Below are 123,877 nucleotides of genomic sequence, written 5' to 3'. Positions count from 1 at the left end.
GTAAGAGTCCATAGTCTCACTGCTCTTACAGTAAGAGTCCATAGTCTCACGCTCTTACAGTAAAGAGTCCATAGTCTCACTGCTCTTACAGTATGAGTCCATAGTCTCACTGCTCTTACAGTAGAGTCCATAGTCTCACTGCTCTTACAGTATAGAGTCCATAGTCTCACTGCTCTTACGTAAGAGTCCATAGTCTCACTGCTCTTACAGTAAGAGTCCATAGTCTCACTGCTCTTACAGTAAGAGTCCATAGTCTCACTGCTCTTACAGTATAGAGTCCATAGTCTCACTGCTCTTACAGTAAGAGTCCATAGTCTCACTGCTCTTACAGTATAGAGTCCATAGTCTCACTGCTCTTACAGAAGAGTCCATAGTCTCACTGCTCTTACAGTAAGAGTCCATAGTCTCACTGCTCTTACAGTATAGAGTCCATAGTCTCACTGCTCTTACAGTAAGAGTCCATAGTCTCACTGCTCTTACAGTAGAGTCCATAGTCTCACTGCTCTTACAGTAAGAGTCCATAGTCTCACTGCTCTTACAGTAGAGTCCATAGTCTCACTGCTCTTACAGTAGAGTCCATAGTCTCACTGCTCTTACAGTAAGAGTCCATAGTCTCACTGCTCTTACAGTAAAGAGTCCATAGTCTCACTGCTCTTACAGTAAGAGTCCATAGTCTCACTGCTTACAGTAAGAGTCCATAGTCTCACTGCTCTTACAGTAAGAGTCCATAGTCTCACTGCTCTTACAGTAAGAGTCCATAGTCTCACTGCTCTTACAGTAAGAGTCCATAGTCTCACTGCTCTTACAGTAGAGTCCATAGTCTCACTGCTCTTACAGTAAGAGTCCATAGTCTCACTGCTCTTACAGTAAGAGTCCATAGTCTCACTGCTCTTACAGTATAGAGTCCATAGTCTCACTGCTCTTACAGTAAGAGTCCATAGTCTCACTGCTCTTACAGTAAGAGTCCATAGTCTCACTGCTCTTACAGTAAGAGTCCATAGTCTCACTGCTCTTACAGTAAGAGTCCATAGTCTCACTGCTCTTACAGTAGAGTCCATAGTCTCACTGCTCTTACAGTAAGAGTCCATAGTCTCACTGCTCTTACAGTATAGAGTCCATAGTCTCACTGCTCTTACAGTAAGAGTCCATAGTCTCACTGCTCTTACAGTAAGAGTCCATAGTCTCACTGCTCTTACAGTAAAGAGTCCATAGTCTCACTGCTCTTACAGTAAGAGTCCATAGTCTCACTGCTCTTACAGTAGAGTCCATAGTCTCACTGCTCTTACAGTATAGAGTCCATAGTCTCACTGCTCTTACAGTAAGAGTCCATAGTCTCACTGCTCTTACAGTAAGAGTCCATAGTCTCACTGCTCTTACAGTAAAGAGTCCATAGTCTCACTGCTCTTACAGTAAGAGTCCATAGTCTCACTGCTTACAGTAAGAGTCCATAGTCTCACTGCTCTTACAGTATAGAGTCCATAGTCTCACTGCTCTTACAGTATAGAGTCCATAGTCTCACTGCTCTTACAGTAAGAGTCCATAGTCTCACTGCTCTTACAGTAAGAGTCCATAGTCTCACTGCTCTTACAGTAGAGTCCATAGTCTCACTGCTCTTACAGTAAGAGTCCATAGTCTCACTGCTCTTACAGTAAGAGTCCATAGTCTCACTGCTCTTACAGTAAGAGTCCATAGTCTCACTGCTCTTACAGTATGAGTCCTAGTCTCACTGCTCTTACAGTAGAGTCCATAGTCTCACTGCTCTTACAGTAAGAGTCCATAGTCTCACTGCTCTTACAGTAAGAGTCCATAGTCTCACTGCTCTTACAGTATAGAGTCCATAGTCTCACTGCTCTTACAGTAAGAGTCCATAGTCTCACTGCTCTTACAGTAAGAGTCCATAGTCTCACTGCTCTTACAGTAAGAGTCCATAGTCTCACTGCTCTTACAGTAAAGAGTCCATAGTCTCACTGCTCTTACAGTAAGAGTCCATAGTCTCACTGCTCTTACAGTAAGAGTCCATAGTCTCACTGCTCTTACAGTATAGAGTCCATAGTCTCACTGCTCTTACAGTATAGAGTCCATAGTCTCACTGCTCTTACAGTAAGAGTCCATAGTCTCACTGCTCTTACAGTAAGAGTCCATAGTCTCACTGCTCTTACAGTAAGAGTCCATAGTCTCACTGCTCTTACAGTAAGAGTCCATAGTCTCACTGCTCTTACAGTATAGAGTCCATAGTCTCACTGCTCTTACAGTAAGAGTCCATAGTCTCACTGCTCTTACAGTAAGAGTCCATAGTCTCACTGCTCTTACAGTAAGAGTCCATAGTCTCACTGCTCTTACAGTAAGAGTCCATAGTCTCACTGCTCTTACAGTAGAGTCCATAGTCTCACTGCTCTTACAGTATAGAGTCCATAGTCTCACTGCTCTTACAGTAAGAGTCCATAGTCTCACTGCTCTTACAGTAAGAGTCCATAGTCTCACTGCTCTTACAGTAAGAGTCCATAGTCTCACTGCTCTTACAGTAAGAGTCCATAGTCTCACTGCTCTTACGTAAGAGTCCATAGTCTCACTGCTCTTACAGATAGAGTCCATAGTCTCACTGCTCTTACAGTAAGAGTCCATAGTCTCACTGCTCTTACAGTAAAGAGTCCATAGTCTCACTGCTCTTACAAAGAGTCCATAGTCTCACTGCTCTTACAGTATAGAGTCCATAGTCTCACTGCTCTTACAGTAAGAGTCCATAGTCTCACTGCTCTTACAGTAAAGAGTCCATAGTCTCACTGCTCTTACAGTAAGAGTCCATAGTCTCACTGCTCTTACAGTAAGAGTCCATAGTCTCACTGCTCTTACAGTATAGAGTCCATAGTCTCACTGCTCTTACAAAGAGTCCATAGTCTCACTGCTCTTACAGTAAGAGTCCATAGTCTCACTGCTCTTACAGTATAGAGTCCATAGTCTCACTGCTCTTACAGTATAGAGTCCATAGTCTCACTGCTCTTACAGTATAGAGTCCATAGTCTCACTGCTCTTACAGTATAGAGTCCATAGTCTCACTGCTCTTACAGTATAGAGTCCATAGTCTCACTGCTCTTACAGTAAAGAGTCCATAGTCTCACTGCTCTTACAGTAAGAGTCCATAGTCTCACTGCTCTTACAGTATAGAGTCCATAGTCTCACTGCTCTTACAGTAAGAGTCCATAGTCTCACTGCTCTTACAGTAAGAGTCCATAGTCTCACTGCTCTTACAGTAAGAGTCCATAGTCTCACTGCTCTTACAGTAAGAGTCCATAGTCTCACTGCTCTTACAGTATAGAGTCCATAGTCTCACTGCTCTTACAGTATAGAGTCCATAGTCTCACTGCTCTTACAGTAAGAGTCCATAGTCTCGCTCTTACAGTAAGAGTCCATAGTCTCACTGCTCTTACAGTAAGAGTCCATAGTCTCACTGCTCTTACAGTAAGAGTCCATAGTCTCACTGCTCTTACAGTATAGAGTCCATAGTCTCACTGCTCTTACAGTAAAGAGTCCATAGTCTCACTGCTCTTACAGTATAGAGTCCATAGTCTCACTGCTCTTACAGTATAGAGTCCATAGTCTCACTGCTCTTACAGTATAGAGTCCATAGTCTCACTGCTCTTACAGTAAGAGTCCATAGTCTCACTGCTCTTACAGTAAGAGTCCATAGTCTCACTGCTCTTACAGTAAGAGTCCATAGTCTCACTGCTCTTACAGTAAGAGTCCATAGTCTCACTGCTCTTACAGTAGAGTCCATAGTCTCACTGCTCTTACAGTAAAGAGTCCATAGTCTCACTGCTCTTACAGTATAGAGTCCATAGTCTCACTGCTCTTACAGTATAGAGTCCATAGTCTCTGCTCTTACAGTATAGAGTCCATAGTCTCACTGCTCTTACAGTATAGAGTCCATAGTCTCACTGCTCTTACAGTAAGAGTCCATAGTCTCACTGCTCTTACAGTAAAGAGTCCATAGTCTCACTGCTCTTACAGTATAGAGTCCATAGTCTCACTGCTCTTACAGTATAGAGTCCATAGTCTCACTGCTCTTACAGTAAAGAGTCCATAGTCTCACTGCTCTTACATAGAGTCCATAGTCTCACTGCTCTTACAGTATAGAGTCCATAGTCTCACTGCTCTTACAGTAAGAGTCCATAGTCTCACTGCTCTTACAGTAAGAGTCCATAGTCTCACTGCTCTTACAGTAAGAGTCCATAGTCTCACTGCTCTTACAGTATAGAGTCCATAGTCTCACTGCTCTTACAGTATAGAGCTCGTAGAGTCCATAGTCTCACTGCTCTTACAGTAAGAGTCCATAGTCTCACTGCTCTTACAGTAAGAGTCCATAGTCTCACTGCTCTTACAGTAAGAGTCCATAGTCTCACTGCTCTTACAGTATAGAGTCCATAGTCTCACTGCTCTTACAGTAAGAGTCCATAGTCTCACTGCTCTTACATAGAGTCCATAGTCTCACTGCTCTTACAGTAAGAGTCCATAGTCTCACTGCTCTTACAGTAGAGTCCATAGTCTCACTGCTCTTACAGTAAGAGTCCATAGTCTCACTGCTCTTACAGTATAGAGTCCATAGTCTCACTGCTCTTACAGTAAGAGTCCATAGTCTCACTGCTCTTACAGTTAGAGTCCATAGTCTCACTGCTCTTACAGTAGAGTCCATAGTCTCACTGCTCTTACAGTAAGAGTCCATAGTCTCACTGCTCTTACAGTATAGAGTCCATAGTCTCACTGCTCTTACAGTAAGAGTCCATAGTCTCACTGCTCTTACAGTAAGAGTCCATAGTCTCACTGCTCTTACAGTAAGAGTCCATAGTCTCACTGCTCTTACAGTAAGAGTCCATAGTCTCACTGCTCTTACAGTAAGAGTCCATAGTCTCACTGCTCTTACAGTAAGAGTCCATAGTCTCACTGCTCTTACAGTAAAGAGTCCATAGTCTCACTGCTCTTACAGTAAGAGTCCATAGTCTCACTGCTCTTACAGTAAGAGTCCATAGTCTCACTGCTCTTACAGTAAGAGTCCATAGTCTCACTGCTCTTACAGTATAGAGTCCATAGTCTCACTGCTCTTACAGTATAGAGTCCATAGTCTCACTGCTCTTACAGTAAGAGTCCATAGTCTCACTGCTCTTACAGTAAGAGTCCATAGTCTCACTGCTCTTACAGTAAGAGTCCATAGTCTCACTGCTCTTACAGTAAGAGTCCATAGTCTCACTGCTCTTACAGTAAGAGTCCATAGTCTCACTGCTCTTACAGTAGAGTCCATAGTCTCACTGCTCTTACAGTATAGAGTCCATAGTCTCACTGCTCTTACAGTATAGAGTCCATAGTCTCACTGCTCTTACAGTATAGAGTCCATAGTCTCACTGCTCTTACAGTAAGAGTCCATAGTCTCACTGCTCTTACAGTAAGAGTCCATAGTCTCACTGCTCTTACAGTATAGAGTCCATAGTCTCACTGCTCTTACAGTATAGAGTCCATAGTCTCACTGCTCTTACAGTATAGAGTCCATAGTCTCACTGCTCTTACAGTAGAGTCCATAGTCTCACTGCTCTTACAGTAAGAGTCCATAGTCTCACTGCTCTTACAGTAAGAGTCCATAGTCTCACTGCTCTTACAGTAGAGTCCATAGTCTCACTGCTCTTACAGTAAGAGTCCATAGTCTCACTGCTCTTACAGTATAGAGTCCATAGTCTCACTGCTCTTACAGTAGAGTCCATAGTCTCACTGCTCTTACAGTAAGAGTCCATAGTCTCACTGCTCTTACAGTAAGAGTCCATAGTCTCACTGCTCTTACAGTAAGAGTCCATAGTCTCACTGCTCTTACAGTAGAGTCCATAGTCTCACTGCTCTTACAGTAAGAGTCCATAGTCTCACTGCTCTTACAGTAAGAGTCCATAGTCTCACTGCTCTTACAGTAAGAGTCCATAGTCTCACTGCTCTTACAGTAAGAGTCCATAGTCTCACTGCTCTTACAGTAAGAGTCCATAGTCTCACTGCTCTTACAGTATAGAGTCCATAGTCTCACTGCTCTTACAGTAAGAGTCCATAGTCTCACTGCTCTTACAGTAAGAGTCCATAGTCTCACTGCTCTTACAAAGAGTCCATAGTCTCACTGCTCTTACAGTAAGAGTCCATAGTCTCACTGCTCTTACAGTAAGAGTCCATAGTCTCACTGCTCTTACAGTATAGAGTCCATAGTCTCACTGCTCTTACAGTAGAGTCCATAGTCTCACTGCTCTTACAGTATAGAGTCCATAGTCTCACTGCTCTTACAGTAAGAGTCCATAGTCTCACTGCTCTTACAGTAAAGAGTCCATAGTCTCACTGCTCTTACAGTATAGAGTCCATAGTCTCACTGCTCTTACAGTAAGAGTCCATAGTCTCACTGCTCTTACAGTATGAGTCCATAGTCTCACTGCTCTTACAGTAAGAGTCCATAGTCTCACTGCTCTTACAGTATAGAGTCCATAGTCTCACTGCTCTTACAGTAAGAGTCCATAGTCTCACTGCTCTTACAGTAAGAGTCCATAGTCTCACTGCTCTTACAGTAAGAGTCCATAGTCTCACTGCTCTTACAGTATAGAGTCCATAGTCTCACTGCTCTTACAGTAGAGTCCATAGTCTCACTGCTCTTACAGTAAGAGTCCATAGTCTCACTGCTCTTACAGTAAGAGTCCATAGTCTCACTGCTCTTACAGTAAGAGTCCATAGTCTCACTGCTCTTACAGTATAGAGTCCATAGTCTCACTGCTCTTACAGTATAGGAGTCCATAGTCTCACTGCTCTTACAGTATAGAGTCCATAGTCTCACTGCTCTTACAGTATAGAGTCCAATAGTCTCACTGCTCTTACAGTATAGAGTCCATAGTCTCACTGCTCTTACAGTAAAGAGTCCATAGTCTCACTGCTCTTACAGTATAGAGTCATAGTCTCACGCTTTACCGTAATAGAGTCCATAGTCTCACTGCTCTTACAGTAAAGAGTCCATAGTCTCACTGCTCTTACAGTATAGAGTCCCATAGTCTCACTGCTCTTACAGTATAGAGTCCTAGTCGCACTGCTCTTACAGTAAAGAGTCCATAGTCTCACTGCTCTTACAGTATAGAGTCCATAGTCTCCACTGCTCTTACCGTAAAGAGTCCATAGTCTCACTGCTCTTACCGTAAAGAGTCCATAGTCATCACTGCTCTACAGTATAGAGTCCATTAGGTCTCACCGCCTCAGTATAGAGTCATAGTCTCACTGTACAAGTATAGAGTCCATAGTCTCACTGCTCTTACAGTAAAGAGTCCATAGTCTCACTGCTCTTACAGTAAAGAGTCCCATAGTCTCACTGCTCTTACAGTAATAGAGTCCATAGTCTCACTGCTCTTACAGTAAGAGTCCATAGTCTCACTGCTCTTACAGTAAAGAGTCCATAGTCTCACTGCTCTTACAGTAAAGAGTCCATAGTCTCACTGCTCTTACAGTAAAGTCCATAGTCTCACTGCTCTTACAGTAGAGTCCATAGTCTCACTGCTCTTACAGTAGAGTCCATAGTCTCACTGCTCTTACAGTATAGAGTCCATAGTCTCACTGCTCTTACAGTAAGAGTCCATAGTCTCACTGCTCTTACAGTAAGAGTCCATAGTCTCACTGCTCTTACAGTAAAGTCCATAGTCTCACTGCTCTTACAGTAAGAGTCCATAGTCTCACTGCTCTTACAGTAGAGTCCATAGTCTCACTGCTCTTACAGTAAGAGTCCATAGTCTCACTGCTCTTACAGTAAGAGTCCATAGTCTCACTGCTCTTACAGTAAGAGTCCATAGTCTCACTGCTCTTACAGTAGTCCATAGTCTCACTGCTCTTACAGTAAAGTCCATAGTCTCACTGCTCTTACAGTAAGAGTCCATAGTCTCACTGCTATTACAGTAAGAGTCCATAGTCTCACCGGCCTTTCAGTATAGGTGACATAGTAATACGTATAGAGTCCATAGTCTCACTGCTCTTACAGTATAGAGTCCATAGTTCTACCTGCTCTTACAGTAAGAGCCCATAGTCTCACTGCTCTTACAGTATAGAGTCCATAGTCTCACTGCTCTTACAGTACATGAGTCCATAGGAGTCTCACTGCTCTCTACAGTAAAGAGCCCATAGTCTCACTGCTCTTACAGTATAAGAGTCCATAGTCCTCATGCTCTTACAGCTATAAGAGTCCATAGTCTCACTGCCTCTTATAGTATAGAGTCCCATAGTCCTCACTGCTCTTACCGTAAAGAGGTCCATAGTCCTCACTGCTCTACAGTAAAGAGTCCATAGTCTCACCTGCTCTTACACGTATAGAGGCCATAGTCTCTACGCTCTTACAGTATAGAGTCCATAGTCTCACTGCTCTTACAGTAAAGAGTCGCCATAGTCTCATCCTCTTACACAGTATAGAGTCCATAGTCTCACTGCTCTTACAGTATAGAGTCCATAGTCTCACCTGCTCTTACAGTAAAGAGTCCATAGGTCCTCACCCTGCCTCGTGCCCAGTATAGAGTCCATAGTGCTCACCCCTATGCTCTTACCGTCTAGAGTCCCCTAGTTTCCTACTCTTAACAGTAAAGAGTCCATAGTCTCACTGCCTCTTACAGTATAGAGGTCCATAGTCTCATGCTGCTCTTAACGTATAGAGTCCATAGTCTCAATGCTTTCACCCAGGATAGGAGTCCTATAGTTCACTGCTCTTACAGTAAAGAGTCCATAGTTCTCACTGCTCTTACAGTATAGTAGTCCATAGGTCTCATCCTCTTACCGTATAGAGTCCATCGTATCACTGCTCTTACAGTAAAGAGTCCATAGTCTCACTGCTTTACACAGAGTCCTAGTCTCACTGGTCTTACCGTATAGAGTCCATTAGTCTCGACTGCACTGTACAGATAGAGCCCATAGCTCAATGTCTTACAGTATCAGATTCCATAGTCTCACGCTCTACAGTAAAGAAGTTCCATAGTCTCACTTGCTCTTACCGCTTAAAGGTCCATTGTCTCACTGCTCTTACAGTAAAGAGTCACAGATAGTCTCACTGACTATTACATTAAAGAAGTCAATCGTCCATGCTCTTACAGTAAAGAGTCTCATAGTTCTACGCGTCTTACAGTAAGAGGTCCATAGTCTTACTAGCTTTTACAGTTATAGCGTCCATAGTTCTTATGCTTTTAACTGTATAAAGCAGTCCATAGTCCCACTGCTCTTACAGTAAAGATCCATAGTATCACTGCTTTGACAGTTATAGAGTCCATAGTCTCACAATGCCTCTTACAGTAAAGAGTCCTATAGTCTCACTGCTCTTACAGTATAGAGTCCATAGTCTCACTGCTCTTACAGTATAGAGTCCATAGTCTCACTGCTCTTACAGTAAGAGTCCATAGTCTCACTGCTCTTACAGTATAGAGTCCATAGTCTCACTGCTCTTACAGTATAGAGTCCATAGTCTCACTGCTCTTACAGTAAAGAGTCCATAGTCTCACTGCTCTTACAGTAAGAGTCCATAGTCTCACTGCTCTTACAGTAAAGAGTCCATGTCTCACTGCTCTTACAAGTAAGAGTCCATAGTCTCACTGCTCTTACCGTATAGAGTCCATAGTCTCACTGCTCTTACAGTAAAGAGTCCATAGTCTCACTGCTCTTACAGTATAGAGTCCATAGGTCTCACTGCTCTTACAGTAAGAGTCCATAGTCTCACTGCTCTTACAGTAAGAGTCCATAGTCTCACTGCTCTTACAGTAAAGAGTCCATAGTCTCACCGCTCTTACAGTATAGAGTCCATAGTCTCACTGCTCTTACAGTAAAGAGTCCATAGTCTCACTGCTCTTACAGTATAGAGTCCATAGTCTCACCGCTCTTACAGTAAAGAGTCCATAGTCTCACTGCTCTTACAGTATAGAGTCCATAGTCTCACTGCTCTTACAGTATAGAGTCCATAGTCTCACTGCTCTTATAGTATAGAGTCCATAGTCTCTCTGCTCTTACCGTAAAGAGTCCATAGTCTCACTGCTCTTACAGTAAAGAGTCCATAGTCTCACCGCTCTTACAACAGTAAAGAGTCCATAGTCTCACTGCTCTTACAGTATAGAGTCCATAGTCTCACTGCTCTTACAGTAAAGAGTCCATAGTCTCACCGCTCTTACAACAGTAAAGAGTCCATAGTCTCACCGCTCTTACAGTATAGAGTCCATAGTCTCACCGCTCTTACAACAGTAAAGAGTCCATAGTCTCACCGCTCTTACAGTATAGAGTCCATAGTCTCACTGCTCTTACAGTATAGAGTCCATAGTTTCACCGCTCTTACAGTAAAGAGTCCATAGTCTCACTGCTCTTACAGTATAGAGTCCATAGTCTCACTGCTCTTACAGTATAGAGTCCATAGTCTCACTGCTCTTACAGTAAAGAGTCCATAGTCTCACTGCTCTTACAGTATAGAGTCCATAGTCTCACTGCTCTTACAGTATAGAGTCCATAGTCTCACTGCTCTTATAGTATAGAGTCCATAGTCTCTCTGCTCTTACCGTAAAGAGTCCATAGTCTCACTGCTCTTACAGTAAAGAGTCCATAGTCTCACCGCTCTTACAACAGTAAAGAGTCCATAGTCTCACTGCTCTTACAGTATAGAGTCCATAGTCTCACTGCTCTTACAGTAAAGAGTCCATAGTCTCACCGCTCTTACAACAGTAAAGAGTCCATAGTCTCACCGCTCTTACAGTATAGAGTCCATAGTCTCACTGCTCTTACAGTATAGAGTCCATAGTCTCACCGCTCTTACAGTAAAGAGTCCATAGTCTCACTGCTCTTACCGTAAAGAGTCCATAGTCTCACTGCTCTTACAGTAAAGAGTCCATAGTCTCACTGCTCTTACAGTATAGAGTCCATAGTCTCACTGCTCTTACAGTAAAGAGTCCATAGTCTCGCTGCTCTTACAGTACAGAGTCCATAGTCTCGCTGCTCTTACAGTATAGAGTCCATAGTCTCACTGCTCTTACAGTAAAGAGTCCATAGTCTCACTGCTCTTACAGTAAAGAGTCCATAGTCTCACTGCTCTTACAGTAAAGAGTCCATAGTCTCACTGCTCTTACAGTAAAGAGTCCATAGTCTCACTGCTCTTACAGTATAGAGTCCATAGTCTCACTGCTCTTACAGTATAGAGTCCATAGTCTCACTGCTCTTACAGTAAAGAGTCCATAGTCTCACCGCTCTTACCGTAAAGAGTCCATAGTCTCACTGCTCTTACAGTAAAGAGTCCATAGTCTCACTGCTCTTACAGTATAGAGTCCATAGTATCACTGCTCTTACCGTAAAGAGTCCATAGTCTCGCCGCTCTTACCGTAAAGAATCCTCTTCTATGTTTGTGTACAAACCTTCTTTCCTCCAGACGCAGAGGATGTCCCCTCGTCACAGTCCTGGGGATAAATAGATGATGGGAGTGATCTCTGTACTGACCCCTGATATATTTATACTTAGTAATTAAATCTCCCCTCAGTCGTCTTTTTTCTAAAGTGAATAACCCTAATTTTGATAATCTTTCAGGGTCCTGTAGTTGCCCCATTCCAGTTATTACTTTAGTTGCCCTCCTCTGGACCCTCTCCAGCTCTGCTATGTCTGCCTTGTTCACAGGAGCCCAGAACTGTACACAGTCCTCCATGTGTGGTCTGACCAGTGATGTGTAAAGTGGTAGGACTATGTTCTCATCACGGGCATCTATGCCCCTTTTGATGCAACCCATTATCTTATTGGCCTTGGCAGCAGCTGCCTGACACTGGTTTCTACAGCTTAGTTTGCTGTTTATTAAAGTTGCTTGGTCCTTTTCCATCTCAGTGTTTTACCATTTAGTATGTACGGGTGACTTGCTTTATTCCTTCCCATGTGCATAACTTTACATTTGTCAGTGTTAAACCTCATCTGCCACTTATCTGCCCAAGACTCCAATCTATCCAGATCCATCTGTAACAGTATACTGTCCTCTGTAGTATATATACAGTATACTGTCCCCTGTAGTGTATATACAGTATACTGTCCTCTGTAGTGTATATACAGTATACTGTCCTCTGTAGTATATACACAGTGTACTGTCCTCTGTAGTATATATACAGTGTACTGTCCTCTGTAGTATATATACAGTATGCTGTCCTCTGTAGTATATATACAGTACAGACCAAAAGTTTGGACGCACCTTCTCATTCAAAGAGTTTTCTGTATTTTCATGACTATGACAATTGTAGATTCGCACTGAAGGCATCAAAACTATGAATTATCACATGTGGAATTATATACATAACAAAAAGTGTGAAACAACTGAAAATATGTCATATTCTAGGTTCTTCAAAGTAGCCACCTTTTGCTTTGATTACTGCTTTGCACACTCTTGGCATTCTCTTGAGGAGCTTCAAGAGGTAGTCACCTGAAATGGTCTTCACTTCACAGGTGTGCCCTGTCAGGTGTAATAAGTGGGATTTCTTGCCTTATAAATGGGGTTGGGACCATCAGTTGCGTTGTGGAGAAGTCAGGTGGATACACAGCTGATAGTCCTACTGAATAGACTGTTAGAATTTGTATTATGGCAAGAAAAATGCAGCTAAGTAAAGAAAAACAAGTGGCCATCATTACTTTAAGAAATGAAGGTCAGTCAGTCCGAAAAATTGGGAAAACTTTGAAAGTGTCCCCAAGTGCAGTCCATCGGACCTATATAACTCCCTGGGTGTTGAGCAAGATGTTGGAAGTGCAGAAAGGACAATGCGGATTTCATTCATTTGATCTGGTATTGCCCTCTTATGCAGGGTTATTGGACCCAGGTTTTTCAGGATCTTACCAGTGCAACTGGGTGTTATGCCCCATTGGAGATTTTTTTCTGTGAAACCAGATAAGGATAGAATTTTGATGTTATTGGTAATCATTTAACATATGTTTGCGCATATTTGTGTATTTTTTGTCTATCCCTTGTGCTTTTTTGTGTCTCTTTTTTTATATGATAAAAATGAAAATAAAAATATTTATAATTTAAAAAAAAAGGGTCTGGCTATGACATTACTTCTGTCACCACCAGACATCTGAGAAGCTCTTACAGACGTTCTTCAGAACCTCCTGCTTGAGGTGCTTTCATTTTCTCATCTCGTTAGCCTCTCTCAGCTGTCATCTAGTTGCACTGATTGCATCCCTTTAAATCCCTTCCCATACTGCATCACTTTGCGGTTTATACAACTTCCTGGAGTGTATGCATGCGTGTTTTCCTGTTTGCTGGATCCCAGGTGACCCTGACTCCCTCCGTATTAAGTGCAGGGAGCCGGTGGTCGTGTCCCCTCACTATTATAGGGTGTTCAGGTGTTATACAGTCGAGGAATGAGGATATTCGATCATCTACCATAGAGATTGTTGCATGGGCTGAGCAGTTAGGGAGAGAGCCAGGTCTGTTACAGGGCTTACCCTTTGGTTCATTAGTTTTGGATCCAGTGAGTCGGATCTTTATTTTGTGTCTTCTAGTTTTCTGTACACCTTCCGTGACAACTTCTTTTAGGATACGGGGGTGTATGCCATCTGGTCCTGGCGATTTGTCTATTTTAATCTTTTTAAGTCGCTGATGTACTTCTTCCTGGGTCAGACAGGGCACTTTTAATGGGGAATTTACTTTTACATTCTGCATTTCATCTGACATTTTATTTTCCTCAGTGAATACATTGGAGAAAAAAAATATTAACTTTGCTTTCTCCTCGTCGCTCTCGAAATATAAAAGTTTTAGAAAATTTCCACTGCTGGACATTTTTTCTTCACCTCTTAGGTGCTGCAGGGAGGACCGTCCAGGAGAGGCTCCATTCTAGACAGAACCCTCTGCAGGTCGCCCACAATTATACTCCGATTTGCCTCCTTTATTTTGGGATCGCTTTACACAGAGCGGATGGTGTAAGCGTGGCGGCACATGATGCCGAAGAGCTGCAAATAAATTGGAATTAACGCTGCACATAAATCCACATTACTACATTTTTTTGGGGGGGGGGAGATTTTCCATTTATAATAACTCATTGAAGTCTATGGGGGAACCCCTCTACAGAAGGTGCGGAGTCGCATATTGACAGGCTGCAAATTTTAAAATCCGTACAGCAGCTCAATTTCCGCAGCTAATTAAAAAAGCAAAATGTCCACGAGATTTGTCCAATCTCATTCACTTTGCTGGTACTGTATTAGGCGCCCCGTGGTCAAACGCATGCGCCCCGTGGTCGTGCTGCAGCCCGCAATGCACGAACGTCTGTGGGGCAGCCGCAGTGGATTGCGGACCCATTCACTTTAATGGGTCCGTGATCCGGCCGCTCCGCAAAAAGATAGAACATGTCCCATCTTTTTGCGGAACAGAAGTACAGGACGAAACCCCACAGAAGCGCTCCGTAGTGCTTCTGTTCCGCATCTCTGGACCCATTGAAGTGAATGCGGAATGCTGCCTGATTGCGGGTCCGCAATACGGCAACGGGAAGCACACGTTCGTGTGAAAGAGGCCTTACTCTGCGGTTTTGTGGCAAAGACTCACATAATCCACAGCAGGTACCCTAAGGCCCCTTTCACACGAGCAAGTTTTCCGCGCGGGTGCAATGTGTGACGTGACAGCATAGCACCCGCACAGAATGCTGACCCATTCATTTCAAAGGGTCTATGTACATGAGCGTTTTTTTCACGCATCCGTTCTGCTTTGCGTGAAAAACGCAGCATGTTCTATATTCTGCATTTTTCCCACAGCCCTGGCCCAATAAAACTGAATGGCGCTTCAGTGAAAAACGCATCGCATCCGGAAGCAAGTGCGATGGGTTTTTCACTGATGATTGCTAAGAGATGTTGTTTGTAAACCTTCAGATTTTTTTATCACGAGCGTGAAAAACACATCAAAACGAATTGCACCCGCGCAGAAAAAACTGAACGCAATCGCAGACAAAACTGACAACTTGCTTGCAAAATGGTGCGAGTTTCACTGAACGCATCCGGACCTAATCCATCACGCTCGTGTGAAAGAGGCCTAAGGCCCTTGCAGACAAGAGTGTCCGGATGCGTTCAGTAAAAAAAAAAAAAAAGAGTTTTCGCAGGCAAAGTCAATCAGTTTTGTTTGCGATCGTGTTCAGTTTTTATCTCGCGGGTGCAATGCATTTTGCACGCGGGATAAAAAACTGAATCCATACAAACATCTCTTAGCAACCATCCGTGAAAAAGATATCGCATCCGCACTTGCAATGCGATTTTCACGCAGCTCCATTTACTTCTATGGGGCTGAAAAATCGCAGAATATAGAACATGCTGTGATTTTCACGCAACACACAAGTGATGCGTGAAAACCAACGCTCATGTGCACAGCCCCACTGAAATGAATGGGTCCGGATACTTTGTGGGTGCAATGCGTTCGCATCACGCATTGCACCCGCGCAGAATACTCGCTTGTGTGAAAGAGGCCTAAGGGTTTGGCCACAGACTTTTAAAGGAGGTTTTGAAGCAGATCTTCCAGCAAGATTTTCAGCCAAAACCAGAAATGGATCCACCAGGTTGGAGAAGTCCTTCCATTATATTTCTGCTTCCTTTCAAATCCACTTCTGACTGCAGGATATTTTTTTGCTAGTCAGATCTGCCTCAAAACACTCTGTGGTCCTAAAGTAAAGAGCGCCGCCTTGTGGTACTAGAAAGCATTGTATGGAAAAAACACAGTACAGGAAATAGCGCTACCTGCTGGCAGAAATGCTACACTGCATGGCTCCAACTAGAACCAGGCAAAGTGAGGTGCAAGGAGTTGGAGAAGACCCCAAAATGTGCACAGAGATTAGTCATGAGAATTGTGGATTTTTCACAGTATTACACAGACCGGAATCTAAAACGCTGGACTTAATAACTGACCTCATTAGCGTTAACCCTTCTTTTATTTCTGTACTTCACCCTGTATGCTTGATATCAGCTTCTTGGCCAAATCCTGACTACTGACGACCAATTCTTGTCTAATGAGTGCTTGGAGTTTATCACAATTTCTGGGCTTTTCTTCGTCCACTTGCTTTTTGAGGATGGGCCTCAGGTTCCCTATGGGAAGGAGATCTGGAGAGTTTCCAGCCCTGGACCCGAAATGTCAATGTTTTGTTCACCGAGCCACTTGGTTCCCACTTTAGCCTTGTGACGTGGTGTCCATCACCACATTGTTCCTGGACAGTCGGGAGACGTTGCATTTAGAGGAGGCTTTGATCCCATTGTTTATTCATGGCGGTGGCTAAATTGCGAGTGAGCAGGATAAGCAACACCACACATGAATGGTCTCAGGAGGCTTTACTGTTGGCACTCAGTGAGAAGGCTTTTGGGGGACGTCCTGGTGTCAAGAAGGGAAACCACCAAGACAAACCTCAAGGTACAAGGACTGGACTGCAGAGGACTGATGAAGCTCCTAACAGTAAAGCATCCTGAGACCGGACACACTGTCACAAGGCAGGAGTGAAAACCAAAGTGGCTCGGTGAACAAAACTGTCACATTTTGGGTCCATGGCTGGAAACTCCCAGATCTCCGTCCTATAGAGAACCTGGTCAACTCTCAAAAAGCAGGTGGACAAACAAAAACATAGAAGTTGTGATAAATGCCAAGCACTGATTATACCAGAATGGGTTGTCAGTAGTCAGGATTTGGCCTAGAAGCTGATATCCAGATTCCAGGGCAAACTGCAGAAGAAAAAAAAAGGATCGACACTGGAAATACTGAGTCTTTGGAGAAGCTTAATGGATTTGTCACGAAACACAAGAAAAAACTAAACAAAAAAAAAAAAAAACAACACACACACACACACACACACACACACACACACCTTCTGAAATGCCCATAGAGACACCTGAAAAAAAAAAAAAAAAAAAAAAGGGGATCCAAAAACACTGAAAAGCAATCTGTGAAATCCAAAATCTGTGTCAGTCTCAAAACTTTTGGCCACTACTGTAGTCGTCTCAGTGGTGAATGTCCGCAGGTCAGAAACACACGTAACGAAGCAGACCCGCACAGAAACTATAGAAAAAAGGTTTATTGTTTTTACAGAAAGATTAAATAAAAAAAATAATTTAAAATCACTTTGTAGCCACAATGATGACACCCCCCTCCCCCATACAGGCAGGGCTCGAGGTCACTAGGAGCCATAGTTGGCCTCGTCGAAGGCCTTCCTGGCTCTCTTCAGCTCCTCATTCATGGTCAGCAGGTCCTTCACTCTGGCAAACTTGCGAGGGTCCTTCCGGATTAGGAACACGATGTCCTCCACCTGGACCCGGCCCTGGCGCCCAATGGACATGGCCTTATGAGTCTGGAGGAAGAAGGGCAGGATGAGAAGACGGGTTGAGAATACAACCCCCAGCATCCTCTCCAATATCAAAGGGGTTCTGCACTTTGTTTAAACTAATGACCTATCCTCTGGATAGATCATCAGCTTCTGATCGGCGGAGGTCTGACACCCGGGACCCCCGCCGGTCAGCTGTTTGAGAAGGCAGCGGCGCTCTCACCGTTTACCGCTGGCCCAGTGACGTCACGACTAGCATCACTGGCCTGGGCACAGCTAAGCTCTGTTCACTTGAATGGAGCATAGCCTCGCCCAGGCCAGTTGATACTAGTCGTGACATCACTGGGCCAGCGGTAAACGGTGAGAAGCCCACCGCAGCTGTCTTCTCAAACAGCTGATTGGCAGGGGTCCCGGGTGACACCTTAAGGGGGTTCTGTACTTTCATTTAACTGATGATCGTTCCAGAGGATAGATCATCAGTTAAATAAAAGTGCAGAACCCCTTTAAGGTGTCAAGTCACAATGCTAACGGCTGGAGATCTACAGGATGGAAGCCACCGCCCCAAACCCCTCTGAGGTCAGTAAGACGGGGCCCCCATCTCTACACCCCAGTACACAGCGTCTGAGCACTCACCATCTCTGTGACGAACTCGATCACTAGGTCTTCCAGGATGTCCACCGATTCTGTATACGGGTTCTGATCATCTCCGAAGCCGTACATCATGCAGCGGACTGTGGGGGAGAAGAGATAGTCCATGAGGAGGGGTCCCCGAGTATAATCTGTACTGGGCAGTTATACACACTAGTACTGAGAGGAGGGCAACCTGCTGGGGGACTACAACTCCTCACATGTTCAACTGTCTCAGGATGGAAGGAGTTGTAGACTCACAACAGCTAGGAACCACTGCTATAAAGCTGTACAGGCGCAGCGCTCCACAGCAGGAGGCACAGTGTGTGCCACAGGTGCAGCGCTCCAGCTACTCTTAAAACAAATCCCTGGTTCTTGAGTTTTTCAATAGAAACCTGGGTACAGCCGCTGGAGAGCGGGTGTGAAGACTTACGCTCTTTAGAGAAGAGGCGTTTCCTGCGCCCGGGGCCGCCTTCCGCGCCGCCTGCCTGATCCTCGTTCTCCTCCTCAAACTGGTAAAACAAAGAAGAAATCAGAATCACAATGAAGATAACGGCAGATCACGGGGGTGAATATTAATGCAACAGCCTCCCCGATCTCCAGGAACTGCACTACAAGATATGGGGGGGGCGCCATGTCGGATTTCTGCAATACTGGACACAAGAGACTACGGCGACTCCTCATCTAGCCAGGAGCAGTCACATGGATATTATACGGAATAAGACATGCTTAGCCTTGTAGTTCTTCCAGGACAGGGAAGCACAAATCTAGAAAAGCCACCGTCCCCCATCACATTACCGTCTGATCGTCATCCTCATCCGCCATCTTGCAGTCTCTAATCAACAACTTCCGCCCGACAGAAGAGCCACTTCCGGCTTCTCGGAACACGGCCCCTTTTTACGACATTGGTGGCGCAACGTCATTAGTCACATGACCGCTCGGCGCCGAGTTTGAAATTAACTGCTGTGAGGAGACGAGGGACCGGTGAACGGGGCTAGAGCCGGTGAGCTGACAGACACTCTACAGGGGGCTGGGCCCAGGAGCTGACACTCTACAGCGGGCTGGGCCGGGGAGCTGACGCTCTACACAGCGGGCTGGGCCGGGGAGCTGACACTCTACACAGCGGGCTGGGCCGGTGAGCTGACACTCTACAGGGGGCTGGGCCCAGGAGCTGACACTCTATAGGGGGCTGGGCCGGGGAGCTGACACTCTACACAGCGGGCTGGGCCCAGGAGCTGACACTCTACAGGGGGCTAGAGCCGGTGAGCTGACACTGTACACAGGGGGCTGGGCCCAGGAGCTGACGCTCTACATAGCGGGCTGGGCCCCGGAGCTGACACTCTACAGGGGGCTGGGCCCCGGAGCTGACACTCTACAGGGGGCTGGGCCCCGGAGCTGACACTCTACAGGGGGCTGGGCCCCGGAGCTGACACTCTACAGGGGGCTGGGCCCCGGAGCTGACACTCTACAGGGGGCTGGGTCGGGGAGCTGACACTCTACAGGGGGCTGGGCCCCGGAGCTGACACTCTACAGGGGGCTGGGCCCCGGAGCTGACACTCTACAGGGGGCTGGGCAGGGGGAGCTGACACTCTACACAGCGGGCTGGGCCGGGGAGCTGACACTCTACACAGCGGGCTGGGCCGGTGAGCTGACACTCTACAGGGGGCTGGGCCGGGGAGCTGACACTGTACACAGCGGGCTGGGCCCAGGAGCTGACACTGTACACAGGGGGCTGGGCCGGGGAGCTGACGCTCTACATAGCGGGCTGGGCCGGGGAGCTGACGCTCTACAGGGGGCTGGGCCGGGGAGCTGACACTCTACAGGGGGCTGGGCCCCGCAGCTGACACTCTACACAGCGGCCTGGGCCGGGGGAGCTGACACTCTACACAGCGGCCTGGGCCGGGGGAGCTGACACTCTACACAGCGGCCTGGGCCGGGGGAGCTGACACTCTACACAGCGGCCTGGGCCGGGGGAGCTGACACTCTACACAGCGGCCTGGGCCGGGGGAGCTGACACTCTACACAGCGGCCTGGGCCGGGGGAGCTGACACTCTACACAGCGGCCTGGGCCGGGGGAGCTGACACTCTACACAGCGGCCTGGGCCGGTGACACTCTACAGGGGGCTGGACGATATATAAATAATGTGGCGGTTTCTTCTTTTCTGCAGGAAAGATGCGGAGGAGCTCTGTCACTAACAGGCAGTCCACGGTGCCGCTGCGGGTCCAGGACAGCAACCGGCCATGTGTGACCACCCCCCAGGCGTAAGTGCTTCCCCCGGTATAGTGTGACCTGCAGAACCTCCTAATACACAGCTCGGCCGCCGCAGAGCCTCCTCGTGCACACAGCTCGGCCGCCGCAGAGCCTCCTCGTGCACACAGCTCGGCCGCCGCAGAGCCTCCTCGTGCACACAGCTCGGCCGCCGCAGAGCCTCCTCGTGCACACAGCTCGGCCGCCGCAGAGCCTCCTCGTGCACACAGCTCGGCCGCCGCAGAGCCTCCTCGTGCACACAGCTCGGCCGCCGCAGAGCCTCCTCGTGCACACAGCTCGGCCGCCGCAGAGCCTCCTACAATCTCTCCTCTGTTCTTTACTGACTTGGGACATTTTGTGTTTCTCTTCCAGTAAGGAGGGACTGGGAAAACTAAGTCTGACCAGACCACAATCCGGGACCTCAGAGAGGAAGACCAGCTTTTTTGGGAGAAGGTAAAAAAGTGTCTCGCAATGCAAGTCATGTGACCCTGTCCATCTGGGTGCACCACTGACTGGTAGAGTTCTGGCACCGCTGATCTCTAGTGAATGGATAGGCTGCATTCTCAGTGATGTCACCGCTGATCTCTAGTGAATGGATAGGCTGCATTCTCAGTGATGTCACGCTGATCTCTAGTGAATGGATAGGCGGCATTCTCAGTGATGTCACGCTGATCTCTAGTGAATGGATAGGCTGCATTCTCGGTGATGTCACCGCTGATGTCTGGTGTTGGATAGGCTGCATTCCCAGTGATGTCACCGCTGATCTCTAGTGAATGAATAGTCTGCATTCTCAGTGATGTCACCGCTGATCTCTAGTAATAGGCTGCATTCTCAGTGATGTCACCGCTGATCTCTGTTGAATGTCCCCAGCCTAATTCTGTCCTGTTTGTCTTCTAGGACCAGCAGCACTAGAAACAGTCAGTATGGGGCTTTTGGTGGCTCTGAGAAGATTAAGGACCCGCGGCCTCTCCATGATAAGTCCTTCATCCAGCAGTGTATCCGCCAGCTGTGTGAGGTGCGTCTCTGTACAATTAGCTGCCCCTGTGACTGCAACAACCCTGATTTACATATGCAGATTACACCCGCTCCACAAGCTGTAATAAATATAAAATAACCCAACCTGTGATTATTCCATTGTGCAGCTGTAGAGGAGCCAGTAGATGGCGCCCTGTATAATGCCTTAGGACTGAGGTTGTGCAGGGTTCTCCTCACCTTTCTCCTTCTTGCTTGATTTGCAGTTTCTCAATGAACATGGCTACTCGCAGACCCTCACGGTGAAGTCCCTGCAAGGCCCCTCCACCAAGGATTTCCTGAAGATCTTCGCCTTCATCTACAGCTTCATCTGCCCAAACTATGAAATCCCCAACTCCAAGTTTGAGGAGGAAATTCCCAGAGTGTTCAAAGAGTTGGGGTGAGTATGTCCCTGTGTCCGACCCCTTTAAAGGGGCGGCAATAGCCTATAATAGTGCTGGAGCGTTATAAGAGGAGCTGCTGATATCAGTCACATGATGTAATGTCTCTGGAGGTTATATCAGTGCTGGAGCGTTATAAGAGGAGCGGCTGATATCAGTCACATGATGTAATGTCTCTGGAGATTATATCAGTGCTGGAGCGTTATAAGAGGAGCGGCTGATATCAGTCACATGATGTAATGTCTCTGGAGGTTATATCAGTGCTGGAGCGTTATAAGAGGAGCGGCTGATATCAGTCACATAGGATGTAATGTCTCTGGAGATTATATCAGTGCTGGAGCGTTATAAGAGGAGCGGCTGATATCAGTCACATGATGTAATGTCTCTGGAGGTTATATCAGTGCTGGAGCGTTATAAGAGGAGCGGCTGATATCAGTCACATGATGTAATGTCTCTGGAGGTTATATCAGTGCTGGAGCGTTATACTGTATACAGGGGGTGTCAGCAGTGGAGATGTGGGGGATGGGTCACCATCTAGAATGATGCGATTTCTCTCTTATTGGCAGGTATCCGTTCGTCTTGTCCAAGAGCTCGATGTATACAGTGGGGGCCCCGCACACGTGGCCGCAGATCGTGGCGGCTCTCGTCTGGTTGATTGATTGTGTTAAGGTATGGGGGAGGGGGTTATAATCTCTACCTGTCCATATGAGGCATAGATCATGGGCCTGAGTCAAGGAACTGATCGTATAGTCCTCTGTTAAGTAATTTATAATGATTAATTTATGGAAATCTATCCTGGCTTCCTGCCAGTCTGAGCAAGCAGAGCTGCAGTGTAAAGGATGGGGTAAGATCAGAACAGCAGGTAGACTCTTAGGCCCCTTTCACACGGGCGAGTATTCCACGCGGATGCGATGCGTGAGGTGAACACATTGCACCCGCACTGAATCCCGACCCATTCATTTCTATGGGGCTGTTCACATGAGCGGTGATTTTCACGCATCACTTATGCGTTGCGTGAAAATCGCAGAATGCTCTATTTTGTGCGTTTTTCACGTAACGCAGGCCCCATAGAAATGAATGGGGTTGCGTGAAAATCGCAAGCAAGTGCGGATGCGGTGCGATTTTCACGCACGGTTGCTAGGAGACGATCGGGATGGAGACCCGATCATTATTATTTTCCCTTATAACATGGTTATAAGGGAAAATAATAGCATTCTGAATACAGAATGCATAGTACAATAGCGCTGGAGGGGTTAAAAAATAAAATAGAAAATAATTTAACTCACCTTAAATCCACTTGATCGCGCAGCCGGCATCTCTTCTGTCTGTCTTCTGTGCTGTGTGGAGGAACTCCGGTCATCACATGATCCATCACCATGGTAAAAGATCATGTGACGGACCATGTGATGACCGGAGTGACGTCACCACAGGTCCTGTTGCTGCACACAGCTAAGATGAAGACAGAAGGAGATGCCGGCTGCGCGAGCAAGTGGACTAAGGTGAGTTAAATTATTTTTTATTTTATTTTTTAACCCCTCCAGCGCTATTGTACTAAGCATTCTGTATTCGGAATGCAATTATTTTCCCTTATAACCATGTTATAAGGGAAAATAATACAATCTACAGAACACCGATCCCAAGCCCGAACTTCTGTGAAGAAGTTTGGGTTTGGGTACCAAACATGCACAATTTTTCTCATGCGAGTGCAAAACGCATTACAATGTTTTGCACGCGCGTGGAAAAATCGCGCGTTTTCCCGCAACGCCCGTGTGAAAGAGGCCTTAGGCTCCAGCAGACAATGCCCTGATGACGGCTGTGCTCTTATGGAGCAGACACTGAATATAAACCCACTCAGCTTCCAGTACCATCTACCCAGGACAGATTCCTTCTCAAATCTCCAGTAACGAGTCAATTTTTTGGATTTTTTTTTTTCTCTGCCAAAAAAAATTATAATTAAAGGTATCACTCTGTTCTGTGCAGATATCAACACCAGTGAAACTACCCCAAAGCATACATATGTATTACTATTTATCTCCTCGTAGATCTGATTAGTGGGGGTGTCGAGTGTCGGACCCCGCCGATCTGATACTGATTACCTATCCTTCCTGAGGATAGGTCATCGATATAGGAGAGCCCGGAGAACCCCTTTAACAACTGCTGCAAATTGATTTTTTTTAATTACAGAATGTTAAGGGGGTTGTCTCATCACAGATGTGCCCCCATTGTCTGATAGGTGCGGGTCCCGCTGCTGGGACCAGCACCTATATGGAGAACAGAGCCCCGAAAGTGGTGGAGGGCGCACTACGCATGCACAGCCACCCTCCATTTATTTCTGTGGGGAGCCGGCTTGGTGGTGGATGGACCGGAGTGCGTCAGCCACCACCCAGCGGGGCTCTGCTCCCAATATAATTGCGAGTCCCACCACTGGGACCCGCACCTATAAGACAATGGGGGCATATCCCAGCTATGCACCCTCATTGTCTGTGATGAGACAACCCCTTTAAGCTGCACTCCGTTATTTACCCATCTGCTTATGTACTTACCTACTGATGTATTACGGTAATTCTTCATCATCGCCATCACACTGAACACGGCCTGATTACTTAATTATAACTGTAGTAATTTGTCCTTAACCCTTTCACGTCCAGCGCCGTACATGTACGGCGCTGGGCGGGTGTTTAAAGATGGCGCCCACTGCTGCAGGCGCCATAGCCACCTGCTTCTTTTAGCAGACACCCACGGCTCATGTCCGCAACCGGCAGTAATGTCGATCGCGGGCATTTAACTCCTTAATCCTGACCACGGCATCTGAGCGCGCTGAAACCGAAAGTGCGCACTTTCGGTTGTGCTCCGGCTCCCCCGTGTGGCGATCGGAGGAGCCGGAGTGTGTACGGAGCAGCCCCTGTCTTTATGAATGACACAAGGCTGCTGCATGGTATTTCCTAAGGAGCCCTTGTCTGTAATAGGGCTCCATAGGAAAGTACTAAAATCATCTTGGACTCCAATGCAGGTGCATTGGAGTCTATGATAATAGCAATCAGATGATTGCATGTTATAGTTAGCCTATGGGAACTATAAAAAAGTGTAAAAAAAATAAATAAATTATATAATTCAAATCACCCGTCCTTTTCACAAAATAAAAATAAAAGAACGAAAAAAAATACACATCATGGGTGGTGCGATTTTTTTTTTTTTTTATCACTATCAAAACGCAAGAACAACTATACATATAAGGTATCGCCGGATTCGTACTGACCTGTAGAATAAAACTAACCGGTCAGTTTTATCGAACGTCGTAATAAAAAAATCCGTAAAAAAAATGGATTTTTTTTTTTCTTCTGCTTCCCACTACATCATATGGAATATTAAATGGTGGCGTTGGAATGTACAACTTGTCCTGCAAAACCAAGCCCTCATATGGCTATGTGAACAGAAAAATAAAAAAATATGGCTCTTGGGAGGGAGAGCAAAACGGAAACGCAAAAAAATATAAAACTCCGGTTCTGAAAGGGTTAATATTTAACTAAAATTTAACCATAAATACCAATGTATCTAGTTTAATGTGTTTCATAATAAAAAATAAAAAAATAAGTAAAATAAAAAAATTGAATATAATCAAAAACCTAACCTGACAACAAATGACCTCCCCTCCCCCAGACACTGGTTGTCATCTCCAGTTAATATATTAATAATAAGCACAGAACAAATTATTTGTATTAAAAACGATTCTTTATTTTATGTTCAATGGAAACCTATTCCTTCCACACATCTTCTGACTGACTATAAATTATAACTTTGTAATGTTACAAAAACCAATAAAAATCACTGACGGAAAAAAGAGTATAAAAGCGGGTAAGTGTGCGCAGCGGTAGAGGCTTCTACAGAGCACGGCTGATATCTGCTGTCCGCTAATGGCCGCTCCTCTGTATGCTCCTTCCAGATGTCCTGTGTGCTAAAGGAAGACAACCACGTGTTCGAGGAGCCACAAATGTCTGAAACAAGTGAGGAGGGGATTGACTTCAATCAGGTAATGTCGTTATCAGCTGCTACACAATCCACGTCCTATAAAGTATGTGCCCCCCTCATCCTGCAGAACAATGTACAGTCTGTATATAGAAATAATCTGCAAAGAAAGGTGACTATATACATTACTTATCCTGGGTTACATCCTGTATTATACCCCAGAGCTGCACTCACTATTCTGCTGGTGCAGTCACTGTGTACATACATTACTTATCCTGTACTGATCCTGAGTTACATTCTGTATTATACTCCAGAGCTGCACTCATTATTCTGCTGGTGCAGTCACTGTGTACATACATTACTTATCCTGTACTGATCCTGAGTTACATCCTGTATTATACTCCAGAGCTGCACTCACTATTCTGCTGGTGCAGTCACTGTGTACATACATTACTTATCCTGTACTGATCCTGAGTTACATCCTGTATTATACTCCAGAGCTGCACTCACTATTCTGCTGGTGCAGTCACTGTGTACATACATTACTTATCCTGTACTGATCCTGAGTTACATCCGGTATTATACTCCGGAGCTGCACTCACTATTCTGCTGGTGCAGTCACTGTGTACATACATTACTTATCCTGTACTGATCCTGAGTTACATCCGGTATTATACTCCGGAGCTGCACTCACTATTCTGCTGGTGCAGTCACTGTGTACATACATTACTTATCCTGTACTGATCCTGAGTTACATCCGGTATTATACTCCGGAGCTGCACTCACTATTCTGCTGGTGCAGTCACTGTGTACATACATTACTTATCCTGTACTGATCCTGAGTTACATCCTGTATTATACTCCAGAGCTGCACTCACTATTCTGCTGGTGCAGTCACTGTGTACATACATTACTTATCCTGTACTGATCCTGGGTTACATCCTGTATTATACTCCAGAGCTGCACTCACTATTCTGCTGGTGCAGTCACTCTGTACATACATTACTTATACTGTACTGATCCTGAGTTATATCCTGTATTATACTCCAGAGCTGCACTCACTACTATTCTGCTGGTGCAGTCACTGTGTACGTACATTACTGATCCTGTACTGACCAGAGTTACATCCTGTATTATACTCCAGAGCTGCACTCACTATTCTGCTGGTGGAGTCACTGTGTACATACATTACTTATCCTGTACAGACCCTGAGTTACATCCTGTATTATACTCCAGAGCTGCACTCACTATTCTGCTGGTGCAGTCACTGTGTACATACATTACTTATCCTGTACTGATCCTGAGTTACATCCTGTATTATACTCCAGAGCTGCACTCACTATTCTGCTGGTGCAGTCACTGTGTACATACCTTACTTATCCTGTACTGACCCTGAGTTACATCCTGTATTATACTCCAGAGCTGCACTCACTATTCTGAAGCTAATAAATTAATGACCTGGTAGAATGCCTCCACCGTATTATGAGTTCAGCTCTGGAGCTTCTGTGTCTCACATAAAGGTTGTATGAGGATATAATATTCCGTTCTCTGGTATATATAATATAGTATGAGTGATTATTTCTGATATGACTTTGGGGGCAGATGCCGTCCTGTGTGTGCTGTGGCCCCGTCACGTTGGCCCCTGTGTAACGCACTCTCCGGTTGTTGCAGCTGTTCCTGGATTACACCATCCGCTGCTACCAGCAGTTCATGAAAGGAGGGGACACGTTCGAGGAGATAGACTCCGAGGTGCAGTTCCGGCTCAGTAAGTGGCTCTAATCTCAGGGGCCCCTCATATTACAGATTTTGTGAATTCCTCACCTTTTTCAAGATCTCTGCTTACTGTAAATCAGTGGAAGCATTCTTGTTTACGTCCAGAGGCTAAATTCCTTCCCTGGCCTAAAAATTCGCACAGCTGAGGGTTTGTCACAGTTGTATCCAGTTTAGGTAAATCCTTTGCGAGCTAAGTAATGTGATACATTTACCCTGCACTGATACATTGTAACAGAACTGTTAGAGCAGGACAGAGATTTGTGTCACTGTGATTGGCTTCCAAAATAATTGCAGGTCACTAACAGCAAGCAGAGATCTTGAAGGTGGAGCACGACAGGACATCATTGTACATGTAGCACCGGACCCTGCCCGGGGGCGCACTGTGACGTACCCCCATCTTATTCTCGTGTCTTTCCCGCACAGAGGACATGTACGGCGTGGAGGAGTCTCAGCTGGATTCTCTGCAGGCCGAGGGGAGGCGACTAATGGAGGAAATAGAGCGGCTGGAGAAGGACAAGGAGAGGGAACCGGTGGGTGTCGGACCCTCCATGGGGGCCTCTGGCTTTGGTTGTCAGCCAGCTCTGGCAGAAGCAGATGGTGTATTTTTCTTGCAGTGTATTACTCGGTCCTCATCGTGATAACTAGGACCCGATGTCGTCCTGCTGGAGCGTCTGCGCGCTGCGTCTTGAGGGGGTCTGACCGCCATTGTGTGTTTTTGGGGTTTCAGGACCGTTTAGCCTCTATGAGGAAGCTGAAGGTTTCCCTCCAAGCAGACATCCAGAAATACCAGAACTACCTGACGGAGATGGAGTCTCACTCCACCTTACTGGACCAGCGGGTCAGCAGCGTGAGCGAGGAGCTGGAGGCCACAGGTGAGTGCGGGGCCCGACGGCGCCTCCTGCTGTTCACTAGATGACATGCGGCCTCCAGTGGATAGCGAACGCCTCATGAGCTGCAGGAGGGTCTGTACCATGAGCAGCAGGTTACCTATCAGAAGAGCCAGGGGCCACATGTCATTCCTGCACAGGGGCCCCCGGTATCCCACTGATCCGACGAGTCTTCCAGTCCTGTGTAATCGCTCCTCCATGTTTGTCCGCAGAGATGGAATATGAGGCCATAAGACAGGAGAACATGCGGCTGAAGAACATCCTGGACAACCAGAAGTACTCCATCGCCGACATCGAGAGGATCAAATACGAGGAAAACGAGCTGCAGGAGACCATCACCAAGCTGAGCAAAGAGCTGGACGAGGAGAAGCAGCACCTGTGGAGCGAGGAGATGAAGTACGCCAAGATCAAGGAATCGGTAATGATTGGGTTAACCTCCGTTTATAAGGGGATTGTAGGTGCCACGGGGGTGTGGGTGGTCATGTAGGCCTTGTGGTTGAGGGTCTGTGGAGGTAACTACTGGAAGAGCGGTGGCTGTGTATGCAGTCTGACCCGGAGACTCTGCTCCATTTATTTATTGTGCTGGAGGAAGAGCAGCTCTGGAGCACAAACTGCTGCTGTCACAGGTGACATTCTCTGATACATTATCGCTCGTTATCCTCTGTCCTGTAGGTGGAGACACAAGTGGCAGAGTTCCACAAAGTAGCGCGGAAAGTGAGGCTGATTCCATCCACGGCAGAAAACGCCGGCAGCCATGACTTCCAGATCGAGTACAACGTGAACAGCGAGCAGGGCGGCCTAAACCGCTGCAGGAACAAGATCAATGTGAGTGTCCGCACCTCCTCTCCCTCAGGCCGGGCTGTGTGACTGGTGGAAGCCTCGTGCCCCGGCGCCTCAGCCGGGGAGATCGGGGGATTGTTTTACTACAGTCCGTTTTTCTATCCCGCTCACAGCTCCCCCTGCTGGAGTTCCTGACAAAAACAGAAGGGCAGATCACTGGCGCCACCAACAAGAAGATGGAAGCGGAGGATCTGGTGGAGCAGGTAAGTCCCGCACCCCCAAACTGTCCCTACCTGTTACTGGGCAGTCCCGCACCCCCAAACTGTCCCTACCTTTTACTGAGGAGACCCGCACCCCCAAACTGTCCCTACACGTTACTGAGGAGACCCGCACCCCCAAACTGTCCCTACACGTTACTGAGGAGACCCGCACCCCCAAACTGTCCCTACCTGTTACTGGGCAGACCCGCACCCCCAAACTGTCCCTACACATTACTGAGGAGACCCGCACCCCCAAACTGTCCCTACCTGTTACTGGGCAGACCCGAACCCCCAAACTGTCCCTACACGTTACTGAGGAGACCCGCAACCCCAAACTGTCCCTACACGTTACTGAGGAGACCCGCACCCCCCAAACTTGTCCCTTTTGTGACTGAGGAGACCCGCAACCCCAAATTATCCCTACCTGTGACTGGGGAGACCTACACCTCCCAACAGTCCTTACCTTACATATCTCCTTGTTACTGAGGAGACCCAGCATCCATGTCCCCCGATACCCGCACCCCACATCCTTCCATATGTTAGTGAAGAGACCCCGAGTCTGCCGCTGCTCCCCGATACCCGCCCTTGTAGTGACAGCGTTTAAAAGGATCACTTGGAGAATGTCGCGGGTGTCGTCCTCTATCACACCGGGCGGTCATCAGGGACCAGTGAATGGTCGCCACAGGACACGTGGTGTAGCTAAGCGCACGTTTACCTCTGCTATACGCTGCACATCTCTGCCGGGATTTTATGTTTTTTATTTTAATTTTTTTTAGTTAAATTCATTGATTGTAGAGAAGAGAAATGACACCAAAAGCCTCAAAGAGGAAGCGCAGAAGCTGGAGGATCTCAGTGTCCAGAAAGTGGAGGTAGGAGCGTCTTGTGAGGTGTGTGGGAGGGGCCTGAGTGGGGTGTGGGAGGGGCCTCTAGTGTAATAAAATGTGCCTCTCCTATATGGGTAAATATTGGGTATTAGAATGTATGTGGGAGGGGCCAATAGCTTATGTTTTTGTGGGAGGGGCCTATGTCTTAGTATTATGATGTATCTCAGAGGGGCCTGTGTATTGGGTATTATGTGTGTGGGAGGAGCCTGTATCTTCTGAGGTATTATAATATATGCGGGGGGTTTCATACCCCATTAACCCTCGGACTTCTCTTAGGAGGCAGACAAGGAGGAGAAGCGATGGACCGCAGAGATGGACTCGCTGGAGAGACATCGCCACCTGCTGGAGTCCGGGGTCAACAAGAGTCTGGAAGAAGCCACGAAGGACCTGCAGAAGGCTCGGCAGGAGTAAGTATTGCAAAATCACCTGGAGGCGGATGATGAGAGTTATACATATTGGGCGTGCTCGTTTCCCGCGGTCGCTCCGTGGCTGATGAGAACGCCTTGGTGCTGCCGCCATCCAGGTACTGTGTAAGTAATGAGCTTCCTCCGTCCCGCAGGCTGCAGCTGGTGGAACATCAGACCGAGGAGGAGTTGAGGACGGTGGCGAATAAGCTGGTCCCGGTGGTGACCGCCGTGGCCTCTCACATGGCAGCGATCGAGGTGAGGAACCATTGTGACGCAGCGTGTGACCACTGACCTCGAGGATGGAGCCATGTGATCGTGTAATGATCAGATAACTGACTCCTCCTCCTTCACTAAGCCCCACCCCATGTGTTCCATGTACTGACCTCCCGCTGAGCCTGTGCTTATACACAGCAGCCAATCAGAACAAGCAGAGCTGCAGTGTAAAGCATAGGGCAGAATCAGAAGAGCAGTCAGGGAGGCAGCACCAAGATCCTTTACTGGGATGACAGAGGGTTCCAGGTAACGGAAAAAGCATTAAAGGGGTATTCTGCTTGTTAGAAATGATCCCCGTCTTCAGGATTTGGGGGACCTTGGAGCCCCCCGATATGATCCTAACGGCCGCTCAAGCCTGTGATCTGACGCTCCATCTCTTTGGAAGTTCCAGATGTTGCGGAGCGCTCGGGAATTTCCAGACCTCTCCTAGAGATGAATGAAGCAGCAGGGGGGCTCCAAGGGGTGGGGGGCTCAGATCTCATTAAGGGTGGGGGGCTCAGAGGCAAGAGCCCCACCAATCTAGTAGTTTAACACCTTACTGCGCAGCAGTGTAATAGTAGGTAGGTAGTGCTCAGCGACTTACTGGCATTTGTTATGGCCGCCTTCTGAAGGCCCCCAGGTCCGCCACGTAACTGCCGGTATTAGAGCTGTGATAGGATGGCGGTACTGTGACGCAGGAGGATTACCGGGCGAGTCCCTAAAGGGGACAAAATAAGGTAAAAAGACTGTTCATTTTTAAATATATTTTTTTTAAAAAAGCCCCCTCACCCATTTCTCATATAAAAAAAGGAAGAAAGAGAAGTATAATTGGTATTCGATAAAATGTCTAAAAATATTAAAATATCGTGTTTATCACCGTAAAAAAAAAGTCCCCGACTGTATGAAAAGCCGCGTGCCCCTCAGAACCCATATAACGTGCTGCTCACCTGGCGAACGTTACTCAGCTCCGCCGGCAGGGAAGTGAAAGGCCTTAATTAACCATTCAGTTCCCTTGCCGGGAGCTCGTATGTAATGCTGCTCCGGATTACAGGAATGGCGCGGAGTGCCAGAGTGGACCCCCTCTCGTTGGGGGGATCAGTTATAATGTCACTTATTACAGAAACACGTGGAGGAGAAGCGGCTGAAGATGGAGCGCGAGTACGAGGAGTTCAAGCGCGAGGACCTGCTGCTTGACCTCCGGGAACTGCTGGCAAAATACAAGGAAAAGGCCCAAGTCCTGAGTCAGGAGGCCAGGAAGTAGACACCACGCGCGCCCCCACCTCGCCGCTGTACAGGACACCCCCCCCCCCCCCCAGTTACGGCTTTTATTCTACATGTTTAGTGTTTCAGTGTCATCTGTTTTGGATGTTGATCTTCGTTTTTATATGTGCCCCCCCCCCCTATTTATACAGATTGCACCCCATTGTATAGAGCTTTATAGGATCCGAAACTTCTGTTTTTTGTTTTTTATTTATCATAGAATTTTTCTAAGTGAAAGTCACAAAATTAAACATGAATTCAAGGATTTTATCAGTTTCCTGGGGTTTTATTTTGTAGGATGTTTATTATTACAGCTTTAGGCCTCTTTCACACTACAGTATGTTGAATTCAGTGTTTTGCGTTCCGTTTTTCACGGATCCGTTGTTCCGTTTTTTGTTTCCGTTCCGTTGTTCCGTTCCGTTTTTCCGTATGGCATATACAGTAATTACATAGAAAAAATTGGGCTGGGCATAACATTTTCAATAGATGGTTCCGCAAAAAACGGAACGGATACGGAAGACATACGGATGCATTTCCGTATGTGTTCCGTTTTTTTTTTTTTGCGGACCCATTGACTTGAATGGAGTCACGGACCGTGATTTGCGGCCAAATATAGGACATGTTCTATCTTTTCAACGGAACGGAAATACGGAAACGGAATGCATACGGAACACATTCCGTTTTTTTGCGGAACCATTGAAATGAATGGTTCCGTATACGGAACGCAAAAAACGGACCGCAAAACGAGAAAAAAAAACGGTAGTGTGAAAGAGGCCTTATACACGGACATGAGCCAAAAGCATCATCCACTTGGAGGGTCTGAATCCTGGGCCGTCAGCGGTAACCCCTCCCCCTGTGACGTGACTTCAGAACCCCCCCCAGTGACGTCACCACCCGTAGTGATCGCCTCCCCCTTTCCCTGTGTGTCCATGTACCGCGGCAGTTTATTGTCATTGGATGGGTGACAAAAATAATATAAAAACCCACAATCTCGCACAGCGCAGCCGCAGTGGGCCAACCACCCGACTATACAAAGATGTGATCTGACCCGGTGCTAGTGTCATGTAAAATAATGAACCAGGACATGAGAGCCGGCTGACGGCCGCGGAACTGTAATACAGCTGAGAAATCAAGATAACAAATTACATGAAAATGGTAGTCAGGGGGTTAATGAGTGATGTCACAGAGGGGCACGGGGTCCACAGTACCGCGCAGCGGCAGAAGCAACGCAATCTCTGAAGTCCACTTGTGTTTAGTCCCCCGAGAGGACTTTAACATGCCCTCGTCTGATCGCTTCTTCCATAGACTGCAATAATCTAACACTGCAGCCTATGGGAGATTCACTGTGTTCCTATGGAGCCCTGTCACAGGCAGGCGGCCTCCGAGCATTCACAGAGCCCGAGGCCGAGATGGCAACCAAATGGCTCCCTCCATCTTGGTTCGGGGAAGGAGCATCAGGCCCAGGATTTTACCAGATGCCATGGTCGTCATTGACCATGACTTGTGAGGGGTTAAGTGTCTGTAATCAGCGCTATCGCCGATCATAGACTCAGTCCTGGAACAGTGAGCAGAGAGGGGAGGCTGCCATGTACCGCATGCTATAGTACAGGAGGCTGGCAGAGAAAGGATTGGGCAGAGGTTGTGATCTGGCTACCTGGCAGCTGCCCATCCCAGCCTCCTATAACAGATGCACACCTTTTATTATACAGGAGGCTGGTGGGGCTGGGATGGCGGCGTGTGGCTGCACACTCAGGACTTTGCCTGCTGCTGTACCTGGCCTTCTCTCCTCTCCTAGTCTGTGAAGTCCAGGAGGAAAGGGTGAACCACTTGGACTCTGCCCTCCTATCTCATGCCCAGAACCACTGTGCACTAGTAGGCAAGGCAAAGGGGGGCCCAGGCACATACCTGAAAAACAAGTCCTGTGCATGCCTGCTGTGCCTCCTCTGCCAGTGCCGTGATGCTGCACCCGTTGAGGACTTCACTTGGTGGGCGGGATGCGACTGCGCTACCTGATGAGATTCATTTACATATCGTGCCGCCAGCTTGTTCTCTGAAGGCAGCTCAACTCATCATCATGTATGGGGGCGGGCACCCTTTTAATGAATGTGGTGCAGAGTGGCTGGGCATGGCGAGGCACCTGGGGGCGGGAAGGAGCGTCAGGGGCAGCGAGGCACCTGAGGGCAGGAGGGAGCGTCAGGGGCAGCGAGGCACCTGGGGGCGGGAGGGAGCGTCAGGGGCAGCGAGGCACCTGGGGGCGGGAGGGAGCATCAGGGGCAGCGAGGCACCTGGGGGCGGGAGGGAGCATCAGGGGCAGCGAGGCACCTGGGGGCGGGAGGGAGCATCAGGGGCAGTGAGGCACCTGGGGGCGGGAAGGAGCATCAGGGGCAGCGAGGCACCTGGGGGCGGGAGGGAGCGTCAGGGGCAGCGAGGCACCTGGGGGCGGGAAGGAGCATCAGGGGCAGTGAGGCACCTGGGGGCGGGAAGGAGCGTCAGGGGCAGCGAGGCACCTGGGGGCGGGAAGGAGCGTCAGGGGCAGCGAGGCACCTGGGGGCGGGAAGGAGCGTCAGGGGCAGCAAGGCACCTGGGGGCGGGAAGGAGCATCAGGGGCAGCGAGGCACCTGGGGGCAGGAGGGAGCGTCAGGGGTAGCGAGGCACCTGGGGGCAGGAGGGAGCGTCAGGGGCAGCGAGGCACCTGGGGGCGGGAGGGAGCGTCAGGGGTAGCGAGGCACCTGGGGGCAGGAGGGAGCGTCAGGGGCAGCGAGGCACATGACTGATGATGCTCCGTGCCTCTCTGTGATCTCTTTACTACGAAATCACAGTGACAACTTTATCTCTTATCTCGCTGTGATTTCGTAGTAAAGAGATCACAGAGAGGCACGGAGCATCATCAGTCATGTTACTGCTCCGGGCCTCTGCTGTCCGCATCGGGTCTTGGCTGTCATTCACGGAGCGGATGTCACGCACGGCATCTGCTCGTGTGAAACAGCCCTAAGGGCCATGAGGAAACAACTAGTGCAGGGGGAGGAAGGACTCCTGCAAGACTCTGTTTAGGGTTAGGGCTATGTAATGACGCCCCCTCCCCAATATCAATACCAGGAGGGAACATTTCGGCACCAGGCCGCTGATACATGGCCCCACGGTGCTCCCGTCATAGCAGGAAGACGAGGGCTGCCCTGTTCTCCGCGACAATGCCTCGTACACTGCAGACCCTGAGCCCCGCCCTGAGCTGAGCCAGGAGATTTAGGACTTCCGCTTTCTCCAGACGTCACTTCCGGCGTCTTCCTTACAAGCTGCTGGGCGGCCGTGTTGTCTCCGCCATAGGATGCCGCCGTCCGCTCTCTCACACGAGCGGATCCGCTGCCTGACAGAGAGCCAGGCCCCGCTCAGGACAGCGGAGACCCCGAGCACTGACAGGGCTGATGACGCTCCGCGCCTCTGTGATCTTTTTGCTACAAAATCCTGGTGACAACTTTATCTCACTGTGATTTTGTAGTATAAACATCAGAGGCGTCATCAGCCCTGTCAGTGCCCGGGGTCTCCGCTGTCCGGGCCGCGCTCTCTGTCAGGCAGCGGATTATCTGAAAGATTCAGAGGCCGAAGGGTTTTCTCCTGTCTGGAGGCGGCGCCCGCGGCTAGCCCCGCCCCTCCAGCTGAGATTGAAAAAGTAGTCCGGGGACATGTTCCTAGTGTACAGATGGACCATATCACCGGGAGGCGCTGGTCTGTGGTGGTCGCTGCTGCCTCCTGTGCGACATCTCGGCTTGTGATGGAGGTAACGAAGATGATGGCGGCGGCGCTCAGCACCGTTACTTCAGGTGGGTGCCCGGTGCCAATGTGGCCCCTGCCCAGATACAGATTTGTTTGGGTGGCCTCCTGATTGTCCCCATGTAGTGGGGTCTCGAAGTCTGATTCACCCGATCAGTATAATGCAAAATGTAGTGTGTGTGTACACATAGAGGAGCTCTGCTCACCTGGTTATACGCTGGCTGGACCGAGGGGAGGGGTGTCGCTGGCTGGACCGAGGGGAGGGGTGTCGCTGGCTGGACCGAGGGGAGGGGTGTCGCTGGCTGGACCGAGGGGAGGGGTGTCGCTGGCTGGACCGAGGGGAGGGGTGTCGCTGGCTGGACCGAGGGGAGGGGTGTCGCTGGCTGGACCGAGGGTAGGGGTGTCGCTGGCTGGACCGAGGGGAGGGGTGTCGCTGGCTGGACCGAGGGGAGGGGTGTCGCTGGCTGGACCGAGGGGAGGGGTGTCGCTGGCTGGACCGAGGGGAGGGGTGTCGCTGGCTGGACCGAGGGGGGGGGGAGGGGTGTCGCTGGCTGGACCGAGGGGGGGGGGAGGGGTGTCGCTGGCTGGACCGAGGGGGGGGGGAGGGGTGTCGCTGGCTGGACCGAGGGGGGGGGGGAGGGGTGTCGCTGGCTGGACCGAGGGGGGGGGGAGGGGTGTCGCTGGCTGGACCGAAGGGAGGGGGAGTGTCGCTGGCTGGACCGAGGGGGGGGAGGGGTGTCGCTGGCTGGACCGAAGGGGGGGGGGAGGGGGAGTGTCGCTGGCTGGACCGAAGGGGGGGGGGTGTGTGTGTCGCTGGCTGGACCGAGGGGGGAGGGGTGTCGCTGGCTGGACCGAGGGGGGGGGGGGGGGGTGTCGCTGGCTGGACCGAAGGGGGGGAGGGGGAGTGTCGCTGGCTGGACCGAGGGGGGGGGGGGGTTGTGTGTCGCTGGCTGGACCGAGGGGGGGAGTGGTGTCGCTGGCTGGACCGGGGGGGAGGGGGAGTGTCGCTGGCTGGACCGGGGGGAGGGGGGAGTGTCGCTGGCTGGACCGAGGGGGGAGGGGTGTCGCTGGCTGGACCGAAGGGGGGGGGAGGAGGAGTGTCGCTGGCTGGACCGAGGGGGGGGGGGGGGGGTGTGTGTCGCTGGCTGGACCGAGGGGGGGAGGGGTGTCGCTGGCTGGACCGAGGGGGGGGGGGGGGGAGGGGTGTCGCTGGCTGGACCGAGGGGGGGGGGAGGGGTGTCGCTGGCTGGACCGAGGGGGGGGGGGGGGGTGTGTGTGTCGCTGGCTGGACCGAGGGGGGGGGAGGGGTGTCGCTGGCTGGACCGAGGGGGGGGGGTGGGTGTCGCTGGCTGGACCGAGGGGGGGAGGGGTGTCGCTGGCTGGACCGAGGGGGGGGGGGGGGGGGGTGTGTCGCTGGCTGGACCGAGGGGGGGAGGGGTGTCGCTGGCTGGACCGGGGGGGGGGGGGAGTGTCGCTGGCTGGACCGGGGGGGGAGGGGGTAGTGTCGCTGGCTGGACCGGGGGGGGGGGAGGGGGAGTGTCGCTGGCTGGACCGAGGGGGGGAGGGGTGTCGCTGGCTGGACCGAAGGGGGGGAGGGGGAGTGTCGCTGGCTGGACCGAGGGGGGGGGGGGTGTCGCTGGCTGGACCGAGGGGGGGAGGGGTGTCGCTGGCTGGACCGAGGGGGGGGGGGGGGGGTGTCGCTGGCTGGACCGAGGGGGGGGGGGGAGGGGTGTCGCTGGCTGGACCGAGGGGGGGGGGGAGGGGTGTCGCTGGCTGGACCGAGGGGGGGGGAGGGGTGTCGCTGGCTGGACCGAGGGGGGGGAGGGGTGTCCGCGGGGGAACGCGGGGGGGGGGAGGGGTGTCGCTGGCTGGACCGAGGGGGGGGGGGGGGTGTCGCTGGCTGGACCGAGGGGGGGGGGGAGGGGGTAGTGTCGCTGGCTGGACCGAGGGGGGGGGGAGGGGGAGTGTCGCTGGCTGGACCGAGGGGGGGGGGGGGAGGTGGGAGTGTCGCTGGCTGGACCGAGGGGGGGGAGGGGTGTCGCTGGCTGGACCGAAGGGGGGGAGGGAGGGTGTCGCTGGCTGGACCGAGGGGGGGGGGAGGGGTGTCCGCTGGCTGGACCGAGGGGGGGGGGGGGGGTGTGGTGTGTGTCGCTGGCTGGACCGATGGGGGGGAGGGGTGTCGCTGGCTGGACCGAAGGGGTGGGGGAGGGGGAGGGTCGCTGGCTGGAACGCAGGGGGGGGGGAGGGGTGTCGCTGGCTGGACCGAGGGGGGGGAGGGGGTGTCGCTGTGCTGGACCGAGGGGGGGGGGGAGGGGAGTGCGCTGGCTGGACCGAGGGGGGGGAGGGGTGTCGCTGGCTGGACCGAAGGGGGGGAGGGAGGGTGTCGCTGGCTGGACCGAGGTGGGGGGGGAGGGGTGTCGCTTGGCTGGACCGAGGGGGGGGGGAGGGGTGTCGCTGGCTGGACCGAGGGGGGGGGGGAGGGTTGTCGCTGGCTGGACCGAGGGGGGGGGAGGGGGTGTTCGCTGGGCTGGACCGAGGGGGGGGGGGAGGGGTGTCGCTGGCTGGACCGAGGGGGGGGGAGGGGTGTCGCTGGCTGGGACCGAGGGGGGGGGGAGGGGTGTCCGCTGGCTGGCCGAGGGGGGGAGGGGTGTCGCTGGGCTGGACCGAAGGGCGGGGGAGGGGGAGTGGGAGTGTCGCTGGCTGGACCGAGGGGGGGGAGGGGTTCGCTGGCTGGACCGAAGGGGGGAGGGGGGGTGTCGCTGGCTGGACCGAAGGGGGGGGGGGGGGTTGGGAGGGGTGTCGCTGGCTGGACCGAGGGGGGGGGGGGGGGAGGGGGCAGTGTCGCTGTGCTGGACCGAGGGGGGGGGAGGGGTGTCGCTGGCTGGACCGAAGGGGGGGAGGGAGGGTGTCGCTGGCGGACCGAGGGGGGGGGGGGGTTGGGAGGGGTGTCGCTGGCTGGACCGAGGGGGGGGGAGGGGTGTCGCTGGCTGGACCGAGGGGGGGGGAGGGGTGTCGCTGGCTGGACCGAGGGGGGGGGAAGGGTGTCGCTGGCTGGACCGAGGGGGGGAGGGGTGTCGCTGCTGGACCGAGGGGGGGGGGAGGGGTGTCGCTGGCTGGACCGAAGGGGGGGAGGGGGGGTGTCGCTGGCTGGACCGAAGGGGGGGGGGGGGGGTTGGGAGGGGTGTCGCTGGCTGGACCGAGGGGGGGGAGGGGTGTCGCTGGCTGGACCGAGGGGGGGGAGGGGTGTCGCTGGCTGGACCGAGGGGGGGGAGGGGTGTCGCTGGCTGGACCGAGGGGGGAGGGGGGGGTGTCGCTGGCTGGGGGGGGGGGGTGTCGCTGGCTGGACCGGGGGGGGGGGGTGTCGCTGGCTGGACCGAGGGGGGGGGGGGGGGGTGTCGCTGGCTGGACCGGGGAGGGGGGGTGTCGCTGGGGGGGGAGGGGGGTGTCGCTGGCTGGACCGAGGGGGGGGGGGGTGTCGCTGGCTGGACCGGGGAGGGGGGTGTCGCTGGGGGGGAGGGGGGGGTGTCGCTGGCTGGACCGGGGGGGGGGAGGGGGTGTCGCTGGCTGGACCGGGGAGGGGGGGGTGTCGCTGGGGGGGAGGGGGGGGTGTCGCTGGCTGGACCGGGGGGGGGGAGGGGGTGTCGCTGGCTGGACCGGGGGGGGGGAGGGGGGGTTGTCGCTGGCTGGACCGGGGAGGGGGGGCGTCGCTGACTGGACCGGGGGGGGAGGGGGGGTGTCGCTGGCTGGACCAGGGAGGGGGGGCGTCGCTGGCTGGACCGGGGGGGGGGGGGGGAGTGTCGGTGTCGCTGGCTGGACCGAGGGGGGGGGAGGGGGGGGGTGTCGCTGGCTGGACCGGGGGGGGGGGGGGAGGGGGGGTGTCGCTGGCTGGACCGGAGGGGGGGAGTGTCGGTGTCGCTGGCTGGACCGAGGGGGGGGGGGAGGGGGTGTCGCTGGCTGGACCGAGGGGGGGGGGGGTCGCTGGCTGGACCGAGGGGGGGGGGGTGTCGCTGGCTGGACCGAGGGGGGGGGGGGTCGCTGGCTGGACCGGGGGGTCGCTGGCTGGCCCGAGGGGGGGGGGTGTCGCTGGCTGGACCGAGGGGGGGGGGGGGTGCCCAAGGTGGTCTCCGCCTTCCACCTTAATGAAGATATAGTCCTGCCCTCGTTTTGTCCATCTCCGGTGAACCGCAAGGAGCGCTCTCTCCATTCCCTGGACGTTGTCCGGGCTCTGCGTGTGTACCTGTCGGTTACTGCCTCTTTCCGCCGTACGGATTCCCTTTTCGTGATTCCGGAAGGGCCTCGTAATGATCTGGCGGCTTCCAAGGTCTCGGTAGCCACGGCTTATCGTGCCTGTGGCAGGGTTCCCCCAGCTGGGGTTACCGCGCACTCCACCAGGGCTAGGCGTAATCGCACCTCGGCATCTCAACTTTGTAAGACGGCCACCTGGTCTTCCTTGCATACCTTTTTACAAAGTTTTACCAGTTGCACTCTTTTTGGCATCGGCTGATGCTGTCCTTGGGCGCGAGGTATTGCAGGCGGTGGTTCCTGTTTGACCACTGGCCGTTTTCTCCTGGAGGTGCTGTTTTTTTTTTCCCACCCCATGGACTGCTCTAGGACGTCCCATGGTCTGTGTCCCCCAATGGAATGTGCGAGAAAAGGAGATTTATATATTTTTTTTTTTTTGTGAAACTCATCTGTAAAATCTTTTTCTAGTCTTTTTTCCATTGGGGGACACAGCTCCCACCCATTCTTACCTGTTGTAGGAAGGGTTGGTTTAGTTCTTCGGGTCCTGAAGGTTTTCGGTCCGACGGCGGTATTCCGTTATTCTGGTCTCTATGGCTTTGGTCTCCTTCTCCTATTGCTTTTGCACGCACTGGGGTCCTCCCGGTGGAACATGGGGGTATAGCCCGGGGAGGAGGAGCTTTCTTTTTTTATTTGCATAGTGTCTCCTCCTAGTAGTGGCCTAAGCTATACCCATGGTCTGTGTCCCCCAATGGAAAAGACGAGAAAAAGATTTTACAGGTGAGTTTCACAAAAAATCTCCTTTTTAAGCCTCATTCACACGTCGTCGTTCTCCACGGACAGCACGCCTCCCCGTTCAGTCACACATCAGTGTGTTAGCACGGGAGCACGCTCTATTTTGTCCGTGTTCACAGATCCATCACGCCCATTATAGTCTATGGTCCGTGAAAATCACAGATTAATAGGAAGAGATGCTTTGAAAATGATTTCACGGGTTCATCACTGACCACCTTGAGCTCACACATGGACTTGTGAATGAGACTTTATAATGTACAAGAAGCCAATCATCCCCCTCTTCTGTCTCTACAGGTGTCCTCATCATCCTGGCTGTACTACTACTCTCATCAGAAGGACACTATGTGCAGAGAGGATCAGACATAACTAGCTGCAGCATTAAATGCCCTGATGAGAAATCCGTCCTGAGTCTGTACACACTATGTGGCGGTAATGAGACGCTTCTCGCGGAGCGGTGGTGTGATGACAAGTGGAGCGGTAATGTCACTGAGCCCAGATTTCTCCTGGACACAAGCAGCGGGTGCTGGACCCTGACAGGTGCCGAGAAAAGCGACTCCTGCAGGTACAATCTCTGGCTTCATAACAGTTCAGGAGGTTTCCTCCACTCGACAGACGTCACAGTCCTAGGTAAGAGCTCATTACACGGGCAGCAGAGCTAGCACTCTACACCCAGCACCTAGATGCATGACTGATGGTGACTGATTCTCCTGATCCCTCCAGATCCTGTTCTCATCACCAGCATAACCAGTAACTCCAGCCGGCTGGGTGAGGACATTGCTGTGAGCGTCCACTTCTCTGGAGAGGAGACGGCTGTGGCCTGGGAGGTGGACGGGGGGCGTCTTCTCGACAGATACCATCTGATAGACGACAACAGGACGCTGATCATCCTGAGAGCCCAGAAAGACGATGCCGGGCGGAGACTCGGGGTCCGGATCACAAACCCCGTCAGTAACAAGACTCTGGAGCATCAGCTGCAGATTACAGGTATGAGGAGTATTACTGGGGTATTATACACCCCTCACATCTTCTATACCCTGTGTACTGGAGATTACAGGGAAGAGGGGTATTACTGGGGTATTATACACTCCTCACACCACCTATACCCTGTGTACTGGAGATTACAGGGAAGAGGGGAATTACTGGGGTAATATACACATAATATACACACCTTCTATAGCACGTGTACTGGAGATTACAGGTTAGAGGGGTATTACTGGGGTATTGTGTGCGCAATTTACGCTCTTTTCTGCCTTCCCAGCACGGCTCCTGATTAGATAAAAGGATATACGAGCTCGGGAGACTCAGACACGACCCCGGCGCCTCCACAACGGCACTCGCAGGAGGGTGTCCCTGCCCCAGGACAGGAAACAACACAGAAGCATAGGATTTTTAAATGCCTCCTCCCCTTACCTAATTCAGTTGCGGTTTCCTGTCCTCGGGTTCGCGTGGAAGCTCCTCCTGGAGTGCCAGGAATCCAGGGTGAAGAAGACCGCACGGCCTTATGATATTCCCCACGTTGTTGGAGGGCTGATGCAGTGAGCGGGGCCCCAGGGACGCATGGCCTTCCTTACCCATTCCTCGGTGTAAACCCTGTATCTCGGACTACCCCAGGCTCGCGATTCTCTCGACAGCGAGGGAGATCTTGCAGGATCTTTTTTGCAAGATGGATTAGAGAGACAATTTCTTTTCCCTACATCCAGAAAGATGTACAAACTCCACTGGAATAAAATGAAGCTTTCTCCAACTACAAACAGCGAGGTCAGAACATCCTAGATGGGGGGTAAATCACCGGAATGACCGTCCTGCTTCTCGGTCCAGTGATGCGCCCCCTCTGTCTGTGATCTGGACAAAATGTCTTCCAGTGCATCAAAGACGCATGTCTAGCAGTCAACGATCTCTCACCAAGAGGTACACTGCCCAAAAGGAAACTCTGGGAGACTTTATTTTTTTTAATTAGAGCAGGCGGAAGCACTTTTTTAACCACTCCAGTAATCATTTACATATCTGCCTTAGATGTAACTACAGGATAGGTTTTACATCAATCTGACACTTCTATCTGAGTGTGGAATTATTTATTTTTCGATCAGTGAGTGATTTATGATTTTCTTTTTTTCCATGTGATACTGTGTATATATGTGTGTCACAGACCCCATAAGTGTCACGACTATTTCATAGAGCCAAGTCCCTTTTTCAAATGGCCAAAACGGGCAAGCATTGACCTGGGGAACTGCCGAGCACCGAAATCGGCCTCAGCCCAGATGGACTTGAAGAAATGCTGGATGAAGTGGAGCTCCCATCTCGTGTGTGGGTTACCTAAAATGGTAGCTGGTGGACGCACGGGAGATCCTGCTACGGACTCCGACATGGAGAATTGCAGACAGCGAGCTCAATGACACCGCCTCAGCTCCCGTCTCCAAGGCCTTTCTCAGGAAGACAATCCTCCAAGCCATGAGACTGGTAATGGAGGAACTGGTGGATATTAAAGCGGAGCTTCGGCAGAGGAACCAGCGTGTAGTTGGGCTGAAGACGGCGCAGACCAGTATTGTTGCCTTCTCTGAGGCAGTGGAAACCTGCTCCTCGCATCATGCTGAATATATTAATAAAGCCCTGATGCTGAAAGAGGACTGAGAAAAACAAGGATAAAACGGAATAATAATTGACTGTAGACTCTAAAGAAAGTGACCTTGGACGTTTTTACTGAACTGCTGGGACCAGATGGCCACGGGAGTGGAGAAGATTTTGGATACTTTGGGGCATTTCACTGATTGCAATCCGGTCCTGGCTACCTATGTTGGACAACTAGGACCTCCCTAATTTCCTGAAGATTGAGCCTTGGTAGAGGGTGTGGAAGGTGCACAGAAGCCAAAGAAAGCACCGCTCCAAGCTGTGACCTTTCCAACTTGAGCTCCTTCATGTCTGCGCAAGGCCTGTAAATCCTCTGTTCCTGATCCGCACTACGGATTGAATACAGAGAAGGACTCTGGACGTATGGGACACTGAAAGGTTTGAGGGCCGTCGGTCCTGAGGTTAGCTTGGTTTTGTTTTCTAGTTTGACAGCCCTTTTGCCTCTGCTATAATGAGGCTTCTGAAGACCTGAGAATAGGTTACAGACATTCTGAATCTCGAGGATTTGATAGTTAACGTTTGGAGGTTACTTTACATTAGCTGTACTATGTGTTAGTAGAGACTCGGGAGGGGAGATAGTCGGGGAGAACGAGCTCTTGTGTTGCTTTTTTCATAGAGCGGAGTCGCCGCACCCCATCTCTAAAGGCGCCGTTACATGGAGCAGATATCGTACAGCGTCTCCTGCATACGAGCGAAAATGAGCGAGAATCGTGTGAGAAGTATGAACGATTAAAGAGGAGAGAACAAATCATTCATTTCTCGTCCATCGTTAGATTTTAGCATGCTCATTAATGGATCCATTCATATAATATGGAGTCTTCTGCTTAAGGACGTCCACTTCTCTGCCTTTCTGTCACTCTTCCAGTCTCTGTATCTCTGATACAACCTGCTGATGACACCCTGTGACGCTCTAAGCTCAGGGGCCACTTCCATCTGAGAACATCCTGCTTGAAGCCTCACAATGGCGAGGTCCTGATCATCAATTATTAGGTGTCGTCTTGGACTCATGATGTCACAGTGTGAGCAGCATGATGAGGAGGACTGTTTAATACCAATTCTAATGGAACCAGGACATTTATTGAGCGATTCGTGGATCAAACTCCTGTTGTGAATTTTGCTGTTAAGCCCCTTGTTAGAGAACAGCAAGTTGTGCAAAAAGTCCTGAAACAGTGAACAGTTGGACATGTGCATTCAGAAGGTCACATTATGTTCTCCTGTAAAGCCTCATTCACACGTCAGGGATTGTGAGCCAAAACCAGGATTGGAGCCTCCACAGACATGAAGTACAAGGGAAAGATCTGCTCCTGTTCTGTGTTTTAGAGCCGCCCCTGGTTTTTGCTCGAAATCACTGACCAAACACTGACATATGAATGAGTCATAAAGATTAGAATTTTAGAGCCGGGGTTGGTGGTTTGTGTTGGATGTTCTCTTGGCTCCTATGGAGAAGCCGATCATGGTCCTAGGATTGCCATAGAAGCGTTTTACTCCTTGACATTTGATATTCGCTATAGCCGTACTTGTACAGTATTGGGCATCTCCGTGTCATGTGTATAGCGGTACATGTGTTGTCTGTGAGCACCGTAATCTCTGTAATGTGAACCGTCCTCTGTGGCCGTCTTGGCGCTGATTATAACCTCGCTCCGGTGTCTTCTCTCCCCAGATCCGGGACAAGCTTGGATTCTTATTTGTGGTGTTTCTGCTGCTGTGATTGGTTTCCTGATACTTCTCATCGTTGTGCAGGTGAGTGTCTGTATTCCTCGATCAGTGCAGGGTCCCCGGGTAGTAGTCACACAGTACCCCCCCCCCCCCCCCCCCCCCCCAATCATTCGGTGCTGACCTCTCTGATCACTACACATCACCCATCATCCTCCCCGTTTTAGTATTAACCCCTTCCTGATCTATGCTGAGTACTGTCTCTCCATGTCACATACAATGGGGGTCACTTACATACGTTTTTCACAGGTATAAAAGAGGGGCGCCTAATTTATGACAAGGACTGAACCCCGTCAGAGATCAGGCGAAACCACCACCAGCAGTGTGTGGGGGGGGGGGGACATAGGCCGGAGTAAAAAGCTCCTCGGCAGCTGTGCAGGACGGTGGACGTCGGTCGCAGCCGCACACCTCTGGGTGATAACCGCAGGATTGGAGGTGACGGACATGTAACCTCTATGTGCACAGAGGCTGCTAATGACGGGACTTCAGATGTAGTCATAACACGTGTGAGCTCTGCGTGTTCTGTGCAGTCACGTGACCTGTAGCATGTCTTATATCCCCAGCGTCGTAAGAAGATGAAGCTGAATCATTCAGAAGAACATGGACGACTGAGCAGCAGCTCCCCAGATGCAGGTACTGATCATGTCTGTGTGTAATGAAGGTGAAGGGCTTATTAGGATATGATGATGTCCCAGGGACTTATCTCCCGGCCAGCACCTGGTTGTAGAAGGTGGAGCTGAACCCAAAGACGATGTCAGGGCGGCCATAGACGTATCCACCGAAATACAAAAGGGGAAATCTGTGGACAATGTGCAGCAAAATCTTCATGTATAATCTCTGCAACGTGGACCTGGGTGGTCTGTGCCCGTCATGGCCCCCCACATACTGATTATAGTGTATATGTGCCCGTCATGGCCCCCCACATACTGATTATAGTGTATATGTGCCCGTCATAGCCCTCTACATACTGATTATAGTGTATATGTGCCCGTCATGGCCCCCCACATACTGATTATAGTGTATATGTGCCCGTCATAGCCCCCTACATACTGATTATAATGTATATGTGCCCGTCATAGCCCTCTACATACTGATTATAGTGTATATGTGCCCGTCATAGCCCTCTACATACTGATTATAGTGTATATGTGCCCGTCATAGCCCCCTACATACTGATTATAGTGTATATGTGCCCGTCATAGCCCCCTACATATTGTATATAGTGTATATGTGCCCGTCATAGCCCTCTACATACTGATTATAGTGTATATGAGCCCGTCATAGCCCCCTACATACTGATTATAGTGTATATGTGCCCGTCATGGCCCTCTACATACTGATTATAGTGTATATGTGCCCGTCATAGCCCCCTACATACTGATTATAGTGTATATGTACCCGTCATAGCCCTCTACATACTGATTATAGTGTATATGTGCCCGTCATAGCCCTCTACATACTGATTATAGTGTATATGTGCCCGTCATGGCCCCTACATACTGATTATAGTGTATATGTGCCCGTCATAGCCCTCTACATACTGATTATAGTGTATATGTGCCCGTCATAGCCCCCTACATACTGATTATAGTGTATATGTGCCCGTCATAGCCCTCTACATACTGATTATAGTGTATATGAGCCCGTCATAGCCCTCTACATACTGATTATAGTGTATATGTGCCCGTCATAGCCCCTACATACTGATTATAGTGTATATGAGCCCGTCATAGCCCTCTACATACTGATTATAGTGTATATGTGCCCGTCATAGCCCTCTACATACTGATTATAGTGTATATGTGCCCGTCATAGCCCCCTACATACTGATTATAGTGTATATGAGCCCGTCATGGCCTCTACATACTGATTATAGTGTATATGTGCCCGTCATAGCCTTCTACATACTGATTATAGTGTATATGTGCCCGTCATAGTCCCCTACATACTGATTATAGTGTATATGAGCCCGTCATGGCCCTCTACATACTGATTATAGTGTATATGTGCCCGTCATGGCCCTCTACATACTGATTATAGTGTATATGTGCCCGTCATGGCCCTCTACATACTGATTATAGTGTATATGTGCCCGTCATGGCCCTCTACATACTGATTATAGTGTATATGTGCCCGTCATGGCCCTCTACATACTGATTATAGTGTATATGTGCCCGTCATAGCCCCCTACATACTGATTATAGTGTATATGTGCCCGTCATAGCCCTCTACATACTGATTATAGTGTATATGTGCCCGTCATAGCCCCCTACATACTGATTATAGTGTATATGTGCCCGTCATAGCCCCTACATACTGATTATAGTGTATATGAGCCCGTCATGGCCCCTACATACTGATTATAGTGTATATGTGCCCGTCATAGCCCCCTACATACTGATTATAGTGTATATGTGCCCGTCATAGCCCCCTACATACTGATTATAGTGTATATGTGCCCGTCATAGCCCCTACATACTGATTATAGTGTATATGAGCCCGTCATGGCCCCCTACATACTGATTAAAAGTTTAAGAACACTTGAAAAATGGCAAAAAATCACATTCATCATGGCTGGATCTTAACAAGGTTCCAAGTAGAGCTTCCACATGCAACAAGAAGAAATGGGAGGGAGACAGAACATTTTTTGAGCATTAAATTTAATGAAAACAGCGAATAAACTGAAACGGACTGTTTTTCAGTTGATCAAAAGTTTAGGACCACACCTCCAAAAAAAACTAAACCCCCCCCCCCCCCTTCCAAAACAGAAATCCAACTTCCAAACATGACCTCAGTAATGAGTAGCTCCGCCGTTATGGTTTCGGCATGCTTGATGCAAGCGTTTCCATGGAGTGTGAACATTTCTCCAAGTGGTGAAGACGGCCGCACGAAGGCCATCTACTGTCTGGAACTGTTGTCCATTTTTGTAAACTTCCCTTGCCATCCATCCCCAAAGGTTCTCAATTGGATTTAGATCAGGGGAACACGCAGGATGGGCCAAAAGAGGGATGTTATTCTCCTGGAAGAAGTCCCTTGTCCTGCGGGCATTGTGTACTGTAGCGTTGTCCTGTTACCACACAGACGAGGGCCCTCAGTCATGAGGAATGCTCTCTGCAACATCTGGACATAGCCAGCGGCCGTTTGACGCCCCTGCGCTTCCTGAAGCTCCATTGTTCCACTGAAGGAAAAAGCCCCCCAGACCATTATGGCGCCCCCTCCACTGTGGCGCGTAGAAAACATCTCAGGTGGGATCTGCTTGTCATGCCAGTAACTTTGGAAACCATCAGGACCATCAAGGTTACATTTTTTTCTCATCAGAGAATAAAACTTTCTTCCACCTTTTGAATGTCCGATGTTTGGTGCTCTCCTGCAAAGTCCAAACGAGCAGTTCTGTGGCGTTCAAGGAGACGAGGTCTTTGAAGATGTTTTTTGTTTTTGAGGCCCTTCAGTCTCAGATGCCGTCTGATGGTTATGGGGCTGCAGTCAGCACCAGTAAGGGCCTTCATTTGGGTCGAGGATCGTCCAGTGTCTTGACGGACAGCCAATTGGATCCTCCGGCTCAGTGCTGGTGAAATTTTTTGGGTCTTCGACTTGACTTTTTTGTTCCAGAACCCTCAGGATCATTTAAGAAATTCCAAATGACTGTCTTCCTGCGTCCCACCTCAGCAGCGATGGCGCGCTGTGAGAGACCCCGCTTATGCAGTTCAACAACCTGACCACGTTCAAAAAGGGAGAGTGTTTTTGCCTTTGCCATCACAACGTGTGACTACCTGACAGAAGATGACAATGAAGCCACATCTCTGCACAGATTTGGCCTTTTAAAGGCAGGTGGTCCTAAACTATGGATCAGCTGAAAAACAGCCTGTTTCAGTTTATTCGTTGTTTTCATTAAATTGAATGCTCAAAAAATCCTTTGTCTCGCTCCCATCTCTTCTTGTTGCATGTTGAAGCTCCACCTGGAACCTTGTGAAGATCCGGCCATGATGAATAGGATTGTTTGCCATTTTTCAAGTGGTCTTAAACTTTTGATCAGGACTGTATTGTTGGGCTCTTTCTTACCCCCTGACATTAGAGGACCCATCATCGTCTAGTATATAGTTATATTACAGTACGGAGGACGTACATCTAACGAGCGGGAAATCTCCTTTAGCAGCATATGGACAGGAATTTCATTCATTATTTTAAAGGGGTTCTCTGACTTCAGTAAGTGGCATTCATCATGTAGAGGAAGCTAATACCAGGCACTTGCTAATGTATTGTGATTCTCCATGTTGCTTCCTTTGCTGGCTGGATTCATTTTTCCATCACATTATACACTGTTTCCATGGTTACGACCACCCTGTCATCCAGCTGTGATGGTCGTGCTTGCACACTATATTAAAAAGCGACGACCTGTGCGCACTCCTGCTGTTTCAGCCACCAGAGGAGCCGGAGCCTTTTCCTGTAGTGTGCAAGCCTGACCACCGCTGATGGATTGCAGGGTGTTCGTAACCATGGAAACGAGCAGTGTATAATGCGTTGGAAAAACTGGATGATTACCATAGGATTAGCTCTATTGGGGCCGTATCGCCGTCGGTCTGCTGCCGTCTGATTGGACAGTGTGCTGCTAAGCCAGTGTATCTAAGCTTGGAGCGGTACAGTGGTTTATCAGCGCGGCATTCCACATTATAGGCTGAGATGCAATGTTTGACAGTCCTGCACCTCATCATGAATTGGGCTAAAAGCAAACATTACTGCCGGGGGCCATTATGTATACTGAGTGGCCTGCAATGAAATTCATAATTTTTTTTAAAAGCCATGAAAAACTTTTTTTTTTTTTTATATATTCATTTTATTTTTTATGTTGTGTGCATATAGCATAAGGGTATGAGCACACAGTGCGGTCATGTTGCGGCACAGCAGTAGGGGCGTCAGCGGGCTCTGATTAGTCTAATGAAGATCGCTCTGTTTAATGGGTCTGTATTGTTAATGGCTGCGCTGTGTGGCGATTCAGCATGGCCATTAACAATGCAGACTTAGGGTTGTTGCGATACCAAAATTTAGATTCGATGCCATAAAAAAGTATTGCGATACTCTATACCACGCAAAAAAAAGAACACAAAAAAAAACCACGTGCATTCTGCATTTAAAAAAATGGCAAATGGCGCCATTTTTCTTTTTTTTTCTTTTTTTCTGTTCCAGCGTTCACCGCATAGGAGATTTATTTATTTATATATATATATATATATATATATATATATATATATATATATATATATATATATTATATTATATTTTTTAAATATTTTAATAGTTTGGACTTTTCGGACGTGGCGATATGTGGTGTGTTTTATTTATTGTTTTATATATTTTATATGTAAAATTAGGAAAAGGGGTGATCCATACTTAATATTTTGGTGTGACTATTTCAGACGAGTCCGCTGCCCAGGACATGTGTTTTTTTTTTTTTTTTTTGGAATGTTCTTATTTGTTTAATGGCTCTTTCACCGTTCCATCCCCAGTTCTGCTTGTTGAGCGTTATCACATAGAGGTCTCCTATAACAGATATTTTCTTACAGATAGAGAAGAAGACGGGGCAGAGGAATCTCGTGTATCAGCAGACTATGGCGGAGTCTCGTGTATCAGCAGACTATGGAGAAATCTCATGAACATTATCAGCAGACTATGGCGGAGTCTCGTGTATCAGCAGACTATGGAGAAATCTCATGAACATTATCAGCAGACTATGAAGGAATCTCAATTATGAAGAAACTCCGCAGATGGAGGAGAGGAGACGACAGGTGACGCCCCCAGAAGTCGCACAGAACTGAGCGGACTGTGGCCCTTACTCTGCAGGGATCCAGAGACTTTGGATAATTTTTATATTACAGAATTTTCTATTATCTGATTTGTTTCTAATCATGAGAAAAAACAAGACCCTGAACCCAAAGACCTGAGAACAAAACGTTATTTTTTTTTTTTTATACGCGGCGTCTAATTCATTAAAGGCCCACATCTCCATGTCCACTGCATTTGGAATTTACTGTATTTGGACATTTGCACCTTTTTTCACCTTGATTCATGAGACTATTACTGCGTTTACGGGGCCGACTCCACCCACTTCTCACCACTGCTTGGACATTTCTCTCCAAAAATGAAAATATTTTGTACAATTTTAAGAGTTTTTAACCTAATAAATGTGGGGCGTAGCACCAGCGGCTCTACAGGACTTACCTCTCCTGTGGCTGCAGTTTTTTTGCCCCTGGCTACAAATATCTGGTCTGTGGTTTGTTTGTTTTTTTACTTTTACAGTAATATTTTATTCCGTTTATCAGGTTGTCGGCCTCGCGCTCGTGGTCCATTATTCCACATGACACCAGTCAGATCCTGCCCCTTTCTCTGTGAGATTGTCTTGGTCACAAACCGACCTGATGTGATGAGGTCTCCTAATAGTTCTGAAGTTGAGTGAGCCGGCGCGAGGCCACGACAGACACGTACAAGATGTGCTCCTCGTAATGAGCAGTGCACTTATCTATAGTGGAGACCAGCTTCGAGCTACTAGGTTTTGTTTGAGATAAGAAAATGAATGGTCAGCATGGGGGGGGAAGATTAGGGGCCCACTATGGAATTTGTGCTCCTGCCTAAATCCCCTTCTTATGTAAGTGCAGGTTACACATAGATAGAAAATGAATACATATACAAAATGGACTCCCTCGTGCTTTCCCTTACAAATCCCCCCTTTTGTGAATATCTTCAGGTATTGCTCATGTGGTAATCGCACATCCAGGACTTGCTACCTCTTCACCAGATTCCCTCCTGAGCGTCCTGCAAATTACATCCCAATTACACATTCTGGATCTTTCCAGGGGGAGATCTTGCTTGTTGGGGCATCCAGTCCTCCTTCAGCATCTTAAGAGTCCATACATTTTTTTTGCACCAGGATCAATAGCTACACAAGGTAAAGGGGGGGTGAGAGGCATCATTTCTTCCAGTCTCAACACTCAAAACTTTCTTGAAATGCATGGACCCAATCTATGTACTGCAGTGGCAGTTGGGAAGAGGACTTGGAAGGGTTCCTCAAATTGGGGGTTGAGACCTTTCCTGACGTGTCTCCTCAGGACCACCCTGTCTCCGAGTGTCTCCCTTCAGAACTATTGGGATCTGGAATAGATACAAACACCGGTTTATGGACCTTTATTTATTGGGCCTGTAGGGCCTGCACATACTCTGACAAGGAACGGTTTAAAGGCCAGTACTTGTGGGACATCCAGGCCAGTACGAGGGGCAGACACAAAGAGGATTTCATAAGGGGGCAATCCAGTTTTTTTCTACTGAGTGTACCTGATTGAGAACAAGGCTACATGTAAGCTGTCAACCCAATTCTTCCCTGTCCCCTTCGTGCTGTTTTGTTCTTTCGGCTTTTCCCGAGCTTTGTGGGTGGTATGAAACCTGGAATGCTTGTTGGATGCCTAAGGCCTCTGTCACTGCTTTCATGATTTCCCCTGTGAACCCGGTCACTTTCTGTTACTTCTCGGACCCTATATCTCCACACTACTTCCTTGAGCAGTTTCTGAGCGGTGGCTTTTGGAATAGCATGTGCCACCGGCCAGGTTTCAGGCCATCCAGAGAACAAGTCTACTGAGACCAAGACCTATTCGGAATTACCCACCTTAGGTAGCTGTATGTAATCCTCCTGCAGTCTCCGGAACAAGTAATCCGGTCTCTGGGTGCTCTTCCTGGGTACTCGGGTAGGCTTACCGGGGTTATTTCTTGCACATGTAAGGCATAATAATAATCTTTATTACTATAGTGCCACCATTAGGGCTGCAGTAAACAATTATTTTAGTAATCGAGTATTCTATCGATTATTTTCCCTTTCATCCTCCATGACGACATACCATGAGAGATGACCCGCCTCCAACCGGGTAGGGACAGGAAGTATAAATTTGACCCTCCTTTGGCTCTTCCTCAGTGTCTCCTGTCCCTCCAGGTAGATGGATCATCCTCATGGCATATGCTATGAGCCCATTTGTGTTACAGGTAAGAAGAAGGAAATGCCTTAAAAGCACATGAGGGAAGCAAACAGCACCCGTGCCCTAGTTGAGCATTGAGGGGCTGCGAAGATTGTCAGGATCCCTGCTCCTTACCGCCCGTCGGGCATGGAGGTCCATGTGCGACCGGACACTCAGGGAGTCCCTCCGGTCTGCTCGCAATCTCCACATCGTGATCCGATAGTTTTGGTGCTCACGATGATGCCAGCGGAAGTCGCATGCGGCTCACGTGCGTTCCAAGAGGTACTTCCGGTCTGTGTAACGCATGCTGAGGGGGCGGAGCTACAATCGGCGCGCTGAAACATGGCGGAAGTTGCCCGCTGATCTCAGGTCTGCAGGTGAGAGTATTTAAGAAGGGTTCAGAGAGGATAGTGCTAAACATGTCTGAACAAGGTGCTGGTCAGATGGAAGCCTCTCAGGGACCCTCTGTTGTAAGTTCAGGTCTCTGGGGGGATGCTGGTTATCTTACCCTTTGCCAAACCCCCTTATATATATCTCTCTCTCTTTCTCTCCTGTATGTTTGCAGAGTGAGACGGATGTGGCTCAGAAAAAAGCTAGTCCAAAAACAAAAAAGTGTTGTGCTCAGTTAGATTGCCTGATGTATATAACAAAAAGCTCTGCAAGACGTGTACCTCTAATAAGGTAAAGGACCTTGTCCCGTCTATTAGGGAAGCGCTAAGATGTAATAGGGGAAGAAATTAGATCTGCCATAGCAGAGAATCCTGTAGTTACTCCTGGGGCCTCTAGTTCAAAACACAGAGATACTAATATGAGTGTCTCCGAATCATCATCCTCTGACTCAGAGCAGGAACTTCCTCTTTTCCTCGGAGGACACAAAAGAGTTAGTAAAAGCTATCAGGGCTACTATGGGGCTTTCGGACGAAAAAGTGAAGAGGTCCGTCCAGGACCAAATGTATAGCGGACTGGAACAGTTGTTACAGTTAGACGTTCTTCTAAAAGAAGGAGCTTCTTATGACACGCTAAAAGACTCTACTCGGGAAAGCTGTTGATTTTCTGTCGGACACTACTGCAGAGTCGGTCAGAATGGCAGCAAAAACCTCGGGCCTAGCAGTAGTAGCTAGAAGAGGTCTCTGGCTGAAATCCTGGTCTGGTCATATCAGTTCCAAGACGAGACTGTGGTTTACACTTTCATGGAAACTTGCTCTTTGGCCAAGACTATTTTAGAGAAGGCCTTTAGACTCAAAAAAAAGTCCTTCCCTAAGGATGCAAATAAAAGGAAATTTCCCTTTTGATGAATTTAAGGTGAAAAGAGCATCTATGGAGACTCCTTGGTCAAAAGGAAAAAAATCAGAAGGGTGGAAATGGAGGTTTCCTGTTTTCCCCAAGGAATACAGAGTCTACCAAACAATGACGCCAGGGAGGTAGAAGGAAGACTAACGTTTTTTGTAAAAAAATGGGAAGAGATCACAGTAAATCCCTGGGTATTAAATATTATTACAGAGGGTTACGATATTACCTTTCGCCTTCCTCCTCCGTCAAACGTCTTCAGAATAACCCCTATCCAGAAATCGGCTGTCTTACAGGAGAAATTGGAAGAGGGGAATCGGAATCTATTGCCATTATTCCAGCTCCTCTCTCACAGCAGAGAAAGGGCTATTACTCAACTATTTTCCTGGAAAAAAAAAACTGATGGAAAATCTTGATTAATAATAAACCTAAAGAGATTAAACAAATTCACTAAAATACGTCAGGTTCAAAATGGAGACGATAAGATCCATAACAAATCTGTTAAAAGATGGAGATTTCTTGGCATCAATAGACCTAAAAGATGCTTATTTCCATATTACAGTATGTGAAAAATCTCTGCAATTTCTCGGCATAGTGTTTTTTGGGGGAAAAAACGTAATTTTCAGTTCCAAGTACTTCCATTTGGAATCACCTCCGCCCCAAGGGTGTTTACCAAAGTAATGCTAGAGGTAGTGGATAAACATCCTAATTATACCCTACCTAGACGACCTGTTGATCATAGGCAACTCAGAGACAACTCTCGAAAACAAGCTGTTTCTGACTTGCCAGACACTGTATCGGACAGGTTGGTTAATAAACTGGAAAAAGTCACATCCTTGCGCATCTCAGAATTTAACTTTCCTAAGGGTCCGTCTAGATTCTACTTGTCGAGAGAGTTCTTACAACCCAGAAAGTAATGGCAATAAGCAAAAAAGTGACCAAGATTCCAAAACCAATCTGTATGTACAATCAGAGAAGCAATGAAGCTACTGGGTTCCCTGACCTCATGCCTCCCAGCCGGGAAATGGGCACAGTTGCACACCCGGATCCTGCAACAGTGGATATTAGAGTGTTGGGACAGATGCCTGGAATCTCTAGAGGGAAAAGTTTAAATCCCTTTTCCAGTGTTTCAGTCCCTGCAGTGGTGGAAACAGTCAGAGCATCTGTTAAAAGGAGTTCCTTGGAACTCCAAACATCGTATTCTTATCATGACAGATCCAAACCTTTGGGGATGGGGGAGCGCATTGTTCCCATCTCTATTCCCGAGGAAAATGGTCCGTCACTCAGAAATCTTTCTTCAAATCAAAGAGAATTGACGACTGTCTGGGAAGCAATAAAGGTCTTTGCTCATCACATACAAAGCAAAGACGTTCGGGTAAGAACAGACAATACTACAGTAGTTGCTTACCTTATACCATCAGGGCCGAACAAGAAGTTTAGCACTGAGCAAGTTAACGGAAAAAATATTCTTCTGAGCGGGGGTCCACTTAAGATCAGCTATTAATCTAAAAGGGTCCCAAAACATAAAACCATATTTTTTAAGCAGAACTTCTTTAAAATCAACAGAATGGAGCCTAGAAAAACATTTTTTTCTCCAAATCACGAAATTGTGGGGAACGCCACAAGTGGATCTTTTTGCTTCAGCCACAAATACAAACTAAAGTTTTTTTTTTTCCTGAATCCGTTCGTAAACACAGGGGTAGAGGTGCTATCACAAAAATGGGACTTTCAACTGGTCTATGCCTTTCCCCCTCTTCAATTAATTCCCAGGGTTCTAAAAAAGATTCGGCTAGACAGGGCTCATCCTAACAGCCCCTCTATGGCCGAAAAAAATTTGTTTTTCATTGTTGAAGACCCTTTCAGTCCAGAGCCCATGGATTCTCCCATGGAAACAGGATCTACTGTCCCAGGGTCCGATCTACCATCCCCAAATAGAAAGATTACACCTAACAGCCTGGAACCTGAAAGGATTATTTTGAGATCAAAGGGTCTATCAGAAGCCATTATCGACACTGTCAGCCAGAAGAAAAGATGTAACGTCAAAAATTAACCGCAAAGTTTGGAGTAAGTTCTGCAGTTTGTGTATTCAAGAAAAAACTTCTTCTCAGAAGTTTTCGGTACAAGTTCTAGGTGTCTTACAGTCAGGCTTTGAAAAGGGATTACGCCCAAATACATTAAGAGTGCACATATCAGCATTAAGTGCTGTATTTGGTGAAAAAATTGCGGAGCATCCATGGGTTATCCGTTTCTTAAGAGGGACAGATAGGTTAAAGGGTTTCTACCACTTCGCTGCACATATTTAGCTGTCAGACACTAGCGATCCGCTAGTGTCTGCTCTGCCCAACCATCCTAATATAATTGCTTTTGGGGCAGCCGTTTTGCTAAAAAAAAGAACTTTTATTAATATGCTAATGAGCCTCTAGGTGCTATGGGGGCGTCATTAGCACCTAGAGGCTCCGTCTACCTTCAGAAACTGCCGCCGCCCAGCGCGTCCCTCCAGCCCGCCCATCTCCTCCTGAATGCGATCCTCCTTGTGAGCGTATGTATTCTGCGCATGCGCAGTGAATGTCTGACCGCTTCCCTGCTCAGACATCTCCACTGCGCCTGTTCCTCGGAGCACTATGGCGTCATCGCGCAGGCGCAGTGGAGATGTCTGAGCAAGGAAGCGGTCAGACATTCACTGCGCATGCGCAGAATACATACGCTCACAAGGAGGATCGCATTCAGGAGGAGATGGGCGGGCTGGAGGGACGCGCTGGGCGGCGGCAGTTTCTGAAGGTAGACGGAGCCTCTAGGTGCTAATGACGCCCCCATAGCACCTAGAGGCTCATTAGCATATTAATAAAAGTTCTTTTTTTTAGCAAAACGGCTGCCCCAAAAGCAATTATATTAGGATGGTTGGGCAGAGCAGACACTAGCGGATCGCTAGTGTCTGACAGCTAAATATGTGAAACCGAAGTGGTAGAAACTCTTTAAGACCATTCCTAAGACCTACAGTTTCCCGTTGGGATCTCAATTTAGTACTATCAGGTCTGACAAACGCTCCTTTTGAACCCCTGTCAGAAACCTCTGAGATATTTGTCACTAAAGACTTTATTTTTGGTGGCAATTACCTCAGCGCGTAGAGTGAGTGAAATTCAAGATCTAAAAATAGTGCAACCATTCTGCGTTGTGTTCAGATTCCTTTCTTCCCAAAGTGGTATCAAACTTCCACAGACAAGAGGAAATTCTTGTCCCATTGTTTTGCTCGGACCAACAAATCAAAAGGGGAAGAGAATTTCCACAAGCTGGATGTACGTAGGGCCGTGTTACTCTATCTGGAGACCACAATACGTTCAGAAAGACAGACTATTTATTTGTCCGGTTCAGTGGAGCACATAAAGGGCAGAAAGCCACAAAAAACTCATTATCCAGATGGATAAAAATGGCGATCTTGGAATCATATATATCGTTAGGTATTCCTCCACCAAAATCCTTTACGGCACATTCCACAAGATCTGTTGCAGCATCCTGGGCTGGGAGGGCGAGCGCCTCATTAGAACAGATATGCAAAGCAGCAACATGGTCAAGTCCTCATACATTTATCAAACATTATAGAGTGGATACTAGAGCTAGTCAGGAGCTGCTTCAAGCCATAGTCCCTCCCTAAATAGGAGTATTTATTCTGTTATATCTCATGGTATGTCGACATGGAGGATGAAAGGGAAAAAACAAATTACTTACCGGTAATTCCCTTTTCATGAATCCTCCATGACGGCACGGATTTCCCACCCAAACAAAAAAAGTGTGTACATATATAGATATATATGTAGGGATATGTATATAGAGATACACATATAGGCAAATAGATAGGCGGAGGAGTGTGTTGGTGTGAATACAAAAAAATTGTAATAGATATATAATAATCCTTTATATATGAGGATAAGACTCCCTGTCGGTCCAGAAAGACGCTGAGGAGGGTCTGATTTATTCTTCCTGTCCCTACCTGGATGGAGACAGGTCATCTCTCATGGTATGCCGTCATGGAGGATTCATGAAAAGGGAATTACTGGTAAGTAATTTTGTTTTTTTTACGATTTAATCGCGTAATCTAATAAGAAAAAATGAATTAATAGACTGTTTTCCTTTATAAAAACTCAAAAGACCCCCTGCCGTCAGTCCCCAACACCCTTCGTTCCCCACTGTGCGATCAGCCCAAGTGCATCAGTTCCCCCCCCCCCCAGTACCATCAGCTCCACTATCCCCCAGTGCCATCAGCTCTCCCTCGTGCCATCAGGTCCGTTACCCCAGTGCCATTAGCTCTTCCCCACCCCAGTGCCATCAGCTCCACTCCCCAGTGCCATCAGCTCTCCCCCCCACCCCAGTGCCATCAGCTCCCCCCCCACCCCAGTGCCATCAGCTCTCCCCCCACCCCAGAGCCATCAGCTCTACTCCCCCAGTGCCATCAGCTCTCCCCCACCCCAGAGCCATCAGCTCTACTCCCCCAGTGCCATCAGCTCTCCCCCCCCACCCCAGTGCCATCAGCTCTCCCCCCACCCCAGAGCCATCAGCTCAACTCCCCCAGTGCCATCAGCTCTCCCCCCACCCCAGTGCCATCAGCTCAACTCCCCCAGTGACATCAGCTCTCCCCCCACCCCAGTGCCATCAGCTCTCCCCCACCCCAGAGCCATCAGCTCTACTCCCCCACCCCAGAGCCATCAGCTCTACTCCCCCAGTGCCATCATCTCTCATCCATTGTGCCATCATCTCTCCCCTCATTGTGCCATCATCTGTCCCCCCCTTGTTCCATCATCTGTCCCCCCCTTGTTCCATCATCTGTCCCCCCCCCTTGTGCCATCATCTGTCCCCCCCTTGTGCCATCATCTGTCCCCCCCTTGTGCCATCATGTCCTCCCCTTGTGCCATCATCTGTCCTCCCCTTGTGCCATCTGTACCCCCCCTTGTGCCATCATCTTCCCCCCCCTTGTGCCATCATCTGTCCTCCCCTTGTGCCATCATCTGTCCCCCCCTTGTGCCATCATCTGTCCCCCCCCTTGTGCCATCATCTGTCCTCCCCTTGTGCCATCATCTGTCCTCCCCTTGTGCCATCATCTGTCCCCCCTTGTGCCATCATCTGTCCCCCCCTTGTGCCATAATATGTCCCCCCCCTTGTGCCATCATATGTCCCCCCCTTGTGCCATCATATGTCCCCCCCTTGTGCCATCATATGTCCCCCCCCTTGTGCCATCATGTCCTCCCCTTGTGCCATCATCTGTCCTCCCCTTGTGCCATCATCTGTCCTTCCCTTGTGCCATCATCTGTCCTCCCCTTGTGCCATCATCTGTCCTCCCCTTGTGCCATCATCTGTCCCCCCTTGTGCCATCATCTGTCCCCCCCTTGTGCCATCATCTGTCCCCCCTTGTGCCATCATCTGTCCCCCCTTGTGCCATCATCTGTCCCCCCTTGTGCCATCATCTGTCCCCCCTTGTGCCATCATCTGTCCCCCCTTGTGACATCATCTGTCCCCCCCTTGTGCCATCATATGTCCCCCCTTGTGCCATCATATGTCCCCCCTTGTGCCATCATATGTCCCCCCTTGTGCCATCATATGTCCCCCCTTGTGCCATCATATGTCCCCCCTTGTGCCATCATATGTCCCCCCTTGTGCCATCATCTGTCCCCCCTTGTGCCATCATCTGTCCCCCCCCCTTGTGCCATCATCTGTCCCCCCCCTTGTGCCATCATCTGTCCCCCCCCTTGTGCCATCATCTGTCCCCCCCCTTGTGCCATCATCTGTCCCCCCCTTGTGCCATCATCTGTCCCCCCTTGTGCCATCATCTGTCCCCCCTTGTGCCATCATCTGTCCCCCCCTTGTGCCATCATCTGTCCCCCCCTTGTGCCATCATCTGTCCCCCGATTGTGCCATCATCTGTCCCCCCCTTGTGCCATCATCTGTCCCCCCCCTTGTGCCATCATATGTCCCCCCTTGTGCCATCATCTGTCCCCCCTTGTGCCATCATCTGTCCCCCCTTGTGCCATCATCTGTCCCCCCCCTTGTGCCATCATATGTCCCCCCCTAGTGCCATCATATGTCCCCCCCCCTTGTGCCATCATTAGTGATGAGCGGCAGGGGCAATATTCGAATTTGCGATATTTCGCAAATATTTGGGTGAATATTCGCCATATATTCGAGAATTCGCGAATTCATGATCTCCAGGCATTATTTTCTTGATTGCGAAAATTCGCATAAAATTCGCATTAAATTTTTCGCAAATAAATTCGCATGAACTGGTATTTTCCCAAAAATCGAATATTCGCAATTACGAATATATTTTGCGATATTCGAAATATTCGCGAATTCTCGAAGTGCCGATATTCGCAATTAAAATTTGCAATTCGAATATTCGTGAGCAACACTAGCCATCATCTGTCCCCCCCTTGTGCCATCATCTGTCCCCCCCTTGTGCCATCATCTGTCCCCCCCCTTGTGCCATCAGCTCCACTCCCCCAGTGCATCAGCTCTCTCCCACCCATAGCCATCAGCTCTCCCCCCATTGTGCCATCAGCTTTTCTCCCCCCCATTGTGCCATCATCTCTCCCCCATTGTGCCATAGTCTCTGCTGCCCTGCTCCTCCTGACACCCAGATTGCACAGCGTCATTGGTTGCTATGACGCTGCGCCCGGCCTTAGTCGCACCCCCACCCCCTCGGTTTCACCAACTTACCTTTCTAGCAGGGGCGCCGCCAACACTCCATCGTTCCGCACTGCTCTGCACCTGATGTCACACATCGCTTCAGGTCACGGCGTGCGTACTTCAGGAGGTCAGCGCGGGACCATGGACGTGCCGTGAAGTGTCCGGAGGCCGCCTGCTGGAAAGGTGAGTATTCCAAGCGCAGCGGGAGACCACGGAGCGGGAGTAATGCCAAAGCGCTTCCCTCCCGCTCAGTAGTCACATGACACAAACGAATCTTCAATGCAAAAAAATACTTGGAGAAGTGTCATTCTAGGAAGCTTGATGAGCCTGCCTGAAAAGATGTGTTTTTAGGGCACGTTTGAAGGTGGAGAAGTTGTGAATTGACCTAATATTCCGGGGCAGAGTATTCCGGAGAGCAGGTGCAGCTCGAGAAAAGTCCTGAAGACGGGAGTGAGAGGAACGAGTTATGGAGGATGAGGTGCAGCCCTGGAGAGCTTTGTGGGTGAGAAGTGTGAACTGTATTCTGTGGGGGATGGGCGACCAGTGAAGTGACTGGCACAGGCTAGTGGCACCAGTGTAGCGGGTGGATGGATAGATGAGCCTGGCTGCAGCATTTAGGACGGACTGAAGGGGGGAGAGTTTAGTGAGAGGGAGACCGATTAGTAATGCCTTGCAGTAGTCAAGACGAGAATGAATCAAGGAAACAACAAGAGTTCTTTCTGTTTCACCGTAAGAAAAGGGCGGATTCTGGCGATATTCTTGAGGTGCAGACGACAAGAGCGTGTAAGTGATTGGATATGGGAACAAAGGAAAGATCAGAGTCAAACGTGGCCCCAAGACAGCGGCATGTTACACAGGAGATATGATAGTGCTGCTGGCCGAAATGTAAATATCAAGTTTAGGTGAGTTAGTAGATGGGGGGAGACAAGATGTTCAGTTTTAGATACAGAGAGGACATGATGTTAGAGACCGCTGCCAGACAATTACTGGTGTTCTGGAGTAAAGCAGGGGTGATGTGAGTGTATAGTGGGGTGTCATCAGCATGGTACTAAAAGCCAAATCTACTAATAGTCTGTCTGATGGAAGCGTTGTAGAGAGAGAAGAGAGAGAAGAGTAGACGACCTAGTACTGAGGAACCCCAACATCAAGAGGAAGAGAAGAAGAGCCAGCGAATGAGAGAGGGGCCTGAGAGATGGGCCAAGAGAACCAAGAGAGAGCAGTGTCCTTAAGGCAAATTGAGTGGAGCATGGTGAGGGGGAGTTTATGGTCTATAGCAGTGGTGCCCAACCATTTTTCGTCTGAGGGCCGCACTAGACTTGGTATAAATTTTGCGGGCCGGAACCAGGTAGCTTTGCCAGAAAGAAATGCAAATGCTGTGAGGGGGCACATGTGAGCATTACTACTGTGAGGAGGGCACATATCTGGGCATAACTACTGTGAGGGGGCATGTGCGAGCATTAGATCTGTGAAGAGGGCACATATCTTGGCATTATTGCTGTGAGGGGGCACATATCTGGGCATAACTACTGTGAGGGGGCACAAATGAGCATTACTACTGTGAAGAGGGCACATATCTTGGCATTATTACTGTGAGGGGGCACAAATGAGCATTACTACTGTGAAGAGGGCGCATATCTTGGCATTATTACTGTGAGGGGGCATGTGATGTATACATGTGTGTAATGTATGTAGTGCAGTATATGATGATCACACACTGCACTACATACATTACACACATGTATACATCACATACTGCGCTGTCACCTTCTTCTGCAGGTCTACCTTGATGTCTGGTCTTTAGGCTTCAGTCAGATCCTCCACCGCCATGCTTGCGCCGTGTGCCCGACACCACCAGGAGCTGGCCCCTCCTCCTTTCATCTCCCGCCGGCTTCTCCTACAGCAGGGCGCTCTATCGCTCCAGTGCCCACCCAATCTTACCAATCAGGGGCGTAGCTAGAAATGACTGGGCCCCATAGCAAAAAAATGTATGGGGGGCCCCCCCGGATCTCCCACCCCCACATACCTATCAGACCTCCCACCCCAACATCCCCACACCTCTCCCTAGATCCCCCTCAGTGTCATCCACAGATCCCCCTCAGTGTCATCCACAGATCCCCCTCAGTGTCATCCACAGATCCCCCTCAGTGTCATCCACAGATCCCCCTCAGTGTCATCCACAGATCCCCCTCAGTGTCATCCACAGATCCCCCTCAGTGTCATCCACAGATCCCCCTCAGTGTCATCCACAGATCCACCCCCTCTCCCTCAGTGTCATCCACAGATCCACCCCCCCTCCCTCAGCTGACATCCTCTCATCTATCCATTCCGCCCCCACACCCGGCAGTCCTGTCGGTAGAGAGCCGCATACTTGTGGACTCAGATCTCTTCCGCAAAGGGGCCATAGAGCCGGCACCGGCATCCCCTGGTGAGATAATCAGCAACATTTTCTTGGTGGCGAAAAAAGGGGGCCAGCTACGGCCCGTCATCAATTTACGCGCTCTCAACGCGTTCGTCAGGTACCGCCATTTCAAGATGGAGGGCATCCATCTCCTTCGGGACCTACTTCAAGTGGGCGATTGGATGGTCAAGTTGGACCTGAAGGACGCTTATCTTACCGTCCCTGTCGAGGACGCGTCCAGGAACCTTCTATGTTTCTCTTGGAAGGACAGAATTTGGCGCTTTACATGCCTCCCTTTCGGCCTCTCTTCAGCTCCGTGGCGCTTCACCAAGCTGATGCGCCCTGCTATGGCCTGGCTACGCAGTCGGGGAGTTCGCCTCATCGTCTATCTGGACGACATCCTGATCATGGCACAGGATCATGCGGTGTTACTGAATCACCTTCGCTGGACTTTGGATCTCCTGTTGGATCTGGGTTTCCTCCTCAATCAGGAAAAGTCCTGTCTCACCCCGGCTCGCGAGATGGAGTTCCTGGGGTTTCTGGTGGATTCCACGGCAGGGACTCTCAGCCTACCACCGACCAAGGTTCGGTCCATACGGAAGGAATTGTGCAGAGCCAAGTCGTCCTCCCAGATCCCGTTGCGTCAACTAGCCAGGATCATAGGCCTTCTAGCGTCATCTATCCAGGCGGTCTTCCCAGCCCCACTACATTACTGGGCCCTCCAGCGACTGAAGATTTCCCACCTACGGACGGGGGCTTCCTATGCGGATTGGATTTCCCTGGACGAGGAAACCAAGGAGGAGCTATCCTGGTGGATCCACAATTTACATGCTTGGAACGGCAAGGCTATTTTCGGTCATCGTCCGGACTTCGTGGTGGATTCGGATGCCAGCCTGTCGGGCTGGGGAGCTCATTGCGAGGGGATCTCTACCGGGGGCGGATGGTCAGCGGACGAAGCGGGATTCCATATCAATGCGCTGGAACTGCTGGCAGGTTCGTTCGCAATCAAGAGTTTCACGAGAGACACGGCCAGGGCCTGCATTCAACTTCGCATGGACAACGTGTCGGCAGTGCGTTACATCAACGGCATGGGCGGAACCCGTTCCACCATCCTATCTCGGTTGGCGAAGGATTTCTGGGACTACTGTCTGGACAAGGAGTTGATTGTCTTGGCGGAATATCTTCCAGGCGTCCAGAACATTCGAGCGGATTGGAGCTCTCGATATCTCTCCGACTCCAGCGACTGGCAGTTGGATCCAGCGGTGTTCCGTTCCTTAACATCTCTTTGGGGACCTTGCTGTATCGACCTGTTTGCCTCCCGCCTGAACACGCAGCTGCCACGTTTCTACAGTTGGCGCCCGGACCCGGAGGCCGAAGCGGTGGACGCGTTCCTACGGGATTGGTCAAGGGGCCTGCTTTACGCATTTCCCCCCTTCCAGCTGATTCCCAGGACCCTGATTCACGTACGCCGTCACGCAGCGGATCTGGTTCTTCTGGTCCCGTTTTGGAATTCCCAGTCGTGGTTTCCTCACCTTCTGGAGATGATGATAGAGACCCCATACCTGCTTCCGACATCTCAGACTCTCCTCCGAGGGCCGAATCACCAACTACATCCTCTTCTCCTGGACGGATCCCTGCGCCTGTTGGCGTGTCGAATTTCAGGGGACCCTGGGAGGTCCCGGGAGTTTCGGGAACAGCTAGAGTCCTTTTGGAGAGCGCTTGGGCCCCAGGTACCAGAAGATCTTACAGATCTGCCTGGGGATCTTGGGATCGCTGGTGCGTGGCTAGGGACTTGGATCCCGTTTCGGCACCTGTGACGGAGATCTTGCATTTCCTGTCTTCTCTTTTCGACCAGGGCAAGGCCTATCGCACGATCAGCCTTTTCAGGTCGGCCATTTCTGCCTCCCATCAGGGATTTGATGGCACTCCTGCGGGGCAACATCCTTTGGTATGCCGTCTCTTGCGTGGCTCTCGGATGTCTCGGCCTCCTAGGCCTAGATTTTCAGCTACTTGGGACGTGTCTTGTGTCCTTTCTTTTTTATCTTCTTGGCCTCGGAATACTGACCTTTCCTTAAGGCAACTGTCGGCGAAGCTGGTCACTCTTTTCTGCCTAATCTCCTGCAAGCGGGTGTCCGACGTCCGGGCTTTGGATTATGATGCCCGCTCGTATACTCCGGAGGGGGTCTCCTTTGACATCTCTAGGAGGACCAAGACTCACATACGCTCAGTCGCTTATCCCGCTTTCCCGGCCTCACCTTCTCTCTGTCCGGTGGAATGCCTCAAAGAGTATGAGGCTCGCACTTCCCTTCATCGTTCACAGAAGTTTTCTCATCTTTTCCTCTCTACCATTCGTCCTTTTGCCCCGGTGACCACTCCCACGCTGGCTAGGTGGATGAAGTGGGTCATGGAATTGGCGGGCGTGGACACTTCCATTTTTTCGGCGCATTCCGCTAGGGGGGCATCTGCTACCTCTTTGGCGGTGTCCGGCGCCAGGTTGGAGGATATTTTGAAATTGGCGGACTGGTCCAGAGTATCCACGTTCAGAGAATTTTATTTTCGACCAGGTCCTCACGTTTTCTCATCAATCATTGAGAATTTATCTTAACTTTGAACTTGCAATACGAGCCTCCGGGTCTTGTAATAAAATCAGGTGATTTTCCTATTTCATGACGTAAAGTCATGATTTTATTAAAGACACGGAGGCGAGTATTGCCCACCCTGAGTTCCCTCCCTATATGTATGTTTATTATTCTGAATGATGTTTATTCTACAGATATTATTGATTTGTTGTCATACGCATGTTGATCTTAACTCTATGAGTTTTTTCCTGAGTAGGTTTATCGTAACCAGTTGATTTTGGATACCATGTCCCAATTTTGTTACTATTATTTTCTGTTTTTCACCTTTTCAGGTTGAGACCGGCCTGGTGTGCGGTATCTATTGGTCTACGTCGTCGGCAGTTTGGTTCCAGCCGATCGGTTGATGTGGACAGGACGAGGAGCATCCTTCGGTGCTGTTTCCGGCTCTTCCCGTTTCGCTTCCGGATGGAAGGCAGTTGTTGTTCCATGATGTTCTGGGACTCTTGGTTTTCCGGTTCTGTTGGATGTTCGGACTTGAGTTTCAAAGAAAGAGGAGGATTTGCAGGCGGAGTGGCCTGTTATACTAGGACTATGGGGAGGGGCTGTTCAAATGTTCAATATTTTCTTTTTATCTTTGCTGCTATTGGTCAGAGTAAAGAAGGAGAATAGCAATACTCGCCTCCGTGTCTTTAATAAAATCATGACTTTACGTCATGAAATAGGAAAATCACCTGATTATACAGCCACCACTAGAGGGAGCTCACTACATACAGATTATACAGCCACCACTAGAGGGAGCTCACTACATACAGATTATACAGCCACCACTAAAGAGGGCTAACTATATACATATTATACAGTCACCACTAGAGGGAGCTCACTACATGCAGATCATACAGCCACCACTAGAGGGAGCTCACTACATACAGATTATACAGCCACCACTAGAGGGAGCTCACTACATACAGATTATACAGCCACCACTAGAGGGAGCTCACTACATGCAGATCATACAGCCACCACTAGAGGGAGCTCACTACATACAGATTATACAGCCACCACTAGAGGGAGCTCACTACATACAGATTATACAGCCACCACTAGAGGGAGCTCACTACATACAGATTATACAGCCACCACTAGAGGGAGCTCACTACATACAGATTATACAGCCACCACTAGAGGGAGCTCACTACATACAGATCATACAGTCACCACTAGAGGGAGCTCACTACATACAGGTTATACAGCCACCACTAGAGGGAGCTGACTACATACAGATTATACAGCCACCACTAGAGGGAGCTCACTACATACAGATTATACAGCCACCACTAGAGGGAGCTCACTACATACAGATTAAACAGCCACCACTAGAGGGAGCTCACTACATACAGATTATACAGCCACTACTAGAGGGGGCTCACTACATACAGATTATACAGCCACCACTAGAGGGAGCTCACTACATACAGATTATACAGCCACCACTAGAGGGAGCTCACTACATACAGATCATACAGTCACCACTAGAGGGAGCTCACTACATACAGGTTATACAGCCACCACTAGAGGGAGCTGACTACATACAGATTATACAGCTACCACTAGAGGGAGCTCACTACATACAGATTATACAGCCACCACTAGAGGGGGCTCACTACATACAGATTATACAGCCACCACTAGAGGGAGCTCACTACATACAGGTTATACAGTCACCACTAGAGGGAGCTCACTACATACAGATTATACAGCCGCCACTAGGGGGAGCGCACTACATACAGATTATACAGCCACCACTAGAGGGGGCTCACTAGATACAGATTATACAGCCACCACTAGAGGGGGCTCACTAGATACAGATTATACAGCCACCACTAGAGGGAGCTCACTACATACAGATTTTATTACAAGACCCGGAGGCTCCTATTGCTATTCTCCTTCTTTACTCTGACCAATAGCAGCAAAGAACAAATAAAAATATTGAAACATGTGATCAGCCCCTCCCCATAGTCCCCCTATAACAGGCCACACCGCCTGCAAAACCTCCTCTTTCTTTGCTGCTGACCGCAGAGATAAGTAGTGCTTTGTTACTGTTTTTGTCATTATGACTTACTGATGATTTTATATTCGTTGGGAAATTTGTCTTGACTTATTTTTTTCCCCTTGGGGGGCTATTTGGGGGTGCATATAGGTATTTTCATACTGTGCCTGTTAAATTTATCCTTTTCCCCCGGTCTTATTGGTCTCTTTTGGGGTTTCTCCTATTAGTGGTTCGGATCCCAGGACGGACATCTTGTTCTCCCTCTGGTTCTCCCTCACTGTGCCCTCTTCTGTTCCCCCCTCTTAATCGGGCGGCTCTTTTTCCCGCCGCCGCTTACCTCTGTACGGCCGCGGCTGCGCTCTCTTTCTTCCCGGCAAGCGCGCCCGAGATCTCGCGAGATCTCGGGCACTTCCGCTTCCGCTGTGTGCGTCTTCTCGGCCTGGAGCTCGGCTGCCTCGGTCCGTCCCTGGGTGTCCGGTTAGGTTTCTTCTCTTGCAGCGATCCCCTGTTACTGGCCTGGGGCAAATCCCCATCACCAGTTCCTTCTCCCCAGACGCTCCTGTGGCTGTTGCTTGTTCTATTGAGCGGCCATTGTTAGCGTTTTTGCTGTGTGTTTGAGACTGGGGTTTTAACCCTGTGTCTTCCCTCATACAATAACTTGCTAGATCGCCTATTGTATTATAATAAAGCAGTACCATTATAAGTACACACTTGCACAGGTCATCATGCCTAAGAATGTGCATACTGGCCAGGGCCCTGCAGCAGAGGACGTCCCTCTGGTGGATTTAACCCCTTCGGGGCAGGATGGCCATATCCCGATCCCTGGGGATCAGACCATTGATTTCCAAGCGTCGCTGTCCAGCGCCATAGCTGCGGTTATGGGTTCAATGACTTCGGTCATTTCCCAGACTATTGCTCAGGCCCTTGCTGCCCATCCGGCTACCTCTCAGACCCCGCAGCCCGGGTTTCAGACGTCCGGGCTTTGGACTGGGATGCACGCTCGTACACCCCGGAGGGGGTCTACTTTGACATCTCGAGGAGGACTAAGACCCACATACGCTCGGTCGCTTATCCTGCTTTCCCGGCTTCACCTTCACTTTGCCCAGTGGCCTGCCTCAGGGAGTATGAGGCTCGCACTTCTCCGCATCGGTCCCGTGAGTTCCCGCATCTTTTCCTTTCGACCATTCGTCCCTTTGCCCTGGTGTCCACTCCCACGCTGGCTAGGTGGATGAAGTGGATCATGGAGCTGGCGGGCGTGGATACTTCTGTTTTTTCGGCGCATTCTGTTAGGGGGGAGTCTGCTACCTCTTTGGCGGTTTCTGGCGCCAGACTGGAGGACATTTTGAAACTGGCGGACTGGTCCAGAGTGTCCACGTTCAGGGAATTTTACTTCCGTCCAGGTCCTCACGTTTTTTCGTCAATTATTGAGAATTTATCTTGACTTTGAACTTGCAATAGGAGCCTCCGGGTCTTGTAATAAAATCAGGTGATTTTCCTATTTAATGACGTGAAGTCATGATTTTATTAAAGACACGGAGGCGAGTATTGCCCACCCCATGTTTTCCCTCCCTATGTGGGTTTTAAAATTGGAATGATTTTGATTGTGTGTCATTTGCATATGGCTTAACTCTATGAGTTTGTTCCTGAGTAGGTTTGTCGCAACCAATTGTTTGTGAATACAATGCACCAATTTGCTTCTATCATGGCTCTGTTTTCGCCTTCTTTCAGGTTGAGATCGGCCTATTAAGTGGTGTCCGTTGGTCTACGTCCTGGTTCGGAGGGTCGGCAGTTTGGTTCCAGCCGGTCGTGTGATGTGGACAGCTTCAGGAGATTCTTCAGCGTTGTTCCTGGTGTTCCTGTTCGCTTCCGGATGGATGGCGCTTTTGTTCCCAGGCTGTTCCGGTTCCTGGTTGGCGGTTCGGTTGGACTGTTCGGTTTGGATTTACAAAGAAAGAGGAGGTTTTGCAGGCGACATGGCCTGTTATAGGGGGACTATGGGGAGGGGCTGATCACATGTTTCAATATTTTTATTTGTTCTTTGCTGCTATTGGTCAGAGTAAAGAAGGAGAATAGCAATACTCGCCTCCGTGTCTTTAATAAAATCATGACTTTACGTCATGAAATAGGAAAATCATCTGATTATACAGCCACCACTAGAGGGAGCTCACTACATACAGATTATAAAGTCACCACTAGAGGGAGCTCACTACATACAGATTATACAGCCACCACTAGAGGGAGCTCACTACATACAGATTATAAAGTCACCACTAGAGGGAGCTCACTACATACAGATTATACAGTCACCACTAGAGGGAGCTCTCTACATACAGATTATACAGCCACCACTAGAGGGAGCTCACTGCATACAGGTTATACAGCCACCACTAGAGGGAGCTCACTACATACAGATTATACAGCCACCACTAGATGGAGCTCACTACATACAGATTATACAGTCACCACTAGATGGAGCTCAGTACATACAGATTATACAGCCACCACTAGGGGGAGCTCACTACATTCAGATTATACAGCCACCACTAGAGGGAGCTCACTACATACAGATTATACAACTAGTACCACCACTAGGGGGAGCTCACTACATTCAGATTATACAGCCACCACTAGAGGGAGCTCACTACATACAGATTATACAACTAGTACCACCACTAGAGGGAGCTCACTACATACAGATTATACAGCCACCACTAGTGGGAGCTCACTACATACAGATTATACAGCCACCACTAGAGGGAGATCACTACATACAGATTTTACAGTCACCACTAGAGGGAGCTCACTACATACAGATTATACAGCCACCACTAGAGGGAGCTCACTACATACAGATTATACAGCCACCACTAGTGGGAGCTCACTACATACAGATTATACAGCCACCACTAGAGGGAGATCACTACATACAGATTTTACAGTCACCACTAGAGGGAGCTCACTACATACAGATTATACAGCCACCACTAGAGGGAGCTCACTACATACAGATTTTACAGTCACCACTAGAGGGAGCTCACTACATACAGATTATACAGCCACCACTAGAGGGAGCTCACTACATACAGATTATACAGCCACCACTAGAGGGAGCTCACTACATACAGATCATACAACTAGTACCACCACTAGGGGGAGCTCACTACATACAGATTATACAGCCACCACTAGAGAGAGCTCACTACATACAGGTTATACAGCCACCACTAGAGGGAGCTCACTACATACAGATTATACAGCCATCACTAGAGGGAGCTCCTTACATACAGATTATACAACTAGTACCACCACTAGAGGGAGCTCACTACATACAGGTTATACAGCCACATCTGTCCATTTGCCCCGAAGCTCCTTTATTTCCCCGTTTATGAAGAATATCACAGTATCAGCCCCTGCAGGGGGCATGGGGGGTGTATAGCCTACAACTACCCCTGTGATGTCCGCTGGGGATGCAGATCAGCTTACTGCAGGGTCAAATTTATAGTAGGGAGTGGCTTATGTTGATGACTGCTGGGAGTTGTAGTTCCTCGATGTTGGTCATGTTTGCATTGTAGAGAGCAGCTGCCAGTGTGGCGCCCCCTGCGCACGCCCCTTGGTTGCAGTGCACTATACTCAGGTGCTGAGGTTAGTGACAGCAGGCGGTGACTCATGAGGCCGCCTGTCACCGCAGGTCCATGTCCTGTCAGTGTAAGACAGAGCGAGGAGGAGAGCGGCCCCCACCCTGATGTCTCCCCGAGCACCGCACACAGGTAATAAATGGGTTAATATCCAGGGGATTATGAAGGGTCCTGTACATGGCAGATATAGGGGTATGGCTAGGGCGGTTCAGGAGATGAGGGGTCAGTATCAGATGTGGCGGTGGAGGATCCATTATATCACATCTTCCCCCAATTTCTCCAGGACACACGGGACTTTCTTACAATTATTTTCAGAACCTGTGTACAAATAATTTAGGGAAAATAGTCAGAAACTTCCAAAAAATTCATTTTATTCCAATTTTCCATGTTAATTTCTTTCTATAAATAATGACCCCTCTGACGTCCCCGTGTACAGCGATGTCGTGTGCGCACGCGGTGTACGGTATGATGTCACTATACCGCAGAGTACTGGAATTGGGTGGGGGGAATGATGCAGGGGCAGAAACTGGTGGAACGGACAGGAAATAGTGGTCGGGGGCAGTTATCATACGTCCGGGGTAACTTTCATTCTACGCACTTGTGTCATGCAGGGTTTGGTGATTGTCAGAGGGGCAGCTGCTCATCTCATCTATTACCCTGACAATGTACACGAGGCGGGTGGGAAGGGGTTAAGAATAGAAGCCTTGACACCAGTAGGGTCAATGACCTGTTAAAGGGGCTTATGTGAACGAAGTGAACTTACCGAATATAAAGGTTTCTAATAGATTTTGTGTTTCAGTTCTTAACTATTGTCTATATCTCTGCTTGCTGTCAGTGAATGTGAACACACAGGGTTCTGCTCTCAGGTGAGGGGTTGTTACAGTTGTATCCATTCCGGACAATGCCCTGTGAGCTAAACCCATCAGCAGCCGCTACACAGATCCCTCAGCTGTTTGTTACAATGTATCAGTCTGGAGTCCAGGATGTTTATATCACAGACTGATACAATTGTATCCACTTCTGTGATGAGAGCAGGACTGGCTGTGTGCGAGGCTACTGTCTCTATGGAAACAAGAGGGCTCTCATTCACTGACAGTAAACAGAGATCTTAAAAGCAGTTGTAACCAGAGATGAGCGAATTTCATATTTTAAAATACGTTCACGCTTCGCTTGGTGATAAAAGCAGAATTGCGTTATGGATTCTGTTACCATGGACCATAACACTATTCTAAAACGGAATGCCTCCCCTGATCCCGAGTCCTCCCCTGCATAACAGAAACGGGACGGATCCGTTTTGCAGCCCATAGACTTCTATTACATAGACTTCTGACACAATAGAAAACGGATCCGTCCCCCATTGACTTTCAGTGGAGTTCATGACGGATCCGTCTTGGCTGTGTTAAAGAGAATACACCCGGATCCATTCATAACGGACGCAGACTGTTGTATTATCAGAAACTGAAGTGTTTTTCCTGAACCCTGCCGGATCCAGCAAAAACGCTAGTGTGAAAGTAGCCTAATGAGAGAGGTAGTGATGTGTGAGGAGCAGGAGAAGCAAAGTCCAGTATGTAGCTGCCCTTTTAGCCCCTTGGCCCTGGCCAGGCTGAGGGGGTGCGGAGAACATCCTTACAGCTACCGAGCACAGACCAGAGTAAACTGTGGAGATAGCAGCAGCATTAGCTTATGGACTCCACAGCCCCAGTGACCGGGAGAAGCCGAAAAGCACCTGGACACAGCCGGACGACCAGGCGCAAGGTTGTCCATTTCCACCTGCCTCTATGGACATTGTGGACCAGTGCAAACAATGGAGCAGAGGATTCATGCCTGCCGTCAGGGAGACCGCCCTGTGGGTTGCTAATTACCAGTAAGAAGTTATTATATCCAGTATCTGGCGGCTAGAATGTGGACATAGTGAGGACGGTTAGAAAGGAGGAACTCTTTCAGACCAGTCAAGGGAAAATCTCAATGCACCTATTGTCAAGCCTGTTAATCGGATTGCAGCTATACCAGTCGTGTATGCATCATATGGGTTGTCACCCTTGCCATGTAAATGTACTGCACTAACTACCTAAAGACAATTAATCAAGTAAAAGTTCCGTTGTTTACAACCATTGACTCATAATCCTTTCTACCACCTTCCTTTACACCTAACGGTGCTGGCGTCACGAACACCAGGGACCCTGCCTCCAAGGCACCTTAAATCCAGACCACCAAGGGCACCTCAACCAACGTCTGGTGGGAGTCGCTGGACAACAGAGTGCGCCCCGAAGGAACAAGTGCTGTCCTTCCATTCACTGCACGCTGGCCCGAAGAGCGCTACAGAACTGTGAGAAAAACTACTACTACCCCCATCGGCCTAGCATAGCTCACATATTGCCCCTGCGACCCGGTCGCTGCACCTTTTTGTCATCACTGTCACTGTGAATAGATTTCATCGGTTTGGTTATGGACATTATTTTTTTTTGCCCAGAAACTAAGGTAAGATGGTGGAGATACTTGAGTGTCTCGAATTGGGTGTTTGCCCGGAGGACCTTCCAGGAGCTCTGAAGAGATGCAATCTGACAAGTGAGAGGAGATGCACCTTAAAAACACGTGTGGACATGTTTGTGAACATGGTACCAGAAGAACTGAAACGCGTTCCACCTTATGGGCTTAAACACAACCGTCCTAGATCTGATCTGCTTAGAAGACCGGAGGGGATCTCTGTGGAAGCAGATAATCTGTTAGGAAGCAATGATGTAAAGACTCTTTACTCTTCAATCCCATATAAATGGGCAATAAAAATGGGAGATGGTGCCCTGTACCATGCCCACTGCAGGTCTGTATTACCATTGCTTCGACACATTCCATCCTGGCATTATTTTACTTTTTGATGGCAGGATCTACCTCCAGCTCAGGGGCACCGCCATGGGTACCCTGCACATGCCTACCTGTGCTAATTGTCTCCTGAGCCGTTAGGAGGATACAATGGTCTTTACTGAAGATGGAGGCCGGTGGCTGATATGATCTCGCTGTGGGCACGGTACGTAGATGACAGTTTGGTCATCTGGAGAGTCACTGAGACAGAATTTGTGGAGTCATCGATTGATACCTGCATACCGGGAATTTAGAGACCCCAATTTATAAGAATGCCCATCGCAAACAATACACTATTTGGTTGGCAGAGGATTCGTCAGGATACCCAGGGGCCAGTGTCTGGGATGGTGGGGGAACTGCTCCAACACTATGAGTTTGTGGCAGGGGTCCAGGAGCTTTTCATGTAGGTCGGTCTGGTCTGTTGGTTCCTGAACAGACACTGGAGCAGCAGAGCGCAACCATTGGTAATAAGCACCTATAAAGGGGTATCTTAGGATGGATAAGGATGTAGTGTCTGAGCAGCCCCAAATCCCATACAGAGGAGCGAGGGGTCTGAGGGATCGGTGTGTCCACGACCATTTCTCCTCTTCTTAGGTATGGTGGGGGAGGGGGGAGCTGTCAGGATTGTGGTTTTGCTGAAAAGGAACATTTTTTTACTCTCATGCGGTGGAGGAAGACGATGATATATAATTTCCTGTTAACTATTAAAATACAAGACCAAAGGAAGTTACCTTCACATCCCCTCCACATCAGTCATGAAAAGGAAGCGCAGAAAGGCCCCCAAATAATACCGCATACAATGCTGAGATAATAGCCGCATACATCCCCCTAAAGTATAGTATCGCCAAATGATACCCCTTAAAAATCCTTCATTAATAGCGCCTTGTACTGTCATGTCGCACGGCCAAACAGTCCCATAGTCATCATACATTACACCGCCATTACATGCTGATATAGTAGTGCAGCTAGAGGACATATTACGGCTCCTTCGATGCTCATGTAGTGCTGTTATATCATATGGACTGAGAAAGGGACTGTTCTGCTCTTGTGTACACAGGTGTCCTCACCATCCTGACAGTACTATCACTCTCATCAGGAAAAGTCTATGTGCGGAGAGGTTCAGACATCAGTGACTGTGATATGAAATGTCTTCAGAAAGATGGTGTCCTGAAGCTGCACAGAGAATGTGAGGACGAAAAACAGATTCTGGTCTCTCTGTATTGTCATCGCCTTATTCTCGAGAATCAGTTTGAGTCCCGACTCCACCTGGACACAAACAGCGGCTGCTGGACCCTGAAGGACGCCGGGAAGGAGGACTCCTGTGTGTATAATGTCATATTGTACAGGAGTCAAGAAAGAGTCCTGCACTCTACAGACGTCACAGTCCTAGGTAAGAGCTCATTACACGGGCAGCAGAGCTAGCACTCTACACCCAGCACCTAGATGCATGACTGATGGTGACTGATTCCCCTGATCCCTCCAGATCCCGTTCTCATCACCAGCATAACCAGTAACTCCAGCCGGCTGGGTGAGGACATTGCTGTGAGCGTCCACTTCTCTGGAGAGGAGACGGCTGTGACCTGGGAGGTGGACGGGAGGCGTCTCCTCAACAGATACCATCTGATAGACGACAACAGGACGCTGATCATCCATAGAGCCCAGAAAGACGATGCCGGACGGAGACTCGGGGTCCGGATCACAAACCCCGTCAGTAATGAAACCTGGGAGTACGAGCTGCATATTACAGGTAAGAGGAGTATTACTGGGGTATTATACACCCCTCACACCTCCTATACCCTGTGTACTGGAGATTACAGGTAAGAGGAGTATTACTGGGGTATTATACACTCCTCGCATCTTCTATACCCCGTGTACTGGAGCTTACAAGTAAAAGGGGTGTTCCTGGGGTATTATACACACCACACTCCTGGGGTACTATACACTCACCACACCTGCTATACACTGTGTACTGGAGATTACAGGTAAGAAGGGCATTACTGGGGTATTATACACTCCTCACACCTTCTATATACCCTGTTCTGGAGATTACAGATAAATGGGGTATTGATGGGGTATTATATACTCCTCACACCTTCTATATAACGAGTACTGGAGATAACAGGTGTAGGGATCGTCTCTTATTCGGGGGTCATTCTCACAGAATTATCTTCATCACCACGGGGATTAAGGTCCAAACAGTGCAATTTATTTGACTCTTCATACACAGCATAGCATAAAACAACAGCCTGCCCGTCTGGGCTCTACCTAAACATAATAAACACCGTATCCCTAACTCGGCTATACGATAGCGTTCCCACATGGAACCAGGTGCTGCTTACCCCAGACATACAGTGCACCAGCCCTCAGGCTGTAACAAGTGCAGTACCTTTGGAGGGTGGTCTAGCAGTCCTCCCGACTCTGACCTTTCAACGCTTGTTCCCGGGCGTCGCTGAGTCCCCCAAAGTCCCGGCTATTGCATAGCCTCGTGGCCCCTCAGCCTTGCCTAGTTGAGACCACACTGACAGAGCCTCACCAGGCCTCTGTCTGCACACTCTCCAGAGGCAGACCCACCCAATTCCAGAAACCAGATTAAATGGAATCCCTGGACGTGAGCATGCCCTAAGTCCTTGACTGGAGCATGGGGAACAGGCACCCACCCAGCACATTGCCTGTTCCCAGTAAAATCCCGCCCCGGACTGGCTGGAACCAGCTATTCTAACTATATTGGTGTCCACCAACTATTTTAGTGGACACCTGAACTAGGGCTTTTACTCCACCAAGGCCGGGTCCCTTGGTGACGCGCTCCCGGTGCACACAACACCCCTTTTATCATGCTTCCCCGGGACTTTACTGCACACCTCAATGGTCACATTGCTACATCTCCCCCCCCCCCCTCTGTTCAAACCTGGGGGGGTGAACACATGTACCAACCGGATGCTCGTGATAGGGCATCCGCATTATACTGCCATCTTCCGGCTCAACATTCCCCCTGGAAGAGATGGCCAGCGTCGCAGGCTTCCCTTTATTTTGCCAGACCCAGGCCATCAGAGATTAGTTTTTTTTACAAACACTGCCTTCCTACCTAGACTACAGTGTCTAAGGGCCTCCACCGTCTCCTCTTCGCTGGAGAACTTAGCTTTCTGGCTTTCTTCTATTCCAGATTTCTTCTTAGGCCCACAACCTTTAACTTCCGCAACCTTTACAGCCGCGTTTTCCACGGGGAGCTCCGGCTGGTCAGTTTTAAACCACCCTTCAAGCGCTCTAATGTCACCTGGTGTTCCCACTCACTTTGTTTCTTTATTCTACCACCAGATAGCACTTCTCTTTTTTCTTTAGTCCCCACAGGGGTTACCTCAGGTTTGGCTTCAGTTTCAGAGTCTTCTACTTCTTCAGTGGCTCTCCCCACTTCGGCAGACCCCTCTTCAGCCTTATTCTTGGTCTCTGGAACATCTGAGGATTTCTCCCACTCCAACTCATCGGCCTTAGCTTCTTCAGCCTTTGAGTCTCCTTTGGAGTCTTCATTCACTTTGTTAGCTTTCTCATCCTTCTCAGACACAGCATCATATACTTCCAATCTGAACCCCTCCTCCTCTTTCTCATCAAGGTTGGAGGTACTAGGGACACTGGGGTCTTTACTAGACTCGTCGTCTTCTGGTATTTTCTCCATAGGCTCACCCAGGATATTGTTCTCCTTTCGGGCAGGATTCAGGAGAGCCAGTCCATCGTAGTAGACAGGATCCTCATACTGGTCGTCCGTCTCCCTGCATTTCTTCCCCAGCAGACTGCTGGCTTTCTGGAGGGCATTGACAGCAGAGGAAATGTCTTTTATGACCAGGTCCTGACCACACACTGCCATGAGTCTCTTGTCTTCTGCATCCACATCAGCCCCATCAACTGGTTCAGCAGATACATCTTCCATCTTCTTCTCTGCCTTGGCCGGCACCACCATCTCCAGTCCCATTCTTAACAGGCTCTGGCTTAGACTTCTTGACGTCTTTCAAAGGACTCTCCTCTTCAGGTTTCTCATTTTCCACCTGTTGCTCGAGAGCATGCTTAGATTTCTCCAAGTGATAGACGTTCTACCCGACGTCATCTTTTGAGCTCATGAGATTTTCCATCTCTGCTCTGAGTTGCCTGTTCAGTCTCTCAAATTAATCTCGCTCCTCAAGCGCTTTTTCAAGGGCTCTGGTCAAAGAGAGGGCTTTGGTCTCCTTCTCCCGGGCATCAGCCTCCGCTCGGTCACGTTCTTCGGCATATCGAGCAGATATGAATTTCTCTTCAACCTGGAGCTGGTCAAACTTCTTCTGTTTCTTCAATCTAGACACAGTTTGTCTCTGGTGGTCCAGGTCCACCATCCGATCACACAACTCTTGATCAAGTTGAGCCATCCTTGCTACCAAATGTCTTTTCTCCTCCAAGAGAGCAGATTTTCCAGAGGCGCTGTTTAAGACCTCATCAGCCAGCTCATCCCTTTTCTGCTCTGCAGGACGCCTGGATCGCTCAGAAGCTGCAAGTTCCTCTTGAAGTTGGAGAATTTCCGCTTCTATTTGTGACTCTAGATCCTTCAGTTCATTCATCTCTTTCTGATTCTCTGCGAGAACCGCTAGTCCCTTCTCTAATGTATCTAGGGACTGTGTGAAGCGAGGGAAAACATCTTCAAGTTTGAAGCTGTACTGACCTGTCAGCTCATCTACCCCTGCCTGGGTATGGGTATCAGACACTAGGCTGCCGTCTTCCCACTCAGCTCTCGTCCCGTCAGGTATAACTGTCATCTGGTCGCTATTAGTGACCGCCTTAGTTTCGCAGGGTCTTGACATGGCAGCCTCCCTCTCTGAGTTGCTATCGGTCACAGCACATATGTCACATATACTGCTGATGTCATTATTAACACTGACCTCTAGGGGCACCAATGAGCTAATCTCCACCTGGGACATTTTATTAATCGTAGAAACCTGTGGAGACTGCACATCCACCTTGGGCTCGTGGGGTACACCCCTCAGCATTGCCACAGATTCCTGCACATTCACTAGAGTGGGTTCACTAAACTCTGTGCTCTCAACACCTCTAAACACTTCTGCATCTTTTATAATTTTCCCCGCAGGGGGCGCTATTCCCCTGACGACACCCTGCAGCGGAAAAGGCATGTCATTATTATCACATATTTCACATGACTTCATATTTTCATTATGCATTTCGGCAAACATGGTACCATCACTTTGCACCTTCTCTGCTCCACTGTTTCTAATGGTCCCTTCCTTTAAAGGGCTAGGTACCAGTCCTGTGGGAGTTACGTGACCGACCACAGAAGTGTTTCTACCCCACAAATCACAGAACAACCTTCTCTCATGTACGGGCGAATTTACGGCAGCAAGTCCATCAGTCCCAGCTGTCACTATAGCCTGACACTCAGTGAGGACTACCTGGCGGTCCTCATTACCCGCATGTCTGTCCAGCATATTTATCACTTTATTTATCTCAGGTTTCCATATTGTGCTACCTCTTACCCGGGCCATCATCTCCGCCCCATGCCTAGCCTTGGTCACGGGCATGGGCAACACAACAACCTTCTCCGCTGCAAAGTCCTGTGAAGGAACAACCACAACCGGCTTACCTGCCTGTCCAGACCCTGCGTTTTCTCTAATGTCACCCACTTCCGAGACAGTTCCTTGCCTCAGTGATTTATCCCTCACCGTCCCAGCAGGTATCCCCTGCCGCCGGCTCACTGTGACTGGGTCTGTCACATAATTAATAACAGGGACGATCTTACCCAGCGATGTCACGGGCTCGGCAGTCCCAGAATCCAAGCATACTCCAGGAACCTCCATTACAAAATCACCTGCAGCCTCCTGGCTGCAGCGGTTGCTACGAGAAACGCTGTGACTCCATCCTCCCTCCAGACGTGGAGTCACACTCTCGGGAGACCTGTCCTTGGGATCTCCAGCCACAGAATATGAGCCACTTGCTCCGCTCCATAACTGCTGGGCAGCCGCACGCTGTTGTGGTTGGTTGTCCTTAGCAACAGCCTCGCAGATCCTCGGCCCATCCTCTCTAGGACTCTGTCTCCACTGGTAGGGGACACTCGACCTCCTGAGAGCTGAACCGCTCTCCCCCTCTATATCTTCCCGACGGTTGCCCTTGGCAACGGCATATCTTTGCTTTCCCCCCCGATAGTCCCGGCACACCACCAACCTCTTGGAACTTTGTCCAGGGTCCATACAGTGTTGAGAACCCATTTCTCAAGGCCAACTGCGCCTCCAAAGCCTCTCGCTCTGCATCAAATTTCACCAATTCATTTTTAGTGTAGCCAATCGCTATGGCCATTTCTTCTACCTGCTGTATGCGCCAGCGCCGCCGGACGTACTCTTCCCCGAGACCCATGGTAGCAGGAAAAACTTTAATTTACTGCAGTATTACTTGCACCACAGCAAAATAGTCCTCACTCTTCTGAGCAGCACCTGCTCCACTGGACAAAAAAAAAAGCTCCCGGCCCTTTAACTCCACACACTCCACTGCACCTGCAGTCTCATCGTTGCCCCTAGCAACCGACCGCTGCCCTTCTCTCATGGACAACCTGCACGCATCCTCCACCATATGTAGGGATCGTCTCTTATTCGGGGGTCATTCTCACAGAATTATCTTCATCACCACTGGGTTTCAGATCCAAACAGTGCGATTTATTTGACACTCTTCATACACAGCATAGCATAAACAACAGCCTGCCCGTCTGGGCTCTACCTAAACATAATAAACACTAACTCTGCTATACGATAGCGTTCCCACATGGAACCAGGTGCGGCTTACCCCAGACATACAGTGCACCAGCCCTCAGGCTGTAACAAGTGCAGTACCTTTGGAGGGTGGTCTAGCAGTCCTCCCGACTCTGACCTTTCAACGCTTCATCCCGGGTGTCGCTGAGTTCCCCAAAGTCCAGGCTATTGCATAGCCTCGTGGCCCCTCAGCCTTGCCTAGCTGAGACCACACTGTGACAGAGCCTCACCAGGCCTCTGTCTGCACACTGTCCAGAGTGAGACCCACCCAATTCCAGAAACCAGATTAAATGGAATCCCTGGACGTGAGCATGCCCTAAGTCCTGGACTGGAGCATGGGGAACAGGCACCGACCCAGCACATTGCCTGTTCCCAGTAAAAGTCCGCCCCGGACTGGCTGGAACCAGCTATTCTAACTATATTGGTGTCCACCAGCTATTTTAGTGGACACCTGAACTAGGGCTTTTACTCCACCAAGGCCGGGCCCCTTGGTGACGCGCTCCCGGTGCACACAACACCCCTTTATCATGCTTCCCCGGGACTTTACTGCACACCTCAATGTTCACATTGCCACACAGGTAAGAGGAGTATTACTGGGATGTTATACACTCCTCGTACCTTCTATACTCTGTGTACTGGAGACTACAGGTAAAAGGGGGAGTATTGGAGTATTATATACCCCTCCCACCTTCTATACCACGTATACTAGTTATTAAAGTTTAGACTGGGATATTATACATGCCATACACCTCGTATACCCGTGTACTGGAGATTGCAGTTAAGAAGGGTATTACTGGGGTATTTTACAATCCTCACACCTTCTATACCACATGTACTAGGGATTATAGATAAGAGTGTTATTACTGGTGCATTATACACAACTTACAGCTTCTATACGCCATGTACTGGAGCTTACACGTAAGAGGGGTATTACTGGGGTATTATTCACCCTCACCCCTTCTATACCCCGTGTTCTGGAGATTACAGTTAATAGGGGTATTACTCTGGTATTATACACTCCTCACACCTCCTATACCCCTTATACTGGAGATTACAGGGAAGAGGGGTATTACTGGGGTATTATACACATCTCACACCTCCTATACCTCATGTACTGGAGAGTACAGGTAAGAGGGGTATTATATACTTATCACACATTTTATACCCCTTATACTAGAGATTACAGGGAAGAGGGGTATTAATGGGGTATTATACACACCTCACACCTTCTATACCCCGTGTACTGGAGATTACAGGTAAGAAGGGCATTACTGGGGTATTATACACTCCTCACACCTTCGATAATCCGTGTACTGAAGATTACAGGTTAGATAGGTATTACTGGGGTATTATACACATCTCACACCTCCTATAATCATGTACTGGAGATTACAGGTAATAGGGGTATTACTGGGGTATTATACACTCCTCACACCTCCTATAACTCGTATACTGGAGATTACAGGTAATAGGGGCGTTACTGGGGTATTATACACACCTCACACCTCCTATAACCCGTATACTGAAGATTATAGGTAATTGGGGTATTACTGGGGTATTATACACTCCTCACACCTTCAATACCCTGTGTACTGGAGATTACAGGTTAGATAGGTATTACCGGGGTATTATATACTCTCACACCTCCTATAATCATGTACTGCAGATTATAGGTAAGGGGTATTACTGGGGTATTATACACTCCTCACACCTATGGGAGGTAAGACCTGCCAACATTTAAATTAAATTGAAAAACCTAAAATTATAATTAAAATAACATTTAAACATTTTAATTTCATCCAGTGTCTGCAAAATCCATACCAAAAGTAAAAAGAAAATTCATTTCCTCCATTTGAATTTTCTTTTCCAAGTCCAGTGCGGGTCATAAGTGTCAAAAATAAATGTAAAAGTAAATCGCCTTTTTCATTTAAAATTTCCACTTTGCCAATTAATTCTCCTCTTCCTGTGTTGGGGTTTTCATGTCAAAATCATAAATCAAATGAAAACACCAAGTAGAAGCTGAAAATGGTGGACTGGGATTTCCATTTCATCTCTTGCAGCATTTTCCCTGCCAAAAGTCAAATAAAAAATAAAGTCCGTTAGAATTTTTCATTTTAACGTTGTCCTAACATTCAGATTCATTTCAATGAGCAGCAGTGGGCGCGGTGCGGCATGTAATTCCGGACTGAGCGGTGCAGCGCGGTGCTGTTCTGTAATTCCGGACTGAGCAGTGACTCTGTGTGTCCACTAGAGGGCGCTGTGCTTCTCCACATTTCCAGCAGCTCACACAGGATCCACTAGATGGCGCTGTGACAGTGAGACCCTAGTGCTGGGCTGACTGCATAGGATAAGATCCGGGGCCGAAGCCCCAATGCTTATGGCCCAGTTCTCTAAGGCTACTTTCACACTAGCGTTCGGGTTTCCGTTCGTGAGCTCCGTTTGAAGGAGCTCACGAGCGGACCCGAACGCAGCCGTCCAGCCCTGATGCAGTCTGAATGGAGCGGATCCGCTCAGACTGCATCAGTCTGGCGGCGTTCAGCCTCCGCTCCGCTCGCCTCCGCACGGACAGGCGGACAGCTGAACGCTGCTTGCAGCGTTCGGGTGTCCGCCTGGCCGTGCGGAGGCGTGCGGATCCGTGCGGATCCGTCCAGACTTTCAATGTAAGTCAATGGGGACGGATCCGTTTGAAGATGCCACAATGTGGCTCAATCTTCAAGCGGATCCGTCCCCCATTGACTTTACATTGAAAGTCTGGACGGATCCGTACTAGGCTATTTTCACACTTAGCTGTTCTATGCTAAAAATAATGCAGACGGATCCGTACTGAACGGAGCCTCCGTCTGCATTATTATGGGCGGATCCGTTCAGAACGGATCCGCCCGAACGCTAGTGTGAAAGTAGCCTTAGTCGTCCCCCTCCCGCCACACACATTTTGCTGTAATTGCTATACGGCAGCACCTACCTCTCACATCCGGTGCCTCCAGGTGACGTCTCCTCTGATGTAGATCTTCTCTGTCATCATCTTCTCCATTCAGTCCGGACAACTTCTCTCAGCCGCCCCTCGTCTCTGCAGAGTGTGACACAGACATCTTAGCTTCCTTGTTTATCTGTACCCCCAAATACTATCCTGAAGAAAAAATTGGCCCCCCCACAGTAATAATGCTCCTCATAGTCCCACCAATAGTAATTCCCTTCTAGAATGCCCCCATTAGTAATACTGCCCCAACAGTGATAACACTCCCTAAGTAATGCCCTCACAGAGCCCCTCAGCAGAAATAAAGCCCCCTATTGTTCCCCCAGTGGTAATAAAGCTCTCTACCGACCCCTCAGTAGTATTAAGACCCCCCCCTATTGTTCCCCCAGTGGTAATAAAGCTCTCTACCGACCCCTCAGTAGTATTAAGACCCCCCCTATTGTTCCCCCAGTGGTAATAAAGCTCTCTACCGACCCCTCAGTAGTAATAAGACCCCCCCTATTGTTCCCCCAGTGGTAATAAAGCTCTCTACCGACCCCTCAGTAGTAATAAGACCCCCCTATTGTTCCCCCAGTGGTAATAAAGCTCTCTACCGACCCCTCAGTAGTAATAAGACCCCCCCTATTGTTCCCCCAGTGGTAATAAAGCTCTCTACCGACCCCTCAGTAGTAATAAGACCCCCCCTATTGTTCCCCCAGTGGTAATAAAGCTCTCTACGACCCCTCAGTAGTAATAAGGCCCCCATAGTGCTCTCAGTAGAAATAATGCAGATCTATAAGTCCCTCCTATAGAGCCCCCAGTAGTAATAAGAACGTCTATAATGTCCCCTGGATTTAAAATGCCCCCACAGCACCCCCAGTATTTATACTGCCCCCTGTAGTTATATTCCTCCGTTTACTGTCCTTAAAAATTATAATTCCTCAGCCCATCCACCATACAGTCCCATGCAAATAACATTGTTTCCATTCTCCGCCATAGAGTGCCATGTAAATACCATCACATCATCTCTCCAGCACCCTCCAATATACAGTCCCATGTAAATAACATCCCTTTCTATCTACAGCCCCCTCCAAAATACAGTCCCATGTAAATAACATCACACCATCTCTCCTTCCCCCTCAATATACAGTCCCACGTAAATAACATTACCCCCTCCCCAGCCGGCTTCAACATACAGTCCCATGTAAATAACATCGCCCCCTCAATATTCGGTCCCATGTAAATAAAATCACCCCCTCCCCAGCCACCTCCAACATGCAGTCCCATGTAAATCACATTACTCCTCAACATTCAGTCCCATGTAAATAACATCACTCCCTCAACTTTCAGTCCCATGTAAATAACATCACTCCACCCCACTGTCCCATGTAAATAACTTCCCTCCCTTCAGCCCTAACATACAGTCCCAGTTAAAAAACCACAACTCCCAGCATTGCTGTGCCTCTCCCTTCCTTTCCCTCTCCTCATTCTGCAGACCTGACCACAGCTTCTTCCTAGGACTTCTCTTCACTGCTGAGCCGTCCTCTTCTTCACTGGTCACATGACGGTGACATCATCGCAGGTCCTTTTCAGCTACTGCATTTAGCACTGATCACATGACCTGTGATGTCACCACAGGTCCTTCAGCTCCTGCTGGGCATTAGATGTAATGGTATTGCCGTCCTGAGGACTTACAGTTATATCTACTAGGCAGGACATTCGGGGCCTGGGACAAAACATCAGGGGCCCAGGCCCCGAATATTTGAACCTAGCAGCGCCCCTGGGTAAGATTAGGAGTCTAAGGCTACTTCCACATTAGCGTTTTCAATTCTGCTATTGAGATCCGTCCTAGGATCTGCTTCCGTTTTGTCCCCGTTCATTGTCAATGGGGACAAAACTCCACGAAATGGAGTCACAAAAATGTATTCTGTTCCGTTTGGTTGCGTCCCCATCGCGGACAAAAAAACGCTCCAAGCAGCTTTCCTCTGTCCGTCCTGGGATGCGGAGCAAGACGGATCCGTCCAGGCACACAATGTCAGTGAACGGCGACGGATCCGTTTTCTCTGACACAATATAAACGGATCCGTCCGCCATTGACTCTCAGTGGTGTTCATAAGGGATCGGTGTTGGCTATAGAAGACAGAATACAACCGGATCCGTTCATGACGGATCCGCAAAAAACGCTAATGTGAAAGTAGCCTAATCGATGGCGCCCTCTTTTTGAGGAGTGAATTATACTAGGATTAGGATTATATCATCAACTCTGCTGCCCTATTAACCCCCTAGATGCCGTGCTGCCTAAATGTCCTCCATTGTGTCTGTGTGACCAGAAATCAGGGGGCGCGACCTGCAGAACCGCGGAGCGTCCTTGGCGTCACTGTGCTGATGGGTGGGAGAGGTCAGACCCCCAGGATCAGTATTGATGGCCTACAATGGCGCCTTCGCCCAGGGGTAGAGCCATAGGAGGCGCAGAGGAGCAGCCGCTACCAGGCCCAGGAGCCCGAGGGGCCCAAAGACTCCTGTGCGGCATAAGACGACACCTGTATTATAGAAAGCGCATGCTGGTCCAGTCACTCCTCTGGCTGAAGAGAAAGGGTTAAGTCCAAAATTTGGCATGGGGGGGGTAGGTGTTGCCATTTAAATTTTTGCCTCAGGCACCGCAAAGGCAATGTGCACCCCTGCCCCTGGCCGCAGAGCACTGAGGTGAGGGGGCCCAAGCTGAACTCTTGCACCGGGGCCCGTGAGCCTTTAGCTACGCCCCTGCCTTCTGCACTCCAGCTGCTATGAAACTACAACTCCCAGCATTTACTCAGCTGTTCTTGTAACTCCCATAGATATGAAAGGAGGATCCTGGGAGTTGTAGTTTCAGAACAGTTGGAGCGCCGGAGATTGCTGATCCCCAGCCTGCGATATTGATATACGGCGGAGCACAATACGGGTCTGTGCGGTGCCGCCCTGAAGAACAGGTGAGGGTCCGCCATATTGTACATCTGCAGCAGAAAGATCCACAGCAAATCATGTCACGGAATTAAAATCCGCACCGCAGTCCGATCTGTGCAGTGAATGTTGTCCGTAAAACGAGGCTGTGACCCCGTAAAATCGTATCCACTTTGCTGGCACGTAAACGCTGTGGACCGGCCACCATATACAGCGTTTATGTCCAGTGTGACATGATGTACCCTAATATTTCCATGTTGCTATAGGGTGGGCCCCGGGCGCCCCAGTCCGACACTGGCCCCGGGCGCCCCAGTCCGACACTGGCCCCGGGCGCCCCAGTCCGACACTGGCCCCGGGCGCCCCAGTCCGACACTGGCCCCGGGCGCCAGGTGAATTCACTTGGTTTCTGGAGCCCCTCCACTGGACGCAAATACAATTGAGCATCTGGCGGTTCTGGCGGAAGAAGAGAACTATTGGGGGCGCTTCTCTGTGACGTAGATGATGTCATCAAGCCGCCCGCTATGTTACACCAGAGCAGAGCTGCCAGAAGAGGCCTGTCTGCATCGCTGCATCATCATCGTGGGACCCCTCGGGGACAGGTGAGTAGAGACCACCCTTCCCTTATCTGTTCATGTGCCCAAAAACTAACCCCTGGCCCTAATACTGACCCTAACCCTATTACTAATCCTAATACTGACCCTAACCTCATCACTAATCCTAATCCGGACTCCTAACTGTAATACCAACCCTAATAATGACAGTAACCCTAAGGCCTCATGCACACAACCGTTTTTTTTTTAAGGTCCGCAAAAACGGATCCGTAGGTCCGTGATCCGTGTCAGTTTTTTCTTCCGTGGGTCTTCCTTGATTTTTGGAGGATCCACGGGCATGAAGAAAAAATAATTTTGGTGTCCGCCTGGCCGATGGTATAATAGGGACTCCTGACTTACAATGCAAGTCAATGGGGGCGGATCCGTTTGACGTTGACACAATATGGTGCAATTGCAAACGGATCCGTCCCCCATTGACTTTCAATGTAAAGTCAGGAGTCCCTATTATACCATCGGATCGGAGTTTTCTCCAATCCGATGGTATATTTTAACTTGAAGCGTCCCCATCACCATGGGAACGCCTCTATGTTAGAATATACCATCGGATTTGAGTTAGATCGTGAAACTCAGATCCGACAGTGAGGCGTTCCCATGGTGATGGGGACGCTTCAAGTTAGAATATACTAAGAACTGTGTACATGACTGCCCCCTGCTGCCTGGCAGCACCCGATCTCTTACAGGGGGCTGTGATCCGCACAATTAACCCCTCAGGTGCCGCACCTGAGGGGTTAATTGTGCGTATCATAGCCCCCTGTAAGAGATCAGGGGCTGCCAGGCAGCAGGGGGCAATCCCTCTATTGTCCGAACTCATTGGTGGCCAGTGTGCGCCCCCCCCGGTCCCCCTCCCTCCTTTTATTGTTGTATTTTCATTGGTGGCACAGTGTACAGCCCCCCTCCCTCCCTTTATTGTATTAATATCATTGGTGGCACAGTGTGCGGCCTCCCCTCTCCCCCCGATCATTGGTGGCAGCGGAGAGGTCCGATCGGAGTCCCAGTTTAATCGCTGGGGCTCAGATCGGTAACCATGGCAACCAGGACGCTACTGCAGTCCTGGTTGCCATGGTTACTTAGCAATATTAGAAGCATTATACTTACCTGCTGCGCTGTCTGTGACCGGCCGGGCGCTCCTCCTACTGGTAAGTGACAGGTCTGTGCGGCGCATTGCTTAATGATCTGTCACTTACCATTAGGAGGAGCTCCCGGCCGGTCACAGACAGCGCAGCAGGTAAGTATGATGCTTCTACTATTGCTAAGTAACCATGGCAACCAGGACTGCAGTAGCGTCCTGGTTGCCATGGTTACCGATCGGAGCCCCAGTAATTAAACTGGGACTCCGATCAGAACTCTCCTCTGCCACCAATGATTGGCGGGGGAGAGGGGAGGCCGCACGCTGGCCACCAATAATAATACAATAGAGGGAGGGGGGCCGGGGGGGGTCCGCACACTGGCCACAAATGAAAATAATACAATAGAGGGAGGGGGGGGGGGGGGCGGGGGGGCCGCACTGGCCACCAATGAAATTAAAACTGGGGAGGGAGGGGGGTCTTCCCCCTGCTGCCTGGCAGCCCCTGATCTCTTATAGGGGGTTAATTGTACGGATCACACCCCCTGTAAGAGATCGGGTGCTGCCAGGCAGCAGGGGGCAGTCATGTACACAGTTCGTTGTATAGTCTAACTTGAAGCATCTCCATCACCATGGGAACGCCTCTGTGTTAGAATATACTGTCGGATCTGAGTTTTCACGAAGTGAAAACTCAGCTCTGAAAAAGCTTTTATGCAGACGGATCTTCGGATCCGTCTGTATGAAAGTAACCTACGGCCACGGATCACGGACGCGGATGCCAATCTTGTGTGCATCTGTGTTCTTTCACGGACCCATTGACTTGAATGGGTCCGTGAACCGTTGTCCGTCAAAAAAATAGGACAGGTCCTATTTATTTGACGGACAGGATACACGGATCACGGCCGCTGATGAACAACGGTGCATTTCCCGAGTTTTCAACGGACCCATTGAAAGTCAATGGGTCCGCAGAAAATCACGGAAAACGGAACAACGGCCACGGATGCACACAACGGTCGTGTGCATGAGGCCGAATACTGACCCTATTATTAATTGTAACCCTAAGGTCTCATGCACATGGCCGCATGTATTTTGTGGTCTGCAAAAAAAGGATCCGCAAAAAATACGGATGTTGTCCGTGTGCATTCTGTATTTTGCTGAATAGAACAGCCGGCCCCTAATAGGACAGTCCTACCCTTGTCCGTAATGCGGACAATAATAGGACATGTTCTATTCTTTTGCTGAATGGAAATACGGAAATGGAATGCACTCGGAGTAATTTCATTTTTTTTTAGGACCCATTGAAGTGAATGGTTCCGCATACGGTCCGCAAAAAATCCAGAACAGACACAGAAAGAAAATACGTTCGTGTGCATGAGCCCTAAAACTGACCAGGGCCAGATTAATGTAGGGGCGGATGGAGCTGCGTGAAAATAGGCCCAGCAGCCCGCTAGGCGGCGGCGGGGCACAGGGAGATGAGCGCTGCCATTGTGGAAGCGCTCATCTCCATAGTCATCTGTATCGCCGTCCTCAGTGCTGCGGCGGGGGAGGGAGAGGCGTGTCCCTTCCTCGTTCCTCTGATAGGCTGCGGGACTAGTGCCTGCATCCTATCAGAGGCCACTGCAGGCGGCGCGATGATGTCATCGCACCGCCTGACTCCCGTACAGCGCGGGACACAGGCCGGAAGAGGCTGCATCGCATCACTGACATGGAGGTAAGTAGAAGTGTGTTTTTTTTTATATATGTACAATTACAATACGTTTACTGTATACTATATTGGGGGGGCTCTTGTTCCTGGCACATGATGGGGGGGCTCTTGTTCCTGGCACATTATGGGGGGGCTCTTGTTCCTGGCACATTATGGGGGGGCACTTGTTCCTGGCACATGATGGGGGGGCTCTTGTTCCTGGCACATGATGGGGGGGGCTCTTGTTCCTGGCACATGAAGGGGGGCTCTTGTTACTGGCACATGATGGGGGGCTCTTGTTCCTGGCACATGATGGGGGTCTCTTGTTCCTGGCACATTATGGGGGGGCTCTTGTTCTGGCACATGATGGGGGGGCTCTTGTTCCTGACACATGATGGGGGGGCTCTTGTTCCTGGCACATGATGGGAGGGCTCTTGTTCCTGGCACATGATGGGGGGGCTCTTGTTACTGGCACATGATGGGGGGCTCTTGTTCCTGACACATGATGGGGGGGCTCTTGTTCCTGGCACGTGATGGGGGGCTCTTGTTTCTGGCACATGATGGGGGGCTCTTGTTCTGGCACATGAAGGGGGGCTCTTGTTACTGGCACATGATGGGGGGGCTCTTGTTCTGGCACATGATGGGGGGGCTCTTGTTCTGGCACATGATGGGGGGCTCTTGTTACTGGCACATGATGGGGGGGCTCTTGTTCCTGGCACATGATGGGGGGGCTCTTGTTCCTGGCACGTGATGGGGGGGCTCTTGTTCCTGGCACGTGATGGGGGGTCTCTTGTTCCTGGCACATTATGGGGGGGCTCTTGTTCTGGCACATGATTGGGGGGGGCTCTTGTTACTGGCACATGATGGGGGGCTCTTGTTCCTGGCACATGATGGGGGGGCTCTTGTTACTGGCACGTGATTGGGGGCACTTATTACTGGCACATTATTGGGGTCAATGTTTACTGACACATTATTGGGGGCACTATAGGGGCATCTACTTAGGCCACAAAGAAGGGGTATTTTATATGGGGGGGGCTCTGTACAGTAGCATTAATATACTGGGACACATTATGGTGGGTACTGTGGGGGAGAGGAGAACTATGAGGTCAACTACGGGGGGCACTAAGAAGGGGTACTCCACATTGGGGGCACTTCTTACTGGCACATTAATGGTGGGCACTATAGAGGCATCTACTGAGGCCACAAAGAATGGCTATTTTATATAGGGGCTCTGTATAGGGGCATTTTATACTGGGACACATTATGGTGGGTACTATGGGGAAGGGGGGAGAGGAGTACTATGGGGTCATCTACGGGGGGCACTGAGAAGGGGTATTTTATACTTACAAATTATGGGGGACACTGAGGGCTTCTACTGGAGCATTTTATACTGGTACATTATGGGGGGCACTAGGAGGGAGGGGGGAGAGGAGCACTATGGGGGCATTTACTGGGGGCACTATATCAGCCAATCAGAACCTCCTCCATATCCCCAAGATCCACTACAAATCAAAAGGCGAACGAAGGTTTGCAGTCCAAGGACCCCGGCTATGGAACACTCTACCCGCGGAGATCCGCTCAGAAGAAAAGCATCTGGCCTTCAGGAAGAAGCTCAAGACCCACCTCTTCTGAAGGCACGGGCGGTCAATGGCTGCAAAAGCGCCTTGAGGCGATTTAGTTCGCAATTGTAGCGCTATACAAGTTATTTATTCATTCATATAGGGGTATTTTATGCTGGCACATTATGGGGACATTAGCTCAACTGGGGGCATTACAAGGGGGTATGTTTTGCACATTATAAGGAGAATTATTACTACTGGGGGGCATAATGGTGGGCTTTATTACTCCCCCATGGTATGACCCCCTAGTAGCAGCACCAGCCTCTCCCTGCTCTGCTATCCCTCTGCCCCTTCTCCATGCACATAAATTCATGTATTTTACGGTCCGCAAATAATTTGGCTGACGTCTGTGTGACATCCGTACTGCATCCATTTTTTTTTTTTGCAGATCCATTGTGATAATGCCTGTCCTTGTCTGCAACTGGGACACAAGACTGGGACACAGCTGCGCTAAAGCTGCGTTCCTGGGGGAAGGCAGCTGAGCGCTATTGTAGGCCATCAATACTGATCCTGGGGGTCTGACCTCTCCCACCCATCAGCACAGTGACGCCAAGGACGCTCCGCGGTTCTGCAGGTCGCGCCCCCTGACAATGGAGGACATTATCGTGTTCTGCCGCTGGACTGATGTGAAGAAGTCACCGATTATGGCGCATGACGTGTGTGTACCATAATTTGCAACTTTTTAAGCTTCTTGGCACTTTTCTGGAGCAACGTGCACCACGTCCTCACTCAAGTATGGCAGAGCGGATTAACCCTATAGATGCTGCAGGTGATTAGGCACCATGGCATCGAGGGGGTTAACAGGGCAACAGAGTTGATGATATAATCATAATTAGGGATGAGAAAATCAACTTCGGATGAAACATTCGCATAAAACTTTGTTCTAATACTGAGGCGAAGTTATTGCTTTGCGAAGTCTCGCGAGACTTCGGGTAATAACTTCATAAATTAATTTGTACTGTAAAAAAAACAATTTCCCAAACTCGGGTTCGGTTCCAAGTGGAATCATAATAATCCTAATCCAAGTATAATTCACTCCTCAAAAAGAGGGCGCCATCGATTAGACTCATGATCTTATCCTATGCAGTCAGCCCAGCACTAGGGTCTCACTGTCACAGCGCCATCTAGTGGATCCTGTGTGAGCTGCTGGAAATGTGAGAAGCACAGCGCCCTCTAGTGGACACACAGAGTCACTGCTCAGTCCGGAATTACAGAACAGCATTTTACATGCCGCGCCGCGCCGCACCGCGCCCACTGCTGCTCATGGAAATGAATCTGAATGTTAGGACAACGTTAAAATGAAAATTCTAGGTTTTTCAATTTGATTTTAATTTTGGCAGATCTTACCTCCCATACACACCTTCTATACCCCGTGTACTGGAGATTACAGGTAAGAGGGGTATTACTGGGGTATTATACCCACCTCATATATATTACATTCATATATACCCTGCACATGTAGAGGCACTTTAATTGTATTTACATTTAGTCATAGACTACTAATTGCCTACTCTTGACAAGTGCATTTAATGTGTTTTTATTTGTTTAAAATGTAACTTTTATTGCTGTTTATTTAATAAATAGTGGACGTTTTATTTCTATCTAACCTACTTGATTAAAACTATCTCCAGTGCTCCAGTGTATGCAATTCTTTATTAGTTATAAAACTATTCACATTACTATGACAGTAGCAGTGTATTGTTCGCAGATATTCTCTTATATTTGACCATAAATAACTATTTGTTATGGTTATAGAAGTGCTGCGTGGGCGACCTTATTGCTGTAAGCTTTTATTTATTATAGGATGTGGAAGTAAAGGGATGGCACTCAAAGCATAGGTGATGTATGGAGGATAGGTAGATACAAAGATTATTTATTAAATAATGGTTGGATGTGCCTAAAAACCAATGGCTGGGTATGCCTGAATGAAAATGGTATCATAAAATGTGTCGTCAAATAGATGTAGACAATTACATAAGGCAGATCGCTAGTAAATACATATACATATAATATATCTGTAGGTGTCAGCACTTGTATACAGTATAAAATTAAAAATAAAAATAAAAAATTTAAAAGTAACCGACTGGTAAAAATAGTAATTTGATTGTCAATTCATATAAAAACCTGTTGGAGAAAAAATCTATGGGAATTGAATTCCAATGTTCAAGGAGAGGTATTTGACACCTGTTGAAGAAAAGCCTGTGGGGGAAAGTTCAATCCTATGATGCAATACCCATTAGAGGGGATGAATGTATAAATCCTGTAGATACTGGACAATGTCCTGAAATGTCAATTGCATTCAAATCCTGTTGGAGGAAAAAGACATCTGGTGGACTAATAAGGTAAGTGTCTCCTTGTAAGCAGAGTTTCTTTACAGGTCCGATGTCATGAGCTGTATATGAAAAAAACTACTGCTGTGTAAGCAGGTACGTTACCCTCCTGTTGGTCGCTGATGCGATAGTAAGCGGCTCCTTCCTGCAGAGCGGCGGGCACGTGTCAGTTACCCGCCCGCTGAGTGTTCCGGCCGTGCGGTCTTCACTTCCGGTGACGTCACATCGGTTTGAAGTGGAGTTTCCCGCTCAAGTTGATGTCGGCTTGCCACGTGGGAGTGGGTGGCGGGAAAATGCTGCAGTTTGAACAGGAGGGGAAGAAAAATAGCTCCGGAGCTTTTGTTAAGTTATAGGATCCTTTTTCTTGGTGCTAGCTAGTTTTGAATAGGCTGACTCAATATCCCATACGCGTTTCGGAGCGTGCTGCTCCTTCTTCAGTGGAAATGAGTCGCCTATTCCATTTTGAGAATTTATAGGGGTCTAATTGCATCCAATTAGTAGTTGTGGGTGTGGTCAAGGATTTTTTTCTTCTTTTTTGGTAGTATTGGGTAAAGTGTGTCCTGGATCCTGGAGGTAGAATAGGGATAGGCATCGTATCCTCATGGATATATATGCGCAATATTTGTCACATAATTGTAATGGATGGCGGTAGAGTAGGAGTGCGATGTAATTTGCACTGCTAAAATTAAAATCTCAAGTAAAATAAAAATAGAAATATAAAATATAAAATAAAAATGGATAAAAAATAGATAAATATGAAAATAGTAGTCAATATACGTATGGATAAATACATATGGAAAAAGTACTAGGAGGCATACACATGGTTTGAACATGAGGTAGTCTTTAATTGGATGCATGTATATTGGCGGTGTGTGGACTGATATGGAAAAAGGCGTGTTCAATAGTGTGTATACATATTATTGCAACGAATGTAATTCAATGTTTGTCAGCCATGTGTCAGATGGTAGTATATCTGATTGTATCCCATTAAGGTGTGGAGGGATAATTGATCGTGGATAGGGGGGAGGAGCCCACCTAGGAGGAGGGGTCGGAGTGCTGGTAGACAGCCTGACTACGACTCCGGTTCCCAAGGTGGGCGCCCCGCCCGAGTCAAGAAGATGGGTGTGGAATAATGTATATCTTTCATAGGAAGCCAAAAATCTCCATCTCAGCATTGAGACCTCTTGGGATCATTGTGTCAAATTCGAATATTTTCCTGGATTCTGACCTGGACATGGCCGCTATGTGGTTGCCGCCTCTCCATTGACGTGGGATTCTCTCTATGGCTGTGTAGATAAGTGAAGACGGATCGCAGTTATGGTATTCTTTATAATGTTTAGAGACTGAGTGTAATTCGTAACCTTTTTTAATATTTGATATGTGTTCGGATATCCTTGTTTTAAGTAATCTCTTGGTACGTCCTATGTATTGTTTGAGGCATGGGCATTGTAGAATGTATATTACATTATTAGAATGACAGGAAAGATGTTCACGGATCTCAAGTTTATATGGGCTATTGGTTGATTCGACTGTTGTTGTCTTTTTCGGAAAATTTGTAGTTTTGCAATTGATGCATTTGCCGCACCTAAAGAAGCCATGTAATGATAGCCAGTTATGGTTTGATTCACTCTTGTTTCTTTTGGTTGTTGGTGCCAGGCGCAGACCGAGGTTGGGGGCTCTGGTATATGTAATCTGTGGTTTATCTGGTATTGATTGGCCTATGATTTTATCACTTAGGATGTGATGCCAGTGTTTATGTATACTTGTTTCAAGCTTTTTGTAATGTGCGTTATATGGTAAAATTATTCGGGGGGCCTCTTTATTTTTGGTCGTGGTTATAGTAGTCACATTGGTATTCTCAAAAAATTTTGTTCTGTCCATTAGTCGTACTTTTTCTAGTGATCTATCTATTGTTGATGTCGGGTAATCTTTTGCTACAAACTGTTTTTTCAGATTTTCTGCTTCGATTTCGAACTGGCTATCCTGTGTACAATTTCTTTTTAGGCGTCTAAACTGGCTAGTTGGGATATTTAATAACCAGCTGGGCAGATGGCAACTAGAGTGCAGAATATAATTGTTTTTCATCACTGGTTTTTGATAGGTGCAGCATTCTAGTTTATTGTCTGTTATTTTGATTAGTAAGTCAAGGAATTCTACTTGTGTTTGGCTTATGTTGGTTGTGAGTGTTATATTTCTGTCGTTTGTATTGATGTTCTCTAAGAATATATCTAATTTTTCCCTCGTATCGCTCCAAATGAAGATGATGTCGTCTATATATCTGCGCCATAGTACCAGGCTCGTCCCCAGTAGTGGGGTGATGAAATCGTGTTCCCACTGGGCCATAAAGATGTTGGCGTAACTGGGGGCGAACCTGGTACCCATGGCGGTCCCGCACTGTTGTAGATAAAAAATTGAATCAAACATGAAGTAGTTATGAGTTAAGATAAATGTGACTCCATCTATTAAGAAATCGATTTGATCAGTGTGTAAGGTTTGGTAATGATTAAGTTGTTCTCTCAGGGCAGTAGTACCATGTTTGTGGTTGATGATAGTGTAAAGTGAATTGACATCCATAGTACATAGTAGCCAGTGTTTATCATATTTTATATGTTCAATAGTCTTTACAATGTCTGTGGTATCTTTTATGTATGATGGTATTAGTTTGACTGTAGGCTGTAGTAATCGGTCTATATATTGGGAAAGATTAGAGGTGAGGGATCCGATTCCTGAAATAATTGGTCTGCCTGGTGGGTGGATTGGATCTTTGTGGATTTTTGGTAAGCAGTAAAATACAGGGATTCTATTTTGTGAACTGGTGATGAAGGTGTATTCTTGTTCGTTCAAGATGCCTTTTTCTATACCAATTTGTGACAGGGTCATTAGTTCTCTAAGAAAGTTCTCAGTGGGGTCTTTTTTGAGGGTGATGTATGTTTGTGAGTCTGATAGTTGTCGTCTGCATTCTGACATATATTCTTCGGTATTTTGCAGGACAATTGCTCCACCTTTATCGGCTGGTCTAATGGTTAGATTTAAAGTTGATTGTATCTGTTTGATTGCATGCATCTCCCTTCTGCTTATGTTGTAGTGTGTTTTACTCAAGTTCATTCTTCTAATATCAGATTCAATGCATTTACGGAATGTAGCTATATTGTCTCCCATTTCTTGTTTTGGGTATTTTGTTGATTTCATTTTCAGATCTGTGTGGTTATAGATGGAGGGTCTGAAAATGAACTCATACAGATCTGAAAATGAAATCAACAAAATACCCAAAACAAGAAATGGGAGACAATATAGCTACATTCCGTAAATGCATTGAATCTGATATTAGAAGAATGAACTTGAGTAAAACACACTACAACATAAGCAGAAGGGAGATGCATGCAATCAAACAGATACAATCAACTTTAAATCTAACCATTAGACCAGCCGATAAAGGTGGAGCAATTGTCCTGCAAAATACCGAAGAATATATGTCAGAATGCAGACGACAACTATCAGACTCACAAACATACATCACCCTCAAAAAAGACCCCACTGAGAACTTTCTTAGAGAACTAATGACCCTGTCACAAATTGGTATAGAAAAAGGCATCTTGAACGAACAAGAATACACCTTCATCACCAGTTCACAAAATAGAATCCCTGTATTTTACTGCTTACCAAAAATCCACAAAGATCCAATCCACCCACCAGGCAGACCAATTATTTCAGGAATCGGATCCCTCACCTCTAATCTTTCCCAATATATAGACCGATTACTACAGCCTACAGTCAAACTAATACCATCATACATAAAAGATACCACAGACATTGTAAAGACTATTGAACATATAAAATATGATAAACACTGGCTACTATGTACTATGGATGTCAATTCACTTTACACTATCATCAACCACAAACATGGTACTACTGCCCTGAGAGAACAACTTAATCATTACCAAACCTTACACACTGATCAAATCGATTTCTTAATAGATGGAGTCACATTTATCTTAACTCATAACTACTTCATGTTTGATTCAATTTTTTATCTACAACAGTGCGGGACCGCCATGGGTACCAGGTTCGCCCCCAGTTACGCCAACATCTTTATGGCCCAGTGGGAACACGATTTCATCACCCCACTACTGGGGACGAGCCTGGTACTATGGCGCAGATATATAGACGACATCATCTTCATTTGGAGCGATACGAGGGAAAAATTAGATATATTCTTAGAGAACATCAATACAAACGACAGAAATATAACACTCACAACCAACATAAGCCAAACACAAGTAGAATTCCTTGACTTACTAATCAAAATAACAGACAATAAACTAGAATGCTGCACCTATCAAAAACCAGTGATGAAAAACAATTATATTCTGCACTCTAGTTGCCATCTGCCCAGCTGGTTATTAAATATCCCAACTAGCCAGTTTAGACGCCTAAAAAGAAATTGTACACAGGATAGCCAGTTCGAAATCGAAGCAGAAAATCTGAAAAAACAGTTTGTAGCAAAAGATTACCCGACATCAACAATAGATAGATCACTAGAAAAAGTACGACTAATGGACAGAACAAAATTTTTTGAGAATACCAATGTGACTACTATAACCACGACCAAAAATAAAGAGGCCCCCCGAATAATTTTACCATATAACGCACATTACAAAAAGCTTGAAACAAGTATATATAAACACTGGCATCACATCCTAAGTGATAAAATCATAGGCCAATCAATACCAGATAAACCACAGATTACATATACCAGAGCCCCCAACCTCGGTCTGCGCCTGGCACCAACAACCAAAAGAAACAAGAGTGAATCAAACCATAACTGGCTATCATTACATGGCTTCTTTAGGTGCGGCAAATGCATCAATTGCAAAACTACAAATTTTCCGAAAAAGACAACAACAGTCGAATCAACCAATAGCCCATATAAACTTGAGATCCGTGAACATCTTTCCTGTCATTCTAATAATGTAATATACATTCTACAATGCCCATGCCTCAAACAATACATAGGACGTACCAAGAGATTACTTAAAACAAGGATATCCGAACACATATCAAATATTAAAAAAGGTTACGAATTACACTCAGTCTCTAAACATTATAAAGAATACCATAACTGCGATCCGTCTTCACTTATCTACACAGCCATAGAGAGAATCCCACGTCAATGGAGAGGCGGCAACCACATAGCGGCCATGTCCAGGTCAGAATCCAGGAAAATATTCGAATTTGACACAATGATCCCAAGAGGTCTCAATGCTGAGATGGAGATTTTTGGCTTCCTATGAAAGATATACATTATTCCACACCCATCTTCTTGACTCGGGCGGGGCGCCCACCTTGGGAACCGGAGTCGTAGTCAGGCTGTCTACCAGCACTCCGACCCCTCCTCCTAGGTGGGCTCCTCCCCCCTATCCACGATCAATTATCCCTCCACACCTTAATGGGATACAATCAGATATACTACCATCTGACACATGGCTGACAAACATTGAATTACATTCGTTGCAATAATATGTATACACACTATTGAACACGCCTTTTTCCATATCAGTCCACACACCGCCAATATACATGCATCCAATTAAAGACTACCTCATGTTCAAACCATGTGTATGCCTCCTAGTACTTTTTCCATATGTATTTATCCATACGTATATTGACTACTATTTTCATATTTATCTATTTTTTATCCATTTTTATTTTATATTTTCTATTTCTATTTTTATTTTACTTGAGATTTTAATTTTAGCAGTGCAAATTACATCGCACTCCTACTCTACCGCCATCCATTACAATTATGTGACAAATATTGCGCATATATATCCATGAGGATACGATGCCTATCCCTATTCTACCTCCAGGATCCAGGACACACTTTACCCAATACTACCAAAAAAGAAGAAAAAAATCCTTGACCACACCCACAACTACTAATTGGATGCAATTAGACCCCTATAAATTCTCAAAATGGAATAGGCGACTCATTTCCACTGAAGAAGGAGCAGCACGCTCCGAAACGCGTATGGGATATTGAGTCAGCCTATTCAAAACTAGCTAGCACCAAGAAAAAGGATCCTATAACTTAACAAAAGCTCCGGAGCTATTTTTCTTCCCCTCCTGTTCAAACTGCAGCATTTTCCCGCCACCCACTCCCACGTGGCAAGCCGACATCAACTTGAGCGGGAAACTCCACTTCAAACCGATGTGACGTCACCGGAAGTGAAGACCGCACGGCCGGAACACTCAGCGGGCGGGTAACTGACACGTGCCCGCCGCTCTGCAGGAAGGAGCCGCTTACTATCGCATCAGCGACCAACAGGAGGGTAACGTACCTGCTTACACAGCAGTAGTTTTTTTCATATACAGCTCATGACATCGGACCTGTAAAGAAACTCTGCTTACAAGGAGACACTTACCTTATTAGTCCACCAGATGTCTTTTTCCTCCAACAGGATTTGAATGCAATTGACATTTCAGGACATTGTCCAGTATCTACAGGATTTATACATTCATCCCCTCTAATGGGTATTGCATCATAGGATTGAACTTTCCCCCACAGGCTTTTCTTCAACAGGTGTCAAATACCTCTCCTTGAACATTGGAATTCAATTCCCATAGATTTTTTCTCCAACAGGTTTTTATATGAATTGACAATCAAATTACTATTTTTACCAGTCGGTTACTTTTAAATTTTTTATTTTTATTTTTAATTTTATACTGTATACAAGTGCTGACACCTACAGATATATTATATGTATATGTATTTACTAGCGATCTGCCTTATGTAATTGTCTACATCTATTTGACGACACATTTTATGATACCATTTTCATTCAGGCATACCCAGCCATTGGTTTTTAGGCACATCCAACCATTATTTAATAAATAATCTTTGTATCTACCTATCCTCCATACATCACCTATGCTTTGAGTGCCATCCCTTTACTTCCACATACTTCTTCTCCATTACAAGCGTTGGGTACGCTTTGTTTGGATTGAGCACCATATTCCACCCCTTGGAGTTATAGTGAGCCGCCTCTTACCTATATTTTATTTATTATAGGACAGATGTTACAGATATGAGGCAATTTCAATTCCTCATTCAACTGCCTACTTGTTACAGCTTGTCAGGCTTCTTTGGCTATGGCCATATATTTGCAGCACTTTATATCCAGTAGTTATATGGTTATATGTATTGTATATCTGCTGCTACTTTGTAGCTCTGCAATACTATAATCTGCTTCCTGTTTGTTGTGAATTAGTTGTCACTATTACTGTAACACTGTTGCCGTTTCTTCTGGCTATAACTGGCAGCAATTCATCTGCTGTGCGGTCTGCCTTGTTCGGTCAGCACTGCGCTCGCTATGAGCCATTATTATTCATTATTGCGGCATCCTAACTGCCTTTGCTGCCTTTTGATTAGCCAGATAGTATTGCTCACTTAGATGCGCTGGAGTCTAAAACCCTAGATACTGCCCCCCGACATGTTTCGCCATAGATATGGCGTCTTCAGGGGATCGCGCAGTCAAAGACAACAAACAGGAAGCAGATTATAGTATTGCAGAGCTACAAAGTAGCAGCAGATATACAATACATATAACCATATAACTACTGGATATAAAGTGCTGCAAATATATGGCCATAGCCAAAGAAGCCTGACAAGCTGTAACAAGTAGGCAGTTGAATGGGGAATTGAAATGGCCTCATATCTGTAACATCTGTCCTATAATAAATAAAAGCTTACAGCAATAAGGTCGCCCACGCAGCACTTCTATAACCATAGCAAATAGTTATTTATGGTCAAATATAAGAGAGTATCTGCGAACAATACACTGCTACTGTCATAGTAATGTGAATAGTTTTATAACTAATAAAAGAATTGCATACACTGGAGAGAGTTTTAATCAAGTAGGTTAGATAGAAATAAAACGTCCACTATTTATTAAATAAACAGCAATAAAAGTTACATTTTAAACAAATAAAAACACATTAAATGCACTTGTCAAGAGCAGGCAATTAGTAGTCTATGACTAAATGTAAATACAATTATACACTCCTCACACCTTTCATACTCCGAGTACTGGATATTAGAGGTAGGTGGGGTATTACTGGGGTAATGGAGCTTTTATATAACATGGACGTGTTTGTCTCCTTGCAGTCTCCCGATCCTCTGATGAGATATTACTTGCTTCGGTGCTTCCTGTGTTCGGGGTTAAGCTCGTTTTGGTCCTGTCTCTGGTCAGTGATTTTCTTCCTTTTTTACTTGTTTTCAAAGTGGCTCCTTTCTCCACAGATCTGCTCCTTGCTGTTGGTTTCCTCAGTCCGAGGTCTTCTTCTTCTGATTGTCCACTGTCTGATCTTCATGTATCTGCCCTGTGCCAGTCACTACTCCGACGTCTGCACCCTGTGCCAGTCACTACTCTGACGTCTGCACCCTGTGCCAGTCACTACTCCAGTGTCTGCCCCCTGTGCCAGTCACTACTCCGACGTCTGCACCCTGTGCCCATCTCTACTCCGATGTCTCTACCCTGTGCCCGTCACCTCTTTGATGTCTCCACCCTGTGCTAGTCACTACTCCATTTCTCCATCCTGTGCCCATCACTGCACCTGGGTTTGCACCCTGTGTCAGTCACTGCTCTGATGTCTGCACCCTGTGCCAGTCACTGCACCTATTCATGCACCCTGTGCCAGTCACTACTCCGATGCCGAACCCTGTGCCAGTTAATTCTAGGATATCTCCGCCCTGTGCCCGTCTCTACTCCGATGTCTCCATCCTGTGCTCGTCTCTACTCCAATGTCTCCACCCTGTGCCCGTCTCTACTCCGATGTCTCCACCCTGTGCCCGTCTCTACTCCAATGTCTCCACCCTGTGCCCGTCTCTACTCCAATGTCTCCACCCTGTGCCAGTCACTACTCCAATGTCTCTACCCTGTGCCCATCACTGCATCTGGGTCTGCACTCAGTGCCAGTCACTACTCCGATGTCTCAACCCTGTGCCCGTCACTGCACCTAGGTCTGCACTCTGTGCCAGTCTCCACTCTGTTGTCTGCACTCTGTGCCAGTCACTACTCCAATGTCTTTCGCCCTGTGCCAGTCACTGCACCGATGCCTCCACCCTGTGCCAGTCACTGCACCAATGTCTTCACCCTGTGCCATGTAAAAAGAATGGAGGGCCACAGCAGCGTCTCGCCAGAAAACTTCTTTATTCAGGAACACTCCTCACAACAAGGCATATAAAAAGTAGTTTGCAGCAACGTTTCGGCTAGGAGTAGCCTTTGTCAAGCATGTTAACAAGTTAAAATCCCAGCCTATAAGTAGCACATGACAGGCCACCCACACCGCTAAGCAGCCAATAAGATTCAGATTTATGTATAACACACCTGTGTATGAAATCAATGGGGACCGACATGCTGAAATAGATTAGCCAGCTGTAGCGAAACGTACCTAAGTGAGGCCATCATATACAGAGCTCCTCCGTCCCTCCAGCGTCCCATGATCGGCAGTGCGCATGTCTGCATACGTCATCGCATGCGCCACCACGCGGCGGCGCGCGTATGACGTGCCCAAGTGAATCAGGATGCATAGTCCACGCCGGACAACTTACATCATCAGGCGGCGGCCGACTGACGTCACAAGGCCACTCCCACCTGGCGTTACGGATTGGAATATGCATGAGGACTCAAATGGGGCTGTACATGGAGGGCGATCGCACCACTGTAACACATGAACAGTGTGCAAAAACGCTCGCCAAGGATAACAACAATCAGGCATAGAAAGCGCACTGCCATTAATACTAGCGCAAGGAAGGAACAGGGAGACATGCAAAAACACATGGGCATCACATAGGTACAGCAGGCACAATAAAGAGAACAGGAATCACTGGATATCGGTGACACATAGTATTTTCACTATGCACAGGTTACCACTGATAAATAATATATCATACACAGGTGTGTAGACAAAACTACAGTGATAATCAGGATGCTATAAAGCGGTGTGATTAAGGCACATAATTAAAAGAACAAAGCAAAAAATACTGTAACAGAGGAGAAATATGAAATCAGCCATATAAAGAATATTTCTTGATTAAATCCAGATTTTAGCTGATACCAGCCACATTAAATTCAAGATTTAGACCAAATGGCTGTAGGGATTTCAGTGTGTAGATCCATTTGAGTTCCTTCTTCCTTAATATCGCATCCCTGTCACCCCCTCTCCGTAACGGGCCCACACTGTCAATAACTCTAAAGCGAAGCTGGTTAACAGAATGCCCCGCCTCCACGAAGTGTTTCGCAACGGGCTTATCCATGTTCATCTTGCGTATGGTACTCTTATGTTTGTTAATGCGCTCTCTAATCTCCATGGTGGTCTCTCCCACATAAATAAGGCTGCAGGGGCACTGAATGGCATAGATCACATCCCGTGACCTGCAGGTGTAATAGCCCTTGATTTTTTATTTTTTCCCGCTGTAAGGGTGGGAGAAATATTCACCTTTGAGAACGTTACCACAATTACAGCAAGATAAACATGGATAAGTCCCGTTTTTGCGCGGTGCAAGTAGTTTTTGTGTCGGTGACTGGCCACCTACATCGGATTTAACCAGTCTATCACGGAGACTAGGGTTCCGTCTGTATGCCATCAGCGGCGGGGAATTGAACTCTTCTATATCTGGCAAACCCCGTTGGAGTATGTGCCATTCCTTTCTGAGGATATTGGCAATGTTGCCGCTATCCCGGCCGAAGATGGACACAAACGGAACCCTAGTCTCAGGGACCGCCTTTGTTGATTTCCGTAGTGCGGTGCACCTGTCAACCAGCCTCACCCTCTGTTTGGTTCGAGTGAGTAGGGGTTTCGGGTAACCTCGTTCCAAGAAACGTGTGCACATCGTGTCAATCCTTTGTGCACACGTTTCTTCATCAGAGACAATTCTCTTCACCCTTAAGAGTTGGCTCCATGGAAGGGAGTCAAGCATTCTATGTGGGTGGTAGCTATCATGCATAAGTAAAGTGTTGCGGTCAGTAGGCTTCCGATAGAGGTCCGTAGCCAAAAGACCCTCCATCACATAGACTCGCACATCAAGGAACTGCAACTCACTAGGAGAAACAGTTATAGTGAATTGCAGACCCGGGACACCCGCGTTCAAATGAAGATGAAAATTATCAAGTTCATTCAAAGTGCCTGTCCAGATCATAAAGATGTCGTCGATGTAGCGCCACCAAGATAGGACTCTCCCAGAGAAAGGGGAGTGATACACGAGTCTGTCCTCCACCTCAGCCATAAAGATGTTAGCGTAGGTGGGGGCCACATTGGACCCCATGGCCACACCCCGCTGCTGCTGATAGAAGGTGTCCCCGAATAGGAAGTAACTCCTCTTCAGGACCACCTCCAAGAGGCGGAGGACAAATCGGCACACACCCGGGGAGAGCCCCATGTCGGTCAGGGCCACATCGACGACATCTAACCCATATGTATGGTCAATCGAAGTGTACAAAGACACTACATCGAAACTGACCAACAAAAATTGGGCGGGCAGTTGTAAATCCTGTAATTTAGAATGAGACACCCGCATTACTATTAAGCCTGCAGATAAGGGTGGGGCGGTGGTCGTTATGGACACTGCGATGTACATTGGAGAGATAGACAGACAATTGAGTAATCTTGGGGTTTATAAGAAACTACCCGGTGATCCCAAATGGGATATTATGCGTGACATCGGGGTGATATTGGAAGAGGCACTACAAAGTTCCATTATAGATGATGGTTTGTATCAATACCTCATGGTGCCCCACCCTATCACCCCGATGCTATACATACTCCCCAAGATTCACAAGAGATTGATTGACCCACCGGGCCGACCGATTGTCTCTGGTAGGGGCTCGGTCTTCAATCCATTGTCTGTCTTTCTGGACAAGCTATTGCAGGTCCGTGCGACCTCCGCCCCATCCTATATCAAGGATACTGGGCATTTTCTTTCTAAATTACAGGATTTACAACTGCCCGCCCAATTTTTGTTGGTCAGTTTCGATGTAGTGTCTTTGTACACTTCGATTGACCATACATATGGGTTAGATGTCGTCGATGTGGCCCTGACCGACATGGGGCTCTCCCCGGGTGTGTGCCGATTTGTCCTCCGCCTCTTGGAGGTGGTCCTGAAGAGGAGTTACTTCCTATTCGGGGACACCTTCTATCAGCAGCAGCGGGGTGTGGCCATGGGGTCCAATGTGGCCCCCACCTACGCTAACATCTTTATGGCTGAGGTGGAGGACAAACTCGTGTATCACTCCCCTTTCTCTGGGAGAGTCCTATGTTGGTGGCGCTACATCGACGACATCTTTATGATCTGGACAGGCACTTTGAATGAACTTGATAATTTTCATCTTCATTTGAACGCGGGTGTCCCGGGTCTGCAATTCACTATAACTGTTTCTCCTAGTGAGTTGCAGTTCCTTGGTGTGCGAGTCTATGTGATGGAGGGTCTTTTGGCTACGGACCTCTATCGGAAGCCTACTGACCGCAACACTTTACTTATGCATGATAGCTACCACCCACATAGAATGCTTGACTCCCTTCCATGGAGCCAACTCTTAAGGGTGAAGAGAATTGTCTCTGATGAAGAAACGTGTGCACAAAGGATTGACACGATGTGCACACGTTTCTTGGAACGAGGTTACCCGAAACCCCTACTCACTCGAACCAAACAGAGGGTGAGGCTGGTTGACAGGTGCACCGCACTACGGAAATCAACAAAGGCGGTCCCTGAGACTAGGGTTCCGTTTGTGTCCATCTTCGGCCGGGATAGCGGCAACATTGCCAATATCCTCAGAAAGGAATGGCATATACTCCAACGGGGTTTGCCAGATATAGAAGAGTTCAAATCCCCGCCGCTGATGGCATACAGACGGAACCCTAGTCTCCGTGATAGACTGGTTAAATCCGATGTAGGTGGCCAGTCACCGACACAAAAACTTCTTGCACCGCGCAAAAACGGGACTTATCCATGTTTATCTTGCTGTAATTGTGGTAACGTTCTCAAAGGTGAATATTTCTCCCACCCTTACAGCGGGAAAAAATATAAAATCAAGGGCTATTACACCTGCAGGTCACGGGATGTGATATACGCCATTCAGTGCCCCTGCAGCCTTATTTATGTGGGAGAGACCACCATGGAGATTAGAGAGCGCATTAACAAACATAAGAGTACCATACGCAAGATGAACATGGATAAGCCCGTTGCGAAACACTTCGTGGAGGCGGGGCATTCTGTTAACCAGCTTCGCTTTAGAGTTATTGACAGTGTGGGCCCGTTACGGAGAGGGGGTGACAGGGATGCGATATTAAGGAAGAAGGAGCTCAAATGGATCTACACACTGAAATCCCTACAGCCATTTGGTTTAAATCTTGAATTTAATGTGGCTGGTATCAGCTAAAATCTGGATTTAATCAAGAAATATTCTTTATATGGCTGATTTCATATTTCTCCTCTGTTACAGTATTTTTTGCTTTGTTCTTTTAATTATGTGCCTTAATCACACCGCTTTATAGCATCCTGATTATCACTGTAGTTTTGTCTACACACCTGTGTATGATATATTATTTATCACTGGTAACCTGTGCATAGTGAAAATACTATGTGTCACCGATATCCAGTGATTCCTGTTCTCTTTATTGTGCCTGCTGTACCTATGTGATGCCCATGTGTTTTTGCATGTCTCCCTGTTCCTTCCTTGCGCTAGTATTAATGGCAGTGCGCTTTCTATGCCTGATTGTTGTTATCCTTGGCGAGCGTTTTTGCACACTGTTCATGTGTTACAGTGGTGCGATCGCCCTCCATGTACAGCCCCATTTGAGTCCTCATGCATATTCCAATCCGTAACGCCAGGTGGGAGTGGCCTTGTGACATCAGTCGGCCGCCGCCTGATGATGTAAGTTGTCCGGCGTGGACTATGCATCCTGATTCACTTGGGCACGTCATACGCGCGCCGCCGCGTGGTGGCGCTTGCGATGACGTATGCAGACATGCGCACTGCCGATCATGGGACGCTGGAGGGACGGAGGAGCTCTGTATATGATGGCCTCACTTAGGTACGTTTCGCTACAGCTGGCTAATCTATTTCAGCATGTCGGTCCCCATTGATTTCATACACAGGTGTGTTATATATAAATCTGAATCTTATTGGCTGCTTAGCGGTGTGGGTGGCCTGTCATGTGCTACTTATAGGCTGTGATTTTAACTTGTTAACATGCTTGACAAAGGCTACTCCTAGCCGAAACGTTGCTGCAAACTACTTTTTATATGCCTTGTTGTGAGGAGTGTTCCTGAATAAAGAAGTTTTCTGGCGAGACGCTGCTGTGGCCCTCCATTCTTTTTACATGCCATTGGACCGCTTTGGATCTGCGTTCCCCTGCCCAGCTGCTGCGTATTCACCATTTCTGCTCTTCATAAGCCGTTTGTGTTGCTGCTCCTGAACCAATCTATTTTCTTCACCCTGTGCCAGTCACTGCACCGATGCCTCCACCCTGTGCCAGTCACTGCACCAATGTCTTCACCCTGTGCCAGTCACTGCACCGATGCCTCCACCCTGTGCCAGTCACTGCACCAATGTCTTCACCCTGTGCCAGTCACTGCACCGATGCCTCCACCCTGTGCCAGTGACTACTCCAATGTCTCAATCCTGTGCCACTTACTGCACCTATCTCCTCCCTGTGCCAGTCACTACTCCAATAGCCTCCGTCCTGTGCCAGTCACTGCACTGATGCCTCCACCGTATGCCAGTGACTACTCCAGTGCCTCCACCCGATGTCAGTCAATGCACTGGTCAGCCATCCATTATGGAATACCACCTCTAGTTCTCAGTCTCATCCGAGGAGCTCTGCTCCGCTACCTCCTCCTTCATCTCTGTCCCTATCATTGGGTCTTTGGAAGAAACCGGAGAACTCAGAGGAAACCCAGCAAACATGAGGAGAACATACAAACTCCATGGAGATGTCGTCCTTGGTCAGATTCCAACCTAGGACACCAGTGCTGCAAGGCACCAGTATTAGTCATTGAGCCACCACTAACCACTGAGCCACCACTAACCACTGAGCTACCACTAACCACTGGGCCACCACTAACCACTGAGCCACCACTAACCACTGAGCCACCACTAACCACTGAGCCACCACTAACCACTGAGCCACCACTAACCACTGAGCCACCACTAACCACTGGGCCACCACTAACAACTGAGCCACCACTAACAACTGAGCCACCACTAACAACTGGGCCACCACTAACCACTGAGCTACCACTAACCACTGAGCTACCACTAACCACTGAGCCACCGCGCTGCTCACATCAGTCATTCAGAGTGCTCTGCTATAATACTGAACACCATAAATGATGTCAAGAGGTCGGTCTGAGGAGAGAGAAGGGTCGATTGCTAAGGCAACAGGCTATCGACAGTCAGTGTTTGATGAGACAGACGGCAGTGTGATGGAGGACTGGAGAGACGCGCGACGGAGGACTGTAGAGACGCGCGACGGAGGACTGTAGAGACGCGCGACGGAGGATTGGAGAGGCAAGCGATGGACTGGGTGACTGGAGCACATCCCATGCCGCCGGCAGGCACGATGAGGTCACACAGGTGGATTCCCGGGCCGGCGCGCTCCTCCTACACAGAGCCCAGAATGCATTGTGTCTGCTGGGGAGTGACTGCAGTTGACTGGTGAAGCAAGGGGTGGACGTCTCCGTCCTTCATCATTGCAATTAACTGTCTCTGCATCCTAAGTACAAAGAGACAGCTGAGAGTGGACACTCCCTTATCCCTCCCAGGACCATGGGACAGCTACCGAAATCCGGGACTGTCCTGCCAGATCTGGGATGGTTGGGAGGTAGTATTATAATATTCAGGGAGGGTTTTATACGGTACTAGAAAAATTAGCCATCTTCACACAGGTCTATGTCATTAGTTGTTTTTGTGTGTAGTTAAACGACATCCACAGTGCCCCCATAACAGTGACATCCACAGTGCCCCCATAACAGTGACCTCCACAGTGCCCCCATAACAGTGACATCCACAGTGCCCCCATAACAGTGACATCCACTGTGCCCCCATAACAGTGACATCCACAGTGCCCCCATAACAGTGACCTCCACAGCGCCCCCATAACAGTGACATCCACTGTGCCCCCATAACAGTGACATCCACTGTGCCCCCATAACAGTGACATCCACAGTGCCCCCATAACAGTGACATCCACAGTGCCCCCATAACAGTGACATCCACAGAGCCTCCATAACAGTGACATCCACAGTGCCCCCATAACAGTGACATCCACAGTGCCCCCATAACAGTGACATCCACAGTGCCCCCATAACAGTGACATCCACAGTGCCTCCATAACAGTGCCATCCACAGTGCCCCCATAACAGTGCCATCCACAGTGCCCCCATAACAGTGACATCCACAGTGCCCCCATAACAGTGACATCCACAGTGCCCCCATAACAGTGACATCCACAGTGCCTCCATAACAGTGACATCCACAGTGCCCCCATAACAGTGACATCCACAGTGCCCCCATAACAGTGACATCCACAGTGCCCCCATAACAGTGACATCCACAGTGCCCCCATAACAGTGACATCCACAGTGCCCCCATAAGTGACATCCACAGTGCCTCCATAACAGTGACATCCACAGAGCCTCCATAACAGTGACATCCACAGTGCCCCCATAACAGTGCCATCCACAGTGCCCCCATAACAGTGACATCCACAGTGCCTCCATAACAGTGACATCCACAGAGCCTCCATAACAGTGACATCCACAGTGCCCCCATAACAGTGACATCCACAGTGCCCCCATAACAGTGACATCCACAGTGCCCCCATAACAGTGACATCCACAGTGCCCCCATAAGTGACATCCACAGTGCCCCCATAACAGTGACATCCACAGAGCCCCCATAACAGTGACATCCACAGTGCCCCCATAACAGTGACATCCACAGTGCCCCCATAACAGTGACATCCACAGTGCCTCCATAACAGTGCCATCCACAGTGCCTCCATAACAGTGACATCCACAGTGCCCCCATAACAGTGACATCCACAGTGCCCCCCATAACAGTGCCATCCAGTGCCCCCATAACAGTGCCATCCACAGTGCCCCCATAACAGTGACATCCACAGTGCCCCCATAACAGTGACATCCACAGTGCCCCATAACAGTGACATCCACAGTGCCCCCATAACAGTGACATCCACAGTGCCCCCATAACAGTGACATCCACAGTGCCCCCATAACAGTGACATCCACAGTGCCTCCATAACAGTGACATCCACAGTGCCCCCATAACAGTGACATCCACAGTGCCCCCATAACAGTGACATCCACAGTGCCCCCATAACAGTGACATCCACAGTGCCCCATAACAGTGACATCCACAGTGTCCCCCATAAGTGACATCCACAGTGCCTCCATAACAGTGACATCCACAGAGCCTCCATAACAGTGACATCCACAGTGCCCCCATAACAGTGCCATCCACAGTGCCCCCATAACAGTGACATCCACAGTGCCTCCATAACAGTGACATCCACAGAGCCTCCATAACAGTGACATCCACAGTGCCCCCATAACAGTGACATCCACAGTGCCCCCATAACAGTGACATCCACAGTGCCCCCATAACAGTGACATCCACAGTGCCCCCATAAGTGACATCCACAGTGCCCCCATAACAGTGACATCCACAGAGCCCCCATAACAGTGACATCCACAGTGCCCCCATAACAGTGACATCCACAGTGCCCCCATAACAGTGACACCCACATTGCCTCCATAACAGTGCCATCCACAGTGCCTCCATAACAGTGCCATCCACAGTGCCCCCATAACAGTGACATCCACAGTGCCCCCATAACAGTGCCATCCACAGTGCCCCCATAACAGTGCCATCCACAGTGCCCCCATAACAGTGACATCCACAGTGCCCCCATAACAGTGACATCCACAGTGCCCCCATAACAGTGACATCCACAGTGCCCCCATAACAGTGACATCCACAGTGCCCCCATAACAGTGACATCCACAGTGCCCCCATAAGTGACATCCACAGTGCCTCCATAACAGTGACATCCACAGAGCCTCCATAACAGTGACATCCACAGTGCCCCCATAACAGTGCCATCCACAGTGCCCCCATAACAGTGACATCCACAGTGCCTCCATAACAGTGACATCCACAGAGCCTCCATAACAGTGACATCCACAGTGCCCCCATAACAGTGACATCCACAGTGCCCCCATAACAGTGACATCCACAGTGCCCCCATAAGTGACATCCACAGTGCCCCCATAACAGTGACATCCACAGTGCCCCCATAACAGTGACATCCACAGTGCCCCCATAACAGTGACATCCACAGTGCCCCCATAAGTGACATCCACAGTGCCCCCATAACAGTGACATCCACAGAGCCCCCATAACAGTGACATCCACAGTGCCCCCATAACAGTGACATCCACAGTGCCCCCATAACAGTGACATCCACAGTGCCCCCATAACAGTTACATCCACAGAGCCTCCATAATAGTGATATCCACAGTGCCCCCATAACAGTTACATCCACAGAGCCTCCATAACAGTGACATCCACAGTGCCCCCATAACAGTGACATCCACAGTGCCCCCATAACAGTGACATCCACAGTGCCCCCATAACAGTGACATCCACAGTGCCCCCATAAGTGACATCCACAGTGCCTCCATAACAGTGACATCCACAGAGCCTCCATAACAGTGACATCCACAGTGCCCCCATAACAGTGCCATCCACAGTGCCCCCATAACAGTGACATCCACAGTGCCTCCATAACAGTGACATCCACAGAGCCTCCATAACAGTGACATCCACAGTGCCCCCATAACAGTGACATCCACAGTGCCCCCATAAGTGACATCCACAGTGCCCCCATAACAGTGACATCCACAGAGCCTCCATAACAGTGACATCCACAGTGCCCCCATAACAGTGACATCCACAGTGCCCCCATAACAGTGACATCCACAGTGCCTCCATAACAGTGCCATCCACAGTGCCTCCATAACAGTGACATCCACAGTGCCCCCATAACAGTGACATCCACAGTGCCCCCATAACAGTGACATCCACAGTGCCTCCATAACAGTGCCATCCACAGTGCCCCCATAACAGTGACATCCACAGTGCCCCCATAACAGTGACATCCACAGTGTCCCCATAACAGTGACATCCACAGTGCCCCCATAACAGTGACATCCACAGCGCCCCCATAACAGTGACATCCACAGAGCCCCCATAACAGTGACATCCACAGTGCCCCCATAACAGTGACCTCCACAGCGCCCCATAACAGTGACATCCACAGTGCCCCCATAACAGTGACATCCACAGATCCCCATAACAGTGACATCCACAGAGCCCCCATAACAGTGACATCCACAGTGCCCCCATAACAGTGACATCCACAGTGCCCCCATAACAGTGCCATCCACAGTGCTCCCATAACAGTGCCATCCACAGCGCCCCCATAACAGTGCCATCCACAGTGCCCCCATAACAGTTACATCCACAGAGCCTCCATAACAGTGACATCCACAGTGCCCCCATAACAGTGACATCCACAGTGCCCCCATAACAGTGACATCCACAGTGCCCCCATAACAGTGCCATCCACAGTGCTCCCATAACAGTGCCATCCACAGCGCCCCCATAACAGTGCCATCCACAGTGCCCCCATAACAGTTACATCCACAGAGCCTCCATAACAGTGACATCCACAGTGCCCCCATAACAGTGACATCCACAGTGCCCCCATAACAGTTACATCCACAGAGCCTCCATAATAGTGATATCCACAGTGCCCCCATAACAGTTACATCCACAGTGCCTCCATAACAGTGACATCCACAGTGCCCCCATAACAGTGACATCCACAGTGCCTCCATAACAGTGACATCCACAGTGCCTCCATAACAGTGACATCCACAGTGCCCCCATAACAGTGACATCCACAGTGCCCCCATAACAGTGACATCCACAGTGCCCCCATAACAGTGACATCCACAGTGCCCCCATAACAGTGACATCCACAGTGCCCCCATAACAGTGACATCCACAGTGCCCCCATAACAGTGACATCCACAGTGCCCCCATAACAGTGACATCCACAGTGCCCCCATAACAGTGACATCCACAGAGCCCCCATAACAGTGACATCCACAGTGCCCCCATAACAGTGACATCCACAGTGCCCCCATAACAGTGACATCCACAGAGCCCCCATAACAGTGACATCCACAGTGCCCCCATAACAGTGACATCCACAGTGCCCCCATAACAGTGACATCCACAGTGCCTCCATAACAGTGCCATCCACAGTGCCTCCATAACAGTGACATCCACAGTGCCCCCATAACAGTGACATCCACAGTGCCCCCATAACAGTGCCATCCACAGTGCCCCCATAACAGTGCCATCCACAGTGCCCCCATAACAGTGACATCCACAGTGCCCCCATAACAGTGCCATCCACAGTGCTCCCATAACAGTGCCATCCACAGTGCCCCCATAACAGTTACATCCACAGAGCCTCCATAACAGTGACATCCACAGTGCCCCCATAACAGTGACATCCACAGTGCCCCCATAACAGTTACATCCACAGAGCCTCCATAATAGTGATATCCACAGTGCCCCCATAACAGTTACATCCACAGAGCCCCCATAACAGTGCCATCCCCAGTGCCCCCATAACAGTGACATCCACAGTGCCCCCATAACAGTGACATCCACAGTGCCCCCATAACAGTGACATCCACAGTGCCCCCATAAGTGACATCCACAGTGCCTCCATAACAGTGACATCCACAGTGCCCCCATAAGTGACATCCACAGTGCCTCCATAACAGTGACATCCACAGTGCCCCCATAACAGTGACATCCACAGTGCCTCCATAACAGTGCCATCCACAGTGCCCCCATAACAGTGACATCCACAGTGCCTCCATAACAGTGCCATCCACAGCGCCCCCATAACAGTGCCATCCACATTGCCCCCATAACAGTTACATCCACAGAGCCTCCATAACAGTGACATCCACAGTGCCCCCATAACAGTGACATCCACAGTGCCCCCATAACAGTTACATCCACAGAGCCTCCATAATAGTGATATCCACAGTGCCCCCATAACAGTTACATCCACAGTGCCTCCATAACAGTGACATCCACAGTGCCCCCATAACAGTGACATCCACAGTGCCTCCATAACAGTGACATCCACAGTGCCCCCATAACAGTGACATCCACAGTGCCCCCATAACAGTGACATCCACAGTGCCCCCATAACAGTGACATCCACAGTGCCCCCATAACAGTTACATCCACAGAGCCTCCATAACAGTGACATCCACAGTGCCCCCATAACAGTGACGTCCACAGTGCCCCCATAACAGTGACATCCACAGTGCCCCCATAACAGTGACATCCACAGTGCCCCCATAACAGTGACATCCACAGAGCCCCCATAACAGTGACATCCACAGTGCCCCCATAACAGTGACATCCACAGTGCCCCCATAACAGTGACATCCACAGTGCCCCCATAACAGTGACATCCACAGTGCCCCCATAACAGTGACATCCACAGTGCCCCCATAACAGTGACATCCACAGTGCCCCATAACAGTGACATCCACAGTGCCTCCATAACAGTGCCATCCACAGTGCCCCCATAACAGTGACCGCCACAGCGCCCCCATAACAGTGACATCCACTGTGCTCCCATAACAGTGACATCCACAGAGCCCCCATAACAGTGCCATCCACAGTGCTCCCATAACAGTGCCATCCACAGTGCCCCCATACCAGTGACATCCACAGTACCCCCATAACAGTTACATCCACAGAGCCTCCATAACAGTGACATCCACAGTGCCCCCATAACAGTGCCATCCACAGCGCCCCCATAACAGTGACATCCACAGTGCCCCCATAACAGTTACATCCACAGAGCCTCCATAATAGTGATATCCACAGTGCCCCCATAACAGTTACATCCACAGAGCCTCCATAACAGTGACATCCACAGTGCCCCCATAACAGTGACATCCACAGTGCTCCCATAACAGTGACATCCACAGTGCCCCCATAACAGTGACATCCACAGTGCCCCCATAACAGTGACATCCACAGTGCCCCCATAACAGTGACATCCACAGTGCCCCCATAACAGTTACATCCACAGAGCCTCCATAACAGTGACATCCACAGTGCCCCCATAACAGTGACATCCACAGTGCCCCCATAACAGTGACATCCACAGTGCCCCCATAACAGTGACATCCACAGTGCCCCCATAACAGTGACATCCACAGTGCCCCCATAACAGTGACATCCACAGCGCCCCCATAACAGTGACATCCACAGTGCCCCCATAACAGTGACATCCACAGCGCCCCCATAACAGTGACATCCACAGTGCCCCCATAACAGTGACATCCACAGTGCCCCCATAACAGTGACATCCACAGTGCCCCCATAACAGTGACATCCACAGTGCCCCCATAACAGTGACATCCACAGTGGCCCCATAACAGTGACATCCACAGTGCCCCATAACAGTGACATCCACAGTGCCTCCATAACAGTGACATCCACAGTGCCCCATAACAGTGACATCCACAGTGCCCCCATAACAGTGACATCCACAGTGCCCCCATAACAGTGACATCCACAGTGCCCCCATAACAGTGACATCCACAGTGCCCCCATAACAGTGACATCCACAGTGCCCCCATAACAGTGACATCCACAGTGGCCCCATAACAGTGACATCCACAGTGCCCCATAACAGTGACATCCACAGTGCCTCCATAACAGTGACATCCACAGTGCCCCCATAACAGTGACATCCACTGCGCCCCCATAACAGTGACATCCACAGTGCCCCATAACAGTGCCATCCACAGAGCCTCCATAATAGCGACATCCACAGTGCCCCATAACAGTGCCATCCACAGTGCCCGCATAACAGTGACATCCACAGTTCCCGCATAACAGTGACATCCACAGTGCCCCCATAACAGTGACATCCACAGTGCCCCCATAACAGTGACAGGCAGAGACAGGGATGTAATGAAGGGGCCGCCTGTGTCTGAATATGAAACGGTGAGAGCTGCTTGTGCTTGTCGGTGGAGCAAACAATCCTCTCTGCTGGTGTCTGTCTGGCTGTCCGGAGCCTGTCCACCATTTGTGTCCTCATGTAACCACTGCTCCCAACATCTCCTAGATGTGAGGTCAGAACAGTCTAGATCGCGGCAATTAATTTGAAACAACCATCCTGCTCCTCTCAGTCCAGTGATGTGCCCCCTCCCAAGGTCTCAATTCTCAAGGTCTCAACAGTCAACAATTTCTCACCAAGAGGTACACTACCCGAAAGTGGCCTCTGAGAGACTTTTTATAGAGCAGAAGGGGAAGCACTTTTACACCCTCTTGTAGCAGGACCCAGTGTCTAAGCAGACCCCACCTGTAATCACTTACATATCTGCCTGAGACAGAGCTGCAGCAATCCGACATTTCTATCTGGGTGCGGTATTTGTTGTGTCACCTTTCAGCCTAAAACGTTAATATGTTTAGTCCTTGTCTGCACTGAGAATCCATGGCCTTTATACAGTGTTTTACCTGCTTGATGCCTGAGAGCAGCGTGTGCTTGTGTGTTAGCAGAGCGGCATCTTGTTGGTTGTAGTGACAGGTGGTGGCAGCTGTAGCGTGGGGTGTGTGGACTGTGTTTTCAGTGCGATTTATACTCCATTTGCAGCCTTCTCCTTGGTCCAGATCAGGCATCTCAACCTGCGGCCCTCCAGCTGTTGTAAAACTACAACTCCCACAATGCCCTGCTGTAGGCTGATAGCTGTAGGCTGTCCGGGCATGCTGGGAGTTGTAGTTTTGCATCAGCTGGAGGGCCGCAGTTTGAGATGCCTGTTCTAGATCTTCCTCTAACTTTTTCTCCTTTACCTCTTCTATGAAGTGATTTCACGTTTCTTCTGTTTTAGTTTCTCGTTTGTTGTTATGTCAAGAATTTGAGCTGATGGCCATAAATGATGTGACGAATGGAGAAGGCACGGAGGAGCTCATGTCTCCTGGACGTCCAGCTGCCGCGTCACCGCTTCAAGTATGATTGTGAGGTCATTTCTAAGGCTTGATCTGCTAAAATATGCCTTTAATAAAAGCTTCCGCAACTTGCACCCACAAAAAATGTGATTTATGAGATGGTAAAAATGATTAGGTGTTCCTGCATGGCAAGACCACTTACTGTTATCTCACATATATATTCTTATTATTATAGCCACATTTACCACCCTAACTCCTCCCATAGTTTTTGCACTACATATACAATAATCTACCGAAACGCGCGGATTGTTCCCGATTGGTGTGCTATTACTTTGTGGAACATTTCGCTGAATAATTCACAAAATATCTGTGTTTTTGTGGCGAAATTGGTCCCATAGGAATGAATGGCGGAATGTTCAAAACTAGAGTGTGAGCTGACAAAAGCTAGAGTGTGAGCTGAAAAATCAGGACACGATTTCTAAACTGCCACCAGACCCTCATTTTCAAGCCCACCTACACAAATCGTATATCAAAACCTTCAGCTATCCCTGCTGCCACTAAACATGGCTAAGCCATAGTCCTGATAGTTTTCACAATATGACCATTTGTTTGCAACTCACGCCGTCCATTGATATTCATTGAAACTCCACTCTAGCCACCTCAAATTTGAAGGGCAATTTTTAAACTGTGACTATGCCTTTATTTTTAATATTTCAGAGACATACTATGCATCAAAATGTAGGCCTGGGTCTTGTGATTCTCACAATATAAAGCTCTTCGCTGTAGGATTTATAATTTTTAAACTACAACCGTTCGAACATGGCAAATGCCAGTGAAGTGAGCAAGTTGGAGCAGTTTGTTTTTAACCGCTCTTCTCTGCCCTTGCTGTAGAGTGAGTTGCCATAGGAACCCAGGTGTGTGAGCAGCCAGCAGAGTGACAAAAGCTAGAGTGTGAGCTGAAAAATCAGGACGTGATTTCTAAACTGCCACCACTCCCTCATTTTCAAGCCCACCTACACAGATCTTATATCAAAACCTTCAGCTATGCCTGCTGCCACTAAAAATGTCCACGGCTAAGCCATAGTCCTGATAGTTTTCACAATATGACCATTTGTTTGCAACTCACGCCGCCCATTGATATTCATTGAAACGCCACTCTAGCCACCTCAAATGTGAAGGGCAATTTTTAAACTGCGACTGCCTTCATTTCATTCATATTTCAGAGACATACTATGCATCAAAATGTAGGTCTGGGTCTTGTGATTCTCACAATATAAAGCTCTTCGCTGTAGGATTTATACATTTTAAACTACAACCGTTTGAAGATGGCAAATGCCAGTGAAGTGAGCAAGTTGGAGCAGTTTGTTTTTAACCGCTCTTCTCTGCCCTTGCTGTAGAGTGAGTTGCCATCGGAACCCAGGTGTGTGAGCAGCCAGCAGAGTGACAAAAGCTAGAGTGTGAGCTGAAAAATCAGGACGTGATTTCTAAACTGCCACCACTCCATCATTGTCAAGCCCACCTACACAAATCGGATGCTAATGTTTTTATAAATGTATGTTTTAATGTAACTGTGAAGCACTTTGGGCAACAACATTGCAAATAAATGTGCTATATAAAAAATATATATTGAAATGCATTTCTCACTCTATCAAGCTTGCCACGTGCACTTTTTAAATTTGATCAATCAATTGGTTAGTGTAATGTTTACTATCTTTACTCCACACAGTGACTCTGCTCCCTCCATAAAGTTACTCTGCCCAGTCCAACCTTTCCACAGTTAAGGTCCATTCACACATCCGTATGTGTTTTGCGGATCCGCAAAACACGTACACCGGCAATGTGCGGTCCGCATTTCCGGATCCGGGCAGCACATCGTGTGGCCCCATAGAAATGAATGGGTCTGCAATTCCGTTCCGCAAAATGCGGAACAGAATTGCGGAAGTGTGAATGGACCTTTACTCCAACCACTCCAACCACACAACAGTTACTCCGCCCCCTCCAGTTGTAGACTACTGGTGGAGGCAAGAACACTTTCCCCAGAAATTGTAGCTTTTCTAGTTACGATAGTTCTTCTCTCATACATCTTCTTCATATCTGAACGTTCTCCTGAACCATCTAGAAGCCCCAAACATATAGGAGAACCCACCCAGATTCAGCAACAGAAAATACAAAGGACGCATTCACAGATCATGCAAAAGAAGCGATAACCTGATCTCTGAGTTCTGTAAACCATATACATGAAACTGGCTCCTCGAAGCCTCACGTTCCTGTATGAAGAGTCGATAATGCACATTGTAACCCATGGAAAGAGAGGACAGGGACTCTCATCCTCCTGTGGGGGTGTTTAGAGCCGCTGCTACACATTGATACCGGGAATGGACAGTTGGCTCTAAGGCCTCTTGCACACGACCATATGGCTTTTTCAGTATTTTGCGGTACGCAAAAAATGGATCCGCAAAAAATATGGATGACGTCCGTGTGCATTCCGTTTTTTTGCAGAATGGAACAGCTGGCCCCTGATAGAACAGTACTATCCTTGTCCGTTATGCGGACAATAGGTCATGTTCTATCTTTGAATGGAAATATGGAAACGAAAGGCATACGGAGCACCTTCCGTTTTTTTGGGCAGATCCATTGAAATGAATGGTCCCATATACGTAACACAAAAAACGTAACGTAAACAAAAAAAAAAAGAGGCCTAAGGCTCCTCGGGGCTGTCTTTCACGCTTGCCTCTTTGATGGCCAACATTGCGGGAGCGCCCACAGGTACATGCTCAGTAGTTTCCGTCCCTTCTGATATGCTGGGTAATAATATTGCAGCCTTGGATCTGTTCAACACAAGACAAGGTATCACAGGGACTAAAGTATTACAGGTCCAGGTCTCGTTGAAATGTCATCACATGTTGTTGCTCTGCAGAAGTGATGATAAGGTGTGGTAAACGCAAGTCCAGAGAGTTAGGGTCTGCAGTAACCAGTGAGCTTCTTTACTGGAGGAATTCAGGTGCAAAACAATACAGGCGAGGCATAGTGCTGGCTTCTCCAGTCTCCTCCCTGGCAGAAGAAGGTTTGGTGCTGAGGAAAGGCCTGAGCTAGCTGTCTCTCTCTTCTGAAGGCTGGTACCCTGGTCCAAGGCTGGTGATCCAAGGTCTGTGGCAGAGTATCCCCTCTCAGCGTCTTCTTCTGGTCACTCAGTAGTCTGGCAGAAGCTCTTTCTCTAAGAACCGATCCCTAACTGCAGAACACTAGGGGCTCTGACTGCTCTCCGTAGACACAGGGGTGGGGTGGAGAAGCTCAGCCCAAACAGAAACAATGTTACAATTTCTGTCCATCATAGACTTGTGCAGAGCTTTAATGCAAATCTATTGGAATGATTAAGCAGTTTTTCTAGACATAAACAACAAAGCTAAACCCGACAGAAGGTCAGCTGGTCTGGGGTTTTTCTCTCCAAATCTTTGCATAGGTAGAAAGTTATAAAGTGTCTCAGTGTTACCACGCTGTGTATTAACCCTTTGCACAGTGCAGTGCAGATATAGTGCAAATGAAAAGATATATTACAATAAACATATAAATGCAGTTCAACAAACTGAAAGAGTATTAGTGCACTCAACAGCAGAAATCACAGTGCAAGTGAACCCTTCAAAGTGCAATACAGTAGGAAGTTAATGGCTCTGCGTAATAGCAATTAGGGCAGAAGTCCATATTTCAAAGTTCCCTGGCTCCAGAGTACTACAGGTCTTACTTTCTCATGTTTTCAAATAAAAGAAAATCACATAATAGAACATTCTGTGAAGGGTAGGATGAGATCTGCACACCCTCGGAAGGTGGGCGCTCATAGAAGACAATAGTCTATCAGATATGTAGGTAGATATTTTTTGTCCAGATTATACAGTAATCTTAGCATGGCTGAACAAGGTCCCAATGTTTCAGTCGATGGACGACCTTTCTTAAGGGATCTGTAAGGAATAGTAAACATGTGGGGCTGAGATTTACAAAATGATCAGTTCATACACTTGTAAAAGATTCCAGCATGTATAGCCCAATTCTACGTAATGCGTTCAATGGAGAATGTTACCTGATATCAGTCCGTGAAGTATTGTAGCTCATACTTTATACTGCTATATAAGACACTATGCGTGACAGCCAGTCTCACACGGGGAAGAGAATCGCCGAAAGGAAGTAACAGAAGTAAGAAAAGACACAACAAGTAAAATCAAACAAAGCCGGAATCAAATAGAAAATGACACTGATGATTTTTAAATCAGATATTTTTTCAGAGGTAAAAATAGAACCTGAACATCATCGCACATACATGTTACAATATGAGACGCACATAGTCATGGATGTATATTGTCAAATCCATATCACCTGTTATGCATCTCATCTGATAGCAGTGCAGGAGAGTAATACTATTTCTATCAACGAAGAATGATGGGTATCATAACCGGCGATGAGGCGGGCACGACATCAACCATATATTTGACATCCATAGGGTAACCATAAAACCAGCTTACCCAACATGTCAGCCCTCATATGTTAACTTGCAGTGACATGCATGAGCACGCGTACATATAACACTATACTACCTCCGTATATGTCAATTCCATAGTGAGAGGTTTAGTTATATTGCATCCGTCCTATACTTCTCCCATTATACTTTTCCAGGCATTGCTTCTTGAGATATACCCCTTTTTCTAGGTGAAGGATATCAGTCATTCTGTTCAAGAATTCTGGCCTCGCTGGGGCCCGGGGTCTAAGCCAGTATTTAGCAATCCATTTTCTAGCCTGGAGAAGCAGACGCTGCCCTCCCAGACGGTAATGACGGTTTTTACTGTCCAGTATTCCCAGTGCACATGTCCTCGGATTAGCCGAGATCTCAAAGTTGTAAGCGTCTTCAATAGTTGCCAGAACATCAGCCCAGAAGTTCTTCAGCTCTGCGCAATCCCAGAACATGTGCAGCAAGGAAGCAGGACTCGCTCCACACCGAGGACAGGAGGCATCAGGTCTAACACCCATCTGGAGCAGAAATGCTGAGTCCTATACACCCTGTGAACTAAGAACAATTGGGACATGCGTTGACCTTCACAGAGCGAGAATTGAGGTGTCAATGCCAAGACC

At 48.6% G+C, this 123,877-nt stretch overlaps 4 protein-coding genes across 7 annotated transcripts; 3 read left to right on the top strand and 1 right to left on the bottom strand.

Moving 5' to 3' along the window:
- Window positions 1–17,033: 17,033 nt before the first annotated feature.
- Window positions 17,034–18,797, bottom strand: TAF13 (TATA-box binding protein associated factor 13). Its single transcript, XM_044284139.1, has 4 exons — window positions 18,720–18,797; window positions 18,355–18,433; window positions 17,928–18,025; window positions 17,034–17,321 (listed from the first exon to the last, which is right to left on the bottom strand). Exons 1-4 carry the CDS (start codon window positions 18,744–18,746, stop codon window positions 17,151–17,153), a joined length of 375 nt encoding a protein of 124 aa, XP_044140074.1. The 5' UTR covers window positions 18,747–18,797; the 3' UTR covers window positions 17,034–17,150.
- Window positions 18,798–18,832: 35 nt separating this feature from the next.
- On the top strand, window positions 18,833–32,238 carry NDC80 (NDC80 kinetochore complex component). Its single transcript, XM_044284125.1, has 17 exons — window positions 18,833–18,924; window positions 20,090–20,183; window positions 20,542–20,622; window positions 21,067–21,184; window positions 21,408–21,580; window positions 22,148–22,250; window positions 25,522–25,608; window positions 27,216–27,309; window positions 27,741–27,847; window positions 28,045–28,189; window positions 28,417–28,622; window positions 28,877–29,029; window positions 29,158–29,247; window positions 30,021–30,113; window positions 30,405–30,535; window positions 30,688–30,790; window positions 31,908–32,238. Exons 2-17 carry the CDS (start codon window positions 20,095–20,097, stop codon window positions 32,046–32,048), a joined length of 1,914 nt encoding a protein of 637 aa, XP_044140060.1. The 5' UTR covers window positions 18,833–18,924; window positions 20,090–20,094; the 3' UTR covers window positions 32,049–32,238.
- Window positions 32,239–35,375: 3,137 nt separating this feature from the next.
- LOC122930622 lies at window positions 35,376–51,438 on the top strand. 3 transcript variants are annotated; one of them, XM_044284130.1, is made up of 7 exons: window positions 35,376–35,394; window positions 35,616–35,862; window positions 41,141–41,473; window positions 41,567–41,830; window positions 45,132–45,211; window positions 45,748–45,817; window positions 50,743–51,438. In XM_044284130.1, exons 2-7 carry the CDS (start codon window positions 35,742–35,744, stop codon window positions 50,928–50,930), a joined length of 1,056 nt encoding a protein of 351 aa, XP_044140065.1. In that variant the 5' UTR covers window positions 35,376–35,394; window positions 35,616–35,741; the 3' UTR covers window positions 50,931–51,438. The 3 variants fall into 3 exon arrangements, with proteins under 3 accessions (XP_044140065.1, XP_044140064.1, XP_044140063.1); XM_044284129.1 differs by lacking the exon at window positions 35,376–35,394 and having other exon boundaries at window positions 35,441–35,862; window positions 50,743–50,769; window positions 50,887–51,438; XM_044284128.1 differs by lacking the exon at window positions 35,376–35,394 and having other exon boundaries at window positions 35,442–35,862.
- A 20,393-nt stretch (window positions 51,439–71,831) lies between these two features.
- Window positions 71,832–119,244, top strand: LOC122930624. 2 transcript variants are annotated; one of them, XM_044284131.1, is made up of 5 exons: window positions 71,832–71,925; window positions 75,707–76,039; window positions 76,133–76,396; window positions 102,781–102,860; window positions 118,705–119,244. In XM_044284131.1, the coding sequence occupies exons 1-5, from the start codon at window positions 71,901–71,903 to the stop codon at window positions 118,738–118,740; spliced, it is 738 nt and encodes a 245-aa protein (XP_044140066.1). In that variant the 5' UTR covers window positions 71,832–71,900; the 3' UTR covers window positions 118,741–119,244. The 2 variants fall into 2 exon arrangements, with proteins under 2 accessions (XP_044140066.1, XP_044140067.1); XM_044284132.1 differs by having other exon boundaries at window positions 71,881–71,925; window positions 75,746–76,039.
- The last annotated feature ends 4,633 nt before the right edge of the window (window positions 119,245–123,877 follow it).

The sequence above is a fragment of the Bufo gargarizans genome, chromosome 3 (assembly GCF_014858855.1).
Source record: "Bufo gargarizans isolate SCDJY-AF-19 chromosome 3, ASM1485885v1, whole genome shotgun sequence".
NCBI classification, from domain to species: domain Eukaryota; kingdom Metazoa; phylum Chordata; class Amphibia; order Anura; family Bufonidae; genus Bufo; species Bufo gargarizans.
Note: the sequence above shows the minus strand (reverse complement) of the source record. Positions and strands in the feature narration are given on the sequence as shown.

What these genes read in the sequence shown, in the direction of transcription:
- TAF13 (XM_044284139.1), bottom strand. Translation starts at nt 18,746, where the DNA reads ATGGCGGATGAGGATGACGATCAGACG. An exon ending in ATGAGGATGACGATCAGACG is followed by an intron (nt 18,434 to 18,719) that starts GTAATGTGATGG and finishes TTGTTTTACCAG; the next exon opens with TTTGAGGAGGAGAACGAGGA. An exon ending in TCGAGTTCGTCACAGAGATG is followed by an intron (nt 17,322 to 17,927) that starts GTGAGTGCTCAG and finishes TTCTTCCTCCAG; the next exon opens with ACTCATAAGGCCATGTCCAT.
- NDC80 (XM_044284125.1), top strand. Translation starts at nt 20,095, where the DNA reads ATGCGGAGGAGCTCTGTCACTAACAGGCAGTCCACGGTGCCGCTGCGG. An exon ending in AGGACAAGGAGAGGGAACCG is followed by an intron (nt 27,848 to 28,044) that starts GTGGGTGTCGGA and finishes TTGGGGTTTCAG; the next exon opens with GACCGTTTAGCCTCTATGAG. An exon ending in CGGAGGATCTGGTGGAGCAG is followed by an intron (nt 29,248 to 30,020) that starts GTAAGTCCCGCA and finishes AATTTTTTTTAG; the next exon opens with TTAAATTCATTGATTGTAGA.
- LOC122930622 (XM_044284130.1), top strand. Translation starts at nt 35,742, where the DNA reads ATGGACCATATCACCGGGAGGCGCTGGTCTGTGGTGGTCGCTGCTGCC. An exon ending in GACAGACGTCACAGTCCTAG is followed by an intron (nt 41,474 to 41,566) that starts GTAAGAGCTCAT and finishes TGATCCCTCCAG; the next exon opens with ATCCTGTTCTCATCACCAGC. An exon ending in TACTTCTCATCGTTGTGCAG is followed by an intron (nt 45,212 to 45,747) that starts GTGAGTGTCTGT and finishes TTATATCCCCAG; the next exon opens with CGTCGTAAGAAGATGAAGCT.
- LOC122930624 (XM_044284131.1), top strand. Translation starts at nt 71,901, where the DNA reads ATGTCTCCCCGAGCACCGCACACAG. An exon ending in TCCCCGAGCACCGCACACAG is followed by an intron (nt 71,926 to 75,706) that starts GTAATAAATGGG and finishes TTGTGTACACAG; the next exon opens with GTGTCCTCACCATCCTGACA. An exon ending in TACAGACGTCACAGTCCTAG is followed by an intron (nt 76,040 to 76,132) that starts GTAAGAGCTCAT and finishes TGATCCCTCCAG; the next exon opens with ATCCCGTTCTCATCACCAGC.